This window comes from Myxine glutinosa, chromosome 4 (assembly GCF_964187855.1).
Source record: "Myxine glutinosa chromosome 4, kmMyxGlut1.1, whole genome shotgun sequence".
Taxonomy (NCBI): Eukaryota; Metazoa; Chordata; class Myxini; order Myxiniformes; family Myxinidae; genus Myxine; species Myxine glutinosa.
In genome coordinates, this window is record NC_136264.1 from 11442950 (window position 1) to 11581416 (window position 138467).

General features: G+C 43.9%; 4 protein-coding genes across 9 annotated transcripts in view; 2 read left to right on the forward strand and 2 right to left on the reverse strand.

The window, feature by feature from the left end:
- The first annotated feature begins 1338 nt into the window (after nucleotides 1-1338).
- LOC137424427 (ADP-ribosylation factor 4) lies at nucleotides 1339-19149 on the forward strand. The gene is made up of 6 exons (XM_068111868.2): nucleotides 1339-2149; nucleotides 2297-2377; nucleotides 8088-8197; nucleotides 9991-10062; nucleotides 17820-17945; nucleotides 18118-19149. Exons 1-6 carry the CDS (start codon nucleotides 2083-2085, stop codon nucleotides 18202-18204), a joined length of 543 nt encoding a protein of 180 aa, XP_067967969.2. The 5' UTR covers nucleotides 1339-2082; the 3' UTR covers nucleotides 18205-19149.
- A 5764-nt stretch (nucleotides 19150-24913) lies between these two features.
- On the reverse strand, nucleotides 24914-50346 carry PDE12 (phosphodiesterase 12). 2 transcript variants are annotated; one of them, XM_068111862.2, is made up of 6 exons: nucleotides 49832-50342; nucleotides 42664-43064; nucleotides 42197-42534; nucleotides 38371-38570; nucleotides 32081-32159; nucleotides 24914-26876 (listed from the first exon to the last, which is right to left on the reverse strand). In XM_068111862.2, the coding sequence occupies exons 1-6, from the start codon at nucleotides 50234-50236 to the stop codon at nucleotides 26410-26412; spliced, it is 1890 nt and encodes a 629-aa protein (XP_067967963.2). In that variant the 5' UTR covers nucleotides 50237-50342; the 3' UTR covers nucleotides 24914-26409. The 2 variants fall into 2 exon arrangements, with proteins under 2 accessions (XP_067967963.2, XP_078631578.1); XM_078775452.1 differs by lacking the exon at nucleotides 24914-26876 and adding an exon at nucleotides 27448-28610 and having other exon boundaries at nucleotides 49832-50346.
- Nucleotides 50347-51804: 1458 nt separating this feature from the next.
- Nucleotides 51805-96296, forward strand: FBXW12 (F-box and WD repeat domain containing 12). Its single transcript, XM_068111863.2, has 10 exons — nucleotides 51805-52391; nucleotides 54276-54313; nucleotides 61074-61234; nucleotides 66011-66132; nucleotides 73492-73701; nucleotides 80871-81038; nucleotides 81809-82016; nucleotides 82214-82389; nucleotides 87269-87399; nucleotides 95400-96296. Exons 1-10 carry the CDS (start codon nucleotides 52290-52292, stop codon nucleotides 95497-95499), a joined length of 1416 nt encoding a protein of 471 aa, XP_067967964.1. The 5' UTR covers nucleotides 51805-52289; the 3' UTR covers nucleotides 95500-96296.
- Nucleotides 96297-125721: 29425 nt separating this feature from the next.
- Nucleotides 125722-138467, reverse strand: part of LOC137424435 (dual specificity tyrosine-phosphorylation-regulated kinase 2) — a 97753-nt gene continuing 85007 nt past the window's right edge. For all 5 annotated transcript variants that reach the window (XM_068111890.2, XM_068111889.2, XM_068111888.2 and 2 more), the window contains one exon: nucleotides 125722-127329. In XM_068111890.2, the coding sequence (XP_067967991.2) occupies nucleotides 126661-127329 (669 nt within the window). In that variant the 3' untranslated portion in view covers nucleotides 125722-126660. The remainder of the gene's footprint in view (nucleotides 127330-138467) is intronic.

A 138467-nucleotide genomic window follows, 5' to 3' on the forward strand; every position in this document is an offset into this window, starting at 1 on the left:
GTGTGCCAAATAAGGACTTCGCATGACGGAGGATGCCCAGTCAGCGACTGGCTTTGGAGGCCAGATTTGAAATGTGGTTTTCCCAGGAAGGATCATGGCAGATAGTGAGACCCAAAAGCTTGAGTGACAGAACTTCTTTGAGAGGATTGTTCAGAAAGTAGATGGGAGAGTTGTCCATTCGGTCTTTTCGGAGAGACATAGTAAGAGTGAGACCATTTGTCAGTATTGAAAGACATGTTCCACTTGTTTGACCTGTCTGTGATTTTGTCCAGGTCCGCAGAGAGTGAGGTGGCTGCAGACTGCCGATCTGAGGGATGAGGTATGGTGCGGCAGAGAGTGGAGTCATCAGCAAAGAGATAGAAAGGAATTTCCAGAGTCGGAGAGATCATTGATGAAGGCCAGAAAAAGCACAGGACCCAGAACACTACCTTGGGGAATTCCAGCCTGAACAGGAAGGGGAGATGAAAGAAACCCATTCAGGGCCACACGCTGACTACGACCAGAGAGGAAGTCCGCAAGCCATGCGTGGAGATTTCCATGGATACCATCAGAGGAGAGTTTGGTGAGCAGAGCGGGGTGCCAGACCGTATCGAAGGCACAATATATGTCAAGAGAGACAGCTCTGATTTCCTATTTGGCATTCAGGACCTCCATCCATTGTTGAGACAGCAGAATTTCCAGAGTCGAGTGACCTGGTCTGAATCCAAATTGATGATCACATATTAAGCCATTGGAGAAGAGGAAGAATTTGATGGGTGTCCATGATGGGTGTCCATTGTCCTTTTAGAAGTGATGATGGATTCCATGACTTTACTGATAATTGGGAGCAGGCTGATTTGTCTGTAGTTGCAAGGATCTGTTTTTGCAAGGATTTTATGATCATTGTTTATTGATTTTAATTATGCAATTAATCAATTAATTATTGTGCACCTCTACCTCCCAATACAGTCTCTATGAGCTGCACGGCGGTATTGCCGAAGGCACCCCGGCAATGCTGCGCTTGAGGATATTTAATTTTTGGCATGGGGCTGGTGTACTTTGAATGTATCTGTACTTGGTTTGTATCTTTTTCAGTTCCCGCCCCCCACCCTCCCCACCCCCCCCCCCCGTGCCCCCTCTTGGATCCCCCATGATCCAAAATCAAGAAAATCGAAGCCCGGGTGATTGTGTGGGTTGCTGCCATTGTATTCATGTGCCAAGTTTCAGAACAATCAGTCGGAGGGATAAGGGAGGAGGAGAAAAAATAGCAAAAAAGTTAACGGACAGACGGACATCACAACCCATTTTATGAGTTCATCTCTTTGAGATGAGATGACCTAATATTAATAATGAGCAAACACATTATTGAAATCTCCTTCACATGATTTCCTGCGCTTACCAACATGGCGGCCAAGTGGCGACACTGCGCTCTGTGTGTTATCAATAGCTTTGCTCCTTCTCGGTCTTTCCCAATTTCGAGCACTCCACGCACCTCGTCTTGGGTGTACCCCAAATCACGCAAACATTTAGGTTAAACATGGACTGACTTCGGGCTTGTGTTCCATTACCAATGAGCTTGTCGAGCTTTCGCCAAGTGATTTGAGCACGCTAACAAACGGGTGATATCAAGATATCGCTTGGCAAGCGATATCAAGCTGCTTGGTCACTGAAGACACCTCCGATTTCCGGATAAAACTCGTCGTTTTACCTCTGTGATTCGTGAAGCGATGCGCTTCTTCCTCTTCGTACGACTAGTGAAGTATTCTTCGTGGCGGTGAATTACAAAAGCGTTGTTCGCTGGTTTTAACAACTCTTCCTGAAGTCGATCCTGACAATTTCGGTCGCACCGCTGACATAAGCTCGAATAATTATAAATCAATCGTCGAAGGAAACTCCCGAAGAAATTAGGGAAGGAATCACTGTGAAGGAACAATAAGAACTGGCACAAGGGCGCGGGGCTGACACGTCACGCACGGTACGCAGCGCGACGTGGCACGGAGGAACCGCCCGCGATCGGGACTCATCGTCGCCGGCTCTCTGTACCGACCCGGTGCGCACACGACCCTCACCGACTCGTTGACTCCGGTGACCGGTAGGGCCGCCATGGGTCTGATGTTTTCCGCGCTATTCAGCCGGTTATTCGGCAAGAAGCAAATGCGCATTTTGATGGGTGAGTGGGCCTGAGTGGGCCACGCGTCCCGGTCGGGGCTTCTCTCCGTTCTTCCCTCCCCTCCTTATTTCCCTTTTCGTTCCTCGATTTCCGTTGTCGGTGTTTTGTGGACCTGAGCTCAACCGGAGTGTTTTTATCTGTCCACAGTGGGCCTCGACGCCGCAGGTAAAACCACGATCCTGTACAAGCTCAAGTTGGGGGAGATCGTCACGACCATTCCGACCATCGGTAAGGAGCGAAAAACTGCGACCGCTTCTCCAAGATTCTTGTCTTCCCGTGGGAAGTTGCGATCGCGATGCGACACGGAGACCCGTGTTGATTGTATCATTTTGTTTGTTTCTGACGTCAAGATCTCGGTCGTCATTCGTCTTTATTCACGAACTTTTTAATGATATCAATTTGGCAGAGGGTTGGGGTGGTTAGGAGTGCGTGGGTGGAGGGGGGGCGGTGTGGGTGGCTAGGAGTGCAGGGAGGGGGGTCGGTGTGGGTGGTTAGGAGTGCAGGGAGGGGGGGGGGTCGGTGTGGGTGGTTAGGAGTGGGGGGGGGGGTCGGTGTGAGTGGCTGATTGCAGGGGGGGGGGGGGGTTGGTGTGGGTGGCTGAGTGTGGGGTGAGAGGTTCGGTGTGGGTGGTTAGGAGTGCGGAGGGGGGTCGATGTGAGTGGCTAAGAGTGCGGGGGGGGCGGGAGTGATGGGGGTAACGAGGAGGGGTGGCTGGGATTGTGTGGAGGGTTGGTGAGGGTGGCTAGAAGTGCGGATTGGTTGGGGTGCCATGGAGTGCGCGGGGTGGGGGGGATAACAATGGGAGGGAGTGGGTGGCGAGGTTATTTTTCGTTGGGGGGGGTGGGGGAGGGGGGGAGAATACACTGAGGAAGCGAGTTTGTTGGAGAATTTGCTGAGGAATAGGGTTTGGGGAGAGGTAATGTGTAGAGTAAGAGGTTTTTTTTGGGGGGGAGAGGAGGGGTGATTTGCAGAGAGGAGGGTTGGTGGGAAGAATGTGAATGTGGAGGGGGGGGGGGGTGAATGAGAATCCATGTTGGAGGGTTGAGGGGAGTGGGGTGGTATGAGAGTGCAGCAAGGATTGGGGCAGGGGGGGATGCTGGCTGGTGGGTGTGTGAGGCATGTGTTGAGGATTTGGGGGGGTGGGTGGGGGGTGAGCGAAAGGTGAGTGTTATGAGGATTTGGTGGGTGTAGGTAGCTGCTGTGAGGAGTGTGGTGTGGTGGGTGGGAGGGAGGGGGGGCTGGTGAAGATGATGGGGTGTGGTGGGTGGGAGGGAGGGAGGGGGGGGCTGGTGAAGATGATGGGGTGTGGTGGTGGTGGGTGGGAGGGAGGGGGGGCTGGTGAAGATGATGGGGTGTGGTGGGTGTGTGTGTGGGTGGGTGGGAGGGAGGGGGGGGGCTGGTGAAGATGATGGGGTGTGGTGGAGAGGGAGAGAATGCAGTGGAGTCCCTATATACTAGGCGTAGCGGCAATTAGCAATTAGAATTTAGAAGCCATTTTGTTTCCATTGAGTGTGGTGCATCAAACCTGCACCCATTGTTTGTGAAGCCTAATGTGTCCGTTTTCTAATCGATCTGTCTTTCTCTGCACTCAAAAAGGGAGATTGTATTACTTAATGCTTTATTTTCGTTCTTCCAATGAGTCGGAATGAGCCATACAGTCCGGATTGATTTAACTTTAAAACATATTGCAGAAACCTTCCCATCAGACAGGGCAGGATTTGTAATTTGTTCATGCTGCCGGTGAGAGCTAACCAACTCTCCGTGAAGAAGGACACCGTGCGATCTTTTACATCCATCAACTAATATCGGCAGACGGGATGCCCGCCGTGACATCCATCCAAGGGACTAGGAGTGCGGAGGGGTTAGTGTGGGTGGCTATGAGTGCGGGTGGGGGGCGGAGGAGGGGTCGGTGTGGGTGGCTAGGAGTGTGTGGGGGAGTGTGGGGGGTAGGGAGGTCGGTGTGGGTGTTGAAAGTAAGGCTTCTTCTTTTTCTTCTTCTTCCTAATCGGCATCACAGTTAACTCAGGTACATTCCGCAGCATATATTCAACGAAAAGGTGAAATGATTGACATTTGTGATGGATTCTGATTTGGATGTAATTGCTTTTCCATTATATTTGCCCTCATTTCAAATACGTTAATGTTAATTTTTCTCTTTAGCAACGGCAGGTACTCCAGCTATAAACACTTTTATACTTTACTCGGGGTACAAATACAAATACAGCTTTGTCTGGGAGGTAACATTGGCTCTATGGTCGGAGCCTCATGCTGGGTGTGGGGGACCGGGGGAGGGGCGTAAATTCTCTATGTAAATGTATACCTTGTGGCGCCACACCTGATGATGGTGGCAGAGGGTATTACAATTTCCTTTTTTACCTGGGCAACACTGAGGTTAAAACACACTGCAGGGGTAAAAATTTTCTCCTTTTCATCCCCACTCCCCCAAAACGGAGGGGCCTGTCAAAGCCACCCCCCTCTCCCCCCAAAAAAGATGTACAGTCATACCCCGTTTTACGCCATTTCGACCTACGTCAAATCCGACTTTACGCCACTCTTCTAGAGTAAATTTCAGTTCAGCGAACGTCATTATGTGCGACTTTACGTCACTCCTACATCATCATCTCCTTTATCTCGAAGGAGGAGAAGACCATGCCAGGCTACAAAGTCGCGAAGGAGCGGCTAACGCTAATGCTTGGGGGTAAATGCACCGGCGACTTCAAGCTGAAGCCGCTCTTGGTGTATCTTGGTGTATCATGTCTGTGAGTATGAGGATGAGCTTTAGGCGCAAATGAGGAATTGAAGAGAGGATCTTTGGAATGAACTTGGTGAAATGAGGCAATGGTCTGGGATGACCGGAGAAAGTGTACGAGTGGTGTATTGAGGACATGTGTAATGGTGTTGAGTGATTGACTTGCATGGGGTGCAAGTGGATAAATGGAGAGAATACTTGGTGTGTGGGAATAAATGGTGTGTGGAGTGAGTAGTGTGGACTGAGTGGTGTGGAGTGCATGGTGCGAAGGAGTGGATGGGGGGAGGATGGACCCCTTCACGAATACCCGGGGAGGGTAGTTTAAAGTTAGGTAGAGGGAGTAGGTAAATTGTTTGGAAATTGACATCTGTGGTGCAGGGAGTAGCAAGTTGTTGTTGATGCATATCCTTGTAAAGAACCGATCGACGTGTGCATGTGCACATGTGCATGGATTTGCAAATGCCTGCCTGTACGTCGTCGTTTCTGCGTATATCGCATCGTCCAAAAATAAAGAAGCAAGCAACTTCGGCCGCTCGAGGAAAGACGGGGCACGCCTACGACTCGGAGGCGAGCGTCGATCCCCGGGGCGGCCGGGTTCACGGAACCCTGAGCTCGTTCGTTCGTCACAGATGACACGACACGACCACCGGTGAAACTGCTCGGACACGTTGGGTAAAGCATGCCGTGGTGAAGCGGGCCGCGGAGCCACTCGGCACACAAGCCAGCTCACTGTCGACACGTCCGTGCCGGTCACCCCGTTCGAGGAGAAGACCCGACCGATATAAAACGACGGAGGGACTCCCGACGGGGAGCGGCAAAGATTCAGGGGGAAGCCGCAGCCTCCTCTAGTTTTACGAATTACGGTGTTTGTCTTCATTTTAAGACATTACGCCCGGTTACGTCACGGCTTATGGAACCAATTAATGACGTAGGCCGGGGTATTACTGTACATGTATTTGTAGTATACCCCCTCCCTCTCGCATGCATCCCCCTTCCACTCCCCCGACTCCCTTCCTCACTCCCTCCTGCCTGAGTTATATCCGACTTCCGACTACAATGTAATTAAAGTGCCACAAATAAATGTACACAGTACCACAACTCTCCTGGTACAGAAACTAACTGAAGTCGGTTTTTGTCTCAGTGAGCATCTTTCTTTTCCTTCTCTGATCGATTGGTGCATCCAATGGCACAGCAACAATCCTGCCATTGAAAAAATAATGATTACCGTAAAACTTAGACTATAACGCGCACTTTTTTAAACCCAAAAATCTTTTTAAAGTTCGAGGTGCGTACTATACATAGGTTTAATTTTTTTGGTAAGTTTTTATTTTTTTTTGAGATTGAAACTATTGTCGAGGACGTCTTCGAAGTGACAATACGCGCAGAGAAAAAAATCAATACCGGTAATTGAATGGACGGAGGGACTGTGCCACTTCATAAAACGATCTCCCCATCCATGTGACGCCTTTCAGGTGACAATGTTTGGCAGCGTCTTCGCAAGTATGATGGCTTTCACACGCAACTCCGAAATGCTGACGTCGCCACCTTGTTGCCGACGATCTGTGACCCAATCGAGCAGTTTCCCCTCCAGCTCGGGATGGGCGGCCGCATGACCCCGTTTGGCCATTTTGCTTCGTGGGAGCGACTGCAGACGCTCCTTCTGTCGCCTCCATAGTCTGATGTTCACCTCAGATATTCCGTCGAATTCCCCGCCCTGCACCTCTGTTTCCGTGATCTTCAGCGTATCGAACATTTAGTTTTTGAGCCGCGGAGTATAATTGTCGTCGAGAACCCGTGGTTAATTGCGGTAAGAAAACTCGTGGAAATAGAATTCGCTGGTAAATCTTACGAACTGAATGAAGCTGTTAAAGAACACTTGGGTTTTATAATAAAATATAGACTATTATCAGCAACTTGAGTACCGCGTGATTGTCGTCCGACAATAGGCTACGGGTTACTTCGTTGGATTGCTATCCGACTTCCGCCGTTTATTTAATATGTGCTGCTATGTTTAAACCTTGTGCAATCACAACTGAACATCGTGATTCATACGGTTTACGACTGTCCTAAATTTAGTTCCTTGACCTGCCGTGATGTAGATAGCGCTGCTCTGTTCAACTATTACGAAATTGTGGTTGAGATGGACTTCGCCGTTTGACAGATGTAATGACATGTTTTACATCGATATTTTTTTCATTTGAGTGTGAAATGGGGGTGCGTATTATATATAGGTCTATCCATTTTTACACTGCGACAAAGGTCCACGGGGGTGCGCATATGCACAGGGGCGCGTTATAGTCGAAGTTTTACGGTAGGTATCTTGTGCTCATTCAATGAGCTATCGATGGAAACAAAATGGCGCTCATGGCCCATGTGACAATAAATTTTTGGGAAAAGCCATGTTGCTGCTGTATTTAGTGATTCTAGAATGCAGAGAGGAGAGTGGAATGGATTGTGTGGTGTTTGGGATGGAAGCAGAGCATGGTGAGGGGAAATGGAAAGTGGGAAAGAAAACATGGAAATGGAAAGTTGTGTATCGAGGATGGAGGGCATGTGGCTGCTGAGGTGTGTGGCAAGGATGTTGGGGTAGGGGCATGGGTGGCTCGTGGGAGGAGAGGATAATGAGGTGGCTGGCTGGTGGGGGAAAGGAGAGTAGTGAGGATTGGGAGGGAGGGAGAGTGGCAAGAGAAAGGAGTGTCATAACAATGGGCAGGAGATGATGGGAGGGGGAAGGGGTGGGGAAATAATGTGTAGGGAATGTCTGGTGAGTAGGATGGTGGGGGTGGGGGGGGTTGAGTGTGTGCTGAGGATTGGATGGGATTGGAGGGAGGGTGGGGAGTTGTCTGCCAAAGGCAGACAGGACGAGGTGGTGAATGGGGCAGGACGAGGTGGTTGAAGTGTGGCAAGAATGGGGGGGGGAAGGTGTATAAGTGGGTGAGGGGGAGTGTGGTGGGTGAGGATCATAAAAGGGGGTGGCAAGAATTGGGGTGGAGGGGGGAGGAAGGGATGGGGGTGGTGGTAGGAGTCTTTCATAGCCATTGGACATTTGTAAAATAGATTTTGTCATGACCAAAATAAATGTGGAATGGCTTTTAGAAATGGCAAATTCCACCAATCTTGTATGTTTTCAGCAACTGAACAGATTATAATGTGATTGTAATGGTGATCTTGTATGGTGTGGGGTGTCAGGCTTTAATGTGGAAACGGTGGAATACAAGAATATCTCCTTTACGGTTTGGGACGTTGGTGGACAGGACAAGATCCGTCCTCTCTGGCGGCATTACTTCCAGAATACGCAGGTAGTACAGAATCCCACCATCCATCCGAGACACAAAGCTTTGAAGCAATATTCATGTAACTATTTTGTCTTTTTTTTTTTTCATTTGAGAGCAATTGGGAAGTCGGTAGATTTCCTATATAGGAATGTCACGGACACACCACAGGTTTAATACAACACAGATCTTCAAAAACATCGACAAAGGTATCTGGCAATACTGGGCAACACAGTGTCGCTTCATGCCAGAAATATTGAGGGGGAGGGCAGTGGGGAGAGGAGTGAGTGAGAGGCAGAGGGGACAGAGGAGGAGGACAGTGGGGAAGGAGCGAGGCAGAGAGGTGGGGGAGGGGAGACCAAGAGAGACAGAGGTGGGGGCGAAAAAGAGAAGGTGAGGGTGGGTGGGGGAGAGAGGAAGGCGATTGAGGTGGAGGGGTGGGAGAGAAACTGAGGGTGGGAGGTGGGAGGGGGGCAGGATGATGATAAAGCTGAGATAGCTTGGGTTGGGGGTGGACCGGTGGAGGATACTGACATGGAGTGCTTTGAAACCATGAATGGGTGTCAAGAGGAACTTATTGACTTATGAACACATCCTCTGCAAAATGGATATCTTAGGATTCCCTGACCGGATATACGGCGACAGACTTCATGGGTGGTGTGGTAAAAATGTTTTTGGTTGAAGGCGCAGAGGAAATGTGGCTGTAGGTGCAAGAGGAGGCTGGGTGAACCAAGTGTTTAGGAGTGAGGAGGTTTTGGGAAATAAGCTTTGACAAAGAGTAAAGGGAGAGATTTTGATGATTAAGAAGAAGGAATGGGTTGTTCCTGATGTAATTTTAAAAAGTACAGCATTTTAAAATACATTTTGTAAGCATTTTTTAAAGGAAGAAACGTTTTATTCAGTGAATATTGTTTGAAGGAGTATTGAAAAGGAGATGGAGTAGGGAATGAAGGAGTAACTCGGCATGAGAGATGGTTCGTTTTTGATGACGTTGTTATTCCTTCGCTTTTTGAAACAAAATGGTGGGTTTTTTTTTAACCTGCTCCGTCTGTATGTTATGCTATCTCCTAAATGGTTGGCAGAAAATCACTACGAAACATGGGAGTTTTGATCACCACATGGCACGAAAGTGCAGGAACAGTCATTTGGTCACAAGGTGAAATGCCAAAAATTACAGCAATATTTTAAAATGGAACATTGCATATGCAATCCACATTGGGGGATGCATGCAATATGTAACATTTTTGGGATTTGACCCTGGCTCATGCCCCATAGGGTGGGGACTTAGGGTCACATGGGGTGAAAACGGAACTTTTTTTTTTTTTTTTTAACTCAAAATTTGATATTGGGTCATTCCTGGTGGAACTTTTTGTCATCTTTCAACTTTGCTTTAGGTGGGAAGCGTGTGGATTTGTGACAATGCGCCATCGACTTTGTTCTATCTATTTTTACATTCATCTCAAGCTCATTAGAGAGTGCAAAGGACATTCGTAGATGATAAATATATGTATATAGTAAATAGGATTTGTTCCTTGCTTCCCAGGAGGCATCCTGAACCATTGGTTTGGATGGGAATGGGAATCGGGCCAACCAAATATTTCAAAATATTGTCAATTTATTTACATCACTGAACCACACATGCGTCATTTATTTGTAGTTTTCTCCATACCCACTGACAGGCTCTCAAGTGATGGTCTAAATAAGAAATAAACTGCATTCATCTTAATGTTGAAGGTATTTTGTGATTATGTGCAGTCGATTATCATTCTGTTCATATTTGCTAATTTTGTAGCTGTTTCGCTTGCGTTTCTCCGTTTCAGGGTTTGATATTCGTAGTAGACAGCAATGATCGTGAGCGTGTGCAAGAAGCCCATGAAGAACTGCAAAAGATGGTATGTATGCATGCCTTGTGCAATTGGGTATCCCATTTGATGATGCAACATCTGGCGATTGGTTGTGCATGAAGATGGTCGGAAGTGTTTGTTGCGTACCATGTGGATTTTGACCAAACTGGGTTTCACTCATGACTTTTGTAACACTGATTCAAAACATTTAATACAGCTGAACACTTGTTTGTTCCTATGCAGCATGTGGTGTTGGGGGTTTTGCATCAGTTTTTGTAGCAGAGCAGCGATGTCGCTGACGCTGAAAGCTGTCGATCTAAAACTCCACTTTGTCGGCCAACAGTAGAGCGCATACCTCCGCCAGGCTGAACGGTTTACATTTTGTATCTGTTACGTGCTCCTCCCCAAACCCCCTGGTCACGGTGTACCTCCGAGCCCCGAGAGGAGTCGCGGCAGAAAAATGTGTTATTCTGTATGTCAAAGATCAATGGTGAAGCCACACCAATTGTTACCAACCAACAAATATTGTATTAAGATCACACAAGAATAACAACACAAAAACAATAGTAATCAATTGTACAACAAATACTATATCATTCCTATGATGGTGCCATCAGGTTCATACAATATAACTCACTGTGCTCCAAGTGAGTGAAAAGAAGAAGATTCCCAATGTCTCTATTCCGGCATCAAGCCAAAGTCGTATTCCGGCATCAAGCCAAAGTCGTATTCCGGCATCCAGCCAAAGTCGTATTCCGCTCCAGCGATCGTCAGAACGATGTCTAATCGAGACCAGAATCCCGTTCGGATGACAGCCACAGCCACGTGGCCAAAGCTGCGCAAAGGTGCCTTCAAGGTGACGGGTAAATCCAAAGGCGCCCTCCAGGCGACTGAGAAATCACACCCTCGGGTATGGACGTTTCACGGCTCCAAATCGGCGACCCGCAGATTTACCTTCAAAATCCACGTTACACACACCAGATAAACGTCTGAATGCGGTGAAAATGGCTGAAGCGAAGCAAAGAAACCTTGCGCGACGCGCAAAGCGCGTGAGTCAAAATGGCCGACGGCCTGTTCTCTAGGCGTAACTCTCGACGATGATTCTCCTCGGGATCCACTGCAAAACCTGATGCGCAGGTTGATCTGTCAGCGATAACAACTCTGTCGCAGGAATCCCTTTCCCGGGAAACCCGAAGTTCGCTAGTGATATCCGTTCGTCAACGTTTTGCTCCAGAACTCGAAGTAGCTCGGCTTTCTTGTCGAACTCACTCGCTCCGCCTTCTTTTTCCTCTTCCTACTTCATCATCGTTCGGTTCCGGTTTCATTTAAAACATTAACGTTTTTACCTTTTGGAAAATAGTAATATCTATTTCCCTTAAACGACAACAATAATAGTACATGGAATCAAAAATGTTTACAGTGGATGAAAACCACAACAACGGAATTGACGAATCCGTAACATATCCCACTGATGAGCCGGATCTACATTCGGGCCTGAACCAAAATCGAATAAATTTGTCCTCGTCACACACCCAACCTGTCCACCACGTTTCGTCCGAATTGGTTCATAACCTTTTGTTATATCGTGTTCTATTTCGGTTTTATCCCCATCACTCAATGTTGAAGAATTACTTGGAAAAATTGGAGTAACCAGATCAGTGTCTTTTTTTTTTTTTTTTTTTTTTTTTTGTATACAAGATCGAGGCTCGTGAAAGAGCGAACATTAATCACACAGAAAGACAAACAGACACATAAAACAAATAACATCGGGAGCGGTAGACAAGATGGGGAGAGAGGGGGAAGGACACAAACACAACATTTGAGAGCAGGGACCGAGAGACATGGAGACATCGAGAGATCTGTGGGAGGGAGAGGGCTTTGGGGGGGAGGCATGTGAAGGGGGGGAGGCATGTGAAGGGGGGGAGGCATGTGAAGGGGGGGGGGGGGTGGGAGAGGTATAAACATATGGACACTGCCAGGATTTCCAGGAAATAAGTTGGAATTTCAAACAAGGTGGATCTGGGGTGAATTAGTGGGGGTAGAAAAGATCAAGGTTATGGATGGGGGAAGATAAGAGATGGTGGTGAACAGCTGTTTTAAAGACCTGGAGGGAGGAGAGGGATTGAAGGGAGTGTGGGAGTTTGTTCCACAGGCGGGAGAAAAGAGGAATGAAAGAGTGAAGGTGAGCAGAGAGCCGAGATTTCGGCAGTTTAACCATCAGAGGGTTGCTGGCAGATCTTGTGCGACCTGTAGGAATATTTGGGGGACAGAGCACAGAGAGAGCTGGGGGAGCAAGGCCGGAGAGGAGTCGGTAGAAGACAGAAAGACCACCTACCTGCCTGCGGTGAGTGAGTGAAAGGCCCTCAGAGATAGCTTCATCGCGGGAGATTCCAATGATTTTGAAAGCTTTGGATTCAACAGCGTGAAGCCGAGCCAGGTGTGAGGCAGGAGCACCAGCCCATAGGGGAGAACAGTATTCCATTGAGCTGCGGATGAAAGCCTTGTATGTGGTGAGGAGCTCAGGTGTGCCGAGGAAGGACTTCGCACGACGGAGGATGCCCAGTCGGCGACTGGCTTTGGAGGCCAGCTTGGAAATGTGGTTTTCCCAAGAAAGATCATGGCAGATAGTGAGACCCAAAAGCTTGAGTGACAGAACTTCTTGGAGAGGATTGTTGAGAAAGTAGATGGGAGGGTTGTCCAGTCGATCTTTTCGGAGAGACATAGTAAGAGAGTGAGATTTGGCAGGATTGAAAGACATGTTCCACTTGTTTGACCAGTCTGTGATTTTGTCCAGGTCTTCAGAGAGTGAGGAGGCTGCAGACTGCCGATCTGAGGGAAGAGGAATGGAGCGGCAGAGAGTGGAGTCATCAGCAAAGAGATAGAGAGGATTTTCCAGAGAGTCAGAGAGATCATTGACCTCATGTCTTCACTAAAATCGAATCGTTTCATCCTCATCATGTACCCAACTTCGCTACCAAGCTTAATCCGAATCCGTCAACCTTTTGAGATATCCTGCACACAAGCAGGCAGGGGTGAATACATAACTTCCATCCATATCCAATGAGCAGAGGTAATGAGTGGGTTTATTATCTCCTCGCTTTTAGAAAAGAAAAAGGGTTGGGGGGGGGGGGGGGGGATTGTAATCGGCTCTGTATTGTTTGTCCGTTACGCTATCTCCTCCTAAACGGTTATGCCGAAATTCGCCAAACTAGGTAGTTATGATCACCACATGGCACGAGGGTGCAAGAGCGGCATAAATTTTGGCCTGCCCAATGGGACAGGATCAAAAGGTCAAATGTCTATTAATTACATATGATTGGACCATGGCTATGTCTATTACGGACTATTGGAATATACCTTTTAGACATGTAGATCTTGAGAGCCCTCACACCTTTTGGCCATTTTATACCTTCAGACCCCTAGGACGCCAATAAGCTTAAAACCCAATTAGAATCATAAGACACCATTGACCTGTCTGAGGCCCTTCTGAAATAACACTAGAGGTTCACCAGTCATAATCAACCCTCTCCCCCCCCCTCCCCCCCTCCCCATCCCCCCATTGGTCAACTACCTCAGTACTAAGATAAGAAGGTGCAAAATAGAAGTAATTGATGAAATTTTTATACTACTTCAAGTCCTCTTCAAATTTCAAGTTGATCAGATAAAAATTGAGGATTTTCGAAATTTGGCCTATGTTGACTTCAAAATACTTGGTGGTTGAATTCAGTGACCAGATATGCAAATCCTCTTAAAATTTCAGGTTAATTGGATGAAAATTGAGGATTTTAGACATTTGACAGTTGGTGGCCTTTGACCTATGTCGACCTATTGACCCTTTGACCCCAAAAACAATAGGCTTTTTGCTTATGACCAACTCTACCGTTTGAAGTTTTGTGAAGATCGGTTGAAAATTGTGACGCTGCATAAAACGGCAGTAAAATAACAACAAACAACAGGCATTTTAAGGCCATTTTCCCTGCTAGAGCGGGGGTTAGCCTTGCGGTCCCCATGACAATCTTCTCCATTTTGCCCTATTTTCTGCATCTCTCCTTGTTAACCCCCTTGCCCGCATTTCTTCTTCCACCATCTTTAGCCAAGTCTTTCTCGGTCTTCCCCGTCCTCTACTTCCTTATACATTCATTTCCATCACTCTTCTCAACCAGTCACTTTCATCCTTCCTCAACACATGACCAAACCATCTCAACCTGTTCCTCTTCACAGCATCAATCACAGGCTCTATTCCCATCATCTATCGCAATTCATCATTTGTCTTCCTCTCTCTCAACGATACTCCGCACATCCACCGAACCATTCGCATTTCCACCCTTTCCAACCTTCGTTGCTGCTCTACGTTCATTACCCATGTCTCGCTCCCATAAATCATAACATTTCTCACACGTGCAGCATACACCTTTCCCTTCAGCTTCAACGACAATCCCCCTCCTCGTCAGCACGCCACTCAGTTCAAAAACAGCAGTAAAATCCAGAATTAATTTACTTATAGGACTTTAAAACTCTTTCAATGTTTACTTAAATTAAATTATATACAGGTACTTGAACACTGTTGAACACAAGTCGCCTTAATACTTCCAAGAACCTCCAGTTTTGCAGTACTTGGACATGTTCAATCGGTTGGCAATACTAGCGAACGTTCTCTCCAGTCTTCATGGACTTCCAGGTTTGTTCCATCGTCAACACATGGGAGACGCTTTGCCATGACTCCTCACGTGAACGGGCATGGCTGCCCTGCACGCACGCTACGAGCATGCGTCTTGCTCAACAAGCTGTTCCAAGCCACGTGGCCTGAATCTCTCTGAGAATGATGGAATTGAGTGTGGCCGCGGAGGGATGCTGGGACGATGACTGAGGCGCACGCAGGCTGGCTAGCACTCGGCATGAGCTCACCATCGGGAATCCGGGTGCTGGAGCGGACGTACTCGGTCTCGTATTGATGTGCTGGAGTGCACAGTCTGGGGTTCTGAGCTGGGAGCTCCTGCGCCTCCAGGTCCATCCAACGGCCTGTTTGCAAGGTATCGACGCACAAACGGCAACAGTGCTCACTCTGCGCTCCGTACTCGCCATGGTTGTTCGCAGGGACCGCTCGATGTTTGCCAAAGTGGTGCAGGTGATCTCATCGCTGCTGTCGGTGCTCCGTGTGCCCTGGCTGAGCGATCCTTGAGCCGAGTTGACTCCGAGCTTGGACTCGTCTCACAGGGAGATTTTAAAAGTAGATTTAGTTTTTTTAATGGGTGCAGTACTACATAAATGTACCTTGTGAAACCCATCCATGAAAACTATCATCATGGGGCCAATGGCCCTACAACGATCAATATTGTTGATGATTATTATGATCTATAAATCTATAGGCTTGTGTGTAAGACTGCTTCAAAATTGCTAAAATTGTTAATTTCTTTTAATGACCTTTAAAATCGTTATTTTATTAAAATTGAAGTACATTATATACTTGAACACTGTGCGGGGTATCGTGTTCTATGAACTCCAATTTTTTGAGATTCTTCACCGTTGAGAGATGGGGCCAAAAACTACAAGTACCATGGCATGACAAGTACCAAGTTGTGGACAGATTATGACAACTTGGTGGACGAGTTAGGTCGGTCACAAGAACGAGCCGTTTAGATTTTGGTTCAGGTCCGAATCCAGATCCGGCCTATCCGTGGGATACATACACCCCCGGAAATGATGGTTTGCGCCCAACAGGATCCGTACTCTCAAAGCAAGGACATCGCACCACCTCACAAATGCAATTTCAAAGACAGGTGAGCATGCGACTGTGGTCACCCAGGTCAGATCATCTCATCACGTTGTGAACGAGTGTTATGGAAATTTGGGGCGATCCACCTAGCAGACAGTGCTGGGACTTGGCTGTCCAACCTCGATTTGGATACGTGAGCTGTAATTTGTCATATGCAAGAAAGAAATAAAGAAAAAAAGTGTGATACAAAACAAACTGTTCATCCTGGCGAAGATGTGAGCTTTACCGAGTGTTGTTGTGGTTGCCAGTGTTTACCCAAAACTTGAGGAACCGTAACTGTTATCATGATCCATTTGGTTTTGGTTAAACCCATCTTGCAGATTTAGGGGAAACGTATGTTCTCTAACTTTAAAAACTTTTTCCTGATTTCCAGCTCATTTCATCGTCACAGGTCGTATTCTGATTATTCTTGTTTTCAGAAAGTTGCAAGTGTGGGGGATTCAAAACAGGTGAATATCTGGCATGAGATCAGTGTTGCAAGCAGGGTAGGATAGAATGTCCCAGGCCATTCTTCTTCACCTCGACTTCCATTTTGGTCGTGTGTGGCTGGGTATTCTCATCGTATAATAAACTTTCATTATTGTTTTTTTGCAGTGCAGGGATTTTTCTTCCTTTCCCCCTTAAGAAAATTTGGTCTCACCTTGTGTATTTGGACTTGATAATGTGTGGCACTGTTAACTGCAAAGCTGATTCATGCTGCACCCTTCAAGGATCCAAAACACGGTGACCTGACTTTGCCATTTGATTCCTGCAAATATTCATTACACCATCTTGATAAGCATACAGGGATTTAGACACAAAGTGTTAAAAGGGAAGTAAGTAATTCCATGATTACCTTTGCCACCAAAGGTGAATGGAGGTTATGTTCTCACCCCTGTCTGTCTGTTTGTGAACTAGATATCTCAAGAAGTTGTGGACGGATGCGGACAAAATTTGGTGGAAAGGTTGGGTACGTGACGAGGCCTTAATAATTAGATTAGTCAGGTTCACCATGTTAACAAATATAATTTGTTCAAAATTTTAGGAGATGAGCAAACCTGTACATTTTTGGAATCAGAGCCTGGAGAATCCGAAAAGCAATGTTGGCATTTGCACAGACACAGATTTTGGATTTTCAAAATGGCCGCCATAAAATACATATTTTGTGCGATCTCGGCTTCTAGTCGACCTAGAAACTTAATTAGATATGCTAATCCTAAGTTTTCTGGGTCAAGGAATTCTATAAAGGCCTAAAAATAGTGCTCGGGATTATAGAAAAGCAACAAACAAAGGTAATTGAAAACCATTGTCTTTATATTTGTGATATAACTGTATTACATAATACATGATATTGCAAGTCCTTTGAAGTTATAGGTATGGGTTTATAAAGCAAGAAAGCAGCCTTGTTAGTATCAGATTAAACTACAAGTCCTATACACAGGATCTACTCGGTCTATACCGTTCAGGAATATGCTTTTACAGATCTTCATCACTGTCCTGAGTGTCATTTTCGCAAAGGTGTCTACGCAAATGTAAACATTAATTTTTGGATTCCTCATGCTCTGAATATTCCAAAAATGTATAGTTTTGCTAATCTCCAAAAATTTTGGCCGAAAAAAACATAGTGAACTAAAAACATAGTGACTAGATGTTGGTGAAGATTCGAATGTGGATTGGAGAATTTAAAAAATGATTCTTCACCATTGAGTGATAGGTCCAAAAACGATACATGACACATTTCAAAGAATTATGGACGAGTTGTGACTAAACTTGGGGGGGGGGGGGGGGGGGGTTGGTTAGGCGACAAGAACAAGCCGATTAGATTTTGGTTCAGGTCTGAATCCAGATGTGGCCTATCGGTAGGATACAAAACAACCTGTTCAGCCTGGTGGAGGTGTGCGCTCCACCGAGTGCTGTTCTAGTTTACATTTGCATTCATCGAGGAATGTTGAAAATGCTACAAGTTTGCGATGTCCATGTGCACGTCTGACCAAAGTTTCCATCGTTTTCCTGTTTAATATGGCAGCACACCCGTTCTCTCCTTTGTTTGCAGCTCCAAGAGGACGAGCTGAGGGACGCGGTATTGCTGGTGTTTGCAAACAAACAGGACCTGCCCAACGCACTCGCAACAGCTGAACTCACCACAGCGTTGAACCTAAACAGTATGCGCGCACGCACTGTGAGTATACGGGTCAAAACGGATCCATGTGCTTTCAGTATCTTTCCTTCGTGTGCCGTTGTCCCGGGTGCTTGGATCGTAAATGCGGCCTGGTGGTTAAAACTGTCGAAGCGAGCTGAAATGTGTGGAGTGAATGTGCAAACATCTAATGCTACTACCCTCTTTTTGGCAGTGGTTCATACAAGCAGCGTGCGCCACGCAAGGTAACGGCTTGTACGAAGGCCTAGATTGGCTTTCTCAAGAACTCTCCAAAAACTAGTGTGGAACGTGAACCGTAGCTCTCCCACCCCCTTCCTCCGATTCCACTGCGAGTGCTATCAACCACCTACCATTTGCCATCTCGAGAACCCGTCCAACAAAAATGATTTTGCCGTTTTTTTCTTTTTTCTTTTTCCTAGCATGGCAAAAAGAACGGAAACCCCTAACGTCCCAACTGTTGTGCTTGTGAAGGTTTATCACATTTTCTGCATGCACTTGGGAGGGGTGGACAAACTAAGCAGCATCGAGAACTGCATTAAAAAACACAAAACAAACTTGCTTTGTATCGGCAGCAATCATACCTTCCTTTTTCACAAAGACCAGAGCTTAAGATTAATTGCCCCAGACGCCAAGTGGTGAACAACTTTTTTCTGTTAAGCTCAAGTGATGTTAGTATGAGTCGGGGCAGCGTCGATGGTGCGTTAACCGGAAATAAACAACAAAATGCATTTTTTTCTTCTTTTTGTTGTTCGTCTTGATTCGGTGATGGGTGTGTGAAGGCCTTTACTCGGTGCATGATTAAACCCTTGGCTTTACCTTTACAGGCTAACATGAGAATAAGATAGTCGGGGAGAGGGCTCGGTGGAAAACGAAGCGATGTGCGATTCGATGACGAGCTTGGCCCTGACGGTTTTGGGGACGCAGGGAATGCAGTCGGAGGCTGAGATTGCCATAGCCGACTCGTTTATCTCGTTCGTCTGGCTGGAACAAAATAATTGATGTTTTAAAAACGAATGCTTGGCTTCTTTTTCTTTTTTTCTCCTGTGATTTGTAAACTACAATCGTCTGCCAGGAACATTGGGGTAGCAGCGAGCTGGACTAACTAACCATGCAGCACATGCACTAGTCATTCCCACTTTAGCCAAGGTACTGATTGTTCACATTTGAAACTGATATGGTTTGGTGGTTCATCAGCAGAGGAAGTTTATTAAATACAATATTTATATCTGGTTTTCTGACTCGTTTATTTCTTGTTTAGCAAATGCAAAATAGTAAAAACTTATCACCAGGTTGCCCCAAGAGGCTCATTTAAATGAATCCAAATATTTCCATGGTGAGCCACTGGAAGAGGCCTCACGACCAGCCATGACCTCTCCTTGACTGACCATATCAGATCTGGCATCCATCATTCCAAATCATTTCTTGATGAACTGGAACTACAAACAGCCGAAAAGGCCTTTGTCCATCATTCAAAAGAGTTGTGCTCCACAATGAACGGGTGCCCCAGTACATATTTTTCCTGGAGTTTCAAGCTTCCATTATTGAGCCGAAAGCACAAGGCCTGTTGCTCTCACCTGGCAGAAAGGCCATTGCCTATTTTGTATTGCCCCTCCTGCAGCCTCGCTCCCTCTGCTCTTGGGCTCCTGCAGAATGCACGTGTTCTCAGTAACCCCCAAAATCCAGGATTCCTGTGCATTTCCACTCGTTTTCCTCTTTTCCCATGTTTGTGGAACTACTTCCAACCACATTTTCCCCTGTTTTCTGCTGTATCTTTATTTTAGTCTCAACCCCAAGGGGATGTGGGACTGTTTTGCTTTAAAAAGTTTTCTTTGCAACCACTTGTCCAATCAATGCAAAACCTTAAACATAGGAGGATCTGTCTATGGAAAATATTTTATTGCTAACTTGGAAGGCATAGGTCACATGGTATGCCAGCCATATTGGGTTAAAGGGGGGGAGGGGAGGGGGGGAATCGACATTTTCTCTGAAACCACAAAATGAAAACAATTGGGATATATCGAGTGATGTCACAAGTGGTATTCCATCCATAATTGGTTGAATTGAAATTATCCGAAAAATTAAACTTCATATATTGTATCTAATCCATGACCTGGTGTTGGGTTAGCGGTTAGGGTGCTGGCTTGGGATCCGAGAATCCTGGGTTTGAATCCCGGTCGATCGCTGAATTACCCCCACAGGGGTTTACTCAGCCTGTCATCCTTCCGAGGTCGGCAAATTGAGCACCAGCTCACAGATGAATGATCCCTAGGGTGCTCCAAAAAACATCGATCGCTCCGATTTTGATGCTCTACTGGATTATTGTTCGAAATGGTCAAAAACATTCACCCACCAAATATTTGTGCTCAATTCCATCTAGAAACTCATACACACTTCAATTGAAATATGGCGTTTTTCACCAAATTTGGCTAAATGAGAACAATCCAATAGCAACCTAGGTGGAAAAAGTACATGCGCTATTGTACGAAGCCATTTTGTGGTTCATGACTTTTTGCATGCGCTTGCACCTGTGAGTGTGAAATCATCATGGTCGAAACATGTTTGACAATGCTTGAAACATGTTCATACATGTCTGACTCATGTTTCGACCATGAGGACTTCACAGGGGTATGTACCATCAATGACATTATTTAGGAAAAAAATATTTCTAAAGTCTTTAAGTCATTAAAATTGACCAAAATGACAAATTTATATGTTGTGTGTATATGAGTTTATAGATGACTCAGATGCAAAATATTTTTTGGGTGAATGATTTAGACCATTTCTAACAATAATCCCATAGAGCATCAAAATCCAGATAAAAGTGATTTTTTTTGCATTTTTGGACCACCCTAATGATCCCGGTGTGTACCACAAACAGATAGGGAATCAAGGCAGACACAAAACAGATATGAAATCAAGGCAGACACAAAACAGATTTGTTAGTCACAAACATACAGGGAATCAAGGCAGACACAAAACAGATTTGTTAGTCACAAACATACAGGGAATCAAGGCAGACACAAAACAGATTTGTTAGTCACAAACATACAGGGAATCAAGGCAGACACAAAACAGATTTGTTAGTCACAAACATACAGGGAATCAAGGCAGACACAAAACACATTTGTTAGTCACAAACATACAGGGAATCAAGGCAGACACAAAACACTTTTGTTCGTCACAAACATACAGGGAATCAAGGCAGACACAAAACACATTTGTTAGTCACAAACATACAGGGAATCAAGGCAGACACAAAACACATTTGTTAGTCACAAACATACAGGGAATCAAGGCAGACACAAAACACATTTGTTAGTCACAAACATACAGGGAATCAAGGCAGACACAAAACACATTTGTTAGTCACAAACATACAGGGAATCAAGGCAGACACAAAACACATTTGTTAGTCACAAACATACAGGGAATCGAGGCAGACACAAAACACATTTGTTAGTCACAAACATACAGGGAATCAAGGCAGACACAAAACAGATTTGTTAGTCACAAACATACAGGGAATCAAGGCAGACACAAAACAGATTTGTTAGTCACAAACATACAGGGAATCAAGGCAGACACAAAACAGATTTGTTAGTCACAAACATACAGGGAATCAAGGCAGACACAAAACAGATTTGTTAGTCACAAACATACAGGGAATCAAGGCAGACACAAAACACATTTGTTAGTCACAAACATACAGGGAATCAAGGCAGACACAAAACACATTTGTTAGTCACAAACATACAGGGAATCAAGGCAGACACAAAACAGATTTGTTAGTCACAAACATACAGGGAATCAAGGCAGACACAAAACACATTTGTTAGTCACAAACATACAGGGAATCAAGGCAGACACAAAACAGATTTGTTAGTCACAAACATACAGGGAATCAAGGCAGACACAAAACACATTTGTTAGTCACAAACATACAGGGAATCAAGGCAGACACAAAACACATTTGTTAGTCACAAACATACAGGGAATCAAGGCAGACACAAAACAGATTTGTTCGTCACAAACATACAGGGAATCAAGGCAGACACAAAACACATTTGTTAGTCACAAACATACAGGGAATCAAGGCAGACACAAAACACATTTGTTAGTCACAAACATACAGGGAATCAAGGCAGACACAAAACACATTTGTTAGTCACAAACATACAGGGAATCAAGGCAGACACAAAACACATTTGTTAGTCACAAACATACAGGGAATCAAGGCAGACACAAAACACATTTGTTAGTCACAAACATACAGGGAATCGAGGCAGACACAAAACACATTTGTTAGTCACAAACATACAGGGAATCAAGGCAGACACAAAACACATTTGTTAGTCACAAACATACAGGGAATCAAGGCAGACACAAAACAGATTTGTTAGTCACAAACATACAGGGAATCAAGGCAGACACAAAACACATTTGTTAGTCACAAACATACAGGGAATCAAGGCAGACACAAAACAGATTTGTTAGTCACAAACATACAGGGAATCAAGGCAAACACAAAACAGATTTGTTAGTCACAAACATACAGGGAATCAAGGCAGACACAAAACACATTTGTTAGTCACAAACATACAGGGAATCAAGGCAGACACAAAACACATTTGTTAGTCACAAACATACAGGGAATCAAGGCAGACACAAAACAGATTTGTTAGTCACAAACATACAGGGAATCGAGGCAGACACAAAACACATTTGTTAGTCACAAACATACAGGGAATCAAGGCAGACACAAAACACATTTGTTAGTCACAAACATACAGGGAATCGAGGCAGACACAAAACACATTTGTTAGTCACAAACATACAGGGAATCAAGGCAGACACAAAACACATTTGTTAGTCACAAACATACAGGGAATCGAGGCAGACACAAAACACATTTGTTAGTCACAAACATACAGGGAATCAAGGCAGACACAAAACAGATTTGTTAGTCACAAACATACAGGGAATCAAGGCAGACACAAAACAGATTTGTTAGTCACAAACATACAGGGAATCAAGGCAGACACAAAACACATTTGTTAGTCACAAACATACAGGGAATCGAGGCAGACACAAAACACATTTGTTAGTCACAAACATACAGGGAATCAAGGCAGACACAAAACAGATTTGTTAGTCACAAACATACAGGGAATCAAGGCAGACACAAAACAGATTTGTTAGTCACAAACATACAGGGAATCAAGGCAGACACAAAACACATTTGTTAGTCACAAACATACAGGGAATCAAGGCAGACACAAAACAGATTTGTTAGTCACAAACATACAGGGAATCAAGGCAGACACAAAACACATTTGTTAGTCACAAACATACAGGGAATCAAGGCAGACACAAAACACATTTGTTAGTCACAAACATACAGGGAATCAAGGCAGACACAAAACACATTTGTTAGTCACAAACATACAGGGAATCAAGGCAGACACAAAACACATTTGTTAGTCACAAACATACAGGGAATCGAGGCAGACACAAAACACATTTGTTAGTCACAAACATACAGGGAATCGAGGCAGACACAAAACACATTTGTTAGTCACAAACATACAGGGAATCGAGGCAGACACAAAACACATTTGTTAGTCACAAACATACAGGGAATCAAGGCAGACACAAAACACATTTGTTAGTCACAAACATACAGGGAATCGAGGCAGACACAAAACACATTTGTTAGTCACAAACATACAGGGAATCGAGGCAGACACAAAACACATTTGTTAGTCACAAACATACAGGGAATCGAGGCAGACACAAAACACATTTGTTAGTCACAAACATACAGGGAATCAAGGCAGACACAAAACACATTTGTTAGTCACAAACATACAGGGAATCAAGGCAGACACAAAACACATTTGTTAGTCACAAACATACAGGGAATCGAGGCAGACACAAAACACATTTGTTAGTCACAAACATACAGGGAATCGAGGCAGACACAAAACACATTTGTTAGTCACAAACATACAGGGAATCGAGGCAGACACAAAACACATTTGTTAGTCACAAACATACAGGGAATCAAGGCAGACACAAAACACATTTGTTAGTCACAAACAGATAGGGAATCAAGGCAGACACAAAACAGTCTCCAGCATTAGAGAAGGTAGCATTAAGCTCTGCACAGACAGCAAGCCGTCTGCCAGGCCTCTAGTACTAAATATATATACATACATAGTTATGGAAAGTCTACACCCCCTTTCAAAATTTTAACCTTTTGTTGCCTTATAATTTTTGTTGATGATGTATGGGCAAGCGGGTCGGTAGTTGCCCTTCAAGGCGTGCCCGCACAAGGAAGCTCGCGAGAGAAAACTCCTGCGAGTCCAACATTCCGTCCCCGTCTATGTCGGACAGACGCCAGATGCGACCGAGAACGGCATTGGGCAAGCGTGACTGGATCAGTACCAGTTTGGCACGGGATCCAGAAATCTTTCCATGGGAAGAGGAGAACACCTTATCAAATTCCAGTTTGTCTGCAGCCACGGCCCATGGTACATCCTCGCCTCTTTCACCTTTTTCGTCCTCTTCTGCATTTTGTCCGTCGTCATTTTAGCAACAAAAGAGGAAGACAAATGATGAATTGCGAAAGATGGGAATAGAGCCTGTGATTGATGCTGAGGAGAAACAGGTTGAGATGGTTTGGTCATGTGTTGAGGAAGGATGAAAGTGACTGGTTGAGAAGAGTGATGGAAATGAATGTCGAAGGAAGTAGAGGACGGGGAAGACCGAGAAAGACTTGGCTAAAGATGGTGGAAGAAGAAATGCGGGCAAGGGGGTTAACAAGGAGAGATGCAGAAAATGGAGAAGATTGTCATAGGGCCCGCAAGGCTAACCCCCGCTCTAGCAGGGAAAATGGCCTTAAAATGCCTGTTGTTTGTTGTTGTTTTACTGCCGTTTTATGCAGCGTGTTGTTGTTGCCTTGTAACCTGGAATTAAATGGCATGAAATCAGACTTTGTGCTCCTTTATTTACACATCGTAACCCACAACTTCCAAGAGAAAAACAAATTCTACAAACATCAGAAAATTTAAAATGCAACACTAGAATATGTTGGTTGGATAAGTGATGAGTAAAAATCTGGGGCAAAATGAACGGTCTCTGCTGCTGTTTCTTCAGATGCATGCATACTATATAGGACCTCTTTGAAAGCTCTTCCTGGCGCAGAGAAAGAAGAGAGCGAGAGAGGAAATATGGGGAGAGTTATGTCTTAATTAATTGAAAGCTACTTTGAAAGCTTTTGTAATACTATATAGGACCCCATTGAAATTGGGGAGAGGTGGGGGGAAGGATCGAGAGACGAGAGAGTGGGTGTCGGGGAGGAGAGGTTGCCAAAGTATTGAAGTCACATTTTACATAACGTGAAATGTCCACTGCAGCTGAGACAGATGAGTGAGGAATTGGAGAGAGGGTTGGAAGGGGGATGGGGGAGGAGGGTGGGGGGACAAAGACAGAGGGGGAGAAAAAAAAAAAGAGGGAGACGAGTAGGGTCTGAGGGGGAGGAGGAGGATTGCTGAGGTCTTGAAGTCACACTTTACATGATGTGGATTTTCCACCATCGCTGACATAGTTTAAGAGTGACGGAGGGAAGGAGGTGTAGAGAGGGAAGGTGTGAGAGGGGGACCTCCTCTCTCCCTCCTCTTCCCCCCCCCCTCCCTCCCTCTTCCTCCCCCCCCCTCCCTCCCTCTTCTTCCTCTCCTCGTTCTCCTTCTCTCCTCCTCTCCCCTCGTTCTCTTTCTCTCCCCCCCCCCCCCCGCCACCCCACCTAAATGTAGTATTCCCGTCAGTGAAGCGACGGGTGATAACGGTGCAAGTTCATAACAAGGGTTTGTTGAAAATTGAATAATCAAAGCTCAAATGGTAGAAGGTTATACCTTGGAGACACGTGCGATTGCAAAACCCAGTCTTCCACTGCACATGGGGACAGACTAATGAGCCTGAGCCACCTTTAGAGGCCATTTTTTCCCTGCAGGGCGGGGGTTGGCCTTTTTCGGGTACCTTGGTCCCCTTTTTTGAAGCGATGTTTTATGGCCGGATGCCCTTCCTGCCGCCAACCCTGTTAGTCGCCTCTTGCGACACACAGGGAATTACCAGTGAGCTGGTGCTCAATTTGCCGACCTCAGAAGGATGACAGGCTGAGTCAACCCCCCTGGTGTTAATTGAGCGATCGACCGGGATTCAAACCCAGGATCCTAGGATCCCAAGCCTGCACCCTAACCGCTAAGCCAACACCAGGCTGATTGTAGGGGTAGTTGTGGGTGGGGAAGAGACAAGTAAAAATACTATACATAAAATCCCAAAAAATAAAGAGATACATAAAAGACGGAAGAATAATGAACACAATTCAATGTTGACACCAAAGGTAAGTTTGTGTCTGACTGGTCAAAAGTATGGCCGCATGCATTCCAGAGGTTGATTCAAAGTGTAGATACTTGTTCGAGAATGTTTATTTGTCACGTGGGGAAAATTTCAAGTCGCACACCAAAGCAATGTGATCAGAAGGGTGTGTGATGCTTGGCAGTGCAACGTGGGCCGATATCTCCTCATGCGAAGGCATCGGCAAGATCTGCGCAATTTGCAGAGCGTCGCGCGACGCAAACACATAGTCCAGGCAACCGCTAAAGCCCTTAACAAAATTGGTGTATTCCGGCTCTCCGCAAGCACTGTACATGCGCAGCATATGGCCCACCTCAATGCCAAATTCAGCTGGAACTTCATTCTCACCCTCCAAGCTCCTCCAATCATCGTGACAAGATGACAATGTCCCCGTGGTGATTAAATCGTACAGCCCCGTGTCTGGGGTACTATTGAAATCGCCACAAAAAATCACCGGGGTTGAGGGATGCGTCGTGGACGTCACGTGCTCCAAATGGTGCAGGGCGAGAATGACCTGGACCAATCGAACAGCTGCATCTGAGGGACAAAATATCAGAATCCATTTGGCCTAACATTGAGCATGTTAGAAAACAAAACACATCACCGATGAACGAAAAAAAAAAGACAATTGACTGACGTACAATGTTTGTCATCACCTCAACAACCTTCTTACATCCATATCCAGCCACCCAGGTTCACATTTTTATCAGCCAAGCAATTCAGCATTGGTGGACAGGTTGGGTGTTTAACAAGGACGAATGGATTACATTTTAGTGAAGATCCGAATACGAGATAAAAAAAATTTTTTATATGATTTCGGAGAGGAAGTTGCAAGTGTTTACGGACTGACGGACGGACAGACGGCGCGCCATCGCATAAGGTCCCCGAAACTATGTTCCAGGTGAGCTTAAAAAAAAACACAAGGTGGACGAGTTGGTTACGTGACAAGAACAAGCCGATTCGGTTTTGGTTCCGGTCCGGATCCAGATCCACTCTGAGTGGATACAAAACGTAAACGGGTCAACCCGGCAGAGGCATGCGCTCTACTGAGTGCCGTTGGAGTTTGTTCTCTATTTTATTTGTCTTTGCAATGACCTTCGCTAAGACCTTGCCAAATCACAAGATGGTCAAACACATGGAGGAACATGTCTTTCAAGCCTGACAAATCTCACAGCTCACTATCTCCCCAAAAGGACCATATGACATCATATTGCATCAAATATTAATAAAAAAGAAAAAGAAGGTAAAGAATTGTAAAATAAAAAATAAAAATAAATAAGAAAGAACGTTAGTGATTCCAAGTACTAAAAAAGGTCCAGAACATACAGACTTGGCATTTAATATGGAATTATTTTTTTCTTGACTTGGGTTTACTTTCTGAACTCAGTACATCAATCTGGTGAGTTTCTTTTACCCTTCGGTGATGTCTTTGTTGAAAGAACCATGTCACTGATTGTCTTTCGCAGCAAGAAGTCAATAACAGGATTATATCACAGGTGGCGTGTGTTACGTGGTCCTCCCGGTAACTACCTGGTCTCGGTGACCCCCGGACCGTGGGAGGCACCCCGCCAGAAAGATATATGATTTATACGCTTTCGTAACGCAATCAATATGAATTCCAGTCAATAAGAAACCCCACACCAAGGATCCGGAGTAATCAATAATATATTCCCCCAAGGAATCAACAACCATCAACAATCAACAATCAATCACTACGATGTAAACTCATCTACAATAGCTCTAAGATGGCCATCTTGTACATTCCTCACGTGAGCCCCACTCCCGACTCCCTCCATGGTCAATGTCTCTCACAATGTCTCCGTACTCCTGTAGTTCGATCTCCGCACGTGGGCGGTTGAACGGACCCTTCCTGACGTGCTTCCACCGTGCACGTCCCGTACCGGGGACAGCTGCTGCAGCGCACACCTCCTTGCCAAGCAACGGGGCAAAACCAAGCGTGGCTTGCAACGCGCGCGAGGCCCAAGGTGCGACCCGTACGTGTCCTTGTAGACGGGGAGGCGAACTGTGCCGAACGTTGGGTTCCGTGCACGAACCCACGGCGACTTGACGTGTAAAGGGGTAATTACCCCGCCCAGGTAACTCCTCTCGCCAGACGGGCTGTCAAACGCAGCGTTCCCCACGCTGCTCAATATCGATCCCGCTCTTCTCGGCGCTGGGCGAGGAAGAGGAAGAAGATCGCCGCTTCTTCTGAACCTCGTGTCTTTTCTTCTTCCGTTTCCGGTCTCCTTTTCCCCAGAAGGGCTCCTGACCCTTTAATCACAACAACCTTTAATCGACAACACATTAATAAGCAAAGACCTGAATAGTAATTCACATAAATTCACATAAATCCGTAACAGCGTGACAAAATGTAAGGACAGGTACATTTGACGATTGGCTTCACAATCGGGTATACAAGGGTTGTTGCGTTCTGTATTAGTGGAAAACAACTGCTGCACGTCTACAAAAGGTATTGCCGCTTCCTCTGGAGATGGTCCGTCAACTTGACAATGCTGTTTGTCATGGAGTGGTGGCTTTACGAAATTCTGGCATGAAACCGTGCTATTGCTCGGCAGTATGGCATCACTCAAGGTCAGGTGTCAAAGATCCTGAAACGAAATGCTTAGAGGGGTGTCCCTACTCCAATACCGAGGCCAGGACGTCCACGCAGAACCACAAGGAGAGATGATCGCCAGCTGCACCGACCGGTTAGTCTGCAATGGCCGTACCAAATCAGCTAATCGGCTGAGTGGCAGCAACTGACAAATGTGCCTGTATCCAGAAGGCTAGTCAACCAACGACTGGTTCAAGCAGGCTATCGTGCCAGGCGTCCCCTGAGAAAGCCACGCCTGACCAGACAACACAGCCAGCGCCGATTGCAGTGGGCCAGAGAGCACCGTCAATGGCAGCCAGGACACTCGAATCACGTGACCTTCAGTGACGAGTCTAGATTTCTGGTCTATCGTCAAGATGGCCGCGTCCGAGTGCGCAGACAAGTGCATGAAGCCCACACCGAAGATTGTATAGTGCCAAGAGTCCAAGCTGGAGGTGGTGGGGTGACCGTTTGGGATGCTTTTCATGCAGGGGGCAAAACTGACCTGGTTGTTCTGAATGGAAACCTGAACCAGTTCAAGTACAGGGTCATTCTGGAAGAAACATTGCTTCCATTTGTTCGTGCAGCCTTTCGAGGAAACTTTGTCTTCCAAGATGACAAAGCACGGCCTCATCGTGCTCGCATGATCCAACACTTTCTTGCTGACCGTGGTGTAGAGCATATGGAGTGGCCTGCCATGTCCCCGGATATGAATGATGCGATAGAGAACTTGTGGGCAGAATTGAAAAAAAAAACACCTTTAGAGGCCATTTTTCCCCGCAAAGCAGGGGTTGGCCTTTTTCGGGGACCGTGGTTGTTGTTGTTTTTCGGTCCCCTTTTTGAAGCAATGTTTTACGGCCGGATGCCCTTCCTGTCGCCAACCCTTTTTGTCACCTTCTTTTACGACAAACAGGGAATTACCAGTGAACTGGTACTCAATTAGCCGACCTCGGAAGGATGACAGGCTGATTCAACCCCCCTGGCGTTAATTCAGCGATCGACCGGGATTCGAACCCAGGATCCTAGGATCCTAAGCCGGCACCCTGGCCGCTAAGTCAACACCAGGGCAGAATTAACGCGTCAAATCGACAACTTGGACCAGCAGCCCACCTCTGTGCGTGAATTGCAGCAGACTATGGTCACTGCATGGCAAGCGATTCCTGTCCAAACCTTGGCAAATCTCGTGAACAGCATGCCTCGACGTGTACGTGCTCTCCTGAATGCTTGTGGAGGTTACACGAAGTACTGAACTGTAATTTTACTGTCCGTAATCCCAGTCATAATTTAGCTTTTGTTTTTGTTGAAATTCTTTTTGGCTAATGTGCAAAATAAAGAGATACTTCTGGAAAACGTACAGAAGTTTAACACAGTACTGTCCGTGAATTGAGTTCGATATCAGTTTACATCACTTTCAAGGATCAATTTATTTGCTTCGAAATGTCAAATGTAGTTTTTGTTTCTTTTAAAGGTCACATTAACAAAATCTAGAATAATTTCAACATAATTCCAATGAACTTTTGGTTCTAAGTCATCTTGAAAAGTAAGTTCACCCCCACAAAAAAAATATTCCATATTAAATGCCAAGTCTGTTTATCCTTGGAACGGGTAATCAAATTATTATATGGATTGCTGATTGAGTTCAGCAATAAATGAATGTTCTCATCTCTGGGATGTTTACAATAGTCTCGAGGTCGAACAGAATTGCATCCAAGAAAAGTCCAACTTGTTATCTAAAAGAGGGGACATTTGTCAACTGTCCTTCACTTGCTTGTTTTGTGGGAAAGTGATGTGGGGTAACGGGGGTAAACGAGACTAGTTATACCATTAATACAAGTTCAGCAAAAGTGTGCGGTTTCTGTGTAAAATAAATAACCTCTCCCTCATATGTGTTTGAACTCTCGCTACCCCCTCCAACACCCCTATTAATCCCTTAAATCAATCCTTCCTGATATCTCTACGACTCTACGTGTTTATTTTAAGGTGAACAGAGCATTTTCTTAAAACGAACTTCAAACAGTCAGCTCCACCCGCCCAGAAAATCCCATTCGTTGTGGATGGCACCGTGCAAGGAGCTCAGAGCAGGCAGTGGATGTGGGCAGCCGAGTACAGGACTGTGGTGAGATGTCATGCGAAGCCATCCCTGGAGACGACACCGGACAAAGTACGCGTGTCCGTAGAGGCCACAGGGCCCGAATGCAATGCCACAAGATGGTCTATTCGCACCAAGAGCTCCATCAATTGTAGCTCCCTCAAACGAACCACCAGCACCGACCCCACACAGGCATCATGTGGGGATCAGATTTTTCTCTTCTTTGTCTCGTCATTTATCTGTCTGAATTTTATAAACTATGGTAATACGGTTCCTCAGGGTTAACTCGGCCCCAAACTTCGAGTTATACAACTCCAAATTAGAGGTATATTTTATTGGCCAAATCCCCAAAGTGTAAATCTTGCACCCATCAGCAGGGGTTGGTTGATGGTACGGTAAATAAAAATAAACCTTTTGGAATGAAAACAAAATGAAATTCTAACACAAGGACTGTGATGCCAGGACGTTTAAAATTATGCAATTTAAACTCAACGTCCATCTTCGTGAGACAATACAGAATACCGCATCTTCCTCTTCTGTTTTATGCGCGCGGCTAGTGGGAAGTTGTTTGTGCGTGGCTCGTGGAAGATTGTTTTATAACTTTGTCATGCACGTGGCTGGTGGTAGATGGGTGGTTAGAGCTGCTGACGAAGATGGTTTTAGAACTGTGTCGTGCACACGGCTGGTGGGGATTTTTTTTGTACCCGCAAAAAACCGCGAATACATGAAGCACAGGGTCGCAAATGTAGAAGCAGGTCACATTTTATGAACCGCGAATACGCTGAATCCACGAATGTCCAGGTTCTACATTATATAATTTATTTGTTTGACGTTTGTTTATTGCTTCTATGGTGGATCCAGTGTTTTGCCCAAAGACAGATTTGTCTCATAGCAACCACACAATATGCCAGGTGGTTTGCCTTTACCTTCCCAGCAGTAGTTACGATAGAAAATTGTAATTTATTTGTTTCGTTGGGTCCAGATTCAAACCCAGACGAGACAGCTCAATGTGCTATAAATATATAATAAAAGCTTTGCAACAAAATAACATTTACTCACTTTGTGGGTGCCAGTAGAGATGAGTGTTAGCTACACACAGCTTCTGTGATTCATCTTCCACACTCTGAAAAACGCACACCTGCAAATGAAACGGAGGCAGTACGAAGCTAAGTCGATATCAATATGTCCGTGGGCTCCAACCAGTATAATCGACATCAACAGTTTTTCTTTTAGCGCAGGTTCCAAAAATAGGTAATGGCCCATTACGTATTCATATATGACGTACACATCATTGACGCATGGTAATTGATCACGGCGCACATCATGCACTCGATCCTCACAAATTATGGCAAATGTTTTCGTCCCACAAATAATTTGGGTGATAAAGAAAATAAAAATGGGTTTCGTTTTGTCCTTCGCTTACTTTATTCTTGCAGGGCGATTTATAAAGACAATAGTCGATGACCATTAATCGTAGGTAGCAGGCGAGTGCTCAGCTCGCTATCAGCAAATATTGCCATCGCACTACAGCACTCTCTCGATCGTACACGACCGGCCCGTGAGTTCAGGCTATAAAGCACGTGCTTTGTTTGGCAGAGCCTCCGTTCTGTTCTTGGCTATGATTGGTGGATATCACAAGACGCATGCGATCCAATCAGCATTAAGGTCGGTGCATGCAATGATACCACGGATACAGTTGGGAAGGCCGCCATGCATTTTACGTTGGCACGCTCTGTGTGTGTAAAGAGTGCACATGCCCCTCACTAAATAAAATGTACGGTCTTACTGACTGCATCTGTGCTGCTCAGCCATAATTACCACACGTGATGATGAAATGGACAGTGTCGATATCAGTAATCACCACAGGCCAATAAGCCTGATATCGGCATCGGCAACCAATCGGCACAGGGAAACAATCCTGATATCGGCATCGGTAATTGGCACAGGCCAATAATCCTGATATTGGTAATCGGCGTGGGCCAATAATCCCGATATAGGTATCGGTAATCGGCGCAGGCCAACAATCCTGATATCGGTAAGCGGCACAGGCTAATTAATCAATCGGCATGGGCCAATAATCCTGATATAGGTATCGGTAATCGGCACGGGCCAATAACCCTGATATAGGTATCGTTAATCGGCGCAGGCCAACAATCCTGATATCGGTAAATGGCACAGGCCAACAATCCTGATATCGGTAAGTGGCACAGGCTAATAATCCTGATAACTGTAATCAGCGCGGGCCAATAATCCTGATATAGGTATCGGTAATCGGCGCAGGCCAACAATCCTGATATCAGTAATCGGCACAGGCCAATTAATCAATCGGCATGGGCCAATAATCCTGATATAGGTATCGGTAATCGGCACGGGCCAATCAGATCCTTGCAACTACAGACCAATCAGCCTTCTCCAAATTATCAGCAAAGTCATGGAATCTATCATTGCTTCGGATATCAAATGGCTTGATCTCTGATCATCAATTTGGTTTCAGAGCAGGTCACTCTACTCTGGACATGCTGCTTCTGCTGTCTCAACAATGGATGGAGGTCCTCAATGCCAAACAGGAAATCAGAGCTGTCTCCTTTGACATATCACGTGTATTCGATACGGTCTGGCACCCCACTCTGCTCACCAAACTCTCCTCCTATGGTGTCCATGGAAATCTCCATGCATGGCTTGCGGACTTCCTCTCTAATCGTAGTCAACGTGTGGCCCTGAATGGGTTTCTCTCATCTCCCCTTTCTGGTCTTCATCAATGATCTCTCTGACTCTCTTGAAAATCCTCTCTATCTCTTTGCTGATGACTCTACTCTCTGCCGCTCCATTCCTCATCCCTCAGATCGGCAGTCTGCAGCCTCCTCACTCTCTGCAGACCTGGACAAAATCACAGACTGGTCAAACAAGTGGAACATGTCTTTCAATCCTGCCAAATTTCACACTCTTACAATGTCTCTCCAAAAAGACCGACTGGACAACCCTAACATCCACTTTCTGAATAATCCTCTCCAAGAAGTTCTGTCATAGTGCAGCAGATAAACACAAAAATTGTGCATTTTATGAGAAAAGCATGAAATTTTTAACATAGTTAGTGCATACCATAAGGTTTATTTTCAGATGTGGAGGGAAGTCAGATTTGACCTCTGAGAACCGTGAGAGGTCAAATCCAAAATGGCCACCAGTCCACCGAGTCTAATGTTCAAACGCGCTTAATTTTGAAACCAAATAGTGTAGAAAAACATTATCGGTGTCATTTCCAACTAAATTCGGGATGCCCAGAGGTGAATGATGTTTTCAATGAACTCGTAGGCATGCCAAGTGAGGTCAGTGAAGGCTCAATGTTACTGCTAGAGCGATTTGTGGTGCTGATGTACGATATAACCAGTGAGAGCACGGAAGTGAATGATGCCAGGAAACAGCTCTTCACACAGAAGTGTAGAACTCTAGAGAACATTCCTCCAACCCAGGTAACACTCAAGCAGCACATCAAGCGCACTTGCTACCAGGCCAACTGTTGTAACCAGGCATTGGTCATGGATCCAGAGATGCCAGACCCACCTGACTAGGGCTGGACAAAGGAGACAACTGGGTGGCAGCCTCTTTGGACCACTCTTCCTGAAGCATCAAAATCGTGCCATGAATTGATCGACTGTGGCTGAAAGAAAGGGTGCACTGGACACTGCAAGTGTGCCAAAGCTGCATTCAAGTGCACTGCACTGTGCTTCTGTTCTGGCGACTGTCAGATTTAGATCATTACCAATTTTCATCATTGCACTTGATTTAATGTAAGCTTTTGTGGACATACTTGGTTAACTACAGTTATTTTTTCAGAGGTTATTGCATCATTCCTTTCAGTGTAAACACTTTTTTTTCATCATTTCTGGTCTTTGGGTGTTCTGTACCTATCCCTGTACCTGAAAAAATTAAGTTTTAAAAGTTCAAATGAACTTTTTCCAATAGCAGTTCCAACTGCAGTATCATAAAAATAGATATTTAACATAATTTGACCTTGACCGTGACCTAAATGCATGTCCTTGAGTTCTGGCGATCTCAAAAGTATCAGCAAATGAATGGGCATCCCCAATTTAGTTGGAAATGACACCTATAAGCACGTTTGAACATTCGACCTGGTGGACTGGTGGCCATTTTGGATTTGACCTCACGGTCCTCAGAGGTCAAATCTGACTTCCCTCCACATCTGAAAATAAACCTTATGGTATATACTAACTATGCTAGAAATTTCATGCTTTTCTCAAAAAATGCACAATTTCTTAAAATATGAGAGCTTATCCACTGTACTATCACTCAAGCTTTGGGTCTCACTATCTGCGATGATCTTTCCTGGGAAAACCACATTTCCAATCTGGCCTCCAAAGCCAGTCGCCGACTGGGCATCCTCCATCGTGCGAAGTCCTTCCTTGGCACACCTGAGCTCCTCGCCACATACAAGGCTTTCATCTGCAGCTCAATGGAATACTGCTCTCCCCTCTGGGCTGGTGCTCCTGCCTCACACCTAGCTCGTCTTCACGCTGTTGAAACCAAAGCGTTCAGAATCATTGGAATCTCCCGTGATGAAGATAACTCCGAGAGCCTTTCACTTACACACCGCAGGCAAGTTGGTGGACTTTCTGTCTTCTACCGACTCTCCGGCCTTGCTCCCTCAGCTCTCTCTGGGCTCTGTCCCCCAAATATTCCAACAGGTCGCACAAGATCTGCCTGCAACCCTCTTGTAGTTAAACTGCCAAAATCAAGGCTCTCTGCTCACCTTCACTCCTCTTTTCTCCCACCTCTGGAACAAACTCACTCACTCTCTTCAATCCCCACTCCTCCCTCCATGTCTTTAAAACAGCTGTTCTACACCATCTCTGATCTTCCCCCATCCAAACCCTTGATCTTTTCTACCCCCACTAATTTCACCCAAGATTCACTTTTTTGAAATACCCACTTCCTTCCTGGAAGTCCTTGCAGTGTCCTTGTGTTTTATACGTCTCCCCCCCCCCCCCTTCCGCCCAAGCCCTCTCCCTCCCACAGATCTCCCTATGTCCCTGCTCTCAAATGTTGTGTTGGTGTGCTTCCCCTTCTCTCCCCATCTTGTCTACCGCTCCCCTTATTATATACTTTGTGTGTCCGTTTGATTTTTTGTGTGATAAATGTTAGCTCTTTCACGAGCCTTGATCCTGTATACAAAAAAAAACAAAAAAACCCTGATATCGGTAATCAGCACGGGACAAAAATTCTGATGTCGGCAATCAGCACGGGACAAAAATTCTGATGTCGGCAATCAGCACAGCCTAAAAAGCCTGACATCGGCATCGGCAAATGGCACAGGGGGGAAAAATTAAAGAAATAACTAAAACAAAAAAAATAATCCAGATATTGGTATCAGTAATCAGCACAGGAAAGCAATCCTAATATCGGCATCGCTAATCGGCACAGGACAACAATCCTGATATCGGTATCGCTAATCAACACAGGCTCTCTCGAAAGCACAATCTATTCATATAAAATAACAAATGCTTTAAAAACATCCGTGAGAACAAAGGAAAGCACAATCGCTCGTACACTGCCGAGGTTAAAAGTTAAAACCTACTGTACCTACTTCCTGGCTAAGTACGTCCTGACGTCATTTGTTCCAGGAATACCAGAGTGCACCAAAGCGTCAGTTAAATGTATCCACACTCGGGTATTTTGGACAAACCCTGTCCAATTTCTGGCAAACTTAGGGTCTTTCGGCAATTGGTATACAATACCTTAGTTCAGGTAGAATGTATAGGTTAGTGTGCTCCGACTGTCGTGAAGAAGAAGAACCATCTCGATGCATCATAAGTAGGAAATTTGTATTAGACCGTGTGTCGGGTTAAGCTTGTATATTCGTCCCAATCACGAGGGGTGGGGCATGTTAATTAGCTAAGGGATCATGGGTAAATTTATCCCCTGTGTGTCGTTGCCTCTGTAATTTATTAATTTGTTCCTTATGACACTGCGCTAGACACCAAGCCAGAATCCCGCATTTAAACACCCTAATTAATAAAAACCACAGGAAACCATGCATGAAGCACTACCGCTGATTACCCTGACTTGGTCGGAGGACACAGGACGGGCAGGCCGAGAGCCTCGCCCAAAGGGGCAATGATTGGGCGGGGGATTTGATTGACAGAAAGGACTAGTAAGAAGGAACTAGCCGATTGGTGAAACAGGACAGATGACGTCAGAGCCGCGGGTACAAAATAGTTGGAGCGGCGGACATCTGCCCATTCTCGTTCTGGATGCCATAGCGGACGATTGTGTGCTGACATCTTCTCGCCCCTTCTGATTTGGACACCATCACGAGAGGCCGTGTTGGGAGATATTGCTGGTGGTCGTGAGGAGGATGAGCCCTGTACTGGGAACCGCGGGTTTCCAAGCGGGAACGTTGAGTGGACAGGCGCGGCTGGTTTGATTCACGCGCAAGGCCTGGAGTGAAAAAACGCGCAGCGAGGCCCAACTTGCACGGATGAGTGCACTTTCCCGCCAAAGACTGAGACGACCTTTGGCGATTCGTGGCGAGACACACCAGCCGAGTTGAGCTAAGTCCCCACAATAAATCACACACATTTATTTTCGTTCTTTTATATTTCCCTTTGTCTGTGTGGAGGGTCCCTCAATTTAGGAATTTAGTTTTATCGTGCTTTCTTTGTTACTGGCATATTCCTTAATAAACCTGTTTATTTTTGTACATTTTAAATGTGTTTGAGTTGATTTATTGCAGGGTCGAGGACATCAGGGGATCTGTGAAGGTAAGCTCTTCGGCATCCTCCCACCCCTTCTCCCCCTCCTTACTTCCCCCTCACCCCCGGCGTGTATTAACTCCGCCATTGAACTGAACGCCTCGGAGTATTAAGCTCGTGTGGTCATCTGAGTTACCCTGCGGTGTTCATCAAGAGTAGTCACGCGACATTACTTTTTAAATCGCAAATCAGAAAAAGACACATCGTATCTATTTTGTAAGGTATCAAGGGATAGATTAACGTTGAGGTTGTCTGAGCGTTTGGGTTCCCCTTTAAGATCCGGATGCAGTTCGTGCCAATCAGTGGGATACAGAATATAAACTGTTCAGCCTGGAGGTATGTGCTCTACTGAGTGCTATTCCAGTTCATTAAGGGATTGCACCCGTGATTATCACGGATAATTATTCCTAATCAAGAATCACATCAATAAGTCGAGATAAATATTCTAAGACTGCAATGGATGCAGCACAATAAAATGACAAAGACTAAGCTTTCCACACCAATCTGACATCACAACAGTGGAGTAAGGTTATAGAAATCCACTAATTTAAAGGCCAAGAATCAAACACAACAAATGTTTACCTGGAGCACAGTGGAGAGATCCGAGATTAAGGAAAGAAGCTGAGGACGTGTGGAGAGGTGCTCAAGGAGTGGTATATGCCGTGGATCATTCTTTAGTGCCTCCGCGTATACCACGTCATGCTGGTCGATCAAACGTAACCGTGATGTGTGGTAGAAGAGGCCCAAGCCCTCGTGTTGATTCCCTTTCTCACAATATTTACCTGCAAAATAAATATAGTAATTTAAAAAAATTTTTTTTAAGACAAAGCATAAAATGCCAATTTTTATCCCTCTTTATGCTATTTATGCCGATTTGGTGCCCGCTGTAGGTTAGGGCAAGAATTTGGAATTTCTTCAGGGTGCTGGCGATAGCTTGCCTACTTTTCACGGACACTGTGGGATTTTTAACATCCACCAACCAATGCCAGCAGGCGGGACATTGAGTCAATAGTCTATCCGAGGGACGGCACACACATCGACGAATCGCCTTGCCTGCGAAACACCAGGATGACAGTTTATAGGTGGGTCGAGATTCGAACCCAGGTTAGACAGCTTAAACCTGAGTGTCTGTCACTTTAGGCCATCCTGCCAGCCCCATCATAGGATTGAAGACTTCTTTGCCCAGCTAAAATAGAAATCTAACTTCCTATATTAATGTCAAGAAAATTAGTTCTGTACTACCTGTTTGCCGTACTTGGAAACAGCCAAAGCCGAAGAATGGCCGTAAACCAAATACGTGCACTCTTAAATGCGAACCCTCACCCACGCACACTTGTAACATCTTTCAACCTGCTGAGACTCGCTTCCTTCATAGAAATAACACACGCTGCATACGAACGACCACCAAGGTCGAAAGCTAGACCTCGAAGCATTTCAAATCGGCCAGGTTAGATTTCTCATGGATAACTTTAGTTTCTCAATCTGTAAGAAACAGGAAGAATGTTTAAATCCTAATAATCCTCTCCAAGAAGTTCTGTCACTCAAGCTTTTGGGTCTCACTATTTGCCATGATCTTTCCTGGGAAAACCACATTTCAAATCTGGCCTCCAAAGCCAGTCGCCGACTCGGCATCCTCCGTCGTGCTAAGTCCTTCCTTGGCACACCTGAGCTCCTCACCACATACAAGGCTTTCATCCGCAGCTCAATGGAATACTGCTCTACCCTCTGGGCTGGTGTTCCTGCCTCACACCTGGCTCGGCTTCACGCTGTTGAAACCAAAGCGTTCAGAATCATTGGAATCTCCCGTGATGAAGCTAACTCCAAGGGCCTCTCACTCACTCACCGCAGGCAGGTTGGTGGTCTTTCCGTCTTCTACCGACTCTCCGGCCTTGCTCCCTCAGCTCTCTCTGGGCTCTGTCCCCCAAATATTCCAACAGGTCGCACAAGATCTGCCTGCAACCCTCTTGTAGTTAAACTGCCAAAATCAAGGCTCTCTGCTCACCTTCACTCCTCTTTTCTCCCACCTCTGGAACAAACTCACTCACTCTCTTCAATCCCCACTCCTCCCTCCATGTCTTTAAAACAGCTGTTCTACACCATCTCTGATCTTCCCCCATCCAAACCCTTGATCTTTTCTACCCCCGCTAATTTCACCCCAAATCCACTTTTTTGAAATACCAACTTCTGTCCTGGAAGTCCTTGTGTTTTACGCTTCTCCCACCTCCCCCCTCCCCTTCCCACGCGTCCTCCCCCCCCCCCCCCCCCAAGCCCTCTCCCTCCCACACATCTCCCTGCTCTCAAATGTTGTGTTTGTGTGCTTCCCCTTCTCTCCCCATCTTGTCTACCGCTCCCTCTTTTTATATATTTTGTTTGTCTGTTTGATTTGTTTGTGAAATAAATGTTAGCTCTTTCACGAGCCTCGATTATGTATACAAAAAAAAAAAAATACAAAAAAAAAAGTTGAAGTCACAGCACCCTTTAGGAGGAAAGAAATAATATAATAATAATAATAATAATCAACATCTTGTAAATATTTTTAAGTGTTGTTTTTGTTTGTGCATTTGCACGTTATTCTTCCATCATGGCCTGGAGGCCCCAAATTTTGTGTGAGTACTTAGAGTCTGGGCATGGTTTTTAGCTACCACGTGTTGACTTTGTCATACATTTTGACACCACAAAGCCCACGAAAAGTGTATAATGGGATGTCTGGTCAGGCAGTGCTGCCGCCGGCCCGCAGGCTAAAGGTAACCACCACGAGGCCAATAACTCCGTAGCTTTTCAATGCTATGGAGCTCCCTTTTAAGGAACTTCGCTGCAGGAGGCCATTAGGCCCACCAAACCCTGTGCTTTTTCTGGTCTTCATCAATGATCTCTCTGACTCTCTTGAAAATCCTCTCTATCTCTTTGCTGACGACTCTACTCTCTGTCGCTCCATTCCTCATCCCTCAGATCGGCAGTCTGCAGCCTCCTCACTCTCTGCAGACCTGGACAAAATCACAGACTGGGCATCCAAATGGAACATGTCTTTCAATCCTGATAAATCTCACACTCTTACGATGTCTCTCCGAAAAGACCGACTGGACAACCCTCCCATCCACTTTCTGAATAATCCTCTCCAAGAAGTTCTGTCACTCAAGCTTTTGGGTCTCACTATTTGCCATGATCTTTCCTGGGAAAACCACATTTCAAATCTGGCCTCCAAAGCCAGTCGCCGACTCGGCATCCTCCGTCGTGCTAAGTCCTTCCTTGGCACACCTGAGCTCCTCACCACATGCAAGGCTTTCATCCGCAGCTCTATGGAATACTGCTCTCCCCCCCTCTGGTCTGGTGCTCCTGCCTCACACCTAGCTCGTCTTCACGCTGTTGAAACCAAAGCGTTCAGAATCATTGGAATCTCCCGCGATGAAGCTAACTCCAAGGGCCTTTCACTCACTCACCGCAGGCAGGTTGGTGGTCTTTCCGTCTTCTACCGACTCCTCTCTGGCCTTGCCCCCCCCCCCCAGCTCTCTCTGGGCTCTGTCCCCCAAATATTCCTACAGGTCGCACAAGATCTGCCTGCAACCCTCTTATGGTTAAACTGCCAAAATCAAGACTTTCTGCTCACCTTCACTCCTTCATGCCTCTTTTCTCCCACCTCTGGAACAAACTCCCTCACTCTCTTCAATCCCACTCCACCCTCCAGGTCTTTAAAACAGCTGTTCACCACCATCTCTTATCCTCCCCCATCCAAAACCTTGATCTTTTCTACCCCCGCTAATTTCGGTCCCCTTGTGTTTTATACCTCTCCCCCCCCCCTTCCCATGCCTCCTCCCCCCAAGCCCTCTCCCTCCCACACTTCTCCCTGCTCTCAAATGTTGTGGTTGTGTGCTGCCCCTTCTCTCCCCATCTTGTCTTCCGCTCCCTCTTTTTGTCTATTTTGTTTGTCTGGTTGTTTTGTTTGTGAAATAAATGTTAGCTCTTTCACGAGCCTCGATTCAGTATACAAAAAAAAAAAAAAAAAAAAAAAAAAACCTGTGCAATGGTTACCAACCTATGGTTGCTTGTCCGTGCTCTATGCTTTTTAAAAATGCTGAGCGTCAAACAAAGAAGCTGCACGTACCATTTTTAAAGTCTTTGGTGTGACTCGGACAAGGGTCAAACTACCGAACTCCCAGACTCAGAAAGGACTGTCTAAGCATGACGCTGCAGAGTCTGGTAAATATATAGCCTGCATAATAAAAAGGGTCGATGTGCACCTGCAAAAAAAAAAAAAAAAAAGTGAAAGTAAACGTGCTCCCGTGAGAAATACAACCCACACCCTCAACCAATGGATTTCATAAACTGTGCGATTACAAGAGTATGCTCATTATTTGTCTGCGGACACAAATCGACAATCTTTCACAAAAGCGACAATTCCATCACAACTTACCCTCAAACCCAAATCTCTGGAGAAATGGAGCTAATCCTTCAAACCCCCGGGTGTCTACTTCCTGTAGACACAAGACGTCACCGTTGTAGCCTTTAAGCTCTTTCTGGAGCAGCTGTTGCCGGTATCCCAGGTCCATCGCATATGGCGGGCAGTATGGGAACAACACCGTGCGTGCGAGCTCCGTTTTGGCATACGTGTTGGCGAGTGTGTTGTAAGAAATGACCCGCAGCGTTCCGAGTGCCGTCTTTTCTACAGTGAAGCGGTGTCTCGAATCAAAAGTACAACGGCCAGGCGATGCTTCCACTGCGGTGGTTTCTTTTTCTTGGGATTCACCGAGTCTAGCTAGACAAAGGGCAGTCTATATTTCATACTTGGTACATGGTGCTAGATTCAAACTAGTTAGGAAAATTGAGCTTGGGACACATAGCAGACGTAAATCAGTAGGAACAAAAAAACGCAGGTCAAACCTTATGCCATCACCGGGAGTCATCCTTAGGCGCAACCTGTGTCCAACATGTTGGACGGAGGGCGTGAAGAACTCGGCGTTTCCCACCGGCTCCCATGTCCTCTCCTCGTGCTCCACGGCCTTCATCTCATCCGCATCGACAAACCACTCGTATAACACGTGCGCTAGCTCAACAAATTCAAAGCGAGCAACAGGGAACACGGGGAAGCCGAGCATGATGACCGAAGGCAGAGACAGGGAGGTGATGCAGGGTGGGTTGCATTCGATTCGGTAGCAATTTGAACCGATCTCCAGGGTGGCTCCTTCACGCCATGCCTCGGAATTGATCATCGCTGGGTCCATTGCTTCGCCAGCGAAGCTCAGATGCACTTTGACAGTCTCGTCTTCTGCACCAGCAACCACCTTTGACACAACACTTTCCAGGATGTATATTCCATGTCCACTCCTCTCCACACAAATATACAATGTGTAAATAGTCAACACAAAATGCTAAATATTTCATTGCATACATCAAATGCATTATTTCATACAGAACAGTATATCAATATTGTACATTGTGTTGTTATGCAAATAATTGCTTTGGCATTTAAGGAAAACATAGGGGCACAATACCCCTGGCGCTAACCTGGTGGAATAAACAGCATACTGCACTGACTAAAGGTATTTAAACCAATTTCAATGGTTGCTAGAAGACAGGGCAGCATGTAGAATCATACTAACATAATCATAAGACTTTAAAAAAAAAAAAAAAAAAAAAAAAAAAAACTATTTTGGGGGGCAAGCCCTCACGCCCAACCCCGTATACCTCCTCACACCCCAATTTCTGTGATGCCTTGAACAAACTTTGGTACATCACGGGTGATGAAGGTTGTGGCCAAGTTTCTTCGGAATTGTTTGTGGAGTTTCTGAGAAGAAAGAAAATACAGAGAAAACCTGGACCCACTTTGACCCCCCCCCCCCCCCCTCACCCCAAAGACCCCTTTAAACTTCGATTTCTTCAGTGCCGTGAAAAAACTTCGGTGCATTACAGGTGATGAAGATTGTGGTCAAGTTTCATCGAAATAGTGTGTGTAGTTTCAGAGGAAAAAGCAGTCACGACACAACATACCGACTCCTCTCCGGCCTTGCTCCCCCAGCTCTCTCTGTGCTCTGTCCCCCAAATATTCCTACAGGTCGCACAAGATCTGCCAGCAAGCCTCTTATGGTTAAACTGCCGAAATCTCGGCTCTCTGCTCACCTTCACTCCTTCATTCCTCTTTTCTCCCGCCTCTGGAACAAACTCCCACACTCCCTTCAATCCCACTCCTCCCTCCAGGTCTTTAAAACAGCTGTTCACCACCATCTCTTATCTTCCCCCATCCAAAACCTTGATCTTTTCTACCCCCACTAATTCATCCCAGATCCACCTTGTTTGTAATTCCAACTTCTTTCCTGGTAGTCCTGGCAGTGTCCATATGTTTTATGCCTCTCCCACCCCCTTTCCCATGCCTCCCCCCCAAAGCCCTCTCCCTCCCACAGATCTCTCGATGTCTCCATGTCTCTCGGTTCCTGCTCTCAAATGTTGTGTTTGTGTCCTTCCCCCTCTCTCCCCATCTTGTCTACCACTCCCGATGTTATTTGTTTTATGTGTCGGTTTGTCGGTTATGTGTCGGTTTGTCGGTTATGTGTCGGTTTGTCGGTTTGTCTTTCTGTGTGATAAATGTTCGCTCTTTCACGAGCCTCGATCTTGTATACAAAAAAATATATATATATATATTTGTGCCAAAGTTGGTCGCAACCCCATCAGCTTTTTCGGAGAAGTTGCAAGTGTTTACCGACTGACAGACTGACGACGCACCATCGCATAAGCTCCCCTGAACTTCGTTCCAGGTGAGCGAAAAATTATTTTCTAATGTATTTGTTGACATGTTTCACTTGAGAGATTGCCACTTGTCAATGAGCCGTCAATCTACACGTTTTTTTTACACGTCCTGAAGGGATGGGAGAGGGTATTGTAATCAGTATTTTGTCTGGTTGTCTACATGCACACCAACGTTAATGGAGCAACCTGGCTGGCCTTTCAGCACAGTGCGACAAAGTGGTTGAATGCAATCATAACGTTGTGCAGTCTATTTACCTCCACCACCAAAGGTGGACGGAAATTACGTTTTCACCCCTTTCTGTCTGTGAGCGGGATATTTCAAAAAGTTATGGAAGGATTCGGACGAAACTTGATGGAGAGTTTAGGTATGTGCGACGAGAACGAATTAATCGATTCGATTTTGGTGAAGATCACGATCCGCATCCGGATCCGAATATTTTCCAAGTGATTCTTCACCACTGAGAGATGGGGCCGAAACGAGATGTAGCACGATTTGATTTTGTATCTTCAATGTGGATTCGGTCAAGGTTATCCGGACCCATTCCAGTTTTTGCCAGGACCGTCTGTGTTCCAAGGTATGCTGCAAGGTCTACGAATCCAGGTATCGTGCCCAACTGGACTTAGGAATGGTTCGACAAAGTTGTCAAATATAACCTTAACATTTTTATGTCTAATTTAATTCATGCTGGATGAGAGGTAGGTGAGAATGCAGGGGTGGACAAGATCGAGACAGAAGGAAACTCTCAGGAAGGAAAAACTGGAAATTTGGGAGGGCTTAATGGGGGTAGAAAAGATTGTTTGTTGTTTTGGATGGGCGATGGTGATGAACAGGGTTCATATATGCGATGGTGGTGCACAGCGGCCTTCAAGGCCTGGAAGGAAGATGAGGTTGAAGCGAATGTGGCAGTTGGTTCCACATGTGGGAAAAATGAGGAACAAATGAGTGTAGGTGAGAAGTGATCCTGGATTTGGGGAGTTTCATCAGAACGGTGGGGACAAAGGGTGGGCGAGTCAGTGGCTGCCTTTGGAGGCAAACTTTGAAATGTGGTTTGCCCAAGAAAGTTCATGGCTGATATAGTGAGACCCAAGAGTTTGAATGACTGAACTTCTGAGAGGATTGCCAAGAAAGTAGATAGGAGGGTTTGCCAGATGGTCCTTTCGGAGAGAGATTTGTCAGGATTGAAAGACAATATTCCAAGTTTTTAACCAGTTTGTGATTTTTTTTTTCCCCCCAAGGTCTGAAGAGGGAAGAAGCTGCAGCCACCCTGTCTGAATGATTAGGTATGTTAAGGCAGAGGGTAGAGTCATCAACAACGAGATAGAGGATTTTCCAACGGGTAAGAGAGATCATTGTGAAGTTCAGAAATAGGATGGGGCCGAGAACACGGCCTTGGGGCACTCCAGCCTTGACAGGGAGAGGAGATGAAAGGATTCCATTGAGAGCCACACATTGGCTACAAGAGAAGAGAAATTCAGTAAACCATGTGTGGAGTTGACCTTGGATTTCATAGACAAAGCGTTTGGAGAGTAAGACGGGATGCCAGGCTGTACCGAAGGCTTCAGATTTGTCCAGAGAGACGGCCCTGATCTCATGTCTGACATTGAGGGCCTCCATCCATTGTTTTGAGAGTAGACGGAGCATGTCAAGAGAAGAGTGATCAGAATGAAATCCAAACTGATGGTCAGAGATCAATCAGGCTGTTTGAAAACAGGAAAGACCACATCAGCAGCTTTCTTTCGTAACGAATCAGCTTCCTGAGCAAAGGTTACGCTACTAGGGAGGAATTTGTTCAGGATGCCCACGATAGCTCGCTTACTCTTCTTGAACGACAGACACCATGGGATCTTTATCGACCAATAACTAATGTCGGCAGATAGGACGCCAGTTTAACGTCCATCCGAGAGACGGCACACACATTTAAGAATCACCCTGCATGTGAAACATGAATGAAAAATGAATGAATGATCGTTTTAAGGCCATTTTTCCCCGCTAGAGCGGGGGTTAGCCTTGCGGGCCCCATGACAATCATGGTTCCCTGTTTGAGGCAATGTTTTTATGGCCGGATGCCCTTCCTGACGCCAACCCTTGATCACGCTCTTACGATGCGCAGGGATACGGTGTGCCTATTCTGAATCGGGGTACACACCGTGATCATTCATCCCAGCAAGCTGGTACTCAATTTGCCGACCTCAGAAGGATGACAGGCTGAGTCAACCCCCCTGGCGTTAATTCAGCGATCGACCGGGATTCGAACCCAGGATCCTAGGATCTCAAGCCGGCACCCTAACCGCTAAGCCAACGCCTGCATGTGAAACATGGATGGCAGTTTATCACTGGGTCGTTGATTCAAACCCAGGCTACACAGCTTAGATGTGAGGAGTGTCCGTAACTCGAGGCCATCCTGCTAGCCCCCTTTTTCACTAAATATTTTCAATTCATAAAATATGTCAGGGAGGACCTCTTTCTTCATGTGTCCTTCCAATTCATTCTAAAAACAAATCGAATTACAATGCCAGTTGAGCCTTTTTTAAGTTTACGGCAAACTTGGAAAATACATGTTAATGCCTCACTTCTGAAAAAATTAAATTAAAGACAAATGCTAGATTGTTTTCCGTAATTGCTCATGTTTGAATTTGAAAAAAAACCCTCAATGCTCTGAAATCGGCCATGACGTCACTTGACAATACCCAGAATGCTCTGCTTCAATGTGAGGTCCCTGGAATTGGCTAACTGACTGCCACTGACTACCACTCCTCAAACGTTGATGTGATCCTATCTTTTCTTTTTTTTTTAAGACGAAGGGGATGGTTGGTCCATTGGACCAAATTTTCATTGGTCTGCAGAGCTTTGTAGTATACCTGCCTGCCGGACTCAAGGTGTCTTTTAGGTCCTCGGAGTCTTTTAGGTCCTCGGGGACTTTTGGGTCATCTGGGTCTTTTGGGGTTGAAATTGCGAAAGATGATGGGAATAGAGCCTGTGATTGATGCTGTGAAGAGGAACAGGTTGAGATGGTTTGGTCATGTGTTGAGGAAGGATGAAAGTGACTGAGAAGAGTGATGGAAATGAATGTGGAAGGAAGTAGAGGACGGGGAAGACCGAGAAAGACTTGGCTAAATGTGGTGGAAGAAGAAATGCGGGCAAGGGGGTTAACAAGGAGGGATGCAGAAAATAGGGCAAAATGGAGAAGATTGTCATGGGGACCGCAAGGCTAACCCCCGCTCTAGCAGGGAAAATGGCCTTAAAATGCATGTTGTTGTTGTTGTTGTTGTTGGGTCTTTCGTGGTCCTCACAGACCTTTGGGTCATCTGAGTCTTTTGGGGCCTCAGGCACTTTTGGGTCCTCGGGGAATTTTGAGTCATCCGAGTCTTTTGGGTCCTCAGGGACTTTTGCTGCCTCGGCGTCTTAAGGATCTTAAAGGGTCTCCAAAGGTTGAAGGGGTCTCAGCAGTCTGAAGAGTTAAAAGGTACATTTCAATATTACCAATAGGTAATTAATAAATAGACGTACAGTCATGACCAAAAATATTGGCACCTTTGCACTTTTTTCAAATAAATCATATTTTTCTCTAAAAACAAGTTGAAATTGACAAAAGTATTTGGTCTCCATAATTCTTTATTTCACTGTTAATATTACAGACCCTTTGTTTTTGATTCAGAACTTAATATATCCTTTTAAATCAGAAAATAAAAAGAAATGGCATTGACAAAACTATTGACACCCTAGACTTAATATTTGGTAGCACAACCTTTGGACAAAATAACTACAGTCAAACACTTCCTATAGCCATGAATGAGCTTCCTACACCTCACTACTGGCAGTTTGTCCCACTCTTCTTGTGCAAACTGCTCCGGTTCTCCCAGATTTGAAGGGTGCCTTCTCCCAACTGCTGTTCTCAGATCTCCCCACAGGTGTTCAACGGGATTTAGATCTGGACTCATTGCTGGCCACTTCAGAACAGTCCAGCGTTTTGTCTTGAACCATTCCTGGGTGCTTTTTGAAGTGTGTTTGGGGTCATTGTCCTGCTGCAAGACCCATGACCTTCGACGGAGACCCAGCTTTCTGACACTGGGTTGAACATTGCGCTCCAAAATGCCTTGGTAATCTCCTGATTTCATGATGCCATGCACACATTCAAGGTACCCAGTGCCAGAGGCAGCACAAAAACCCCAAAACATCACTGAACCTCCTCTATGTTTGACTGTAGGGAAGGTGTTCTTTTCTTTGAAGGCTTCATTTTGTTTTCTGTAAACATAGAGATTATGTGCTTTACCAAAAAACTCTAATTTGGTCTCATCTACCCACAGGACATTCTCCCAGAAAGATTTTGGCTTGTTCAGGTGTATTTTGGAAAACTCCAGTCGGGCTTTCTTACGTCTCTCTCTCAGCAGTGGGATCCTCCTGGGCCTCCGACCATAGAACCCCCTTCATCAAGTTGCCGATGGATGGTGCGAGTTGAAACCGTCGTACTTTGTGTCCGAAGTTCAGCTTGAATCAGTTTTGGTAGTTGATTGAGGTGCTATCTCCACCATTCGAACAATCCTTCGCTGCAATCTTCGATAAAGTTTTCTCTTGTGGCCACGTCTAGGGAGGTTGGCTACAGTGCCATGGGCCTTCAACTTCCTGATAACATTGCGTATGGTGGACACAGGAACTTCAAGGTCTCTGGAAATGGACTTGTAGCCTTGAGATTGTCCATGCTTGGCTACAATCTTGTGTCTGATCTCAGACAATTCTCTGGTTTTCTTTCTTTCCTCCATGCTCATTGTGGTTCACACAGTGACACAAAACAGCAGAATGACTCCTTTTCTCTGTTCAAACTGGTTGAATGAGTTATTTTTATGTTGCAGGCACCTGCAACTCACCATCGGTGAATTCAATTCCAAAATAAAGGAGGATCACCTGCTTGAAATCTAATTATTTAACTTCGAAAAGGTGCCAATAATATATATCCGGGCCATTTTAGGATTTATGTGTGGAATACGAATAAGCTAACATTTAGTAATTTCAGATTTTTTGTTTTATTCCACTGCAAACCAAAGAAATACAAATGTGGATACCAAATGATATTTTTAATATTGATCAACAATTTTCTGGAAGAAATGGTGCATTATTTGAAAAAGGGGGCAAGGGTGCCAATATTTTTGGCAACGACTGTAAGTAATTAATGGACATAAAAGTACGACACTGACTGACAAACACACACACACGATCATCTAAAAGTGCAAGCTAACCTTATTAACCACCATAACACATTGTGACCCGCGACATACTTCCCTCCCGTCACGTGTTTCCGAACAAACACTTCACCTTGGCGTCACAACCACTCGACACAGGTGTATTCGTTCCTGATGTGGAGGCCACAGCTCCCTCCACCAAGTCGCTCTCCATTCTCTGGCTCGTATTCTTCTTCTTCTCCTCCTTCATCATCTTCCTCCTCAGTTTCTTGTTCTCCTTTTCCAAGACAGTGATTGCTTTCTGGGTGATCCGCTGCAGAGCGCATTCTAATGGTTCGTCTTGATTGCGCAGGAGCTCTTTGCGCTTGCCATGGAAAACGAAGCTCAGCGTCATTTTGGACTCGCCGGGCACACAGCGTACTAACATCCGACCATCGGAGTCCACCGCCATCCGTGACTTATTCATCGCTCCAGAGCAGCACAGCCTCCTCACTGCCCGACTTGAAGCGGCGACGGCGAGTAAAGAACGCGCCAACATCCAAAAAACACCGACCCGCTTCTTCTTCAGATTCACAGCACACCGAAAACGTGTTCTTCACCGTAAACATAGATTTCTTCCTCAGCCGTTATAATCTAAAAATTACTTCATTTAAAAAAAAATATGCTACGTACCTTGACACTCCGTAGTTCCAATTAAAATAATTTGCAGCATACCTTGAAAGAGTGAAAGAGATCAGCCTCAGTGCATGAAACACCAACTACACAACACCGTCATGGCTTTCAGCTGCACAGTTACAAATAATGTATCGTGAAGGATCAAACAAATGTACCAGCAATAACACTTCTGTAGCTATTTGGTAATCGACGGTCGTTCCGCATTATCAGTGGCATCGATGTAATACTGAAAAACTAAAGGAGAAGTGCGCCATAATGAGAAGGTGGGATCTCGGCCTCGCTTCGAGAAACACCAGAATACACCATAAATATGTTGTGCTTTTAGGTTGTATGTTTTTATCTTTTTGAGCACTGTAATACACAGAAACGGCGTCAGGAATATGTTTGTACATTCATGTCGCCCATTGTACCAGAGACTTGCGGAGGGCGTCAATGTTTGAATATATTCAAGATATGTCAATCATGTCATAAACAATGTCAATGACAGGACCAGGGACCGCAATCTTAGAGTAAACTAGAACGGGCACTCGGTAGAGCGCATACCTTCGCCGCAGCTACTGTTCTGTACTTGGCATGGGAGTGTAGGGAACAGAACAACAAAAATACGATTTTGACCTTTTCGTGACCTTGACCTTGACCTTTGACCCGATTGCTCCCAAAATCTAATCAAATGTGTCCCGTATAATAACCAATCATCCCACCAAATTTCATGCAATTCGGTTGAATACTTTTTGAGTTATGCGAATAACATACACACACACACACAGACATACAAATAAATACACAGCGATCAAAACATAACCTTCCGCTTTTGCGAAGGTAATAATTGGAGTTACGACGAGAGTAATGCACGGCTCTTTCACTCAGGGAGTGGGCGTGACGTGGCCATGACGTGCGCATCCTCTCCTCCAGCTTCATTGGTATCCTGCTCGGGCTTCATTCGCTCCATTTATTCATTCATTTATTCATTCAATTCAAGAGATTCATTCATTCAATTTATTCATTCGCTCGAGCTTCATTCTAGCTTCATTCGCATCTTCATCGCATCACCTTCATTCATTTATCGCATCCTCTCCAGTAAAACCAATTGTGGGTGCGTTTGCGAACCTTATTCGCTCATGTTTTCTCTTCGAGTAAATTGTTTTAAATACGAATATATTTTAGCGCTTTAATCGCGAAATGATTGAAAAGATCACGTTCCGCGGACTCCTTGCACGGTTTCTATGTCCGCTACCAACCAACCAACAAATCGATGTCTCATTCACCGCCTAGGTTTACTGACGCTCGCTCCGATCGCAAACGATTATGAAATTGAAAAGCTATTTGTGACACGCTGTTCGTACAAATGTAAAATAATAATAGTGATATTAATAATAAAAAATTGCATCATATCCATTCCCCTCTTCGTTACTATGTCATATTATTAATGTTACGTCACAAGGATCTTCACCGCAGCAGGCCTATGAAGGCCTGCGCTCGTATTGACAGGCTGTGGTTGCTTGTTCGTGCTCTATCCTTTTAAATGATGGACGTCCACGTCAAGCACGGAAGCAGCACGTAGCCTACCATTTTTAAAGTCTTTGATATAACTCGGCGGAGGTCCATAGTTCAAACCACCGACCTCCCAAGGCTCAGAGCTGACACTCGAACCATTAAACCATCAAGTCTGATTATGATTTATTTATTTTTGACGTGTTCTTTGGTTTAGCCTGGGTTTGAATCCCGACCCGTCCACGACTTTACCTCCTTGCATTTTTTTTTGGTGTTTTGCCCTCACACTAACAGTAGCAGGGTGTGTCATCACCATAGATTATCCCAGTTCCGGGTATTTACAAACTTTGAGGACGAAGCGCATCTGTAGGTTTTTTTGGTGCGGCAGTGACAGCACCGAATGCGTTGCTGTGGTAATCGAACAGATGGACGATGATGGAACCGAAATCCTCACGTTCGACAGTTTGGTGTTGCTATTGTCATACCTTCCTGTGACAGATTTGTTAAACGCGTCGCTCGTGAGAAAGGTACCGTTTACTGACTGATCGTTCTACATTACTGTAGCCGAAGTACCGGCGTTACCCGCGGAAATTCATTGAAATATACGGTATATTTAAATATTTCTTTCATGACAAATTGGACAATGTTGGCCTTGTGGTTTTGTATGAATTACTAATGTAATACTAATATTGGGCGTTGCAAAATGCGCTTGGACTTGCATCGAAATGCTTCACCTCCCAACGTTACCCAACATGCTGATTCACCTTCCAAGGGTACCCAACATGCTGTCCCACCGTGTAAGGGTGCCCAACATGCTGATTCACCTTCCAAGGGTACCCAACATGCTGTCCCACTTTCTAAGGGTGCCCAACCTGCTGATCCACCTTCCAAGGGTACCCAACATGCTGTCCCACCATGTAAGGGCGCCCAACCTGCTGATCCACCTTCCAAGGGTATCCAACATGCTGTCCCACCGTGTAAGGGTGCCCAACCTGCTGATCCACCTTCCAAGGGTATCCAACATGCTGTCCCACCGTGTAAGGGTACCCAACATGCTGATCCACCTTCCAAGGGTATCCAACATGCTGTCCCACCTTCTAAGGGTGCCCAACATGCTGACCCACTTTCCAAGGATGCCCAACATGCTGTCCCACCATCTAAGGGTGCCAAACATGCTGTCCCACCATCGAAGGGTGCCCAACATGCTGCTCTAGAAGCTGCTTGTCTTCACGTTGATCCTCAACCCGACTGTGTCTGCTCCGTAGTCTCAGCTGTCCTAGAGGACGCTTGTCTTTACGTTGATCCTCAACCCGAGGCTGTGTCTGCTCTGTAATCTCAGCTGACCTGGAGGACGCTTGTCTTTACGTTGATCCTCAACCCGAGTCTGTGTCTGCTCTGTAATCTCAGCTGACCTGGAGGACGCTCGTCTTTACGTTGATCCTCAACCCGAGTCTGTGTCTGCCGTGTAATCTCAGCTGACGTGGAGGATGCTTGTGTTCGCATTGATCCTCAACCCGAGCCTGTGTCTGCTCTGTAATCTCAGCTGTCCTGGAGGCCGCTTGTCTTCGCATTGATCCTCAACCCGAGCCTGTGTCTGCTCTGTAATCTCAGCTGATGTGGAGGATGCTTGTCTTCGCATTGATCCTCAACCCGAGCCTGTGTCTGCTCTGTAATCTCAGCTGACGCGGAGGACGCTTGTCTTCGCATTGATCCTCAACCCGAGCCTGTGTCTGCTGTGTTGTCTCAGCTGACCTGGAGGCTGCCATTCTCTTTGCATCTGATCTGTTTCTGCCCATCAGGGTCTTTATTTTGGTCGCATTTGGCAGTATTTATAATGCAAGTAAGGTAGGTTAAGGTATTTATTCACAGAAGTGTTCCCTTGAAAGTTGACTCCAAGTCAGAATAGAAAATATCTTGGTAGGCCACAGGCAGATCACTAACATGCAAAGTTCGTTTTCATGATGTGGGAATTAATGCAAAATACACAAAATACACACCAAGAGAATACATAGTTTCCATCATTAGCTTGCATACATATGACCTCAACATACGATCTTCACAATATATATTACTCGATCGTTCCTGGGAAAATACCAGGCAATGCAAGTAAGATACTCAATCGAGGCCTGAACACGGAAGTGTGATAATAAACCTTTGTAAAGCAGTCTTTTTAATAACAGGTGCACGTGTAAACACTAGAATATAATAAACACTTAAACATTTGTTAATGGCAACTACTTCAGAGTCATCTTGGAGGCCTTGTGTAATTTGACAAAGAATGAGGTCTGTTCATGTTTTTGTTCCAATTCCCTTGAGTTTGTACTCTTCTACATCTTGCCAGAAGATGGTACTTTTTGTTTCATTTGGAATCTTATGAGGTTCATAAGGAATGTTATGCTTTTGTTTTTCAGACCTGGAACGTTGCAGCAAACACACCTTCCCTATGGAGGTTGGTTTACATACAATGGCAACACACTCATTTTTCTTTTGTTTGTCCTGTAAATAATATTAAAAGTTGTTATAATGATGATTTTTTTTGAGGGGGGGTGGGTGGGATTGGGTTTGATTCAGATTAAAACTTATTCTAGAGGCAGCGCCCTCAGGTGACATTAACTTGGAAAAAAGTACGTGTTTTGGCCAGTACTATGGATAAAGTCTAACTAAATCTCTGTGTAGGTGTCTAAATCTATTTGGGGTTAACCACTCTGCTTTATTATGACCCTTCCTGTTTTATCACAGCTACGGAGGCCTCAGGTGCGATTACATGGACAACTGGAATGACACTCGGTAGAGCGCACACTTCCGCCAGTCTGAACAGTTTACACTTTGTATCCCACTGTTAGGCCAGATATGAATCCAGACTTTAACCAAAATCTAAACGGCTTGTTATTGTCACCTATACAACACATCCACCAAGTTTTGGCATAATCTGTCCACAACCTTTTGAGATATCATGCCGTGTGTTATTTTGACCCCATCTCTCAATGGTGAAGAATCATTGGAAAAAAATAATAATTTGGCATTGGATCCAGTTTTTTCTTCCCAAAATTCAAGTTACTCGTCCTTGTCACACACCCAACCTTCCCACCACGTTTCGTCAGAATTAGTCCAAAACTTTTTGAGATATCCTGCTCATAGCCAAACAAACAGACAGGGGTGAAAACATAACCTCCATTCACCTTCGGTGGCAGAGGTAATGACAGGACCAGGGACCGCTATCCATATAGTAAATGTTATGTCACTGGGAATCAGTGGTACTGTTTGGAGTGTTACTGACATGGGCCTGGGGATATCTCTTCTGAGGACTCTGAACGAGTACGTAACTGGTCCACATGCTAACATACAGTTCCACCCCTATATAGGTGTACCTGATAGGAAACCGGTCCAATCTGCTTCGTCACTGTACCCCACACCCATGGATCTCCTTGTCCATGTTTTTTGGGAAATACCATATCGATGTGGCAAAAGCACGATCCGTGCCACCATAGTACTCTTTTGGATGCTCTTCACTTATGTCCATAATCTAGGGCGGACCAGTTCAGGTGCACTGTCATTTTGCAATGAAACAACAACTCTGCCAGCCAATGGCTTGTGGTTGTGTGTGGAGTGGCATTATACTTGCGTTTACAATGTGCCAACTTTTTTGGTTTTTTGTGTATACAGGATCGAGGCTCGTGAAAGAGCTAATATTTATCACACAAAAAATCAAACAGACAAACAAACAAAGTATATAAAAAGGGGTGCGGTAGACAAGATGGGGAGAGAAGGGGAAGCACATAAACACAACATTTGCGAGCAGGGACATCGGGAAATGTGTGGGAGCGAGTGGGCTTGGGGGGAGGCGGTGTGGGAAGTGGGGGTGGGAGAAGTATAAACACAAGGACACCAAGGACTTCCAGGAAAGAAGTTGGTATTTCAAAAAAGTGGATTTGGGGTGAAATTAGCGGGGCTAGAAAAGATCAAGGTTTTGGATGCGGGAAGATAAGAAATGGTGGTGAACAGTTGTTTTAAAGACCTGGAGGGAGGAGTGGGATTGAAGAGAGTGAGGGAGTTTGTTCCAGAGGCGGGAGAAAAAAGGAATGAAGAAAATATATAACGGGTCTTCGGGGACTTTAAGGGTCTTTGTAGTCTTCAGGGTGTTTTGGGTCTTTCTGAAGAAAATGACATGACAGTCAGGGGAACAAGAATGAAGAAAATACATTTAAAAAAAAAATACATAACGACATAACCATATACGTTTGCTCTATTATAATAAGATATGATATGATATGAATAAGGCTTACGATATAGAGTCATCCCTTGAACACGATCAATGGACTTCCCAATATTTGCTGTGTTCACGGTTTGAATTACGCTGAGGTAATGTGGAGGCGTTTCGTGGATATGAATAATGCTTACGATATAGTGTCAGTGTACCCAGAGGTAAAATGTCAAGTGTACCCCGAAGTGATGTGAAAATGAGTCGGCAAGCACGGTATGTTCCTGGGTGTCATGAGTTATCCACCGATTGCGTTTCACGTCACAACCAGTAAGGTCGAAAGAAAAAGAAGCGTATCCAGAGGTGTGGGAAAATAACGTTAGGCTGGAGACCAAAGCTGAAAATGCTGGAGACCAAAGCTGAAAATGCTGGAGACCAAAGCTGAAAATGTTGGAGACCAAAGCTGAAAATACTGGAGACCAAAGCTGAAATTGGAAAAACAATACAGTATAGCTTATTTTACTCCAGGGGGTCCTAGGATTACTCACCCAAAATTTCGTTGCGATCGTTTCAGCCGTTTTTGCGGTACCTGGGAACGGACAGACAGACAGACGGCTCTATATTATCAGGAAACTTGTTCCCCTGACTGTCATTTTCCATAGTCATCTTCGTGGCCTGTTTAAACGTCTGTACTAACCTTTCTGCCAGGCCGTCAGAGGCCGGTCGGACTGTAGCTGAAGTAGAATGATAGAGACCCCATTTCAAGTGCAAAAGGCAAGAGATTTGGCAGCGGTGAAATAAGTGCCATTGTCAGACACCAGATTTTCCACGAAACCATTGGTTAAAAAAGGTCCATTAGACACTCAGTAGTAGCTGTTTCCATAGCGGGCACTATATGGATCTCTAACACTATGAATTCTGAAAATGCATCTGAAGCAACAAAAAAATTAGCCCAGGAAGTGACCTGCATAGCCCACACAAAGAGGCTGCCATGGTCCAGCCAGCAACTCCCATGATTGCAATGCTGCTACAGGAAGGTTCCTTGCGTTCATTTGATGGGCATTGTAACCCTGAACTCGTCTTTCAGTATCCTGGGTGATGTCAGGCCACCACAAGTATCCTCTGGCTATTGCCTTGATACGGATCACCCGTGGGTGCGTCTCATGCAATTCCTCCAAAATGTCTGCATGACCAAGCTTCGTAATCACAACTCAATGGCACCATAAGATACAGTCACAATCACGCTCAATTCCTCTTTCCAAATGAGAAAAGGTTCATTTCCTTATATGGACAATAGTTAAGCCATTCTGCCTGAAGGTACCTATACACCTGTACGTCTCGACTTCAGGCAAGCTGGGAATTTGACCCAGACTCTCAAGGAAGGCTAATCTACTCAGTCCACCACAATTATCTGGAGCCCTCCCGGGTTTATTCGTCAGCGAGTGTGAATAGGCAGAGAGAACTATTCCCCAACGGATGATTCTTGGAAATGCCATCTGCGGGATAGGTCGGTTCTCTCCCAGTAAGTGCATCAAGGGCTTATGATCACTGTGGATCTCTACAGACACGTGAAAAAGTAAGTACACCCCATGTAAAGTTTTGACTTTTTCAACATATTTCAACATACAGCTATTTGATCTTCATTTCAACAATATTGATAGATAAAGGTGATATACTATAACAAATATCATGAAACATTTACATTTTGTAGTCCATTGTATAATTTAAATAAACATAAATGCAAATTTCGCATGTGGAAAAAGTAAGTACACCCTTGGCTCTAATAGGTGGTATTGCCGCCTTTGGCAGAAACAACCTCAAGTAGGCGTTTCTTATAACTGTCTACCAGTCTCTGACATCGACTGGGAGAAAAATTTGCCCACTCCTCCATGCAGAATTCTTTCAGCTGTGCGATGTTTGAGGGGTTTCTTGCATACACAGCTCGTTTCAAATCCCCCCACAACATCTCGATGGGATTTAGATCCGGGCTTTGACTTGGCCATTCCAGAACCCTCCATTTCTTTCTTTTCAGCCATTCCTTGGTGGAATTACTGGTATGTTTAGGGTCATTGTCATGTTGCAAGGTCCACCTTCGGTTGAGCTTCAACTTTCCGACAGATGGCCTCACATTATCCTCAAGCACCCTCTGGTACAATGAAGAATTCATAGTGGATTCTATGATGGTGAGCTGCCCAGGCCCTGATGCAGCAAAGCTGCCCCAAACCATAATATTTCCACCACCATGCTTTACAGTTGGTATCAGGTTCTTGTGGTCAAATGCTGTCTTTGGTTTTCGCCAAACATGTCTTCTGGTACTGTGGCCAAATAGCTCTACCTTTGACTCATCCGTCCAGAGCACATTGTTCCAGAAGTGCTGGTCTTTGCCGAGGTGTTCATTAGCAAACTTTAGTCTTGCCTTGATGTTCTTTCTGGACAGCAAAGGTTTCCTCCTGGCACACCTCCCATGTAGATCAAATTTGTGCAGCCTCTTTCTAATGGTGGACTCGTGCACTTTGACATCAACATTGGCAAGAGCTACCTGTAGGTTCCGTGATGACATTCTGTGGTTCTTAGAGACTTCTTTCATCATCTTGCGGTCTGCTCTCGGGCTGAACTTGCTGGGGCGGCCTGGCCTGAACAAGTTGGCAGTTGTTTGGAATCTTCTCCACTTGTAGATGATCTTCCGGACAGTCGAATGATTGATTTCAAATTGTTTGGAGATCTTTTTAAATCCCTTCCCAGACTCGTAGGCATCTAAAACATTCTTTCTGAAGGCCTCAGTGAGCTTTTTCGATCTAAGGATGGTGACGCCGCATACTTTTTTTTCTTTTTTTTTGTATACAAAGTCGAGGCTCGTGTAAGAGCTAACGCATTAAACACAAAAAAAGACAAACAGACACAAAAAACATAAAATGAAGGGAGCGGGAGACAAGAGGGGCAGAGAGAGGGAAACACACAACCACAACAGTAGAGAGCAGGGACATCGGGAGATCTATGGAAGGGAGAGGGCTGGAGGTTGTTGGAGAGGGGGGGGGGGGGGTGAGTGGTACACAGAATATAACAAATTGACATTGCTAGGAATTTCCAGAATGAAGTCGGAGATTCAAAGAGGTGGATTTGGGATGTATTAACGGGGGTAGAAAAGATCAAGGTTTTGGATGGGGGAAGATAAGAGATGGTAGTGAACAGCTGTTTTAATGAAAGATACGCTTATTTTACCCGACAAAAACACAGACACACACACACACATAAACACACACACACACACACACGCATAAACACAGCCATATATACACACACACACACACACATACACACAAGCACACACATATACACACACATAAACGCACACAGACATGCACACACACACACACACAGACACAGACACACACATAAACACACACATACACACACACACACACAGACACAGACACACACATAAACACACACATGCATACACACACTGTCTCTGCCGTGCCTGTGGGTGTCTGTCTGCCCAGCCGGTCTGTCTGTGTCTTCTGTCTCTGTTGCGCCGGTCTGTCTCTGTTGCGCCGGTCTGTGTCTGTGTCTGCCGTGCGAGTCTGTGTATGTGTCTGTCGATCCGTGCCAGTCTGTGTCTGTCTCTTGACACAGGTGTGTGTCTGTCTCTGCCGCGCCAAGCGAACAACACTCAGCCTTCCATGCACACATCTCCCATCCAAGCACAAACCGAGTTTCTTAGATGACAGGATTATGTGTGTTATACATGTACATTGTACATGCATTTAAACACAACAATTGTTTGAGGTAGGGATTAATTGATTGAGCTTAATTGATCGGCTTTTTAAAAAGTATTATTTGCTTAGTCCATATTTAACATCATGTTATATGTACATCTAATCTTAATGAATTTCCTGTGAGTCACAGAGAATGTTTATTCAGTGTCTGGTCTGCTCCTGCTGTGTGGGTGGTCTGCGATTCTGGATGGTCCGCTTATTCTGGCCGGTCTGCTTTTTACAGTACCCTCAACTTTCCTCCTATGAAAAACTTTGCTCTTATTAAATAGAAATTTTCCTCAGCATTAAAATGAGGTATTAATTGTACAGATCCGTTCACTTCAACAACAAAGAGCAAACCAAACTAAATGTCTGAGGTTTAAATAAGACAGGTTCCTCCAAGATCCTCTCTATCGATGTTCTAATCATTTCCACCTGAGCTGGTGCACCTGATTTTAATTTTAGGTATTTGAAGTAGTGATAAATGTAGGGGTGTACTTACTTTTTCCACATGCAAAATTTGCATTTATGTTTATTTAAATTATACAATGGACTACAAAATGTAAATGTTTCATGATGTTTGTTATATTATATCACCTTTATCTATCAATATTGTTGAAATGAAGATCAAATAGCTGCATGTTGAAATATGTTGAAAAAGTCAAAACGACATGGGGTGTACTTACTTTTTCACGTGACTGTATGTGTTGACCACAAATGTATCGATGCAATCGCTTCGCTCCAAAAATGACAAAAAAGACTGCTAACTCTTCCTGTTCCACTTATGCGCAATTCCGTTCCACCTGTTTTAGAGTCCGAGAAAATGTGATGGGCCTTTCGGTGCCATCGTCCATCGGGTGTGACAATACAGCACCCTCTCCACATGGTCGCAATGCACAAGGACCTTTGCAGACGTCAACAACCGCTTTCAATTCGGAAAACCTTTCTGCTGTTCAACTCCCCCATCGACATGGATTCCCCTTAAGCAAAAACCGTGTCGGGGTTCGGGTTCTAACACGGATGACACCTCCAGTAGTCGATTCGGTTTATGCATCGTCAGCTGTCCATCATGTGGCTCATTAAAATGAATGATTATCAAACACACCCACATGGATATCACTTAATATGAACACATAATATATGTTTATGTCCTCCAGTTTGCCATGTGCTGGATTGATGTCAGAATGTCCACGGAAATTCCTATCCATACACATCTTAGAAGCAAAGCATTTTGATTTGTTATTGTTTTTCTGCAGATGCGCTTGTCGCAGAAGATGGCTGTTCTTCAACAGCAGGGCTGTTTGTGGCAGTGCGAGTTGGAAGGAATATTTCCTTTGGAGAGAAAAGCTGGAGAAGAGCATGGCATCTGGTATACCAGGTGCTGATTTCAAGTGCAAGTCTCTCCGTGGCCATGCAGGTATTGCCATGATGTTACTAATAGTTGTTGTTTTTTCCACACAGTCTGAAGCTTGTGGAGGAGATGCCACAAAAATCGTGTGTGGACATGGACACACTAACACACACACACGCGCACACACACACACACACACACACACGGGACAACACCAGACTTAACTTCAGACAAAAACAGCCACTGAGCTTGGGGGAAGTGACAATTTTCCCTGCCATCTTTATGATGTCACTTTTTGTCTCCGCACTCAGCGGGGAAATTAAGGAGAAATTTCCTCCTCCCCATGGATGCTAACCCATGTGGTATGTCGGTGCACCTCTATCCTTTAAATGCTGAGCATCAAGCAAGGAAGCAGCATGTACCACGTGACTCGGCTAGAGTCGAAATCACATTCACTTGATGGAGAGTGCAGCGCACGGGTCACCCCTTTTCCCACTCACTGACACGGACCGGCAACGGTCCGGTCCAAGGCATCGTCACCCTTGCTTCTACCAATCCCCGCTGAAGGCTCTCCTTGCCTTCGACAGACGTTGTTCGGTGACCACTAACGAGGGCAAAAACGACGAACGTACTGTATATCGACTCTGAAAAGAGGATAAAAGCTCATTTACAAATCTACATTTATTAATGCAGTGCTCCCTTTTCCTCCAATAATAGCTTTTTCCATGTTGTTCCAAACACACTCACCTTGTGCCATAAAACTGGAAATCAGTCTTCTTCACTGTGAGTGTAAGAAGAATATCGGAGTGCAAAATAAGAATTTTACAACTTCTATCCTGGTCCTGATCCTCCTAACCTCTCACCCCTATCCCCAACCTTGCCCTCAAGGTCACACATGTTCCACCTAAATCCTTTTCTTGGTACGCTCCCCAAGTCGAAACATAATGGTCGCCTCGATTCCATCATCCCCTTTTCTCTTGCCTGTGTGGCTGTCCTCCTGAGTATTTTTGTTCTCCAGCTCGTCCCTCCTGGATTTCAAGTCTGTTGCCCATCGCCACCACCATCACCTCACGGCCTCGTCAATACCTACCTCTGAGCTTTATGACAACCGCTGATATCTGAATCTTACCGTTTGTCTGCAATTCATTCTCGTGTGCTGTGGTGCATGCTTCTGGTCTTGTCCTACTGTGATCCCTTCATGCCATTTTGTCTCTGTTGTTACTTTTGTTTTTTTTCAAAGAAACATTTATTTCCATAACTGCCAATATAAATACAGTCAAACAAAAATATACAAAAGTAATACTTCCTGAACTCAGAAGAATACAATCAAGATAACATATAGAGAAGCAGATATGGAGGCATAATCACCAACAATATAAATTAACCACCTTTAGAGGCCATTTTTCCCCGCAGAGCAGGGGTTGGCCTTTTTTGGGCACCGTGGTCCCCTTTTTGAAGCAATGTTTTATGGCCGGATGCCCTTCCTGTCACCAACCCTGTTGGTCGCCTCTTGCCACACACAGGGAATCACCAGTGATCTGGTGCTCAATTTGCCGACCTCGGAATGATGAAAGGCTGAGTCAACCCCCCTGGTGTTAATTGGAGGATCAGCCGGGATTCAAACCCAGGATCCTAGGATCCCAAGCCGGCACCCTAACTGCTAACCCAACACCAGGCCTCCCAACAATATAAATGACTAACGATAAATTGGATTAAAACTACCAAATGGTAAAAAAAAAAATGAAGGAAAAATATTCAAGAATACTGTAAATAACAATAACAAAAATAAACAGATAAAAATAATGAAATAACAATAAGGCAAAGACTTACAAGAGTGAATAACAAATGAACATGTGTAGAAAGGAAACTTTCAATAATACGAGATCAAATTTTGTTTATAGGAAGACTTAAACCTTAAGAAAGACTTTGTCCCCTGTTATTCCACTCTTCCATGATCCTCAATCCGTGAGTTTTAAAAAGCTGTCAATTAATTTGTCTCGCCCCTTGTTGTGTGTGTGTGTGTGTGTGTGTGTGTGTGTGTGTGTGTGTGTGTGTGTGTGTGTGTGTGTGTGTGTGTGTGTGTGTGTGTCCATATCCATATATTTTTGCTTTAAAAATAGTTTTCTCTGCAACCGCTTGTCCAATTGATGCGAAACTTTAAACATAGGAGGAACTCCCCATGGAGAATATTTTATTAACAACTCTGATGTCATAGGTCACATGGTATGGCAGCCATATTGGATTAAAGGAAAAATTTGGACATCAGTTTCTCCGAAACAGCTCAATGAATCTTACCATGGGGTATATTTGGTGATAACAATGACATCGTCAGTGAAGTGGTATTCCAGCTATAATTGGTTGAATCTAAATCCTTATCTGAAAATCTGAAATTTCATATCCAGATAAAACGAGGTAATGCATGTTTTTTTCCGGACATGCACCACTAATGAGAATACAATTTTTCGGGAAGCCGGGGAAAATCTCGAGAGGTTTTTTTTTTTACTTCTTTTTTTACAAGTTATGTACACGTACACATGAAAGAAGTTATGTCCACATACACTTTTAAATGTACAAGTCCACTTTCGGACACTCAACATCTCTAAGTTTATGCACATATTAAAAACTAAAAACCGCGTTGAAGACTGGACAGGTTACGTTTTCATTACAAGGAAGATAGTCATGATTAATATTTGAACTCTTTAATTTAGAAAACTGTCATTTTGTCGACATTTTGTATGCACAGTATGCTGTCCAGATGTCCAGAGGTATTTCAGTTACCAAGCAGCTAGCTAGCGCTTGCCAAGCCATCCGTTCCCTACTAACGGTTTTGAATGGAGTGCTTGCTTGAGTGCTCGAGTCACCTCTCCTCCTGCTCCCCGCTCACTCCTGCTCTCACCCATCGCCTTCCTCTCCTCTCCTCTTCTCCTCTGTCGCCTCTCCTCTCAATATCTCAGTCAGCGAAGTGACCCTGCATCGCTCGGCAACACCGGGTACCTTTGCTAGTGATCGATAAAGCTACGGATAATGGCAATTTATGTGACATCATAGGGCGCATGGATGATATGGGTATATGGGCCATATAAATAGCAGCGTGTTCAGTTCAGTTTTTGTTCATTTATGCACCGAGCGCTGTTCTTGTTCATTTGCTTTCAGTGCTTGAAGAACAAACAAGTACAAAAAGTTTTAATTAAAACAAAAGCCGCGTCGATGTTACACAATGCCTAGATGCAGCTTTGCCTATAACGTCGATGTTTTAAGCACAGGACATTCCTATTGATTCGATTACTTGATGTTATTTTTGTGCAAAGTGAAAATATATCTCGGCAATTTCCCGTGTGTGGCGACGAATTTTTAATATATCTCGGCATTTTCCCGTCTGTTATTTCAGGCGGTGTATGACTGACCATGCCGCGATTGAAAAAAAATATATCTCGGCAATTTCCCGTGCGTGGCGACGAATTTTTAATATATCTCGGCATTTTCCCGTCTGTTATTTCAGGCGGTGTATGACTGACCATGCCGCGATTAAAAAATATATATATCTCGGCAATTTCCCGTGTGTGGCGACACGTGAACGAAGCTATGCTCCTCTCTCCACATTATTGTGACGACGTATAAATTAAATATTTCATCGTGACGATTGTCATCAAATGGACGAATTTTTAATATATCTCGGCATTTTCCCGTCTGTTATTTCTGGCGGTGTATGACTGACCATGCCGCGATGTAAAAAAATATATATCTCGGCAATTTCCCGTGTGTGGCGACACGTGAACGAAGCTATGCTCCTCTCTCCACATTATTGTGACGACGTATAACTATAAATTAAATATTTCATCGTGACGATTGTCATCAAATGGACGAATTTTTAATATATCTCGGCATTTTCCCGTCTGTTATTTCGGGCGGTGTATGACTGACCATGCCGCGATTTAAACAAAATATATATATCTCGGCATTTCCCCGTCTCTTATTTCGGGCGGTGTATGACTGACCATGCCGCGATTTAAAAATAAATATATCTCGGCAATTTCCCGTCTGTTATTTCGGGCGGTGTATGACTGACCATGCCGCGATTTAAAAAAAATATATGTCAATGGACTTGAAGTTACAGGCCTTTGAGAATTCATTTAGTTCTATAAAGGGCAACTTTCATCGGATTTTCTTCCCGTTTTTTTTCAACCGAGTCTAAAACTATGTTGGCGACTGTGAAAAATGAAATGATATATCGAATTTGATTTGAAAGAAAACTGTGTGAGAGGAAGACACCACGGGCCTACAAAACAGGCCTCAAAGCTATGCGAGTTAATAAAATGGTGGATATTTGTTTATATGAAGGCTCTCCCAGAATGGGTGGAGCTATGGTTCCCAGAATGGGTGGAGCTTTGAGGTTTTGTCTTCTCTGTAAGAACAACAAGAAGAAGAAGAAGCAGAAGAAGATGTGGTAACAACAACAACAGCAGAGTGCACTCTATGAGCAGCGTCTGCGACGCGGCTAAAAACGTTTCGCTTTTCTACTTTTATGCTGCAGGACATGAACGCGATGCTAATTCAGTGTGATTCCTACACATTGTTTACGTATCGTTGACTCACCGCAAGGAAACTTTGTTTACAAATGTCAATAAGTTTGGGGTTCATTTATATTGGAGTCATCGTGATTCTGTTACATGCACAGCCACGTCATGTCTAATCAATTTCTATCTTCAGTAAAGACATTCCTGCTGAAATATAGCATAAATGTATATTTTTTACATTGAATTTCTATGTTTCACGTGAACACCTTAGCGCAGCTTGTTTGAAGATGCAGTATTTCTGAAAAAGAGATTGTGCTGTCTTTTCTAGGAAAGATTTCTGGACTTTGCTATGTAGGACAAAGACAGGTTGATGTACAACCAAGAGAACTGCGTTCACTTGTCTGCAGTGTGTGCACAGATAAAACTCTTCGTGTGTGGGATGTGTACGAGGTAAGTGCGAGTTACCCGAGGATATGCATCCTCGGTAAATTTCCAGCATTATAATGAACATGAGCTTCCACATGGCTGCATGACATCATAATCGAACATTTCTTCCATTGAGTTACAATCCGTTTTGAATGTTTTGAATGCAGCATTTAAAATAATTTTGGCAAAGGATGCAGTAAAAGATATAAAAGACAAATTTTACAAGAATAATAATATTGTCGTTACTACTACTACTACTACTACTACTACTACTACTACTTCTTCCTCTCCTCTCCTCTTCTTCTTCTTCTTCTTCAACGGACCCAATTAATTCCACCTTCTTGATCAATATACGTCCAATTCCACCTTGAGAGGGAAATTTGGTGCAAATGCTTCGCAAACCAGCTGGCCAGGCCTGAGATTGGACTGAAGGTGGCGGGAGTTTTGAATTTGTTCAGGGTGCCGGCGATAACTTGCCTTCTCTTTACAAAATACATTATGGGGTTTTTAATGTCCACAATAAATGCCAGCACAATGTCCATTCATATTCATATTAATCTGAGGGACAGTGCACTTTGTGATCTGTTTACCCCAAAGAGAACAATAACATGGCCCTTCCTGCTGCTTGCACAAGGAGTAGGTGTACTAGTTTTATATAACTGAACCCAAACGAAATGCTTGCGTTGAAGCAATATTTATTTAGTTTGGAACCAATCTTGCATCAATACTGCAAACATTATGAGTATAATTTTATATCTAGGCCTGGGCTTAGATCTAGGCTAAACATTACGAGTCTAAATCAATACTGCAAACATTATGAGTATAATTTTATATCTCGGCCTGGGCTTAGATCTCGGCTAAACATTACGAGTCTAAATCAATACTGCAAACATTATGAGTATAATTTTAGATCTAGGCCTGGGCTTAGATCTAGGCTAAACATTACGAGTCTAAATCAATACTGCAAACATTATGAGTATAATTTTATATCTCGGCCTGGGCTTAGATCTCGGCTAAACATTACGAGTCTAAATCAATACTGCAAACATTATGAGTATAATTTTAGATCTAGGCCTGGGCTTAGATCTAGGCTAAACATTACGAGTCTAAATCAATACTGCAAACATTATGAGTATAATTTTAGATCTAGGCCTGGGCCGAGACATCGGCTAAACATTACGAGTCTAAATCAATACTGCAAGCATTATGAGTATAATTTTATATCTAGGCCTGGGCTTAGATCTCGGCTAAACATTACGAGTCTAAATCAATACTGCAAACATTATGAGTATAATTTTATATCTAGGCCTGGGCTTAGTTCTCGGCTAAACATTACGAGTCTAAATCAATACTGCAAACATTATGAGTATAATTTTAGATCTAGGCCTGGGCCGAGACATCGGCTAAACATTACGTGTCTAAATCAATACTGCAAGCATTATGAGTATAATTTTATATCTAGGCCTGGGCTTAGATCTCGGCTAAACATTACGAGTCTAAATCAATACTGCAAACATTATGAGTATAATTTTATATCTAGGCCTGGGCTTAGTTCTCGGCTAAACATTACGAATCTAAATCAATACTGCAAACATTATGAGTATAATTTTAGATCTAGGCCTGGGCTTAGATCTCTGCTAAACATTATGAGTCTAAATCAATACTGCAAACATTATGAGTATAATTTTATATCTAGGCCTGGGCTTAGATCTAGGCTAAACATTACGAGTCTAAATCAATACTGCAAACATTATGAGTATAATTTTATATCTAGGCCTGGGCTTAGTTCTCGGCTAAACATTACGAGTCTAAATCAATACTGCAAACATTATGAGTATAATTTTAGATCTAGGCCTGGGCTTAGATCTCGGCTAAACATTATGAGTCTAAATCAATACTGCAAACATTATGAGTATAATTTTAGATCTAGGCCTGGGCTTAGATCTAGGCTAAACATTACGAGTCTAAATCAATACTGCAAACATTATGAGTATAATTTTAGATCTCGGCATGGGCCTAGACATCGGCTAAACATTACGAGTCTAAATCAATACTGCAAACATTATGAGTATAATTTTAGATCTAGGCCTGGGCTTAGGTCGAGGCTAAACATTACGAGTCTAAATCAATACTGCAAACATTATGAGTATAATTTTAGATCTCGGCATGGGCCGAGACATCGGCTAAATATTACGAGTCTAAATCAATACTGCAAACATTATGAGTATAATTTTAGATCTCGGCATGGGCCGAGACATCGGCTAAACATTACGAGTCTAAATCAATACTGCAAACATTATGAGTATAATTTTATATCTAGGCCTGGGCCGAGACATCGGCTAAACATTACGAGTCTAAATCAATACTGCAAACATTATGAGTATAATTTTAGATCTAGGCCTGGGCTTAGATCTAGGCTAAACATTACGAGTCTAAATCAATACTGCAAACATTATGAGTATAATTTTAGATCTAGGCCTCTGCTTAGATCTCGGCTAAACATTACGAGTCTAAATCAATACTGCAAACATTATGAGTATAATTTTAGATCTAGGCCTGGGCTTAGATCTTGGCTAAACTTTACAAGTCTAAATCAATACTGCAAACATTATGAGTATAATTTTAGATCTAGGCCTGGGCTTAGATCTAGGCTAAACATTACGAGTCTAAATCAATACTGCAAACATTATGAGTATAATTGTAGATCTAGGCCTGGGCTTAGATCTAGGCTAAACATTACGAGTCTAAATCAATACTGCAAACATTATGAGTATAATTTTAGATCTAGGCCTGGGCCGAGACATCGGCTAAACATTACGAGTCTAAATCAATACTGCAAACATTATGAGTATAATTTTAGATCTAGGCCTGGGCCGAGACATCGGATAAACATTACGAGTCTAAATCAATACTGCAAACATTATGAGTATAATTTTATATCTAGGCCTGGGCTTATATGTAGGCTAAACATTACGAGTCTAAATCAATACTGCAAACATTATGAGTATAATTGTAGATCTAGGCCTGGGCTTAGATCTAGGCTAAACATTACGAGTCTAAATCAATACTGCAAACATTATGAGTATAATTTTAGATCTAGGCCTGGGCTTATATGTAGGCTAAACATTACGAGTCTAAATCAATACTGCAAACATTATGAGTATAATTTTAGATCTAGGCCTGGGCTTAGATCTAGGCTAAACATTACGAGTCTAAATCAATACTGCAAACATTATGAGTATAATTTTATATCTAGGCCTGGGCTTATATGTAGGCTAAACATTACGAGTCTAAATCAATACTGCAAACATTATGAGTATAATTTTAGATCTAGGCCTGGGCTTAGATCTAGGCTAAACATTACGAGTCTAAATCAATACTGCAAACATTATGAGTATAATTTTAGATCTAGGCCTCTGCTTAGATCTCGGCTAAACATTACGAGTCTAAATCAATACTGCAAACATTATGAGTATAATTTTAGATCTAGGCCTGGGCTTAGATCTTGGCTAAACATTACAAGTCTAAATCAATACTGCAAACATTATGAGTATAATTTTAGATCTAGGCCTGGGCTTAGATCTAGGCTAAACATTACGAGTCTAAATCAATACTGCAAACATTATGAGTATAATTGTAGATCTAGGCCTGGGCTTAGATCTAGGCTAAACATTACGAGTCTAAATCAATACTGCAAACATTATGAGTATAATTTTAGATCTAGGCCTGGGCCGAGACATCGGCTAAACATTACGAGTCTAAATCAATACTGCAAACATTATGAGTATAATTGTAGATCTAGGCCTGGGCTTAGATCTAGGCTAAACATTACGAGTCTAAATCAATACTGCAAACATTATGAGTATAATTTTAGATCTAGGCCTGGGCCGAGACATCGGCTAAACATTACGAGTCTAAATCAATACTGCAAACATTATGAGTATAATTTGATATCTAGGCCTGGGCTTATATGTAGGCTAAACATTACGAGTCTAAATCAATACTGCAAACATTATGAGTATAATTGTAGATCTAGGCCTGGGCTTAGATCTAGGCTAAACATTACGAGTCTAAATCAATACTGCAAACATTATGAGTATAATTTTAGATCTAGGCCTGGGCCGAGACATCGGCTAAACATTACGAGTCTAAATCAATACTGCAAACATTATGAGTATAATTTTAGATCGAGGCCTGGGCCGAGACATCGGATAAACATTACGAGTCTAAATCAATACTGCAAACATTATGAGTATAATTTTAGATCTAGGCCTGGGCTTATATGTAGGCTAAACATTACGAGTCTAAATCAATACTGCAAACATTATGAGTATAATTTTATATCTAGGCCTGGGCCGAGACATCGGCTAAACATTACGAGTCTAAATCAATACTGCAAACATTATGAGTCTAATTTTAGATCTAGGCCTGGGCTTAGATCTCGGCTAAACATTACGAGTCTAAATCAATACTGCAAACATTATGAGTATAATTTTATATCTAGGCCTGGGCTTAGATCTCGGCTAAACATTACGAGTCTAAATCAATACTGCAAACATTATGAGTATAATTTTAGATCTAGGCCTGGGCTTAGATCTAGGCTAAACATTACGAGTCTAAATCAATACTGCAAACATTATGAGTATAATTGTAGATCTAGGCCTGGGCTTAGATCTAGGCTAAACATTACGAGTCTAAATCAATACTGCAAACATTATGAGTATAATTTTAGATCTAGGCCTGGGCCGAGACATCGGCTAAACATTACGAGTCTAAATCAATACTGCAAACATTATGAGTATAATTTTAGATCTAGGCCTGGGCCGAGACATCGGATAAACATTACGAGTCTAAATCAATACTGCAAACATTATGAGTATAATTTTATATCTAGGCCTGGGCTTATATGTAGGCTAAACATTACGAGTCTAAATCAATACTGCAAACATTATGAGTATAATTGTAGATCTAGGCCTGGGCTTAGATCTAGGCTAAACATTACGAGTCTAAATCAATACTGCAAACATTATGAGTATAATTTTAGATCTAGGCCTGGGCTTATATGTAGGCTAAACATTACGAGTCTAAATCAATACTGCAAACATTATGAGTATAATTTTAGATCTAGGCCTGGGCTTAGATCTAGGCTAAACATTACGAGTCTAAATCAATACTGCAAACATTATGAGTATAATTTTATATCTAGGCCTGGGCTTATATGTAGGCTAAACATTACGAGTCTAAATCAATACTGCAAACATTATGAGTATAATTTTAGATCTAGGCCTGGGCTTAGATCTAGGCTAAACATTACGAGTCTAAATCAATACTGCAAACATTATGAGTATAATTTTAGATCTAGGCCTCTGCTTAGATCTCGGCTAAACATTACGAGTCTAAATCAATACTGCAAACATTATGAGTATAATTTTAGATCTAGGCCTGGGCTTAGATCTTGGCTAAACATTACAAGTCTAAATCAATACTGCAAACATTATGAGTATAATTTTAGATCTAGGCCTGGGCTTAGATCTAGGCTAAACATTACGAGTCTAAATCAATACTGCAAACATTATGAGTATAATTGTAGATCTAGGCCTGGGCTTAGATCTAGGCTAAACATTACGAGTCTAAATCAATACTGCAAACATTATGAGTATAATTTTAGATCTAGGCCTGGGCCGAGACATCGGCTAAACATTACGAGTCTAAATCAATACTGCAAACATTATGAGTATAATTGTAGATCTAGGCCTGGGCTTAGATCTAGGCTAAACATTACGAGTCTAAATCAATACTGCAAACATTATGAGTATAATTTTAGATCTAGGCCTGGGCCGAGACATCGGCTAAACATTACGAGTCTAAATCAATACTGCAAACATTATGAGTATAATTTTATATCTAGGCCTGGGCTTATATGTAGGCTAAACATTACGAGTCTAAATCAATACTGCAAACATTATGAGTATAATTGTAGATCTAGGCCTGGGCTTAGATCTAGGCTAAACATTACGAGTCTAAATCAATACTGCAAACATTATGAGTATAATTTTAGATCTAGGCCTGGGCCGAGACATCGGCTAAACATTACGAGTCTAAATCAATACTGCAAACATTATGAGTATAATTTTAGATCGAGGCCTGGGCCGAGACATCGGATAAACATTACGAGTCTAAATCAATACTGCAAACATTATGAGTATAATTTTAGATCTAGGCCTGGGCTTATATGTAGGCTAAACATTACGAGTCTAAATCAATACTGCAAACATTATGAGTATAATTTTATATCTAGGCCTGGGCCGAGACATCGGCTAAACATTACGAGTCTAAATCAATACTGCAAACATTATGAGTCTAATTTTAGATCTAGGCCTGGGCTTAGATCTCGGCTAAACATTACGAGTCTAAATCAATACTGCAAACATTATGAGTATAATTTTATATCTAGGCCTGGGCTTAGATCTCGGCTAAACATTACGAGTCTAAATCAATACTGCAAACATTATGAGTATAATTTTATATCTAGGCCTGGGCTTAGATCTAGGCTAAACATTGCGAGTGTAAATCAATACTGCAAACATTATGAGTATAATTTTAGATCTAGGCCTGGGCCGAGACATCGGCTAAACATTACGAGTCTAAATCAATACTGCAAACATTATGAGTATAATTTTGGATCAAAACCCTGCATTTGCATTTTCTAACCCTCAAAGCGCACTCTTTCAATTTGTGCTGATTTATTTCACTTTTTCTTTTCGAATGGAATGACGTGTTTTCCTTTACACAACAGTAACTTTTATTAAATAGTGAATATAATAAATAAAAAATAACCACCTTTACAGGCCATTTTTCCCCGCAAGCGGGGGTTGGCCTTTTTCGGGGACCGTGGTTGTTGTTGTTTTTCGGTCCCCTTTTTGAAGCAATGTTTTATGGCCGGATGCCCTTCCTGACGCCAACCCTTTTTGCCGCCTTTAACGACAAACAGGGAATTACCAGTGAACTGGTACTCAATTAGCCGACCTCGGAAGGATGACAGGCTGAGTCAACCCCCCTGGCGTTAATTCAGCAATCGACCGGGATTCGAACCCAGGATCCTAGGATCCTAAGCCGGCACCCTAGCCGCTACCTCAACACCAGGGTTCTTATGAGGGTTGAGGGTATGAGGTTCTTATGAGTGAATATTGAGGGTATATTCTCTTTGCAATGAACAACTTATTGTCATGGATGGGGATTGGCTGGATGACAAAAAAAGCTCAGACTGAAGGAGACAGAGTTCATGGAATCACAAGTGGCAATAAATAATGTGAAAACAGAGATGCTGAATAAATACCGAGCGGATTGTTTGCTTCTTATGTGACTGCTTTCCTCCTATTCCAGGGCACATGTTTATGGAGAAGCCCTGAACAGGCCGCAGAGCTCACTGCGGTAGTCTCAGTGCCGTCACTGTGTCTTTTGGCGAGTGGAAGCCGCAGTGGCCATGTATCGTTGTGGTCAGCAGAAAATGGACAGTGCATGGCGTCCCAGTTGAAACCAAACCCTGGAGTGGCATCGATGATGTCAATTGAAGACAAATTCAGGTCCATTTTGGTAAATGTTACATGAAGTTCAACTCATATGAACACATTTAAATATCACATTTGAGCAACAACGTTGGAGCAGCAAGTGGGGTTTCAAAGTGCTGACTGATCAAACAGAAACGGAGGAGAAGGGGCCATCTATTTAACCCGTGCAGAAATATTGCGGAAAATTTGACCAATCCTCCCCTACCATGAGCTCCACCTTTCCCATCCTCACTTGGAATTTTGACCAATCCTCCCCAACCATGAGCTCCACCTTTCCCATCCTCACTTGGAAATTTGACCAATCCTCCCCGACCATGAGCTCCACATTTCCCATCCTCACTTGGAAATTTTGACCAATCCTTCCCTACCATGAGCTCCACCTTTCCCATCCTCACTTGGAAATTTGACCAATCCTCCCCTACCATGAGCTCCACCTTTCCCATCCTCACTTGGAGACTTCACCAATCCTCCCCTACCATGAGCTCCACCTTTCCGATCCTCACTTGGAAAATTTGACCAATCCTCCCCTACCATGAGCTCCACCTTTCCCATCCTCACTTGGAAATTTGACCAATCCTCCCCTACCATGAGCTCCACCTTTCCCATCCTCACTTGGAAATTTGACCAATCCTCCCCGACCATGAGCTCCACCTTTCCCATCCTCACTTGGAAATTTTGACCAATCCTCCCCTACCATGAGCTCCACCTTTCCCATCCTCACTTGGAGACTTCACCAATCCTCCCCTACCATGAGCTCCACCTTTCCCATCCTCACTTGGAAATTTGGACCAATCCTCCCCTACCATGAGCTCCACCTTTCCCATCCTCACTTGGAATTTTGACCAATCCTCCCCTACCATGAGCTCCAACTTTCCTCACCCTCACTTGGATATTTTCACCAATCCTCCCCTACCATGAGCTCCACCTTTCCCATCCTCACTTGGAAATTTCACCAATCCTCCCCTACCATGAGCTCCACCTTTCCCATCCTCACTTGGAAATTTGACCAATCCTCCCCAACCATGAGCTCCAACTTTCCTCACCCTCACTTGGAAATTTTCACCAATCCTCCCCTACCATGAGCTCCAACTTTCCTCACCCTCACTTGGATATTTTCACCAATCCGCCCCGACCATGAGCTCCACCTTTCCCATCCTCACTTGGAAATTTTGACCAATCCTCCCCTACCATGAGCTCCACCTTTCCCATCCTCACTTGGAAATTTGACCAATCCTCCCCAACCATGAGCTCCAACTTTCCCATCCTCACTTGGAAATTTGACCAATCCTCCCCAACCATGAGCTCCAACTTTCCTCACCCTCACTTGGATATTTTCACCAATCCTCCCCTACCATGAGCTCCACCTTTCCCATCCTCACTTGGAAATTTTGACCAATCCTCCCCTACCATGAGCTCCACCTTTCCCATCCTCACTTGGAAATTTGACCAATCCTCCCCAACCATGAGCTCCACCTTTCCCATCCTCACTTGGAAATTTGACCAATCCTCCCCAACCATGAGCTCCAACTTTCCTCACCCTCACTTGGATATTTTCACCAATCCTCCCCTACCATGAGCTCCACCTTTCCCATCCTCACTTGGAAATTTGACCAATCCTCCCCGACCATGAGCTCCACCTTTCCTCACCCTCACTTGCCCTCCTCCCATCCACCATATATACACAATGTACAAAAGCTGTTCAAAAATACTCACGATAGTCCAAGACACGCCATGGTTTTTATTTTATTTTTCAACATACAAATATGTTTTTTACTGCAATTCGTTGGGTCATGTGATCTGTGAGTCTATTGTGCTTATGGGATATCGAGATGTTCTGATTTTTCGCTCCCCTGGAACGAAGTTCCTGGGAGCTTATGTGATAGCGCGTTGTCAGTCCGTCACTCCGTAAACACTTGAAACGTCTTCTCCGAAACCGCTGATGGGATTGTGACCAAATTTGGCACAAATGATACTTGTTGTGTTGTGACTAAAATTTGTTCACGTCATTTAAAAAAATCGGGGCCTAAAGGGGTTTACCGGGGGTCAAAGTGGATCGAGGTTTGATCCCCCGAAATAGGAATTTGCTTTTTCCTCTGAAACTACACACACTATTTAGATGAAACTTCACCACAATCTTCACCACCCGTGATGTACCGATGTTTGTTCATGGCACTAAGAAAATCGAAGTCTAAGAGGGTCTACGGGGGGTCAAAGTGAGTCCAGGTTTGACCCCCAAAATAGGTATTTGCTTTCTTTTCTGAAACTACACACACGATTTTATGAAACTTGACCACAACCTTCACCACCCTGGCTGTGCGAAAGTTTGTTCACGGCATTAAAAAAAATCTGCCCCTTTGGGGATCTACGGGGGGTTGCCCCCCAAACTAGTTTGTCTGTTTGTCTGTTGGTCTGTCTGTTTGTCGGTCGGTCTGTCTGTCTGTTTGTTGTTTGGTCTGTCTATCTGTCTGTCTGTTTGTCAGTCTGTCTGTCTGTTTGTCTGTCTGTTTGTCAGTCTGTCTGTCTGTTTGTCGGTCTGTCTGTCTGTTTGTCGGTATATCTGTCTGTTTGTCTGTCTGTCTGTTTGTCTGTCTGTCTGTTTGTCAGTCAGTCTATCTGTTTGTCGGTCTGTCTGTCTGTCGGTATATCTGTCTGTTTGTCGGTCTGTCTGTTTGTCGGTCTGTCTGCTTGTTTGTCGGTCTGTCTGCTTGTTTGTCGGTCCGTCTGTTTGTTTGTCGGTCCGTCTGTTTGTCGGTCCGTCTGTTTGTTTGTCGGTCTGTCTGCCTGTTTTTTGGTCTGTCCGTCTGTCTGTCTGTTTGTAGGTCTGTCTGTCTGTTTGTCGGTATATCTGTTTGTCGGTCTGTCTGTTTGTTTGTCGGTCTGTCTGTTTGTTTGTCGGTCTGTCTGTTTGATTGTCGGTCTGTCTGTCTGTTTGTCGGTATATCTGTCTGTTTGTCGGTATATCTGTCTGTTTGTCGGTATATCTGTCTGTTTGTCGGTATATCTGTCTGTTTGTCGGTATATCTGTCTGTTTGTCGGTCTGTCTGTTTGTCGGTCTGTCTGTTTGTTTGTCGGTCCGTCTGTTTGTTTGTCGGTCCGTCTGTTTGTTTGTCGGTCTGTCTGTTTGTTTGTCGGTCTGTCTGCCTGTTTTTTGGTCTGTCTGTCTGTTTGTCGGTCTGTCTGTCTGTTTGTCGGTATATCTGTCTGTTTGTCGTTATATCTGTCTGTTTGTCGGTATATCTGTCTGTTTGTCGGTCTGTCTGGTTGTCGGTCTGTCTGTTTGTCTGTCTGTTTCTCAGTCTGTCTGTCTGTTTGGCTGTCTGTTTATATGTCAATCGCCTGCAGGTCACATTTTACTCTGATCTTCACAAAACTTCACCCTCTTTTTTGTGGTTGTGACAAGTTGGAAGCCTCCTGTTTTTGAAGTCAAAAGCTTAAAGGGTCAAAAGTCATGGTCACATAAAATCATCAATTTGCATCCTATTAACTTGAAATTTGAACAGGATTTGCGTATTGGGTCACATACCTGGTTCACTAAAGATCATAACGATCAATTTAGCCTTTATGACATGCCAACGGTTTCCATGACAACAATTTCACCCCCATTATAATGAAATGGGACTTTATATGAATTTTTTGTTACCCTACTTCAGTAATTTTCAAGATATCGAATTGAAACTTCCAAAGCTTATTTGCACGTATGTGTAGTATATGTGAGGAACATTTGGTGAAACTTAGTCAAAGGTCAAGGTCAATGCCATCCGAAACATGTAAAACATCTACTGGGCCGTAATTTGGAAAATGTATCAACCAAATTTGTTATGCAAAACATTCAATCATGTAAAACACCTGATAGGTCAAATTTTTGAAATTACCAAATTGCTGTTTCCATGGCAGCTATTGTTTATTTGGATTGCACAAGTATTGTGCTATGCACGACATCTTTCTTGTTTGTTTATCTGTTTGTGAGTAGGATATCTCAAAAAGCTATGGATGGATTCAGATGAAACTTGGTGGACAGATTGGGTGGTTGACAAGGACCAATTGATTAGATTTTGGTGAAAATTTGGATCCAGATACAATAATTAAAGTAATTCTTCACAATTGAGAGATAGCGCCAAAAACGACATATAATATCGCCCGATATTTCAAAACGTTGCAGACGGATTCAGACAAAACTTGTTGGAGGAGTTGGGGAGGTTATAAGAACACGCCGATTAGATTCGTTCAGGTCCAAATCCAGATCCGGCCTTTCAGTGGGATACAAAACATAAACTGTTCAGCCTGGCGGAGGTGTGCGCACTACAGAGTGCCATTCTAGTTTGTATTATAATGCAAACATGAACTCGTAAGATTTTGGGTATAAAGGGTCAAAGGTCATGCGACCTTTAGTGGAAAGTAGCAGATTTTAGTTACCACGGTAACTTGTGAACCACTAAAGGGATTTTGACCAAATTGGTACACATATGTACTTTGATGCAAAGATGAACTGTTACGATTTGGGATGAAAGGTCATGTGACCTTTAGCTGAACGAGGCAGATTTCCATTACCGATTTTTACCAAACTTGTTTAAAATGTGTATCATGATGCAATGATGAATTGATTACATCTGGGGTTCAAAGGGTCAAAGGTCATGTAACCTTTATTTGAAAGTGGCAGGTTTTCGTTGCTATGATAACTTGTGAACCGCTAAAGGGAATTTGACCAACCTTGGCAGAACTGTAGACTGTAACACAAAGATGAACTGATTACATTTTGAGTTCAAAAGGTCAAAGGCCTAATGTCAAGTACCCTTGAATTGAAAATCTGTGTACCTGTAATAACTTATGAACCAATCAAAACCAATCACTCTCTATTATTTATCTGTCTTTTCATTTCTCTCTCTCCCTGTGCCTCTCCTTCTCTCATACTGTCTCAAGGGATGTTTAATTTTTCATGTGACCTTTATGTGAGATCAAACGTAAAAGTGCGTTGACATCAAACGTGGGCGGAGGCATATCCATTGACACATTCGCGTCAAACTCTACCTTCTAGTTTTTCTGTGAAATTGTTTTTAGTTTATAAAAAGTTGGTGGTGGGAGTGGTTGGAGTTGGGTGTGAGTTATATTGCACAGATTACACATATACAGTCGTGGCCAAAACTATTGGCACCCTTGCACTTTGTTTAAATAATGCACCATTTCTTCCAGAAAATTGTTGAAGTCTATAAATATTTTGGTATCCACATTTGTATTTATTTGGTTTGCAGTTGAATAAAACAAAAAAAGCTGAAAAAATTACTGAATCTTAGCTTATTCCACACAGAAATCCTAAAATGGCCCGGACAATATTATTGGCACCTTTCAGAAGTTGTTAGAAATAATTTGATTTCAAGCAGGTGATTCTCCTTTACTTTGGAATTGAACTCACCTATGGTGAGTTGCAGGCAGGTGCCTGCAATATAAAAATCACCAAGCATGGACAATCTCAAGGCTACAAGTCCATCTCCAGAGACCTTGATGTTCCTGTGTCCACCGTACGCAATGTTATCAGGAAGTTTAAGGCCCATGCACTGTAGCCAACCTCCCTAGACGTGGCCGCAAGAGAACACTGGATGGAAGATTGCAGCGAAGGATTGTTCGAATGGTGGAGAAATCACTTCGATCAACTGCCAAACAGATTCAAGCTGAATTTCAGACGCAAGGTACTACAGTTTCAACTCGCACTACCCGTCACCAACTCAATGAAAGGGGGTTCTATGGTAGGAGACCCAGGATCACCCCACTGCTGAGAGAGAGACGTAAGAAAGCCTGACTGGAGTTTGCCAAAACACACCTGAACAAGCCAAAATCCTTCTGGGAGAATGTCCTGTGGACAGATGAGACCAAATTGGAGCTTTTTGGTAAAGCACATCATCTCTATGTTTACAGAATACAAAATGAAGCCTTCAAAGAAAAGAACACCTTCCCTACAGTCAAACATGGAGGAGGTTCAGTGATGTTTTGGGGTTTTTGTGCTGCCTCTGGCACTGGATACCTTGAATGTGTGCATGGCATCATGAAATCAGGAGATTACCAAGGCATTTTGGAGCGCAATGTTCAACCCAGTGTCAGAAAGCTGGGTCTCCGTCGAAGGCCATGGGTCTTGCAGCAGGACAATGACCCCAAACACACTTAAAAAAGCACCAGGAATGGTTCAAGAGAAAACGCTGGACTGTTCTGAAGTGGCCAGCAATTAGTCCAGATCTAAATCCCATTGAACACCTGTGGGGAGATCTGAAAACAGCAGTTGGGAGAAGGCACCCTTCAAATCTGGGAGAACTGGAGCAGTTTGCACAAGAAGAGTGGGACAAACTGCTAGTAGAAGTGCAGGAAGCTCATTCATGGCTATAGGAAGCGCTTGACTGCAGCTATTTTGTCCAAAGTCTGTGCTACCAAATATTAAGTCGAGGCTGTAAATAATTTTGTCAATGCCATTTATTTTTATTTTCTTATTTAAAAGGATATATTAAGTTCTGAATCAAAAACAAAGGTTTTCTAATATTAACAGTGAAATAAGGAATTGTGGAGACCAAATACTTTTGTCAATTTCAACCTATTTTTCGAGAAAATTGCGAGTTATTTGAAAAAGGTGCAAGGGTGACAATATTTTTGGTCACGACCCTACCTTTAACAAGACCTCTACTTATAACAATTGGAACATCTAAATATCATATCCGCACAGCATGGACATGCATCACAACCATCCAGTCACAGTGTACTTACCATTTATGCCCACATCCCTGTAACTCTGTATTCCCATTGCTTCAAGATGCCCATCATATTCTAATTTAAACCTATCCACTGTTTCTGTTACAACTGCTCTCCCAGGAAGCGAATTCCATACATTAACAACTCTGTGTAATGTAACGAGATTCTTCATAGATGTTTTATTGTCTTTGGTAATGTGCGCAATTTCTTGTGTCGATGACGACATGAAGTCTTGATGACGACATTACGTCTGAAACCATGTTCTCGAGGAATAGTGTAAACATAAACCCTTGCACATGCATGTAATATTTGCACACGGCTACTTTTGAGTGATGGTCTTCGGTCTCCTTGCTTCACAAATTGAGGACAAATTAATAAATGAGCAACATTAGCACAACCAAATAGCTTCTGAATGTTGTGAGCAAAGTCCAGCTGAGGTTGATCCCTTGTGTACCTTGTCATGTGCAGGTTGGAGACTGGATGGGCCATCTCCATGTACTGTCGTTGCCTGATCTTGAAATAAAACACTCAGCGACAGTGTTTTCAGACGTTCGCATTGACCATATTGGCCTCTCTTCTGACAAGACTCTCATTTCCTTAGCTTCCAAAGAAGATCGTTCTGGATCTTCACTCATGGTACACAGAGTTTTCATGGTTTTAAACACTAAGAGGACAGCTTTTACTTATGGTTATTACTTATTACCTCCGCCACCAAAGGTGGATGGAGGTTATGTTTTCACCCCTGTCTGTCCGTTTGTCTGTCCGTTTGTGAACAAAATATTTCAAAAAACTTGTCGACGGATTCGGACGAAATTTGGCAAAGATGTAGCATATGTGACAAGGACGAAATGATTAGATTTTGGTGAAAATCCGGATTCGGATCCGGCTACTAGAATTTTAAAGTGATTCTTCACCATTGGGCGATAGGGCCAAAAATGATACGTAGCAGGATATCTCAAAAAGTTGTGGACGTATTTGGATGAAACTTGGTGGACAGGTTGTGTGTCTGACAAGGACGATTCTATTCGATTTTGGTGAAGATCTAAATCTGGATTCCGATATGAGAATTATTTAATTTTTTAAGTGATTCTTCACCATTGGGAGATAGGGCCAAAAACGATACATAGCGGGATATCTCAAAAATTTATAGATTGATTTGGACGAAACTTGGTGGGCAGGTTGGGTGTCTGACAAGGACGATTCGATTCGATTTTGGTGAAGATCCGGATCCGGATCCAGCTAGTAGAATTTTCTAAGTAATTCTTCACCATTGAATGATATGACCAACCAGGCGGAGGTATGCTCTCTACTGAGTGCCGTTCTAGTTTATTCGGTTTTGCCCTCCTACCCACACCCCTGCTTTGCCTTGCTGAAGTTTTACTGAAATTAATTGTTATTCATTTCAGATTTATCCCACTGAGCAAGTACTTCACCCCCCGGAAGATCCCCGAGAAGCAGTGAAGCTGCCCTTGCCCGTAGAGTCGTTCCTTGCTGCATGCTGGCTGCCATTAAGGCCTGCACGACTTGCGGCATTGTTTCGTGATGGCATCGAGCAAAGCGTCCACATATGGGACCTACAGCTGAAGAAGGATAAATACCATACAAATATAAATGGTCTGTTCCAATAATTTTGAGTTTTCTAAATTTCAGGTATTGTTTTGATATTGTGGAATGATAATATATGCTCTAAATTTAAATTTTCTACTTGCAGAGTGTTTAAATCATCCAAAAGATAGAGGTATTTGTGACCTATTTAGTTTGACGACTTGAAAACATGAGCTGCAAGTTACCCATGTGACGTTGTCTTGCAGTGGCAGCTGTAGGAAACATTACACCATTGAACAGCTTCCCTCCGGGACTCCTCAGCTGTTGGGGAGAGTCGGTCATTTTCACAACGTCCAGGAGCACTCTACAAATGTGGAATGTATTTGGGAAGGCCCTGTCCACCTTCACACACCACCGAGAGCCCATCACTGACATCCATGTGGTACGTATGTAATCCCAGCCCGTAGGTGGAGCTTCCCTTTAGTCAGATGTGCCGGATGTGCCCGATATTCATCAATTAGTGACGGTCTGCTCTTTTTCCCTCCAAATTGCTTAATTTTTTTCATGGATGTTTTTTTCTGACTACATGCCAATATCAATCAAATATGTTTACGATCGTTTGATATGAATAATCAATCTGGAAAGTTTTTGATTTTTTTTGTTACTTTTTCATTGTGTTGTATTTTTAACCCTTGGATGCAATGATTGGGCCTCGGAGACCCACAAGGTTTTTTTTGTTGCAAAAACTATGCTGTACTTTTTTTGGGGGGGAATGAGCCTCATTTTCACCGACGTTCATGTTGTTACACAAAATTCAGTGACATAAATAAATTAAAAAATTATTCAGGCTCGTGGGAAAATCTTCATTCTTCACTTATAACCCGAAAATCCGACACTAATGCAGGCCTGGGGCCTTCGAGGCCCCGCATAAATGTTGTTATACTACTATGTTATATCATTATTTTCTTGATATGAGCCTCATTATATGCTCCTATAACTTGGTTACAAATGATTCAGTGACAAAAATATGAAAATTTAAAAACTTTACACGAATACATTTGTGGGGCCTCCGAGGTCCAATGGCTGCATAGGTGTAGGATTTTTGACAGTTGTGGACATATACATTTTAAATAAAAGGATTAGTGAATCATATTTTTTGAGCAAATACTCCTCCATGAGCCTCAACTTTTTAGAGAAAAAAAAGTTTAAAAAACAAAGACAAAAAAAATTTGCAAAAATATAAATAAAAGATTCACGACTTGTATGGGATTCTTCCAACTAATAGGATCAATGATTCACATTTTATGAGCAAATATACATCCATGAGCATCGACGTGGATTGAAAAAGGATATGAAAGGGAAAAAAATCTATAAAAAATAAAATAAAAACATGACTCGAATACATACATCCGTTGGTCCTCCGTGAAAGGAGACCCAATGGCTGCGTTTATGTAGGATTTTTGACGATTGCATCGAAGAGTTAATTTTATCATAGCCAGGCCAAGAAAGAAAATTTGCACACTTTCATTAAATAATTCCGTTGGATTGTATTATTGAATGTACGGCTCCTCCCAGAACCACGAGCGATACGATTTGGGAAGCAGACGTTCCGGGAATTAATATCACACGCAAAGCCGGCTCAAGGATAAATTTTGATGACTTTCCACCCAAGCAGTTGTGTGACACATCTATGTTCCGCGTGTGTTTAGACACGTATGATTAGCCAAACAAAATTGATTGCATAATTAATTTCTTTCCCTCCAAAGATTTTCAATTAACGGAGTTGGTTAACGCAGGAAAGATGGTGGAAATCAGACACACACACGGAAACTTACTTAAAGAAATAATTTGCTTGCAAACGTACATGGGACATATGGTAATAGAACTTTGGATGAAATTGATGACACAATAAACACAATTAGCATTATTGCATAGTAATTAGTACATGAAACTAAATCTCATCTAAGGGACCACAAGGTCATGCACACTGAATTGGATGAGATAACTTAAGGCTGGCAGCTCGTCCCAGAATGACAGCATTCAGGAGGTGTGGTAAAGTTCAACAAAGCGACTTGGGAGTGTAGCTTACCTGTGTCAAGAGACGGCAAAAAAGTCATAGAGATGTGTGTGGTGGCAGTGCCTCGGACTTTTAGCATCCCCACCCTCCCCCCTCCCACCTTCTTCAGAGCCAATCTTGACCCAATCACTGCTGTGGCTGCCAAGCAGCCACCACACAAGGGCAGACCTGCTGAAAGGTCCACCCCCACTTGATAGCCGGATCTTCTTCCATCCTCTCCACCTTCCTCTGTGGTGTGGAGGAAAGGTGGGGTGTGTACCACGACGTATGGAGTGACCTGCAAGTCAGCTATGTTGATGTGGGGGATGCCCAGCTCGTCGCCCTATCGCACATGTCCTGCCCAGTCAAAGTCTAAAGACACAGGACAAGACCATCCCACCCTAACTAGCCTAAAATGACTCAGCCCATCCATCCAGCAGGGGCACACCAGACAATTTTACCCTAACACGTCCTTTAGTCCAGTGAACATAAACCATAAAAAAATATGCGAATACACAACAAAACAACAACAACATGCATTTTAAGGCCATTTCCCTGCTAGAGCGGGGGTTAGCCTTGCGGTCCCCATGACAATCTTCTCCATTTTGCCCTATTTTCTGCATCTCTCCTTGTTAACCCCCTTGCCCGCATTTCTTCTTCCACCATCTTCAGCCAAGTCTTTCTCGGTCTTCCCCATCCTCGACTTCCTTCTACATTCATTTCCATCACTCTTCTCAACCAGTTACTTTCATCCTTACTCAACACATGACTAAACCATCTCAACCTGTTCCTCTTCACAGCATCAATCACAGGCTCTATTCCCATCATCTTTCGCAATTCATCATTTGTCTTCCTCTCTCTCAACGATACTCCACACATCCACCGAACCATTCGCATTTCCACTCTTTCCAGCCTTCGTTGCTGCTCTACGTTCATTACCCATGTCTCGCTCCCATAAATCATAACACTTCTCACACATGCAGCATACACCTTTCCCTATGTAACCAAATTGACATGTGAATACACATACAGCGCTAAAGCCTTAAAGCTTAAACTAATCAAAGACCTATCCTTTACCGCCCCCCCCACCCCCGTCCCCTCCACTCCCAGGCGGGTTTATAAACCCAACAATGCTTTATCACATACCATTTCATTTGATGACCATGATTGCTACATTCATTCCCCACGTTCCATGCACCTGCCATTCATTTTAAAAAATTACCAGCAGATATTTACAGAAATTGTAAAATGTCGTATTCATCCTGTTGGGTGTGACTTACTCAAGTTGCAGTTTTTTAGATCTGAGCCTCAAGGTTTAAGGGCCTGGGCAATACAAATTTTGCTCTTTTAAACTTAAGTTAAGTGGAAAGTCGCATTAAAAAGGTTTCAAATCAAATGCAAATCTCACTTTAATCACAAAGCTCGCTTGGGACTTGAAAAGTTTTTTTTATTATCAGGATAGCACTCCAATATTTGGTGGAAGATGATATTAAAAAAGGAAAGAAACAATATACAGACTTGGCATTTAATATGGAATATTTTTTTGGGGGGGTGAACTTTCTTTTCAAGATGACTTAGACCCCAAAAGTTCATTGGAATTATGTTGAAATTATTCTAGATTTTGTTAATGTGACCTTTAAAAGGAACAAAATCCACATTTGACATTTCGAAACAAATAAATTGATCCTTGAAAGTGATGTAAACTGATATCGAACTCAATTCATGGACAGTACTGTGTTAAACTTTTGTGCGTTTTCCAGAAGTAGCTCTTTATTTTGCACATTAGCCAAAATTATTTTTAACAAAAACAAAACTTAAATTACGACTGGGATTACGGACAGTAAAATTACAGTTCAGTACTTCGTGTAACCCCCAAGAGCATTCAGGAGGGCACGTACACGTTGAGGCATGCTGTTCACGAGATTTGCCAAGGTTTGGACAGGAATCGCTTGCCATGCAGTGACAATAGCCTGCTGCAATTCATGCACAGAGGGCGGCTGCTGGTCCAAGTGGTCGATTTGACGCGTTAATTCTGCCCACAAGTTCTCTATCGGATTCATATCCGGGGACATGGCAGACCACTCCATATGCTCTACACCACGGTCAGCAAAAAGTGTTGGATCATGCGCGCACGATGAGGCCGTGCATTGTCATCTTGGAAGACAAAATTTCCTTGAAAGGCTGCACGAGCAAATGGAAGCAATGTTTCTTCCAGAATGGCCCTGTACTTGAACTGGTTCAGGTTTCCATTCAGAACAACCAGGTCAGTTTTGCCCCCTGCATGAAAAGCAGCCCAAACTGTCACCCCACCACCTCCAGCTTGGACTCTTGGCACGATACAATCTTTTTTGTAGGCTTCATGCACTTGTCTGCGCACTCGGACACGGCCATCTTGACGATAGACCAGAAATCTAGACTCGTCACTGAAGATCACGTGATTCCAGTGTCCTGGCTGCCATTGACTGTGCTCTCTTGCCCACTGCAACCGGTGCTGGCGGTGTTATCTGGTCAGGCGTGGCTTTCTCAGGGGACGCCTGACACGATAGCCTGCTTGAACCAGTCGTTGGTTGACTAGCCATCTGGATACAGGCACATTTCTCAGTTGCTGCCACTCAGCCCGAAGCCGATTAGCTGACTTGGTACGGCCATTGCGGACTAACCGGTGCAGCTGGCGATCATCCCTCCTTGTGGTTCTGCGGGGACGTCCTGGCCTCAGTATTGGAGTAGGTACACCCCTCTGAGCATTTTGTTTCAGGATCTTTGACACCTCACCTTGAGTGATGCCATACTGCCGAGCAATAGCACGCTGTTTCATGCCGTAATTTCGTAAAGCCACCACTCCATGACAAACAGCATTGTCGAGTTGACGGACCATCTCCAGAGGAAGCTGCAATAACTTTTGGAGTCATGCAGCAGTTGTTTTCCACTAATACAGAACGCAACAACCCTTGTATACCCGACTGTGAAGCCAATCATCAAATGCACCTGTCCGTACATTTTGCCACGCCACCTGTGCTATAATCCTGTTGTTGACTTCTTGCTGCGACAGACAATCAGTGACATGGTTCTTTTCACAAATAAATCACCGAAGTGTAAAAGAAACTCACCAGATTGATATACTGAGTTAAGAAAGTAAACCCAAGTCAAGAAAAAAAAAAAATTCCATATTAAATGCCAAGTCTGTATGTATCAGCCACATTTGTTATGTACTCGTACTGCTAGGCAACACTAATTCTTAATCTGCACCCCTCTCCCATCACACCAGGATTGTATACGTGTTGCCACGTGTGCAGAAGATCTTTCATTACATGTATACACATGGGATCAAGTCCCAGAAGGCCCTGCAACATTGAGCAGCTGCTACTCATTGCTTGGCGGGTCAAAAACGATGTTTCGGTGAGTGAATTTGATTAAATACCCTGAATATGACAACTATTGCAGGGTTCTCAATAACAAATGTTTCCAGTCGTTATTGCTGTTCTTCCATAACAAGGGAAGAATGTAAATATTGTCTAAAAGATTTAAAAAAGACCTACTGTTTCATGTTGGTCATTGCAAGTGGGACGCAAGTGAAGTGCGAATATTCTCTGCTGATGAAGTTGGTTCCAAGCACCCAACTCATTCACACAAAACATCTATTAGTGTTCATGTTAGGCTGGAGTAGTCATTGCTTTAATTATTTATTAAAGTACAACAAATCCAACTCGAATCCAACTTGGTAGATCAACAACGATGTTCCGAAAAGGTCCTGCCAAAATAATTTCAATACATCTGACCAAATTGACATATTTCACAGTACTGCTACACCTGCAGACTCCGGGAGGGGCAGGAAGGGTCATTCCTCTTTGGGGTATATAGATTACAGTCAATCTATGGGCGGGTCTCAACAACATTGGGTGTGTGTTCATTTACCAAGTTTCTTGTGAAGAGATCGCCAAGTAGTTTAAGCATTTGAGCAAGCACTCCATTCAAAACCATTAAGGAACGGCTAGCTTGGCATGCGCTAGCTAGCTGCTTGGTAAAGGAGCACAAGCCGAGCTTCTCCCTTTCAGTTTTGTATGAAACAGCAGGAGCGAGTTTCAAAAGTTTGCTACGAAAAATGCCACGGTAGCGGCAGAAAGGGCCATGTTATTAACCCAACATTTGTGGGTTATATACAGTCCAGTAGATCTTCGTTCAGTTCTGTAAGTAAACCTTACTTCACGGATGTCGGGATTCCTCCAAATTTCTTCATTTAGTGTTATAAAGAGCATTAGCGACTGTTTAAAAAGCTAAGCATACGTGTTTGTAGTTTATAAGATTTTTACTTCCTGTAGAAGCCGTTGCTCCCACAGAAACGCCATTATAACGATAAGCTATTTAAACACGTCATCACTGCAGGAAAAACGTCTTGGGGAAGTGGGACATTATTAGTATTAATATTGTTTTGTAATAACATTAACAATATGCGATTATCATTAATGTTGTTATTAAAAGTGTCTGGAAAAACGCCACGATAAATCTTCTTTGGAAATACGCCACGATAAAGCTAATTTAACATTTATATACACCTCAACGTGCAACCCCATTGACAGTAATGGCAGGGAAACTTGCTCGGGGGAAGAAAAACCCCTTGTGGAGGGGGGCAAATGAATGCGCTACAACCTTCATTATGTAACCCTTCGTCATTCTGTCAAGTTTGGTCGAGATTGGATAAGTAAGGACGGAATGTATTGGCGTCAAAAATTCATCAGACAGACAGACAGAAATGGCGTATTTTAGTATGATTGGGTATAAATTGTTGTTTAACTGTCTTTGCATCCAAACCTCGTTATCGCAACCCATCGTTTTCTGTCCCCATCTGTGTCCTCACCTGAGAAGGTAGGGAAACTTCCGTCCGACCTCGACCCTGCTTCGGCGACAGGCCCAGATGGCATCAATGCCCATGTTTTACAAGAAGTGTGTATTCTCTCTCTCAGCAGTGGTTAGAGGCCCTTAATATCAAGCAGGAGGTTAGGACCATCTCTCTGGATATATCTCAGGCATTTAATGCAGTCTCGCATCTTGCTTTGCTTGCCAAGCCCTCTACCTGTAGCATAGAAGGCTGCTTTCATTTCTGCATCTCTGACTTCCTCCACTCACAGTCAACATATCATCAATGGAACCCTGTCCTCCCCTTTCTGAGTGTAGGCGGGAGTTCCACATGGTAATGCTTTGGGCCCAGTCTATATACAGTAAATAAACTATCTAATGCTCTGGAAAACCTCTCTTCCTTTTTGCAGATGATGATTTTGATGATTTTGCACTGTGTCAGACAGTACCCCATTCCCTCTGCTAGGTAGACAGGAACTGCATCTCGCGATGATAATCTGAAAATCATTAGACACCGGTTTACAAATATAACATGTCCTTCCATCCTGGGAATTGTCTCAGTCTCACACTATCACTCGAGAAGAATGGTCAAACGAACCCTCCTATCTATCTCCTTGGTCCTCCACAGGAAGAGGTTCAGTGTCATGAACTTCTAGGCCTTGTCATCAGCTATAACTTTTACCTGGGCCAACTATGTAGCAAAGCTGTCCTTCAAAGCCATCCACAAAGATGTGGTCCTTCAAAAGATTCTTCAAAGCTGTCCTTCAAAGCTTCTTCAAAGCCAGAAGCGGCGCAAAAAGGAGTTGGAGAAGAAAGCCGAGTTGCTCCGGGTTCTGAAGCGAACGTTGGCGAGCCGAGTCACTAGCGAACTTTGGGTTTCCGGGAGAGGAATTCCTACAACGGAGTTGTCGTCGCTGTGACCAGTCAACCTGCATGTCAGGTCTTGCGGTCGATTCAGGAAAGAATCATCGCCGTGCCGTGCGCCACGAGACCGGGTCGTTAGCCATTTTGACTCGCGCAGGATTCGTGCTTCGCTCGCGGTTTCGTTTCTTTTCAACAATTCTCACCGCATTCAGACGTCGATCTGGTCTGTGCGTGTGACGCGGATCCAAGTCCTCTGTCGATCCAAGTCCTTTCTTTAAAAATCAGATATGCTGAGTCTAGAAGGCTTTTTCCGGAGCTCAATAAAGTATTGTTCTCTGCTACAGGCCAGTGGCCTAACGTCACATCTGTGTCTTCTCAGTTCTGTGTAATCTAAACCTCTCCCAAGAAAGTGTTTTGAGAAATGTTAGGATAGTTGGGATGCTCCCCCTTTGTACCATTTTTGGATGTCTGCAGCCCGTGGGGATAACGGAGTAGTGACAGAGGCTGTGGAAATTGCTAATATGTCACAAGGAGTTGTCTCAAAGGTGATGTCAGCGTGGGGAAAACAAGGAAAGATGTCATCATCAAAGGGCAACAGTGGGCGAAGCGCACACCTGACAAGTGTGATGCATGGGCATAAGTCCGGACTGTGAGGCGAAACAGGAGAGCAATGGGGGACAAACTATATACGGAGTTCAACGTGGGCCGTGAGCAACCTGTATATTCCAAAACGGGTCAGAAGGGAACTTCACAGGGCAGGATACCATTGCCCGGTTTCTATGCACAAACTGCTTATAACACCTGGCAATGCCCGTTTGCAGATCCAGTGGTGGAGGAATATGATCTGATCTGAGGAGTCGTCCTTCTGGCTACAGCTCCGAGTGCCTCGTTGCAACAGGAAAATGTTCTGGTGGTTCCATAATGGTGTGGGGCATGTACTGTTTTCCTGCCATGGCCTGGGTCCGCTCATCCATTGGAAGGCAGGGTTGATGTATGTAGCGCTCTACGTTACCATCCTGAGTGATCATCTGCATCCCGTGATGCAGCATTTTTTCCCTGCTGGAAGGGGCGTCTTTCAGGATAACAATGCTTCAGTGCATGTGTTGTCACCGGGTGGTTTGAGGAGAGTGAGGACCTCAATCAATAGCCAGACCTCAATCCCATAGAGGATTTGTGGGATTGTCTGGAGATGCGTTTAAGACAGCGGTTTCCACCTCCATCAAACCGAGGTGAATTGGAGGGCTTCCTTGTGGAAAAATTCGTGCTGCATTCTTGCAGAACAAACAGTGCCAGTTCCTTGTTGGCTCAATGCCACATCGTATCCATGCCGCCATGTGGTGGCCCAACACTAAGTAACATTGTTGGTGCTTCCATTTTTTTTGTCCACCACCTGTACATACATACATACTCGTACATGCATACATACCTCCAGGTAGAGAGGTGTCTTGGATTTATTTACACAATTTTCATTTATATGGCTTCTCTCAGCTTCCAACAGTATAAAAGGCCTTCCTCCACAGTATGGTTCTTTCCTGCGAGCTGGTGATACCACGGCTCACCACGTTCTCTTGAAAGCATGGAAATCCAATGCCTTGATGGAATTTGAGTGACTTGCCAGGAGGCTGGGGGCACGGCCTTGCTCCTCTCCCACCACAGATAGTTTGGTGGCCTAGTCATTGTCTACTGCCTCATATCTAGTCTTGCCAGACATTCCCTCTTAACCATTCATCCCTCTTGAGCCGCACCAGGATCACACTCACTCACCCAGCAATCCATACCTCGTTGTCCTTCCCAAATCCAAGCTCACTGTTTCCCTCATCTTCTGATTGTGCAATCATGTCACATGTCTTCCCTCTACTTCTTTAAGATGCTGAGCCATCCCTTGACATGCTCTCTTCCTATTCCTGGTCTCTTGTTCTTTATTTGCCTTCCTCTCCAGCTTTCCTGCCCCTGTTTGTCATTGTCCCAGAATGTTAATTGTTCTTGTCATGTCCACATGTCTTTTATTTATGTTGCCTACCTGTAATTCATTGTCCAATTATACCCTCCTTGTCCGACTTTCAATCTCCTACTTCTTTCCTGAAATTCCACGTACAGGCTTGGCATTTAATATGGAATATTTTTTTTTCTTGACTTGGGTTTACTTTCTGAACTCAGTATATCAATCTGGTGAGTTTCTTTTACGCTTCGGTGATTTCTTTGTTAAAGGAACCATGTCACTGATTGTCTTTCGCAGCAAGAAGTCAATAACAGGATAATATCACAGGAGGCGTGACAAAATGTGAGGACAGGTACATTTGACGATTGGCTTCACAATCGTGTATATAAGGGTTGTTGCGTTCTGTATTAGTGGAAAACAACTGATGCACGTCTACAAAAGTTATTGCCGCTTCCTCTGGAGATGGTCCGTCAAGTCGACAATGCTGTTTGTCATGGAGTGGTGGCTTTACGAAATTCTGGCATGAAACAGCGTGCTATTGCTCGGCAGTATGGCATCACTCAAGGTCAGGTGTCAAAGATCCTGAAACGACATGCTCAGAGGGGTGTCCCTACTCCAATACCGAGGCCAGGACGTCCCCGCAGAACCACAAGGAGAGATGATCGCCAGCTGCACCGGTTAGTCTGCAATGGCCGTACCAAGTCAGCTAATCGGCTTCGGGCTGAGTGGCAGCAACTGACAAATGTGCCTGTATCCAGAAGGCTAGTGAAACAACGACTGGTTCAAGCAGGCTATCGTGCAGGGCGTCCCCTGAGAAAGCCACGCCTGACCAGACAACACCGTCAGCGTCGATTGCAGTGGGCCAGAGAGCACCGTCAATGGCAGCCAGGACACTGGAATCACGTGACCTTCAGTGACGAGTCTGGATTTCTGGTCTAACGTCAAGATGGCCGCACCCGAGTGCGCAGACAAGTGCATGAAGCCTACAACGAAGATTGTATTGTGCCAAGAGTCCAAGCTGGAGGTGGTGGGGTGACCGTTTGGGCTGCTTTTCATGCAGGGGGCAAAACTGACCTGGTTGTTCTGAATGGAAACCTGAACCAGTTCAAGTACAGGGCCATTCTGGAAGAAACATTGCTTCCATTTGCTCGTGCAGCCTTTCGAGGAAACTTTGTCTTCCAAGATGACAATGCACGGCCTCATCGTGCTCGCATGATCCAACATTTTCTTGCTGACCGTGGTGTCGAGCATATGGAGTGGCCTGCCATGTCCCCGGATATGAATCCAATAGAGAACTTGTGGGCAGAATTAACGGGTCAAATCGACAACTTGGACCAGCAGCCGACCTCTGTGCGTGAATTGCAGCAGGCTATTTTCACTGCATGGCAAGTGATTCCTGTCCAAACCTTGGCAAATCTCGTGAACAGCATGCCTCGACGTGTACGTGCTCTCCTGAATGCTCGTGGGGGTTACACGAAGTACTGAACTGTAATTTTACTGTCCGTAATCCCAGTCATAATTTAACTTTTGTTTTTGTTGAAATTTTTTTGGCTAATGTGCAAAATAAACAGATACTTCTGGAAAACGTACAGAAGTTTAACGCAGTACTGTCCGTGAATTGAGTTCGATGTCAGTTTATATCACTTTCAAGGATCAATTTATTTACTTCAAAATGTCAAATGTGGTTTTTGTTTCTTTTAAAGGTCACATTAACACAATCTAGAATAATTTCAACATAATTTTAATGAACTTTTGGTTCTAAGTCATCTTGAAAAGTAAGTTCACCCCCACAAAAAAAAAATTCCATATTAAATGCCAAGTCTGTAGTATGCATTTGCTTTATACTGTGTACCCCACCCGCTCCCTCCTGCCCCCCTCCCCCCTAGCCCCTCTCCTCTCCCCCCCCCCCAGCCCCTCTCCTCTCCCCCCCCCCCCCCCCAAGCCCTCTCCCTTCCACAGATCTACCAACGTCCCTGTTCTCTACTGCTGTTGTGCTTGTATGCTTTCCTCTCTCTCCCCCTCTTGTCTCCCACTCCCTTTATTATATGTTGTATGTGTCCGTGCATGTTTTCATGTTTAATTGTGTTAGCTCTTACACGAGCCTCGATTCTGTGTTCAAACAAAAACAGACCAAAAGTCTAACAGCGGCGTAGCCGGGCTTGTAAACTATTATAAACCACAAACACACATGATTAGCTTTTTAAACAGTCGCTAATGCTGATTAGCACATTAAACAAAGAAATTTGGAGGAATCCAGACATCCGTGAGGTAAGTTTTACTTACGGAACTGAGCAAAGATCTACTGTAATCTAGATTATACTCCACAAGGGTTGGGTACGTACCGTTTTGTTGGAAGAGACATAACTCCGATGCTTTCGATATTTGATGGTCATTTTAACAATCGGTTTGTTTTTGTTTCACACTGAATGAAAAATGTAAAGGCAGAGCATGGCGATTGTGATGTATGACAGGTTCGACGATATGTTCGGCCTGAACTGCATATAACTCAAAATGGCGGAGTGTGGAGAGTCAGCTGCCGTACCGCCGTAATGACATCAGACGTAATCACATCACCCTGTCATGTGACCAGATCCTCAGCTCTGATTGGTATACGTTTGAGGGGACATACATACATACAGACGGACAAACGCTGTTCTAGATGGCTTTGCCCTATGGGTTGTTGTTAGTAAACAACCTCATATAACATAGCCCCCTATAACAACTCGCCGTAAAAATAATAATAATCGTTTTCCTACTGTTTGCGAAACATACCGTGGGGTATTTGATATCCATCCGCTAAAGCCAGCAGGTGCAATGCCCAGTTTACTGTCCATCCAATGGCGCACGCACTAACAGAAGCACCAGGTTGCATGCGAAACATCAGGTTGACAGTTTATATCTGGGCTGAGATTCAAACCCAGGTTAGACAGCTCAGAGGTGACTTGCCTACCTGTAGGTTATCCTGCCAGCCCCAAACTGCCTACCCCATTGTTGTGAACTCTTCCTTGAGCCTTGATCTCTGTAAATAAAACAAAACTGATTTAAAAAAAATGCAAAACAAGAAAGCTGATAGGCTGATAGGTATTACCCCATATCCTGAGGAGTCATAACAAATGAGATACCAGCAGGTTTTGAATGCATTTTATAATCATGATTCAATTGAAGCCTTGAACCATAAAGGAAGAGGCCTGTCAATTTACCACCATGTTTACTTAAACATCAAAACAACTGATCCTCATGAAAACAGGAAATGTTGATATTTACTTTTGAGCTTATGCCCCATTTGGTTTGGTTTTATTCACATAAGCTGATAGAGTTTGATCCTTGTTTTAACCTTCCTGATAAGGTAGAGTTATTGGCAGCAGGTGCTGTTCTGGCATGAGCCATCTATGATGTTACGATTAACCATTGCTTCACTTAAGTCTGTCCGTGCGTTGTTTCCCAGCAGTAGTTAAACTTTGCTTCTTGTGATTGTTGTACAATTTAGATTTTCCTTTTCTGACATAATAGGTCCATATAATGATAGAATCAATTCATCAAATGCACCACAATCTTGGGAGAGCTGGTGCTGCTGAAGCAGTTCATGGGCAAAGGTTACACTGAGTAGTTTTCCTTTGTCTTCCCAGAATGTCGGAATAGATTATTCGAAAGCAACAGATGCCAACGATCATTTTACGTGTTTGTTTGTGTAAGAAAATGTTTGTAACTGTAATTGATGATTGGTTGTGAACATCTCTCCTAGAACCTTCACCAAAGTGGTGTGTGATTACTCCAGCATCGTGGGTGTCGTTGAAGGCTTGGATGGAAAAGGTGTATTGAAGGCTTACAGCTTTCAGATTTAGTCATAAAGTTAACCTGAGCCTCACTTTTAGCAAAACAAATGTTCTAAAAGAAAAGGAAATTCAAAAAATGTCTGTCTTTGCAAGCACCTTGCTTCATTTCGGCTACAGGTGTCTATTTTGTTTTGGATGACACCTTTATAAAGTTGGCATGTCCACCTGTTTAGCATTTCCATCTAGTCTTAACCGATGAGTCATTATGCTTGGCAACCAGGTTCCAATTGCCATATATAATGTGTTTATAAAATGTATATTAGTGGCCTTGTAATTTTTATTAAAGTACACTGATGTCTACAATTGTCTTTGGCCTGAAGATGTACAAAAAGCCACTTATCCCCACACCGATTCATAGAATATAAGCACAGCCGGATGGACAACCTGAAAACAAAATGCCTCCCGCCGCGGAGGCATAATAAATATAAATGGTACTGTTATAAAGGTAATAATCGATTTACTTGGAACAAAAATTCATGTCTGTTTAATCATAAAGATGCCTGTTTAAAAAGAACGTTTTTCCGGGTGGGAAGAGGAAGAAGCAGGAGCTGGAGCTTTAATGTCGTGGCTGCAACGGTACAACTGCAGGAACCTTTTAGAATAAAGTGTGATGGACAAGGAAGGAGCACAAAAAAGTTATATATATATATATATACTAGCTTGGCTCGGCTCGCTGCGCTCGCCTCACCAAGCGTCGATACTGAGGAACGGGCTTATTTTAACTGAGGCTAATGACTGTACCTGAGTTGCTGTGTTGTCATGATTTTCACCAATCATAATACAAACAATTACTTTGCACAAATGTATTTGTTGTGTTTGTGATATTACATTTTTATAGGCAATTTAGGTTGAAGATTTAGGTTGAATGTTTTTTTTCAAGAAAGAACCCCTCAGCACATACATAGGGGAGGGGTAGGTGCAGACTGGAAGTTTGGGACGATTACACCTCACCACCACGTAATTCAAAACACCTCACCACCACGTAATTCAAAACACCTCATCACCAAGTAATTCAAAACACCTCACCACCAAGTAATTTAAAACACCTCACCACCACGTAATTCAAAACACCTCACCACCACGTAATTCAAAACACCTCACCACCACGTAATTCAAAATACCTCACCACCAAGTAATTCAAAACACCTCACCACCAAGTAATTTAAAACACCTCACCACCACGTAATTCAAAACACCTCACCACCACGTAATTCAAAACACCTCACCACCACGTAATTCAAAATACCTCACCACCAAGTAATTCAAAACACCTCACCACCAAGTAATTTAAAACACCTCACCACCACGTAATTCAAAACACCTCACCACCAAGTAATTTAAAACACCTCACCACCACGTAATTCAAAATACCTCACCACCAAGTAATTTAAAACACCTCACAGCCATAAAACACGTAATAAAAACACCTCACCACCACGAAATTAAAAACACCTCACCACCACGAAATTAAAAACACCTCACAGCCATAAAACACATAATAAAAACACCTCACAGCCATAAAACACGTAATAAAAACACCTCACCACCACGAAAGTAAAAACACCTCACAGCCTTAAAACACATAATAAAAACACCTCACAGCCATAAAACACGTAATAAAAACACCTCACCACCACGAAAGTAAAAACACCTCACAGCCTTAAAACACATAATAAAAACACCTCACAGCCATAAAACACGTAATAAAAACACCTCACCACCACGAAAGTAAAAACACCTCACAGCCATAAAACACGTAATAAAAACACCTCACCACCACGAAAGTAAAAACACCTCACAGCCTTAAAACACATAATAAAAACACCTCACAGCCATAAAACACGTAATAAAAACACCTCACCACCACAAAAATAAAAACACCTCACAGCCATAAAACACGTAATAAAAACACCTCACAGCCATAAAACACGTAATAAAAACACCTCACAGCTATAAAACACGTAATAAAAACCCCTCACCACCACGAAAGTAAAAACACCTCACAGCCATAAAACACGTAATAAAAACACCTCACAGCCATAAAACACGTAATAAAAACACCTCACAGCCATAAAACACGTAATAAAAACACCTCACAGCCATAAAACACGTAATAAAAACACCTCACAGCCATAAAACACGTAATAAAAACACCTCACAGCCATAAAACACGTAATAAAAACACCTCACCACCACGAAAGTAAAAACACCTCACAGCCATAAAACACGTAATAAAAACACCTCACAGCCATAAAACACGTAATAAAAACACCTCACAGCCATAAAACACGTAATAAAAACACCTCACCACCACGTAATTATAAATACCTCACCACCAATTAATTCAAAACACCTCACCACCATGCGATTTAAAAACACCTCACCACCACATAATTCAAAATACCTCACCACCACGTGATTCAAAACCACCACAACGTTATTAAAAACACTTCACAACCTCGGAAACAAAAGTTTGAGGGAGTCGTTAAGTGAGAACACAGACACTGCCCAGATGTGTCGATATATAGATAAATGACTGTACCCGAGTTGCCGTTTTGTCATGGTTTAAACCAATCATAATTCAAACAATTATTTTGCACAAATGTATTTGTAATATACGTGATATCACATTTTATAAACAATTGAAGTTGAAAAAAAAAAAATTCCCAAACAAATTGGAAATTTTTTCAAGAAAAATACCCTTCGGACATACCGACGGGAGAGATATGTGCATTCCAGAAGTTTGGTACGATTTCACAAAGGTTTGAGAAAGTAGTTCAGTGACAACACAGGACAACACAACACAACACAGGACAGACGCTGCACAGATATATATATAGATATACTACCGGTCTAAAGTTTTAGAACACCTCAATTTTTCCAGTTTTTATTGAAAAATATGCAGTTTAATGTGTCAATACAACAACAACAACAACAACAACAACAACATGCATTTTAAGACCAATTAATGTGTCAATGTACTCTGAAATTAAGCATAGAACAAATAAACAATTGGACATAAAAAAGAAATCATAGAATCATTTTGTTTAACAAAATTTAATTTACATTTTTGACTCAGCAAAGTAGCCACCTTTTGCAGATATAAAATCACATAGAATTCTGGAAAATCATATATAATTATATATATATACACTACCGGTCAAAAGTTTTAGAACGCCTCAATTTGTCCTGTTCTTATTGAAGTTTAAGCACTTTAATGTCTAGTGAATAACCTGAAATGGTACAAAGGGAAGCAGTAAACTGCTCGAGGTTAAAAAAAAAAAGTTTCGGTTTGCAAAAACGGGAAAATAATGTAAATTGCACAGTTATATTGTAAAAAAAAAAGGCCTTCTTCAGGGAACAAGTAATGGGTTAACAACTTACAGCTGTTCTGCAGCAATGTAAGTAAATTAAGCCTTGAAAGTTGATGCAAACAATTACTACAGGTGTCTTCTTTCTTGTAAAGGTGTTTACACACCTTGTGTAAACACAGTACACCTTGTACAGGTGTACAGGGCAGATGGGAGGTCTGCGCATGTGCAAGATTGGAGGTCTCGTCTCTTCAAAGCTGTCCATGCGCGCTCGCTTTCGAAGTTAAGTAACTTTTCACAATTGTGTTTTTGTCGAAACTGTATCTTTCTCTCGGTGTATGTACCTATTGGGGTGTCTTTAATAGTATTCTTGGCGTTGGTTTTTCATACCTGTGTACAGAATCGTCGGTCTTTCGTATCGCGTATTCTGAGGCCTAAGTGTAGTACTAGGCTACTGTGTCCGACCTTGGCTTGAGGCTTTGTTTTTGTCTCAGCGGTTCTCCGATCGCGCTGCAATTACTTTCCGGTCTCTGTTTTTCACGGTCTTTTCATCCCATACTTCCTTGTTTTAACATCTCAAAAAAAAAAAAAAAAAAAAAAACATTTCCTTCTGTTCTTATTCGCTTATTCGTTCTTATTTGTTCGTTCGTTCTTCGACCACGTTGTTTGTGATCACGTGATCACGTTGTTAAAAAATGTCTCATCTGACCCCTGAAGACCTGTATTCTGTCATATTCTATAACACCTTTTTCTTCTTCTTCTATAAAAGGATGCTTTCGACTTGCTCACCAAATCTATTCATTCCAAAAAAAAATTCCATCTCTTATAGTGCATCTTTCATTCATTCCCTAAACTCTCCAGCACTCCATCCTCCCTCCAGCGTCCTCAAACGTATTTTTGACTCGAATGTCTCAAGAAACTCATTTTGCAATAAATGTTCGTTTCCCATTAATCGTACACTTTTCAAAATCCCATCACCCCAAAATCCCATTTCCCATCACCCCTCCCCTCTAAATCTACCTCCTTGCCCCTCCCCTCCAAATCATCCCCATCACCCATCTCTTTCAAATCTTCCCCCTTGCCCCTCCCCTCCAAATCTTCCCAATCACCCATTCCTTTCAAATCTCCCCCCACACCCCTCCCCTCCAAGACTCTCCCTCGCTCCTCCCCTCCTAGACTCCCCTCTCACCCCTCCTCCTCAAAGCGTCCTCCCCGCTTCTTCCCCCTTCCAACTTTCACCTTCATCTCCCTCAACCTTCTGCCTCGCTCTTCCCCCTCGTCAAATAACACCTCACTGCGCCTCTCCCAATCACCATCAAACCTTTTGTCTGCCCCATTCTTCCCTTTCTCCAAGCTATTCTTTAATCTCCGACACACCTTCAACAGCTCTCCCTACCTCTTCCTCCTCTTCCACATCTTACCCTACCGCTCCCCCCCCCCCCCCCTGTTCTGTATCCGATGCTCCCCCTTCCTCTTCCTTAACAGTATGGACCTCAAACATCCGGGGCCTTCGCTCAAACTTGTCTTATCTCTCCATACAGGTTGCTTCTGACAAACCAGACGTGATCTGCTTAACAGAAACTTTCCTCCTTCATGATATCTCTGATTCCTTGGTATCTCTCCCAGGTTACTCCCTCCTCCGGTATGATAGACCTGAGCCTCGTCCTGGAGGTGGGGTTGCTATCTTTATAAAAAACTCTCTTCCTCACTCGCCCTGCACTGCCCTCTCTCCACCTCACCCCCAGGAATACCTTTGGCTACGGCTTCCCCTTCGCTCCCACCTTTTGTTCATATGTGTGTTGTACCGTCCACCAAACAGTGATGACTCCATCTACATCTCGCTGTCTGAGAATATGGACCAACTTCTATCTACCCATCCCAACTCTCTCTTCCTCATATGTGGTGATTTCAACTGTCACCATGCCAGTTGGCTGGGTGTGGGTACCTCTCTCACCAGCCATGGCTCTTCAGCAAAGGACTTCTGTGACTCACTGGGACTGACACAATCTGTCAATTTCCCGACCCGGATTTCAGTCAACGGAGCATCTTCTCTTCTGGACTTGGTTATGACTAACTTCCCTGAAAATGTCTGCTGCTCTTCTTCTGCTCCAATCGGCTCTTCTGATCATGTGCTTGTTAAAGTGGACATCTCTCTGACCATTCTCAGAGAGCCTCCTCAGCGTCGGCGAGTCTGGCATTTCACTCAGGCCAACTGGCACGGTCTTCAAGCAGCCATCAATCATCTGGACTGGTCTGCCCTCTCTACTGCCTCTGACATCAATTCTTCCAAAGCAAACTGCTCTCTCTCATGCACAGATTTATCCCATCTCGTCTTCTGTTGTCATACCCTTCCTCCCGTTCATGGTACACGGAATCTTGTGGTGAGGCTATTGCCCAGAAACAACTTGCTTTCGTCTCCTGGAAAGCAAATCCAACGGAAAGAAATCTCATTTCCTTTCACAAAGCCCGAAACAAGTGTGTGTCCACCCTCAGGAGAGCCAAGAAACAATATCTCTCCGTTCTCAGGACCGAACTCTTATCTGTCTCCCTCTTCCAAATCCTGGTGGCATCTGGTCAAATCTGTTTCTGGTGTTTGTTCCCCCGCCATCCCCTCCCTCACCTCAAATGGCCACACGGCTGACTCTGCACGTGAAAAAGCTGAATGCCTCAACTCTGTGTTTGCCTCTAAATCTTGTGTCCCAAACCCATCCCTCTCTGTACCCACCGTACCCAGTCGTACCCAGCTGCTCCTGGACTCTGTGTCCTTTCCTCCTGACAAGGTGGAAAAGTTTCTGTCAACCCTCGACTCGGATTCTGCAACTGGACCTGACGGCATCAGCCCACGGGTCCTAAAATCCTGTTCTTCCGCTCTTTCACTCCCTCTCTCTGTTCTCTTCACCCTCTCCTTTGCTCAAGGTCATCTAACATCTGCTTGGAAATCTGCCAACATCACCGCTTTGCACAAAAAAGGTGCAAAAACAGATCCCAGCAACTACAGACCAATGAGCCTTCTCCCAATTATCAGCAAAGTCATGGAATCCATCATTGCTTCAGATATGAAATCTTTCCTCTTCTCCAATGGCTTGATCTCTGATCATCAATTTGGTTTCAGACCTGGACACTCTACTCTGGACATGCTGCTTCTGCTTTCTCAACAATGGATGGAGGTCCTCAATGCCAAACAGGAAATTAGAGCAGTCTCCCTTGACATATCACGTGCCTTCGATACGGTCTGGCACCCCGCTCTGCTCACCAAACTCTCCTCTTTTGGTATCCATGGAAATCTCCACGCATGGCTGGCGGACTTCCTCTCTAGTCGTAGTCAACGTGTGGCCCTGAATGGGTTTCTCTCATCTCCTCTTCCTGTTCAGGCTGGAGTTCCACAAGGCAGTGTTCTGGGCCCTGTGCTTTTTCTGGTCTTCATCAATGATCTCTCTGACTCTCTTGAAAATCCTCTCTATCTCTTTGCTGACGACTCTACTCTCTGTCGCTCCATTCTTCATCCCTCAGATCGGCAGTCTGCAGCCTCCTCACTCTCTGCAGACCTGGACAAAATCACAGACTGGGCAAACAAGTGGAACATGTCTTTCAATCCTGACAAATCTCACACTCTTACGATGTCTCTCCGAAAAGACCGACTGGACAACCCTCCCATCCACTTTCTGAATAATCCTCTCCAAGAAGTTCTGTCACTCAAGCTTTTGGGTCTCACTATCTGCCATGATCTTTCCTGGGAAAACCACATTTCAAATCTGGCCTCCAAAGCCAGTCGCCGACTGGGCATCCTCCGCCGTGCGAAGTCCTTCCTTGGCACACCTGAGCTCCTCACCACATACAAGGCTTTCATCTGCAGCTCAATGGAATACTGCTCTCCCCTCTGGGCTGGTGCTCCTGCCTCACACCTAGCTCGTCTTCACACTGTTGAAACCAAAGCAATCAGAATCATTGGAATCTCCCGTGATGAAGCTAACTCCAAGGGCCTCTCACTCACTCACCGCAGGCAGGTTAGTGGTCTTTCCGTCTTCTACCGACGCTTCTCTGGCCTTGCCCCCCCCAGCTCTCTCTGGGCTCTGTCCCGCAAATATTCCTACAGGTCGCACAAGATCTGCCTGCAACCCTCTTATGGTCAAACTGCCAAAATCAAGACTCTCTGCTCACCTTCACTCCTTCATTCCTCTTTTCTCCCACCTCTGGAACAAACTCCCTCACTCTCTTCAATCCCACTCCACCCTCCAGGTCTTTAAAACAGCTGTTCACCACCATCTCTTATCTTCCCCCATCCAAAACCTTGATCTTTTCTACCCCCGCTAATTTCACCCCAATTCCACTTTTATGAAATACCAACTTCTGTCCTGGAAGTCCCTTGGTGTCCTTGTGTTTTATACTTCTGCCTCCCCCCCCCCCCCCCCCCTTCCCACGCCTCCGCCCCCCAAGCCCTCTCCCTTCCACACATCTCCCTGCTCTCAAATGTTGTGTTTGTGTGCTTCCCCTTCTCTCCCCATCTTGTTTTTCCGCTCCCTCTTTTTATATATTTTGTTTGTCTGGTTGATTTGTTTGTGAAGTAAATGTTAGCTCTTTCACGAGCCTCGATTCAGTATACAAAAAAAAAAAGAAGAAAAAAAAAGGTGTCTTGTCACAGACCCCACTTAAACCTCCTTTCTGTATAAAAGCAGTATTGGAACAGACTGTTATTACACCCTCTGAAGCATTATTTGGACAATATATTTCACTGCAGGAATTAGAATATTGGAAACTGGAGAAAACTCTGACAGGAAGAGGTCTGGCAGACCCAAAGCCACAACAGAATCAGAAGACAACTTTCTGAGAGTCAACAGCTTGCGTGATTGGTGGCTCACAGGACAACAGCTTCAAGCACAGCTTAACACTGGTCGAAGCAAGCAAGTCTCAGTTTCAACTGCAAAGAGAAGACTTCGAGCTGCAGGTTTGACAGGTCGAGTGGCAGTACGAAAGCCATTGCTAAGATGGCAAAATAAGAAAAAGAGGCTTGCCTGGGCCATGAAGCACCGCCAGTGGACTACTGAAGACTGGAAGAAGATCATATTTGAATCAGAAGGATGAATCAAAATTTGAAATCTTTGGTTCATCACGCAGGGTTTTTGTATGCCGTCGAGTAGGTGTAAGGATGGTTCCTCAGTGTGTGACACCAACTGTCAAACATGGAGGAGGAAGCCTGATGGTCTGGGGCTCTTTCGCTGGATCCAGGGTCGGCGACTTGCACAGAGTGACTGGCACCCTGAACCAAAAGGGCCTCCACAGCATTTTGCAGCGCCATCCAATACCCTCTGGTATACGCCTAGTTGGTCAGGGGTTCATTCTACAGCAAGATAATGACCCTAAACACACCTCCAGGCTATGTCAAAAATACCTTCGAGGAAAAGAACAAGACGGTAGACTTCAAATCATGGCATGGCCAGCACAGTCTCCAGACTTAAACCCCATCGAGCTGGTTTGGGATGAACTGGACAGAAGGGTGAAAGCAAAGCAACCTACAAGTGCAACACATTTGTGGGAACTTCTGCAACAGTGTTGGGAAGAACTTCCCGAACAATATTTGATTTCCATTGTAGAAAGAATGCCACGAGTATGTTCGGCGGTTATATCTGCAAAAGGTGGCTACTTTGCTGAGTCAAAATTTTAAATTAAATTTTGTTAAACAAAATGATTTTGATTATTTTTATCTCCAATTGTCTATTTGTTCTGTGCTTAATTTCAGAGTATATTGAGACATTAAACTGCGTAAATTTCAATAAAAACTGGAAAAATTGAGGTGTTCTAAAACTTTTGACCGGTAGTGTATATATATATATATATATATATATATATATATATATATATATATATATATATATATATATATATATATATATATATATATACATACATACATACATACATATATATATATATATATATATATATATATATATATATATATATATATATATATATATATATATATATACACACACACAAATATATATGATAGTGCACTTCTTGAAGCAATAAAAAAATTAAATAATAGTACAAGGAAGGAGCACAAAAAATTACATATATCTGGAAAATCATATATAATTATACATATATATATTGATACAGTTTTGAGAGTTGTACATATGACATCATTAAAGGTTAAAGGTTTGCCCCCCATAGTTAGTCCACAAGCAACACGTAGGCCCACTTAGAGTATTAGTTATGTCATAGTATGTGTAAGAGTAGGCCATTTCCCTAGTAACATCTGTGTTGTGTAAAGAAATGAGCTTAGGTCCTTTCATCTTTGTGCCACCCCCCAATTACATCAGTGGGCATAATTGATCCCGCGCCCCATTTGGCATCCCTCAAGTTTGTTACGCTTTGGCTACCCGCAATTTGTTACGCTTTGGCTGCCAGCAGCGTTCGCTGCCCTTAGTTCGCTCGAACTAGCCAAGTGACACGAGGTAGGGCTGAAAAGAGGGAGGAACGCGGGGTCGGTGTGTGGCCGAGTCGAGGAGCACGTCAGAGGCGGTGACGGTAAGGGCCATCAGCCAACCGGGGCTCTGTGGGCATGGCGTGATAGGGCGTGGTAAGGGCGTCTAGCAAGTGCTGGAAGGTTCGCTGGGCAAGGCTATATAAGTCTTCACCCAAAGCCCTTGAAGAGGACTGAAGCAAGAGGACTGCCCTTAAAAGGACTGTATTGAAAGAACCTATGCAAGAGCATTTGCACGAGGACTTGGGGAACTGAAGAGCGCATTGTGAGCGCCTATTGAACTATTACGTATGCAGCCACGCGAGTGAGCGCGGCCATAGCCGCCAGTGTAACCGCCAAAGCCCAACCCTACCGTTCGCCCCGTAATTATCCCGTGCGCGCCAACGACACGCGGAGAGCTCTTGCCGTCTTTATTCATCTTCTTCGCGGTGCGAGTTGGGGACCGGAGAGCGAGCTGCCTGAACGCCATCCCTGGACGTGCTGACCTGTTCGTCTGCAAACCCCGTGTGAGTGTGTCTGAGTGTGAACGGGCCCGTTTGTCCAGGGGATAAGTATAAGACTGTTTAAGGACTGCACTGTGTCTTCTTCTTCGGCTGATCATTGTACATTGTGTAAATAAATTCTGTTCTTCCTTTCTTCCAAATTCGACCGTTTCTGTGGTTTCCATCATTGGGTAAGCGTGGCACGATTAAGAACCGTTTGGATCGGGTTTAGTCATTGATAACGGCTCGGGTCACGGGTTCGCTACCGCTCGGCGTATCCACCAACACCCGTGATTCGGGCGGGGCTTATTTCCTCGTTTCTGGGCAGCATGAGTAATTAGGTAATAACAAATTCTTAGTCCTAAAACCCTATTTTGCGCTGTCCGGGAAAGATGTCATAGGTCTCGGGTCCCGTCGGCTAGTCAAAGACAAGGGGACTAATCCCCCCTTGGTAAGGGGGAAAGGTCGGCGCTGAGATCCGCAACAATATATATATACATATATTGTCGCGTTCCCGGGGTGAACACCCCTGTGGAGGGACAGCCGAACGAGCTTTACACTCCAAGGCATTCAATCCAATGGCGGTGTGAATACGCGAGGGGAATGAGGCAGCGAAGGGTAGCGAAGCTCTTACTTTCCACGGACCCCACTGGACATCTTCGAACTTGGAAAATCAACTCAAACCCGACACGGAATTAAAATGTACAATAAAAACAGGTTTAATGAAAATAAATGCCAGGGAACATGAAATGCACAGTAAACCAAGATTCCTAAATGGAGCGCCCTTACACAGACTTGTTTACAACACAAGGGGAAATATAAATGAACGAAAGTAAAAAAATATGTCTTTTGGTACTTAGCTCTGAGCGGCTCTTGAACCCCGTCGGAAATAATCACAGGCCCCGCGTCTCTGCCGGGAAAAAAAACACAGGCCCTGAGGCCGCAATCCTTGTGTGGGAAACATACAGGCCCTGGGCGCGCAGTTTGCTCACCTCAGCCTCAGTGCGCGAACCGAGCAGGCAGAGGTCCCTCCCCATCATCTGCTCCAAACAGCACCGCGGTCTCTCCGGTTCACTTGGCACGGCCCTCAGCCATCACAAAGCTATGGGCCAAGCGCACCAGAGTCCACGAGCTGCGACCGCCCCTCCTCACGATCGTCGAAACCCAAAGCCAGGGATATAAAATGCCGACTCCAATGTCCCTGGCACAAGAGAAGTAACATGCGACTGTTCCTTTTCAATGTCCCTCGCGCAAGAGCGTATAAACTGCATCTGCTCGTAATGACTGTACCCACGCAAGAGCGTAATGAATCCATGTCTGCTCGCCACCAATGTCCCTCGCACAAGAGCGTATAAACAGCGTCTGCTCGTAATGACTGTACCCACGCAAGAGCATAATGAATCCACGTCTGCTCGCCACCAATGTCCCAAGGCAAGAGGACAAAATATCGGGACTCAATTCTTTTGTTCTCAAGGCTCTGACGTCATCCGACGATCCCCGTGCATGCTCCAATCAGCGAGTCCCTCTCATCGCTCTACAATACCGGACCAATCACCACCCCTCGGGATGTGGCCTCACGGACCTGCCTGCTTGATGTTGCGATGTGGCAGGTGGCGGCACCAGTGTTATTGTTCAATGTCCTGTTCCGGTTGGTTTTATTTGATGTTTATTTTAGGTGTAGCGTGCATGGCTGGTATGGTGTATGTCATAAGGAACAAGGGGAAAAGTACAGAGGCAATTACATACAGGGGATTAATTACCCTTAATCCCTAACTAATTAACATAACCCCACTCCTCGTCATGGGGACAAAGATACACTCTTACACGACATCTGGTCTAAACGGATCCCAACCTATGGTGCATGGGGTTCTTCTTCTTCACGGCAGTTGGAGCACACTATACAATACTACCTGGACTAAGGTATTGCATTGCCTACCCCCCACAAACGTAACAATATATATATAAATATATATGATAGTACACTTCTTGAAGCAATAAAAAAATTATATAATTGTACAAGGAAGGAGCACAATATATATATATATATATATATATATATATATATATATATATATATATATATATATATATATATATATATACATATATATATATATATATATATATATATATATATATATATATATATACATATATATATATATATATATGTATATATATATATATATATATATATATATATATATATATATATATATATATATATATATATATATATATATATATATACATATATTGTTACGGAAACGGGGACGGCGCTCCCCCTTAGCAAGGGGCGGGGGGGGGTAAATCCCCCTTCTATTTGCACTGACCGTCTCCGATCCTGAAGCTACCCCGCTCCCCTGTGGGGTGGGATTGCCCGAAGTGATTGGTCAAGGGATTCCCGTACACCTCCGGCAATCCCTCCACAAGGCAGGTGGGTAACTCCGCTCGAAACCACGGACAAGATGTTATCTGCCGAGCGGGTTAGCAGTCCAAAGTTCGAGCCATTTAACAAAGACTAACCCGATTAGAAACGTTGGCCGAAATTGCACCACAGGTACTCAATGGGGAAATCACAAAGACGATCGGATGTGAAGGAAAAAAGAAACCAAAGGTAAGAAATAACAGGATTTATTTTTATTTACACCAAAAAAACCAAAGAGGAAGAAGAAACGAAGTAATTTACAAGGAGATAGACACAGAGCAACTTATACTTATACAAACTTAACTTAAAACCCCGGACAACACAGAGGACAGACGACAAGCAGACTCACACGAATGGGGGATGAAAGGAATGGCAGAAGGTTCATTCAGCTGGCGAGGTTCCGTCCCGACCCACGACTCTCTCTCTCTCTCTGTCGGTAACACTGGGATTTTCCTCTCCCGATCCTCTTCCTCCTCGTACCTCGAACCCAGCTCCAGCCTTGAACCAACTCAGCAGCACGTACCCAGCTCTCGTACCAGCTCTGAACCAAAATCCAGCTCTTGAACCAACGCAGCAGCACGTATCCCAGCTCTCGTACCAACTCTGAACCAAAATCCAGCTCTTGAACCAACGCAGCAGCACGTACCAGCTTCATGCGCGATCGTCGCACGCATATATCAAGCGGGGCCGTGACACGCCCTCGGCCGTTTTGGTACTGCCCCCGTGCTCTGTTTTATGGCCTTATATGGCAATGCCATGATCTTGTAACCTTATTTGGGCATGGAGCTGAACAGCCCCGCCCCCGTGGCGAGCCACGGGCTTGTAGCCTTATTTGGGCATAGAGCTGAACAGCCCCGCCCCCGTGGTGAGCCACGGGCTTGTAGCCTTATTTGGGCATAGAGCTGAACAGCCCGGCCCCCGTGGCGAGCCACGGGCTTGTCTCTTCTCGGCGACCCCGCCCTTCTTGTCCAAACAGAGCATGGAGCACATGTTCACAATGGCGGCGAACGCCGCTTTCAAACCAGGGCCAGTTGAGAGGGCGCTCACCCCACGCTTGTCAAGCTGTTTTGCACGGAGAGAGAGAGTTTTGCTGGGAAATGAAATCCTTGAAGGGGACCTATCTTATTTGATTCGGTGCAATGCAATGAACTAGTGGAAAAACAGAGCCTTATACTGACATATAATAACGAGATAACTATTTAGAAGGTCCTATGATTTTCTACGTGTGTGCGATGGACTAACTAAGGGGACGACCTTTGATCTTTACAATTAATGGAGGTATTTACAAGGAATTATTACATTATTTACAGAGGGTGATATTTACAAAGAATTACAACGTGCAGGATTCTCAAATCCGCAACAATATATATATATATATGGATATATATATATAAATATATATATATATATATATATATATATATATATATATATATATATATAATATATGTATGTATGTATATATACAGACTTGGCATTTAATATGGAATTTTTTTTTTTTCTTGACTTGGGTTTACTTTCTTAACTCAGTATATCAATCTGGTGAGTTTCTTTTACACTTTGGTGATTTATTTGTTAAAAGAACCATGTCACTGATTGTCTGTCGCAGCAAGAAGTCAACAACAGGATTATATCACAGGTGGCGTGGCAAAATGTACGGACAGGTGCATTTGATGATTGGCTTCACAGTCGGGCATACAAGGGTTGTTGCATTCTATATTAGTGGAAAACAACTGCTGCACGTCTCCAAAAGTTATTGCCGCTTCCTCTGGAGATGGTCCATCAACTCGACAATGCTGTTTGTCATGGAGTGGTGGCTTTACGAAATTACGGCATGAAACAGCGTGCCATTGCTCGGCAGTATGGCATCACTCAAGGTCAGGTGTCAAAGATCCTGAAACGAAATGCTCAGAGGGGTGTCCCTACTCCAATACCGAGGCCAGGACGTCCCCGCAGAACCACAAGGAGGGATGATCGCCAGCTGCACCGGTTAGTCCGCAATGGCCATACCAAGTCAGCTAATCGGCTTCGGGCTGAGTGGCAGTAACTGACAAATGTGCCTGTATCCAGAAGGCTAGTCAACCAACGACTGGTTCAAGCAGGCTATCGTGCCAGGCGTCCCCCGAGAAAGCCACGCCTGACCAGACAACACCGCCAGCGCCGATTGCAGTGGGCCAGAGAGCACCGTCAATGGCAGCCAGGACACTGGAATCACGTGATCTTCAGTGACGAGTCTAGATTTCTGGTCTATCGTCAAGATGGCTGCATCCAAGTGCGCAGACAAGTGCATGAAGCCTACAACAAAGATTGTATAGTGCCAAGAGTCCAAGCTGGAGGTGGTGGGGTGACCGTTTGGGCTGCTTTTCATGCAGGAGGCAAAACTGACCTGGTTGTTCTGAATGGAAACCTGAACCAGTTCAAGTTCCGGGCCATTCTGGAAGAAACATTGCTTCCATTTGCTCGTGCAGCCTTTCGAGGAAACTTTGTCTTCCAAGATGACAATGCACGGCCCCATCGTGCTCGCATGATCCAACACTTTCTTGCTGACCGTGGTGTAGAGCATATGGAGTGGCCTGCCATGTCCCCGGATATGAATCCGATAGAGAACTTGTGGGCAGAATTAACACGTCAAATCGACCACTTGGACCAGCAGCCGACCTCTGTGCGTGAATTGCAGCAGGCTATTGTCACTGCATGGCAAGCGATTCCTGTCCAAACCTTGGCAAATCTCGTGAACAGCATGCCTCAACGTGTACGTGCTTTCCTGAATTCTCGTGGGGGTTACACGAAGTACTGAACTGTAATTTTACTGTCCGTAATCCCAGTCATAATTTAGCTTTTGTTTTTGTTAAAAAAAAATTGGGCTAATGTGTAAAATAAAGAGATACTTCTGGAAAACGTACAGAAGTTTAACACAGTACTGTCCGTGAATTGAGTTCGCTATCAGTTTACATCACTTTCATGGATCAATTTATTTGTTTTGAAATGTCAAATGTGGTTTTTGTTTCTTTTAAAGGTCACATTAACAAAATCTAGAATAATTTCAACATAATTCCAATGAACTTTTGGTTCCAAGACATCTTGAAAAGTAAGTTCACCCCCACAAAAAAAATATTGCATATTAAATGCCAAGTCTGTATATATATATATGTATGTATATATATATATATATATATATATATATATATATATATATATATATATTTATATATATATATATATATATATATATATATATATATATATATTGTTACGGACCGCGGACAAGATGTTGTTTCTTTGGCCGAGCGGATGGCACCGCAGCCCCTAACAGTTACCCCGACTAACCCGATTCCCGAACGTTGGCCGGATCGCGCCACAGATATTTAATATGGAAAAGACAAAAGCGACACGGATGTGAAGAAGAAGAAGAAGACAAAAATAGGGAATACGAATATAATTTATTTACTATTTACATGCTCAAAATAACCAAGGAAGAAGGAAAGATAAGAAAATAATTTACAGAAGATTTTAGAGACACAGTGAAAATACTAGCTTATCTAACAGGCTTAACTTATTCCCAGGGACAAGACAAAAGACAGACTACGAACACACTTACACGGGGGATGATGATAGGAATGGCAGGAGGTGGATGGCTGGAGGGAGAGGGAGGTCCAACGGTTTCTGCAGCACGATCGGCGCGTTGGGCAGCCGCCGTTCCTTCGCGGCCCTGCTCCGGAACTGCCGTCAAGGCCCCAAGCTGCTGTATCTGAAGCTGCTGTGTTGCTGCATGGACGTCGCGTGCTTTCTCCAGGCTTCTTGCTGTTAACTCCTTTTTGGTCCAACTTTGGCGAGCAAGGCGACGAATAGCAGGCTTTGTGCTTCCCTGGATATTATCTCTCTCCAACAACTCCTCACCATCGACAACCACGTTGCTTCTTGCGCGCGCGCTTTTATAACGCCTCCGGCGATCAAGCCGCCGGCCTTTAGGACACGCCCCTCGGTGGGCTCGCTTCGGCCTTGATTGGTGGGCACAGGCCCTCTGACGCCACCCTTGATGATGATGGGCGGGCACGCCCTTCTTCCCCGAGCTGAGCATATGTTTAATGGCGGCTTTGGGGCGAAAACAACCGGCAGCTGTAACAAACTGGCAAACTGCCCAGTGCAGTTGGCATTGGAGACTTGGAGGGGATGTAGCTGGAAATTGAGGCTTGGCAATGGAAGTTTTGGGAGTGGGAATGGGGAATGAAGGGACTCTATCTTATTTCACTTGGTGCAATGGAGTGTCATTTTAATGGAAGACAAAGCCTTAACCTAATACACAGAATAAGGAAATAAACTACTGAACAAGGATGTTATAGTGTCCTTTATGTATGCTTTATGGAACTAACTATGGGAACGCCCTTTGACCTTTATACACACTGGAGCAAGGAGGGCTCAGAATAAAACAATAATAATAAAAACACAATAAAAAAAACACAATCCTCATATCCACAACAATATATATATACTGTGTGTATATATATATATATATATATATATATATATATATATATATATATATATATATATATATATATATATATATATATATGCATGCAGTCACGTGAAAAAGTAAGTACACCCCATGTAAAGTTTTGACTTTTTCAACATATTTCAACATAACTATTTGATCTTCATTTCAACAATATTGATAGATAAAGGTGAAATAATATTACAAATATCATGAAACATTTACATTTTGTTGTCCATTGTATAATTTAAATAAGCATAAATGCAAATTTCGCATGTGGAAAAAGTAAGTACACTCTTGGCTCTAATCGGTAGCATTGCCCCCTTTGGCAGAAACAACCTCAAGTAGGCGTTTCTTATAACTGTCTACCAGTCTCTGACATCGACTGGGAGAAACTTTTGCCCACTCCTCCATGCAGAATTCTTTCAGCTGTGCGATGTTTGAGGGGTTCTTGCATGCACAGCTCGTTTCAAATCCCCCCACAACATCTCGATGGGATTTAGATCGAGGCTTTGACTTGGCCATTCCAGAACCCTCCATTTCTTTCTTTTAAGCCATTCCTTGGTGGATTTACTGGTATGTTTGGGGTCATTGTCATGTTGCAAGGTCCAGCTTCGGTTGAGCTTCAACTTTCCGACACATGGCCTCACATTATCCTCAAGCACCCTCTGGTACAATTAAGAATTCATAGTGGATTCTATGATGGTGGGCTGCCCAGGCCCTGATGCAGCAAAGCTGCCCCAGACCATAATATTTCCACCACTATGCTTTGCAGTTGGTATCAGGTTCTTCTGGTCAAATGCTGTCTCTGGTTTTCGCCAAACATGTCTTCTGGTACTGTGGCCAAATAGCTCTACCTTTGACTCATCTGTCCAGAGCACATTGTTCCAGAAGTGCTGGTCTTTGCCTAGGTGTTCATTGGTAAACTTTAGTCTTGCCCTGATGTTCTTTCTGGACAGCAAAGGTTTCCTCCTGGCACACCTCCCATGTAGATCAAATTTGTGCAGCCTCTTTCTAATGGTAGACTCGTGCACTTTGACTTCAACAGTGGCAAGAGCTACCTGTAGGTCCCATGATGACATTCTGGGGTTCTTAGAGACTTCTTTCAGTATCTTGCGGTCTGCTCTCGGGCTGAACTTGCTGGGGCGGCCTGGCCTGAACAAGTTGGCAGTTGTTTGGAATCTTCTCCACTTGTAGATTATCTTCCGGACAGTCGAATGATTGATTTCAAATTGTTTGAAGATCTTTTTAAATCCCTTCCCAGACTCGTAGGCATCTATAACCTTCTTTCTGAAGGCCTCAGAGAGCTCTTTTGATCTAGGCATGGTGACACCGCACACTTCAACAACAAAGAGCAAGCCAAACTAAATGTCTGAGGTTTAAATAAGACAGGTTCCTCCAAGATCCTCTCCAACGATGTTCTAATCATTTGCACCTGAGCTGGTGCACCTGATTCTAATTTTAGGTATTTGAAGTAGTGATAAATGTAGGGGTGGACTTACTTTTTCCACATGCAAAATTTGCATTTATGTTTATTTAAATTATACAATGGACTACAAAATGTAAATGTTTCATGATATTTGTTATATTATATCACCTTTATCTATCAATATTGTTGAAATGAAGATCAAATAGCTGTATGTTGAAATATGTTGAAAAAGTCAAAACTTTACATGGGGTGTACTTACTTTTTCACGTGACTGTAACTGCCAAGGATACTTTTGCTGATCAGCACAGCTCATAATGCGATGAACAGAAGTGCTGTCGTGTGATGGACGATGAAAGGGTCATCTCGGGTTCTAAAATTAGGGGCAACGTTTGCCGGGAGCAAAATATGACTGGCCCGCATTCCCAACATGCCAAATGTATTCCATTTTAAAACCTGACGGTGAGATTTTCTTACACCACAAAAACCATTGCTCATGCATTAACTAGAGCATAACACAGGCCAACCCTGGTGTTTTTGACCTCTTTTCAATATGCCAATTTTAGCCTTGGCCAAAAGGTTTTCCGCTAACGGTTTTTAAACTTATAAGGGAATCGCAAAATAAACATGTCTGTTTATAGGCAAGACGGAGTCCAAAACCAGATAATGTGAGTGATTGATCTACTCATCTAATACTAAAACAAGGAGTGTCCGTCCATCCATCCGTGTGTCCATCACACTTTATTTTAAAGTATTCCCGCTCTCGTGACGTAATATAAATGGTACCGTTTGAGAGCAGAGAATCGACAACTGAAGCTTTAAGGTAGCGGTTCCAACAATATGACTGCAGGGACCTATCAGAATAAAGTGTGACGGACACGGAAGGAGCACACAAAATTATATATAGTAATACTTCTCGAAGAAATGGAAAACTAGATATCTGTGATCACAAAGCGATCACGAAAGGTAATCCAATAATGGCTATGTGCTTTTCATACACCATATGAACTTGATTTTCAACATTTAGGGATAGAGTGTAAATTAGGAACATGTGTCCCCATCTACAAACTATCTCACTATAATTCACCAAATGTCTGTCTGTCTGTCTGTTCCCAGGTACCGCAAAAACGGCTGAACCGATCGCAACAAAATTTAGGGTGGGTAATCCTGGGACCCCCTGGAGTAAAATAGGCTACATTGGTTTTCCATTTTTTTCCAATTTTCCCATTTCTCCAATTTTCCAGTTTTTCCAAACATGATGGAATAATATTTACCGATGTGAACAGTAATGTGGCTTTTATTGAAATTCTACAAATACTGTTTAGATTTTGATGACTGGCAATGGTACCCGTCCTACGGGCAGGGCTTCAATTGGGAAGCCCAAATGAAAAGGTAAAATATCAGAAATTGAAGGCTTTTTAATTTTAAACAATTCATATAAACATCCGTTAAATCATATCACATGCAAATCATCAAAATCTAAACAGTACATGGCTAAACAGTACATGGACGATCACATACCTCGTACGTCTCACGTCTCGCTTGCTCTCAGGTCCCGATAATGATCCTTCCGCAGGTTCACCTTCGGAAACCTTGTTACGACTTTTACTTCCTCTAGACAGTCAAGTTCGCTCATCTTTTCGGTGCACCGGCACGAGCCGAGAACGGCCCGTGCAGGGGCTGATCCGAGGATCTCATCAAAACGTCCGATCGGTAGTAGCGACAGGCGGTGTGTATAAAGGGCAGGGACTTAATCAACGCGAGCTGATGACTCTCGCTTACTGGGAATTCCTCGTTTGTGGGACACTGTCTCATGTCTCAAGCCCCAGTCCCCATCACGGATGGGGCTCAGCAGTTTACCCGAGCCTGATGGTGAAGGGCAAGGTACACACTGGCCTGTCCAGTGTAGCGCTCGTGCGGCCCCGGACATCGAAGGGCATTAAACGTTCATTAAACATTAAACGTTCATTAAAGGATTACGAAACGAAAAACATTACGAAATTACATTCACACCGTCACGTCAAACACTACCATGAACACATACATCGTCACAACATCGTCACAATGAGATCATCGTCACAATGAACGTAATGCGAACGCAAATGTTACGCGTGAGTCCAAACCTGAGAATGCTGGAGACTAAAGCTGAAATTGGGAAAACTAAATAGCCTATTTTACTCCTGGAGATCCCAGGATTATCCACCCAAAATATCGTTGAGATCGGTTCAGCAGTTTTTACGGTACCTTCGAACAGACAGACAGACGGACATTTGGTGAATTATAGTAAGGTCGTCACAGTGAGAACATCGTCACAATGAACATTATGCGAACGTGAATGTTATGCGGGAGTCCAAACCAGAGAATGCTGGAGACCAAAGCTGAAATTGGGGAAACGAAATAGCCTATTTTACTCCCAGGGGTCCCAGGATTACCCACCCAAAATATCTTTGCGATCGGTTCAGCAGTTTTTACGGTACCTCGGAACAGACAGACGGACATTTGGTGAATTATAGTAAGATTTGCGCGTGATATGATTTAACTGATGTTTATATGAATCGTTTAAAATTTAAAAAAGCCTTCAATTTCTGATATTTTGCCTTTTCATTTGGGCCTCCCAATTGAAGCCCCGCCCGTAGGGCGGGTACCGTTGCTAGTCCATAAAACTTAACATCATGAAAATCGGAGGAAAATGATGTTCATGTTATGATCAAAAAATGTGTTTTGAGTTAATTAGGTCACAATTCAAAAAAAGTAGATCAAGGATACAAATCAAATACCAAGTGTAAGCATAAATGCGCCTTACTCTAGGCTATCTAGGGAGGTAAATTTTGTTCCGATCTGACAAACATTAGTCAGGTTATGGTGAAAAATGTTAAATTGTCTATAATTAGGTCATGACCTTAAAATTCGGTCAAAGTCAAAAAATTATGTCGACTCCATCCGTATACGTTTTATTCCCATTATTGATGCAAAATTTAATTTGGAAAGTCCCTGCTGGCTCCGAGATATAGCTTGAACATTGGCTGAAAAGGAATAAGAAAACCCTAAATGGTGGTTTAGTACTACTCAGGGTCTAAGAAACTCTGAGGTACCATTATAAAACTGCGGACACTAATTGTTGAAACAATCGGTATAAGCCTCCGCCTATCCTATAGGAGGAGACTTACATATATTGTAACGGTCCATTTGTCCGACCCCGTTGCCCAGGTTAGAATCTGGTGAGTCGCTAACTCCTCAGTCACATTTGCTCTATGGCTAGGATACGGCGGCCGTACCCCCCCTAAATTGACAGAAACGTGCGGCAGCCGCAGAGTTTCTGAGGTGGCCGCAGGGTGGCCCTAGGGCGTATGGCTATCTTTTACAGGCCGTAGGGGTCGCCGCGGAATTATAGCGCGGAGTTATAACTTTTTTCATTTCTAGGGTGGACGTAGCAATTCGACAAGCCGTAGCCATGACGACGATATACATATGAAAAAGAACTGGTATATATACCCACTCGTTACCGTCCGTCTAGCCGCACGTTCGCCTTAGGGCCCCCCTGCGGTCGCCTTGCGGACACCTTGAGGCTACCTTGCGTCTGCCTTGAAAATTCTATGGCCGCCGCAGGGACACCCCAAGGTCACCGTGCGACATCAAATCAAAGACCGTACGGCACCCCCACGTTTTCGGTCTCCACAATTTCTAAATGCCCCGTGCGGCTACCCGATAAATAAAAACATATGTGACTGCTACATTGTGTGACCGTGGAAATACTGCGGCCGCCCTATAATTGCTAGTGGCCGTAGATTTTTTAGACCCTACGGCCGCCGAGCCAAATGTGACTGAAGCATAAGCAACCACGTCAGTCCCTCGCCGCAGAGATTTCTGAGATCCCGCATCTAATGTCGTGTTAATGCGTAGATTGAAATCTCTGTGCCGGGCGAGAGGTGCGTCGAGGGCAATCACGGGGCGGATCTTACCTTTGGCCGAGCAACCAAATCCCACGTGATGCCGGGTACTCTAGTAGTACAAGACCGCGACCAATCTCTATCTCAAACAGATTCCTGTAGAGCCGCACGGATTTCTGCGACAGATTTCTGTAGAAACAGATTCCGCAAAATGAAGCTGTCGCAATCAAGCAGGATGAGCCAAAGACCAAGTCGGGTTTACCAAGTGTATGAGTGGAAAAAGACAGGTATTTACAAAACAGTGATTGCAAATAATAAAATCCCCAATATTACCCGCCTGCAGATCATGCGCCCCACGGAACAGTCGAAGCAATTGTCGGGAACTTTAGTTATTCAATGATTTAGCTTAGGCCTTCAATTACACACGATAGATGAAATAAGCCACCACAGGACAGGCAGAGTCGCTAGGCCGAACCCAATAATGTTGTTTCAGGTGCCCGCTCGGGTCTTCCCACCTAGTTACAGTTAGGTAGGTACGGCTAGTTACACAGATATGCAAGGCCTGTGAAAACTTGCATCTTTGCTCATCTTTATTCTTTCTTCTTCAGCCTCCTCTTTATTTCTACTTCTTTCTCTTTCTATTTTTATGTCTCATTTCTCTAAGTCTAAGAGATGAACTTATAAAATGGGTCGTGATGTCCGGATGTCTGTCCATCTGTCCATTAACTTTTTGCTATTTTTGCTAATCCTCCCTCACCACCGGGCTAATTGTTCTGAAGCTGACGCATGAATACAAGAAAGTTGCTCCCGCACAATCGCTCAGGCTTCGAATTTTTGATTTCGGGTCATGGGGGCTCCCAGTGGGAGATGGAGGGGGTGGGAAAGGGGAGGGGGGCTTACCCAAACTTAAGATCTCTACTCATACCTTTTTACCCTGCGCTCGCGAAGTGAAAAGCGAGGTTAAGCATTCTGTTATGTGCGTACGTGTGCCGTGTGCCGTACGTGTCTGCATTTTAAAAATTCATTTTCTCAGCAACCGTTGGTCCGATTGACATGAAATTTTCACCATAGGAGCACCTCCTCCTGTAGAATATTTTAATGATTATTATGACGTCATAGGTCACGTGGTACAGGCGCCATCTTGGAAAAAAACAAAAAATGTTGCACCTCTCTATCTCCAAAACTGCTGCATGGAAAAAATTGAAACGTGGCTCATTGTAAAGAACTCCATATGGGGAATAGGTGTTGTTAACGATGACGTCATTGGTGCCATAATTATAATGTCATAATTCCACAGGGACAACGCTTAGTCTGATGAGTTTGAAATTTATTGAGCATGATCTATGCAACAATTATATTAGAGAATATAAATTTATGATGTCATCGCTCACGTGGTCGGGCAGCCCTATTGGATAAAAGGAAAAAAATGTTCCAAAACAGAAGAGTTGGCTCGCAATAAGTTGACTGCGCAGGGTAAGTATTCTATGAATACCATCTAGTTTACCAAACGATTGCTCTGAAACCCAATACAATCATTCTACTCCATAGGATCGCTCGGTCTCAGGTTTTTTTGATTTTGTATCATGGTACCTCACAGGGGGGGGGTTCCCCCAAATCAGCACTCGGAGCTATTTATTATTTCTCTCTATCCTTCTTTTTATCCAAACCAGCAAGGGTTTTTGTGGATATGCATTCTTAGATCCTTGAACTTTCACGAAAAGTTTGACATCAAACATTTTGTTCTTGTGTTGCGGAAGGAGTAAGGTGGAAGCAACACTGTCCAAAGCTGGCATTCATGTAAACTTTTCTAAATCCGTGTGACAACTGCACCCTGACATATTTTGGAGAGTCGTCCATAATAATACTTTGTGGAGATCCCACCTGAAAAGCGACTTTCTGACGTCCCATCCGAAAACCTGCTCCGGCTCTTAACCAATCAAGAAAGAGATCTTGAAATCACAGGGTAACAGCTTTCTGGAGTTTCCAGTTATGTCGCAAACATGCAAACAATGTTATCATGGAGTTATCATGGAGTTATCATGCAAACAATGCATTATATATTTTATAGGTGGGGAGAGTCTGTGTGGCTTTCAGGTAAAAAAAAAGTTGGACTGAAGGTGTTGTGGCAACTAAGGTGTGACATTTCATATTCATAAACCTTCCACATCGACTCTCTCGCTGAATTCCCTTATTGCTGAATGTCCGTATAATTGCGGCTCAAATACGAAGAGGTACTAAATGAATAACGGTATTCAGTTTATTCTGTTGAAGTGTTCAAAGTTCAGATCAGACGTACACTTTCTCACACCCACTTCACCCTTGTACGAGAAGCTCACCATGTTGAAGATCCACAAAAGAACTGGACCCATCTAGGAAATACAAGACCCATCACTCACACTTCACCGTTGTTTTTATTTTAATCCTTCAGACATTCACCCTTGTGTTCCACTCACCTCTTGATGTCGCTTTCGAGTATCTTTTTATTACTTGCAAAATCGAAGATTTTTCAAGTATATTGGTCGGTTACGTTTGTGGTTCTGTCTGTCTGTTTGTCTGTCTGTTTGTCTGTCTGTTTGTTTGTTTGTCACCGGCCTACAGGTCACAATTTTCAACCGATCTTCACGAAACTTCACCAAGTGGTAGAGTTGGTCAAAAGCAAGAAGCCTATTGTTTTTGGGGTCAATAGGTCAAAAGGTCAACATAGGCCAAAGGTCACCAAATTTGCTAAATTTCTAAAATCCTCAATTTTCATCCGATTGACTTGAAATTTGAAGACCACTTGCATATCTGGTCACTGAATTCAACCACCAAGTATGTTTGAGGTCAACATAGGCCAAATGGTCAACATAGGCCAAATTTCTAAAATCCTCAATTTTCATCCAATTGACTTGAAATTTGAAGAGGACTTGCATATCTGGTCACTGAATTCAACCACCAAGTATTCTTGAGGTCAACATAGGCCAAAAGGTCAACATAGGCCAAATTTCTAAAATCCTCAATTCTCATCCAATTGACTTGAAAATTGAAAAGGACTTGCATATCTGGTCACTGAATTCAACCACAAATTATATTTTAGGGTGAACATAGGCCAAAAGGTCAACATAGGCCAAAAGGTCAACATAGGCCAAATTTCTAAAATCCTCAATTTTCATCCAATTGACTTGAAATTTGAAGATAACTTGCATATCTGGTCACTGAATTCAACCACCAAGTATTCTTGAGGTCAACATAGGCCAAAAAAAGGTCAACATAGGCCAAATTTCTAAAATCCTCAATTTTCATCGAATTGACTTGAAATTTGAAGAGGACTTGCATAACTGGTCACTGAATTCAACCACGTATTATAATTTAGGTAAACACAGGCCAAAAGGTCAACATAGGCCAAATTTCTAAAATCACCAATTTTCATTTGATTGACTTGAACTTCTAAGAGGATTTATATATATGGTCACTGAATTCAACCACCATCTATTTTTGAGGTCAACAGAGGCCAAAAGGTCAACATACGCCAAATTTTTAATATCCTCAATTTTCATCCGATTGACTTGAAAATTGAACAGCATTTGCACATTGATTCACTAAATAGGGAAACTAATTATTTTTGAGGTCAAAAGATCAAAGGTCAACTCAAGGACAACCTTCCAAAATCATCATTTTTCATCTGAAAAATCGTCACTTTTCATCCTATTGACCCAAGCTTTGATCAAGATTGTAAATTTTAATCTTCATGAAATGGACAATTTGCTGTATCATTGGAAAACTTTTTTTGGGTGGGGCGGGGGCGGCGGCGGATTTTGCAAGTATCGTGCTACACATGACGTCTTCTTGTTTGTCTGTCTGTCTGTTTGTTTGTCACCGGCCTACAGGTCACAATTTTCAACCGATCTTCACGAAACTTCACCAAATGGTAGAGTTGGTCAAAAGCGAGAAGCCTATTGTTGTTGGGGTCAAAAGGTCAAAAGGTCAACATAGGCCAAAGGTCACCAACTTTGCCAAATTTCTAAAATCCTCAATTTTCATCCAATTGACTTGAAATTTGAAGAGGACTTGCATATCTGGTCACTGAATTCAACCACCAAGTATTTTTAGAGGTCAACATCAGCCAAAAGGTCAACATAGGCCAGATTTCTAAAATCCTCAATTTTCATCTGATTGACTTGAAAATTGAACAGCATTTGCACATTGAGTCACAAAATAGGGAAACTAACTATTTTTTAATTTTTTTTTAAACTAACTATTTTTGAGGTCAAAAGTTCAAAGGTCAACTCAAGGTCAACCTTCCAAAATCATTTTTCATCTGAAAAATCGTCACTTTTCTTCCTGTTGACTCGAGCTTTCATCAAGATTGTCAATTTTAATCTTGATGAAATGGACAATTTGCTGTGGAATTTTTTTTCTTGGGTGGGGGGGTGGATTTTGCAAGTATCATGCTCTGCATGACGTCTTCTTGTTTTTTTTTTTTTGTATACAGAGTCGAGGCTCATGCAAGAGGTAATCTTTTGTACCAAACTCAATTCACATGTTTAATGCGAGTGTGAAAGGATGGGATGGACCCATCAGCCATTTATTGTCCCCCGTCGCACCGCGGAGCGAAAGGGGGACTATGGTTTTCCCCTCCGTCCATGTGTCCGTCCGTCCGTCCATCCGTCCGTGCGTGCATGCGTGCGTGCGGGCGTGCGTGCGTGCGTGCGTGCATGCGTGTGTGCGTAAGCGAAGGACGGCATTCGAATTTGGTGTGTGGGTGCAACCCACGTCAAAATCCAAGATGGCCGTCGCCATGTATGTCTGATGCCATGTATGTCTGAAGCTTGTGAGCAGAATATCTTGAAAAATAAGCGAAGTACCAACTTCTAATCTGGTGTGTGGGTGTATCTCGGCATAAGGAAGAACGCTATTGAAAATTGGGTCGCCACGTCAAAATCCAAAGATGGCCGCCACCATATATATGTCTGAACCTTGTGAGCAAAATATCTTGAAAAATAAACGAACTACTAACGTCTGATCTGGTGTGTGGGTGTACCTACGCATAAGGAAGAACGCTCTTGAAAATTGGGTCGCCACGTCAAAATCCAAGATGGCCGCCGCCATGTATGTCTCAAGCTTGTGAGCGGAATATCTTGACAAATAAGCGAAGTACCAACTTCTAATCTGGTGTGTGGGTGTATCTCGGCACAAGGGAGAACGCTATTGAAAATTGGGTCGCCACATCAAAATCCAAGATGGCCGCCTTGCGTCTTCCACTTTGTCAACTCGCATCACTTCACCGACGGGAGACCTAGGCGTAACGCTTGTTTTAATTGAATTTGAATCGCATTGAATTGAAAGGCCACTGGAAGGAAAATTTCCACGTTTATGTGGATAACAATAAAGAACATTCCATTATCCAACATGGTGTACTTCTGCTGGTATTGACTTGATGAAATTTTTAATGGCCTTATCTTCCGTTACAAATGGAAAGCATGACGAGGGATTCCATATTTTTACGGCGTAGCCCGTAGCGCAATGCCATCTGGGACAGCGTCTGTCTGTCCATCTGGTGTATGTATGTCCCTCACAAACATCCACCAATCAGAGCTGAGGATCTGACATGACAGGGGGACAGCATTTAGTAACCGCTACAGTTTCATATTTTACTAAAAGGAAAGATAATAAGCTTCTGCAGACATTTTGGGGTCCCAGCGGGTGTCTTCAGGTAGGGAGGAGGTTTCAGGAATTCCTCAATGCAATTATAATTTTGAGATGGATCGAAATGGACCATGCTCCCGAATCCGGAAGTGAACAGATGACGACGTTTCACTGGTTCGATAATGTCTCAATACAATTGTGATTTAACATTATATTTTGACATATTAACACTATCGTATTAATTTGTGATTGGAATGATGAATGATGCTGTTTGGAATAAAAATATGGAGATATTGAGTTTAAAGCATAATGAGGAAATGACGTAAGGGTTTCCATCCGTGACATTCACGGATTCACATTTGCAGTTTCACCATTGACTTGACATAGCAACATTAAGACTGGGTATGTTTTTTGTCCAAGTCATTCACGAACCTACTGTCAAGGCCTGACTTTCGACTGAAGGTGGCACAGGAATGTGGAATTTATTGAATTTTTTTTAAATATTTACATTATTTGCTAACTGGTTTATAACGCGCTTTTTATTGTGAGGCAGTTGCAGGAGAAGTACATGGAGAAGAGGAAGAAGTTGTTTCTTGGGTTTGTTGATCTGGAGAAAGCATTCAATAGGGTTCCATGCGAAGTATTGACATGGGCATTGAGGAAGTTAGAAGTGGAGGAATGGTTGATCAGAGTAGTGATGGCAATGGACAAAAGAGTGCGCACAGCTGTAAGGACGAAGGACGGGAACAGTGGTGAGTTTGAGGTGAAGGTGGGAGTGCATCAGGGGTCGGTACTAAGTCCACTATTTGTAGCTGTGATGGAGGTGCTGGCTCAGAACGTAAAGGAGGGTTTACCGTGGGAGTTGTTGTATGCAGATGATCTGGTGTTGATTGCAGAAAGTATGGATGGACTGAAGGAGAAGATGAACAAGTGGAAGGAATGTATGGAGACAAAAGGTCTGAAGGTGAATATCGGAAAGACGAAGGTGATGGCAAGTGGTAAAGCATGTGGTGAGGTGGAAAGAACTGGGAAGTGGCCGTGTGCTGTGTGCAGGAAGGGTGTCGGAGTGAACTCAATTCAATGTACAATGTGCGCTGAGTGGGTTCATCAAAGATGTAGTGGTCTGAGAGGGTCATTAACCAGTGTGGTAGCTACATTCAAGTGTAAGGTGTGCACAGAGGGAGCTGCAGATGGAGGAAATGTTGAGTTGGATCTTGGAGATGGCGTGAAGCTGGAAGGTGTGAAAACATTTTGTTACCTAGGAGACATGCTGAATGGAGAAGGTGGATCAGACTCAGCAACGGTTGCTGGAGTGAGATGTGCATGGAAGAAGTTTCGGGAACTGAGTGGCGTGCTGACGAGGAGGGGAGTGTCGTTGAAGCTGAAGGGAAAGGTGTATGCTGCATGTGTGAGAAGTGTTATGATTTATGGGAGCGAGACATGGGTAATGAACGTAGAGCAGCAACGAAGGTTGGAAAGGGTGGAAATGCGAATGGTTCGACGGATGTGCGGAGTATCGTTGAGAGAGAGGAAGACAAATGATGAATTGCGAAAGATGATGGGAATAGAGCCTGTGATTGATGCTGTGAAGAGGAACAGGTTGAGATGGTTTGGTCATGTGTTGAGGAAGGATGAAAGTGGCTGGTTGACAAGAGTGATGGAAATGAATGTAGAAGGAAGTAGAGGACGGGGAAGACCGAGAAAGACTTGGCTAAAGATGGTGGAGGAAGAAATGCGGGCAAGGGGGTTAACAAGGAGAGATGCAGAAAATAGGGCAAAATGGAGAAGATCGTCATGGGGACCGCAAGGCTAACCCCCGCTCTTGCATGGAAAATGGCCTTTAAAATGCCTGTTGTTTGTTTGTTTGTATTTGCTAACTGGTATCCCCACCCAGGTCGTACTATCCTTTTCAACTGAAGTATCAAACAAGCCCGGCTACGATATTGTTAGACTATCGGTCTTGTTTTTAGATGAAGAGCAAAAGGGGGGTTGCGCCAACACTCCACGCGCAACCCCTGGCTATGGGCCTGATTTTAATCGTACAAGTTCCATTGGCATTTTCCATCGACTAAAAAAGGTCACCCAAATCAGCAAAATGAAAGATTTTCCTTTAATCGAAAACAATATATTACCAAGACAGTTGTCACGAGCTACACAACATGGATTTTCAATTGCTGTGAGAACTTTGTCATTATCAACTGAATCAGATTCCATCAACCAGCTGCCATACCCCACAATTTGCTACCCGCAAACACTCAGCACTGATGCAAAGAAAAATAAATAATAAATAAATCCAAATTTAAAAACCTGCTTCGGCCTGTCTCTGATATGCTCGGATTCTGCAAACACCTTGACGTTTTTGCCCAGAGCGACATATACAAGCGAAGAAAAAGGATTAGAGCGAAGAGGTTAAAAATAAGGAGTCAGGGAGGAACAAAGAGTTTAGATGTTACAACTTCAGGATGGGGTGTGGATGTCGAGGGATGAAAGACAAGACATCTAATGTAAGAACTAGGTGACCCATTCCATGAATGAATGAAGAAATAGAGGGGCGACAACTTTTCTTTTTAATCGAGCTTAAAACTCATAAAACTCATCATAAAACTTGGTTTTTTTTGCATAAATCACAGTTATTGCTTAAATGTCATCACCTTAAATATGAATCAAGTCTTAATCAGGCAAAAACCAGTCGCTTTAGTGACAATATTGCTGAGTTTTGGGCCTTGTCGGACGGGCTTGCATCACAAAAATTACATTTTTAAAAGAAACTGTCTTTGGAATCCCTGAGTGTGCTCGTGTTTCCATCGATACGATATGCAAGGAAACCACATTAGTCGGATTGCAGGGCCGCACGACATGGAGGCATACGGGTGCCGGTGTTTGGACCAGGGATCAACTGCTCTTTGAGTGTCCCACAACCATCAAACTATACTCAAAAAGGATATGTCAATAGCGGGTAATTTGGGAATTTTTATATATCCTTCGAGGTCAAGTTGGAGAGTTGCACATGTGTATAAAACAGGAAGTTATAGCATTTAGCTCACTATTTTTGGTAAAACCGTCCGCAAAACTTGTGCTTGTTTGCTGGTCTCTCCGGGCATCACGTGTCCAACCTTTATCCGGCCTGTCGGCCCAGTGACCTTTCCCGTTGGCCCTTTGTCGGGTTGCTGAGCGATCGCAGCCTTCCGACGCCTTACCCAGTTGTGTCGGAGGGCTTGCGTAGGCGTCAGCCTTTGAGCAGGATCCCAGAGAAGGCAGTGCCTTAAGAAATCCAGAAAAGCCAAGTCGTTGCAGCCCTTGAGCGCAGACATCCAGGAACGGGAGGCCGGTGGGCCGCGAACCTTTCCTCGACGTGAGCGGCCAGCCGCGAGTAACGTCGAGCCGTCCGGTTGTGCGACCAAAACACAATAATGTGGATGTCCTGCGGAAGTGATGAATTTACGAGCGTGCCGTGCCCCCGCCAGCACATTGGAAGGAGGTTTTCCAAGTAACTCCATGATGCAGGCAAGCTGGTCTGCCTCGTCTTCTCCAGGAAATATTGGGAGTCCAGTGACCAGCTCAGCCAGGATACAGCCAAGAGACCAGATGTCAATGGGAGGGCCATAAGGTGCTCCCAAGATCACCTCAGGTGCACGGTAGAAGCGTGACTGGATGTAACTGTACATACGACGTTCCTCAAAACAGCTCGAACCAAAGTCTATTACCTGCAACAAAAGATCACCGATTACAATTATTGACTGTACAATAGAAACACCACCAAGATGCAGATTTTCATGAAGTATATAAACCTACAAACAAATATTTAAAATTAATTTTGCGTTAGCCTGTTTAACAACACAGATTCAAATATATACAATATTAACTACAGTACATGTATTTGTCCGTCGTCTGCAGATGCCCTTGTAATTCCTCCGTACATCGACATCTTCTAACGTCTTTATCCCGCGTGCGGTTTACGTACAAGCTCCACTTTGACCCTTAAACAACAAAATCCGCCTCTTTGAATCCCCAGATTCTTTCCTGAAATTCATAGAAGTGTTAATTTGCTATATACCGTGTACCCCTCCCAGCCCTCGCCATTCCACAGATCTACCGATGTCCTTGTCCTCTACTGTTTTTGTGCTTGTGTGCTTCCCTCTCCCTCCCCCTCTTGTCTCACGCTCCCTTCATTGCATGTTTAATGTGTCTGTGCATGTTTTCATGTTCAACGTGTTAGCTCTTACATGAGCCTCGATTCTATATCCAAAAAAAAAAAAAAAAAATACCCCCGGCATGCTTGCCATGAAACCTTTCAAGACAATTTGAAGCATTTATCCGTTTCGGTAGAATCACATGATGGGCTATGGATTGGCATGCAACACCGCCAAAGGAAAGAACACGCTGCGGGTTTATCTGGGTGGGAATTAAAGCCTCGAAACGTCAATGAACTGGAGAGTTCATAGAACACGTTACCCCTGATACTTGAAGTGTATACTTTAATTGAAATAAAACTCTGACTTTAAAGATTGTTATAAAAAATCCGGAAGTTTAGCGCCATTGAAGCAGTCTTATACACCACCCTATTTAACATGTCCAAGGCCTGCAACACCGGAGTTTCTCCGAAGTATTAAGAAGGCAATCTGTGTTCTACGTTTCATCTGTATACTCGTAATTAAATTTAAATAAAAATAAAGGTAAATTAATTTGATAAAGATAAATTAATTTAATAAAGATAAATTAAATAAATTAACCTGGAATTTACCACCGTTTTCCCCAGTGTCTATTACACCTCCCTATCTAAAACGATACATTAGTTATTCATGCCTGTTTGTGTCGTTTATAAAATCCTTTAAAAAGAGCAGTTCCCTGTTTGGAATGATTTTCAATTTTGTTTGACTGTCAAGCAGAAAAAAAACAAAAAAACAACAAAAAAAAAACCACCTTTAGATCGTTATAAAAACCACCTTCTTTTTTTTTTTGACTGTCAAGCAGAGACGGAGGGAAAAGATCTCACTCTCTCTGCGAATGCAGATCGGGACAAATTCAGAGACAAAGTGCTGCTAAACGGCAGGTTCGTTTTCCGATTCATTTTCCAATTCGTGTTTCAATTCAAACTAATGAACCAATTCCTTAACCCCACCTTTACGTGTACGGGGTAATCAGTCTGACAGAATGGTGCAGGGGTTACCTTTAGGGTTACCGCATAAGTTTCCTAAATATCCCTCATTGCTTTTTACACCAGACCATGGACTTACTGATGATCTACCATGACTGTATTTTCAGGAAAACCCTTAAAATTCCATAAAATCTGAGCAGGTGATTCCCTAATAGTGTGAATGATAATAAAGAATGATACACTGGTAAACTTTTTCACAATGCCAACAATCGCATACCTGGAGAAAGAAACCCATGTCCTGAATGGCAATGCCATAAACAGCAGAAAATCAAGCTTTTCCAGATCATCCATGTTGCATCAAACGATGGAGCATTTCAAAATCAAACTCAACTTCTTCCTTTCAACTTTTAATGACGCCATTTGGTTTAATTGCAAACTTTAAGAAGCCCCTAAATACATCAAGGCCAAGATGTGAATGTGTGTTTCTGCCTTCCGGCAACATAAACAAACGCTAAAGATCACTCCCATCCTCCCCACGCCCTCCCATGAGCCTGACAAAGCATCTCATCTCACATGAATCACCATTCCATTACCAATCAGCTTGGACAGTGATAGCTGCAAAACTGGAGGTTCTTGGAAATATTATGAAGGCAATTTGTGTTCTGAATTGTTCAAGTATGTAATTCAATTTAAATCAAATAAAGATTGGAAAAGTTGTATAAATTTATCAACTCCGGTTTTACGGGCATTTTTTTTTTTTTTTTGGATACAAGATCGAGGCTCGTGAAAGAGCTAATATTAATCACACAAAAAGTCAAACCGACACATAAAACACAAAATAAGGGGAGCGGTAGGCAAGATGGGGAGAGGGGGGAAGGACACAAACACAACATTTGAGAGCAGAGACATCGGGAGAACTGTGGGAGGGAGAAGGCTTGGGGGGAGGTGGGAGAGGTATAAAACACGGACACTGCAAGGACTTCCAGGAAAGAAGTTGGAATTAAAAAAAAAAAGTGTATACGGCATGAATTAGTGGGGGTAGAAAAGATCAATGTTTTGGATGGGGGAAGATAAGAGATGGTGGTGAACAGCTGTTTTAAAGACCTGGAGGGAGGAGTGAGATTGAAGAGAGTGGGGGAGTTTCTTCCAGAGGCGGGAGAAAAGGGGAATGAAGGAGTGAAGGTGAGCAGAGAGCCGAGATTTTGGCAGTTTAACCATAAGAGGGTTGCTGGCAGATCTTTTGCGACCTGTAGGAATATTAGGGGGACAGAGCCCAGAGAGAGCTGAGGAAGCAAGGCCAGAGAGGAGTCGGTAGAAGACAGAAAGACCACCAACCTGCCTGCGGTGAGTGAGTGAAAGGCCCTCGGAGTTAGCTTCATCGCAGGAGATTCCAATGATTCTGAAAGCTTTGGTTTCAACAGCGTGAAGCCGAGCTGGGTGTGAGGCAGGAGCACCAGCCCAGACGGGGGAACAGTATTCCATTGAACTGCAGATGAAAGCCTTGTATGTGGTGAGGAGCTCAGGTGTGCCAAGCGTTACGGATTTATGTGAATTTATGTGAATTACTATTCAGGTCTTTGCTTATCAATGTGTAGTCGATTAAAGGTTGTTGTGATTAAAGGGTCAGGAGCCCTTCTGGGAAAAAGGAGACCGGAAACGGAAGAAGAAAAGACACGAGGTCCTGGAGAAGCGACGATCTTCTTCCTCTTCCTCGCCGAGCTCCGACGAGAGTTGGTATCGATATTGAGCAGCGTGGAGGACGCTGCGTTTGAAAGCCCGTCTGACAAAAGGAGTTACCTGCGCGGGGTAATTACCCCTTGACACGTCAAGTTGCCGTGGGTTCGTGCACGGAACCAAGCGTCCGGCACAGTTCGCCTCACCGTCTACAAGGACGCGTACGGGTCGCACCTTGGGCCTCGCGCGCGTTGCAAGCCGCGCTTGGTTTGGCCCCGTTGCTTGGCAAGGAGGTGTGCGCTGCAGCAGCTGTCCCCGGTACGAGACGTGCACATTTGGAGCACGTCCGCCTGGGGTTCGTTCAACCGCCCGAGTGCGGAGAAGAGAGACATTGTGAGGGACAGTGACCCAAGTGGTCGTGAGTGGGGACAGGGGGGGACACATATGTAAGATGGCCATCTTAGTGATTGATTGTTGATTGTTGATGGTTGTTGATTCCTTGGGGGAATATATTATTGATTACTCCGGATCCTTGGTGTGGGGTTTCTTATTGACTGGAATTCATATTGATTGCGTTACGAAAAGCGTATAAATCATATATCTTTCTGGCGGGGTGCCTCCCACGGTCCGGGGGTCACCGAGACCAGGTAGTTACCGGGAGGACCACGTAACAGAATTGGGGGCTCGTCCGGGATTACGATTTGCGGATTCGCAATGGGGTCTACGTCCGGGATCTAAAATTGTATAAAATAATAAAATAATATTTTTATTAATTAAAATTTATTAATTAAGTATAAATTGGTAAATTTTTGGGAAATTGGGGGTAAAGTCTTGTGTGAAGGTTAACAGGTGTTAACGATAGGCACCATGGCGTTTGTGGCACAGAACTTTGCGGTAACCCCGAGTGAGGCATGTGGATTCGTGCAGAGACATCTGCACGAACCCACGTGTGTGTTGTCCACCGAGTGTGTCCACCGAGACACCCGAGTGTGTCCACCGAGCGTTACTAAAGTCGGACCTCTTGAAATTGGCCAAACATTTTAACTTGGAGGTCCGAACTAATTTGAGGAAGGCAGAGTTGCAGACCACGGTGATACAATCTATGGTGGGATTAGGAACATGGGACGGGTTAGCCTGGGAGTGGCTACCCGAAGAACCAGAAGACGTTGAGCTCCGGAAACTGGAGTTGCAATTACGGAGCCAGGAACGGATCAAAGAAGAAGAAAGGAAAGCAGAAAAGGAAAGAGCAGAAGACGAAAGGAAAGCAGAAGAGAGGAGAGAAGAGAAACAAGCAGAGGAAAGGAGAGTGGAACGAGAACTCCAGGAAAGGTTAAAAGAAGAAGAAAGGAAACCAGAAAAGGAAAGAGCAGAAGAAGAAAGGAAAGCAGAAAAGGAAAGAGCAGAAGAAGAAAGGAAAGCAGAAAAGGAAAGAGCAGAAGAAGAAAGGAAAGCAGAAAAGGAAAGAGCATAAGAAGAAAGGAAAGCAGAAAAGGAAAGAGCAGAAGAAGAAAGGAAAGCAGAAGAGAGGAGAGAAGAGAAACAAGCAGAGGAAAGGAGAGTGGAACGAGAACTCCAGGAAAGGTTAGAAGGGAGAAAAGCAGAGGAGAGGAGAGCGGCCAGGGAACTCGAAGCAGAGGAGAGACAAGCCGAAAGGGAGTTGAAGGAACGTGATCTGGCGCTTCAGCAAGAAATTAAATTCAAGGAGCTGGATTTAATGAGAGAACGGGGAGAGGTACCACCCTTGCTGACGGGGTCGACACCTAGCCAGAACACCTGGGATGTGGGCAGACATGTGAGGCTGGTTCCACCCTTCAGTGAAAAGGAAGTCGCTAAATTTTTTCCACACTTTGAGAAAGTGGCTCGACAGTTAAACTGGCCGGAGGAGGCCTGGACCATACTAGTGCAAAGTGTGCTGGTGGGAAAAGCTCAAGAGATTTATTCGGCGCTACCAATGGACCAATGTGCAGATTATGAGGTATTGAAGAAGCACATCCTCAAAGCCTATGAGTTGGTTCCGGAAGCTTACCGGCAAAAATTCAGGAATGCCAGGAAGAGGGAGAGTGAGACCCATGTGGAGTTTGCCAGAGTGAAAGAAAACATGTTTGATCGGTGGTGTGAGTCAAAAGGAGTCGGGAACGACTTCGAAGCATTGCGTGACCTGATGCTGGTGGAGGAATTTTAACAGTGTGTCCACGAGGACATCAAAGTGTACCTGCAGGAAAAGAAAGTACCGAAGTTGTGGGACGCAGCCACCATGGCAGATGATTATGCCTTAACACACCGGATAGGGGTCCACGAACCTAACTCCTCGCCTAGATCTCCGCAGGGGAGGTGTGGAACAGCAGGTGCGGAGAACGACAATACATGGCGGCGGCCTCGAGATGATTATGGGGACAACGCTGATACCCGAACGGTTCGAAATCAGGGGGCTACGGGCCCAAGACAAACTTATTTTTCGGGGGGCCCGAGGCAGACCACGAGTTTTTCCTCCGGGCCGACATGCGCCTTTTGCAAAAAACCTGGACACTTGATGTCCAGTTGTTACCTCATGAAAAGGGAAAACCCAGAGCGGAGTCCGACTATTACCACTCCGAATGCGATGGCAAACGTTAGAAATCGCCCACAGAAGAGTTACCAACCATTTATTTATGAGGGGTTGGTCTCACTCAAGGGAGACTTGACTAACCCAAGACCGGTTAGGGTTTTGAGGGACACAGGAGCCCATCAATCCTTAATGCTTGAAGGCATTTTGCCATTGTCAAAGAGTACCGCAACTGGTGATAGTGTTCGGTTACAAGGGATCGGTGGCTGTGTTAGTGCCCCACTTCATGTCATCCATTTGGAATCCGATTTGGTGTCAGGACCGGTCACCGTCGGTTTGCAAGCCACGCTTCCTGTAGAGGGAGTATCTGTGATTATCGGGAATGATTTGGCCGGGGGGCAAATTTATGGTAACCCGAGGGTTGGTAAAGAGCACAGCAGGGAAAATAACACAACACCAGCTCGGGATGGCGACAAAAGTTACAAGTTATTTGTAGGGGGACTGAACTTCAACACAGAGGAAGAAGTTCTGACCTCTGTCTTCAACAGATATGGGCCGCTGGTGGAAGTGCGGGTGGTAAAAGACAGGGAAACGCAACGGTCAAGAGGGTTCGGCTTTGTCACGTTTGCAAGCACAAGAGACGCCAGGGAGGCAGAGAAGAATTGGATTGGTAAGGATTTGGAAGGTCGGACCATAACAGTAGGGAAGGCATTTCGTAGGCGTCGAGAGGTCTACAGAAGAGGACCACTTGGCGGTAGTTTTGGTGTGGGCAGCAGCCGATATTACTATGGAGGCTCCCAGAGTTACGGCACCTCCCGAAAGCATGAATGTCAGAGCACTGGCCGAGAAGGAGACCGCCAGTCAGGTAACGGCTGGGACAAGGGGTCCCACCGTAACTGTTAGGAGTCTGGAGAAGTTGAAGCCCTATATACGGTGGAGCCGCCGAGCCGGGGCTCCTACACGGACTCACCGTGAACACCACGTTCTTAAAGGCGTCCAGGTAGTGAACTTTCCTGCACGGACTAACCGTGAACTCCACGTTCTTAAAGGCGTCCATGTAATGAACTTTCCTCCCCGGACTAACCGTGAACTCCACATTCCTTAAGGCGTCCATGTAGGGAATACTCCGCTGGGCCTCCCGAAAAAGTGCTATAGAGAGGTTTAAATTTGGGGGCTTTGGTCACCACCTCTTAACCGTCATTCAAGAGAAACTAGAAGTGGTTGACGCTTGGTCCAGAGGGAATTCATCTAGGGGATTGTGTGAAATTTTGTTGCTTTATTTTTAAGTGATGACTGTGCCCGGGGGGAACTGATGATTTGGGGGGGGGGGGGGGGTGAGTTATCTGGTTTGTTTATCCAAGTTGGCCGGCAAAGAAAGTTTTCGCTGGGTTCAAACTTTCTTTCTTGAAGGGGGGGGAGTGTTACGGATTTATGTGAATTTATGTGAATTACTATTCAGGTCTTTGCTTATCAATGTGTAGTTGATTAAAGGTTGTTGTGATTAAAGGGTCAGGAGCCCTTCTGGGAAAAAGGAGACCGGAAACGGAAGAAGAAAAGACACGAGGTCCTGGAGAAGCGACGAACTTCTTCCTCTTTCTCGCCGAGCTCCGACGAGAGTTGGTATCGATATTGAGCAGCGTGGAGGACGCTGCGTTTGAAAGCCTGTCTGACAAAAGGAGTTACCTGCGCGGGGTAATTACCCCTTGACACGTCAAGTTGCCGTGGGTTCGTGCACGGAACCAAGCGTCCGGCACAATTCGCCTCACCGTCTACAAGGACGCGTACGGGTCGCACCTTGGGCCTCGCGCACGTTGCAAGCCGCGCTTGGTTTGGCCCCGTTGCTTGGCAAGGAGGTGTGCGCTGCAGCAGCTGTCCCCGGTACGAGTCGTGCACGTTTGGAGCACGTCCGCCCGGGGTTCGTTCAACTGCCCGAGTGCGGAGAAGAGAGACATTGTGAGGGACAGTGGCCCAAGTGGTCGTGAGTGGGGACAGGGGGGGACACATATGTAAGATGGCCATCTTAGTGATTGATTGTTGATTGTTGATGGTTGTTGATTCCTTGGGGGAATATATTATTGATTACTCCGGATCCTTGGTGTGGGGTTTCTTATTGACTGGAATTCATATTGATTGCGTTACGAAAAGCATATAAATCATATATCTTTCTGGCGGGGTGCCTCCCACGGTCCGGGGGTCACCGAGACCAGGTAGTTACCGGGAGGACCACGTAACACAAGGAAGGACTTCGCACGACGTAGGATGCCCAGTCGGCGACTGGCTTTGGAGGCCAGCTTGGAAATGTGGTTTTCCCCAAGAAAGATCATGGCAGATAGTGAGACCCAAAAGCTTGAGCGACAGAACTTCTTGGAGAGGATTGTTGAGAAAGTAGATGGGAGGGTTTTCCAGTCGGTCTTTTCGGAGAGACCTAGTAAGAGTGTGAGATTTGTCAGGATTGAAAGACATGTTCCACTTGTTTGACCAGTCTGTGATTTACCCAGTGTCGAATGCATCACCTTATCTAACATGTTACATTGTTTCTTCATGCCTGTTGTTTGTGTCCTTTATAGCATCCTTAAAAACAGTCAGTTTCTTGTTTGCAATGAATTACAATTTTGTTTGACTGCCAGGCAGGTAGACAGATTTTTTTAAAGATCGCCTTACTCCTCTATGCGCATATGTGGTTCTCTCTGAGCCAAGGTATGTTAAATGAAAAACATGTCTTCATATCCATGTTAAAAATATAACGTTCAATTGAAAAACGTTTTTCCTCAATCATAAACTGGCGATCATAAGCTGATAAGATGGACGGACACAAACCAATTGCTTAACCCTGCTTTTTCCGTTGCGTGCTGTTTTAGTGATGTTTTAGTGATGTTTTAGTGAGGTGTTTTTTTTGTTTGTTTGTTTTTTGTATACAAGATCAAGGCTCGTGTAATAGCCAACATTAATCACATAAAAACAAACTGACACATAAAACATAAGATAAAGGGAGCGGGAGACAAGATGGGGGGAGAGAGAGAGGGAAGCATACAAGTACAACATTTGAGAGCAGGGACATCGGGAGATCTGTGGGAGGGAGAGGGCTTGGGCGGAAGAGGCACGGGGGGGGGGGGGGGGGGGTGTAGGAGAGGTATAAAACACATGGACACTGCTAGGACTTCCAGGAAAGAAGTTGATATTTCAAATAAGTGGATTTGGGGTGAATTAACTAGGGTAGAAAAGGTCAAGGTTTTGGATGGGGGAAGATAAGAGATGGTGGTGAAAAAAAGGAAAGGTGGTTTTAGTGATACAGGAACAACTGGAACGGCACTCGGTAGAGCGCAAACCTCCGCTAGGCTTTTTACATTTTGTATCCCATTGATAGGCCAGATATGGATCCGGACCTGAACCAAAATCGTATCAGCTTGTTTTTGTCACCTACCCAACTCATCCAACCAGTTTTGTCATCATCCGTCCATAATTACCTCCACCACCGAAGGTGGACGAATGTTGTTTTCAACCCTGTCTGTCTGCTTGTCTGACTGTGAACAGGATATCTAAAAAAGTTATGGACGGATTCAGATGGAACTTGGTGAACAGGTTGTGTGTGTCACAATGAGAATTTTTTCGATTTTGGTGAGGATCCGGATCCAGATCCAATTTTTTTTTTTCCAAAGTGATTCTTCACCATCTTCACCACATCTATCTACAATTCCAGTAATCTCTGTGTGTATGTTTGTATGTTTGTATGTTTGTATGTCTGTGACCGCTGTTTCTCGACAACCACGGGTCCGATATACTTGAAACTTGCCAGGTATATTGCTGGGGACCCGAGGATGTGCCTTTTCAAGGTTTGAAATTAATCGGACAAGTAGTTACCGAGCTATGGCGATTTAGCCGTTCGCCGTTCGCTTTGGCGTTGCGAATGGACCAAACCATTTCATGTAAATAGAGGGGGGGGGGTTCTGTGGTCGTTGCGAATGGACCAAACCATTTCATGTAAATAGAGGGGGGGGGGGGGATTGTCACTGTACTCGCAAGCCGTTCGCCGTTCGCTTTGGCGTTGCGAATGGACCAAAACATTTCATGGACCAAACCATTTCATGTAAATAGAGGGGGGGGGATTGTCACCGTACTCGCACCCACGTACCCACGTACCCACGTACGGGCATTGCACCCACGTACGGGCATGCCCTAGTATATCCAATACATAAAGAAAAAAGTTTGTGTGTTTGTTTGTTCATTTATGCATTGGACCTTCCAGGAACCGAGCAATATGTATTGTGAAGATCGCATGTTGAGGTTGTATCTTGTGATTTGTTGTCACAACACAAATTTAATGATTATTAGTCTTTACATGTGCGCCTGTTATTAAAAAAGATTGTTTTTACCCAGATTTATTATAACACTTCCGTGTTCAGGCCTTGAGTATGTTATTTTACCCTCTCTGGTTTTTTTCCTGGTAGCGATTGAGTAACATGTTTTGTGAAGATCGTATGTTGCCATTGCAGTGACGTGTTGCCAACAACCCATATTTAATTATTATCCTGTTTCACGTGCACAGGTTATTTAAAATATTGCTTTACACAGTTTATTATAACACATCCGTCCGTGTTCAGGCCTCGAGCGAGTATGTTGTTTAGACACTGCCTGGGGTTTTCCCATGAGTGATCGAGTAATACATTTTGTGATTGTCATACAGGATATATTTAAATACATATATTTCATTGAATTTCCCATGTAACGCCAGTACATGTAACGCATGTAATTGCCATGTAATGGCAACGCCAGGTACTTCAGCTAGTTATACTGTGTGTGTGTATATATATACATATATATATATATATATATATATATATATATATATATATATATATATATATATATATATATACACAAAGAATTAAGTTAAGCACCCCTACACAACGAATTAAGGTAAGCACCCCCTAATATATATTCTTTGTGTATATGTATACATTGGCATATATTCTAAGGTATGTGAGATCAAATAATGATTGGTATGACATTAGCAATTATCCATTGATGAAATTGAGTGATCAAAGTGAAAAAAAGTGATTGGTTGAGTCAGTGATCCGATCACGTGGGTCCTACACACGTTATTGACGCAAAGATCGCTAGAGGTCTTCTCAGAACAATGACTGTACGTTAGAAAACATAAACGTCATCCACACTGTCCGTGATGGACCTATAGCTCCATACTTAAATTGAGGTGAAAATATGCCTAAAATTCCCAAAAAATTTCACCTTAAATTATTCAGAATAAAATATTGAAAACGGCATGATTGTTATGTTTTTATGTGACCATAATATCACTTCTCCAGAAAATTTAGCAATATCATGGGTATATTACACTGTTTTGACGACAACAAACTTGTAATGTGCGAGGTTGTAAAAAAACGGGGGGGGGGGTGCTTAACTTAATTCTTTGTGTATATATATAGTAACGGATTTGGGACACCGTGCACTGTGTGTGTAATTCATTGTAAATATACCCCCATTGTAAATAATGTAATGATTCCTGTAAATACCTC

Excerpts from the sequence above, each read along its gene's own strand:
- LOC137424427 (XM_068111868.2), top strand. The coding sequence starts at position 2,083 with ATGGGTCTGATGTTTTCCGCGCTATTCAGCCGGTTATTCGGCAAGAAG. Across the intron at positions 2,150-2,296 it reads GCAAATGCGCATTTTGATGG|TGGGCCTCGACGCCGCAGGT; the intron begins GTGAGTGGGCCT and ends ATCTGTCCACAG. Across the intron at positions 2,378-8,087 it reads CACGACCATTCCGACCATCG|GCTTTAATGTGGAAACGGTG; the intron begins GTAAGGAGCGAA and ends GTGGGGTGTCAG.
- PDE12 (XM_068111862.2), bottom strand. The coding sequence starts at position 50,236 with ATGTTGGCGCGTTCTTTACTCGCCGTCGCCGCTTCAAGTCGGGCAGTG. Across the intron at positions 43,065-49,831 it reads CGAGTGGTTGTGACGCCAAG|GTGGTTGCTGGTGCAGAAGA; the intron begins GTGAAGTGTTTG and ends GTTGTGTCAAAG. Across the intron at positions 26,877-32,080 it reads TCTCTACTGGCACCCACAAA|ATGCAGCTGTTCGATTGGTC; the intron begins GTGAGTAAATGT and ends TTTGTCCCTCAG.
- FBXW12 (XM_068111863.2), top strand. The coding sequence starts at position 52,290 with ATGGACGATGATGGAACCGAAATCCTCACGTTCGACAGTTTGGTGTTG. Across the intron at positions 81,039-81,808 it reads GTTCTGGATCTTCACTCATG|ATTTATCCCACTGAGCAAGT; the intron begins GTACACAGAGTT and ends TATTCATTTCAG. Across the intron at positions 82,017-82,213 it reads ATACCATACAAATATAAATG|TGGCAGCTGTAGGAAACATT; the intron begins GTCTGTTCCAAT and ends GTTGTCTTGCAG.